This window comes from Zea mays, chromosome 4 (genome assembly GCF_902167145.1).
Source record: "Zea mays cultivar B73 chromosome 4, Zm-B73-REFERENCE-NAM-5.0, whole genome shotgun sequence".
In the NCBI taxonomy this organism is placed as follows: domain Eukaryota; kingdom Viridiplantae; phylum Streptophyta; class Magnoliopsida; order Poales; family Poaceae; genus Zea; species Zea mays.
This window is the reverse complement of record NC_050099.1, coordinates 246,462,188-246,605,985: the sequence shown is the minus strand read 5'-3', so window position 1 is coordinate 246,605,985 and position 143,798 is coordinate 246,462,188. Positions and strand designations below refer to the sequence as shown.

At 46.4% G+C, this 143,798-nt stretch overlaps 3 protein-coding genes across 7 annotated transcripts; 2 read left to right on the top strand and 1 right to left on the bottom strand.

Annotated features, from left to right (window-relative positions):
- The first annotated feature begins 2,962 nt into the window (after positions 1-2,962).
- Positions 2,963-5,428, top strand: LOC103656036 (probable alpha,alpha-trehalose-phosphate synthase [UDP-forming] 9). The gene is made up of 2 exons (XM_008682684.1): positions 2,963-3,528; positions 4,369-5,428. Exons 1-2 carry the CDS (start codon positions 2,963-2,965, stop codon positions 5,426-5,428), a joined length of 1,626 nt encoding a protein of 541 aa, XP_008680906.1.
- Positions 5,429-34,969: 29,541 nt separating this feature from the next.
- On the top strand, positions 34,970-38,483 carry LOC100274330 (uncharacterized). Of its 3 annotated transcripts, none has more exons than NM_001347873.1 (8): positions 34,970-35,139; positions 35,664-35,878; positions 35,994-36,098; positions 36,173-36,254; positions 36,387-36,482; positions 36,844-37,368; positions 37,456-37,899; positions 37,990-38,336. In NM_001347873.1, exons 2-8 carry the CDS (start codon positions 35,718-35,720, stop codon positions 38,248-38,250), a joined length of 1,674 nt encoding a protein of 557 aa, NP_001334802.1. In that variant the 5' UTR covers positions 34,970-35,139; positions 35,664-35,717; the 3' UTR covers positions 38,251-38,336. The 3 variants fall into 3 exon arrangements, with proteins under 3 accessions (NP_001334802.1, NP_001334803.1, XP_020406977.1); NM_001347874.1 differs by lacking the exon at positions 34,970-35,139 and adding an exon at positions 35,179-35,438 and having other exon boundaries at positions 37,990-38,481; XM_020551388.1 differs by lacking the exon at positions 34,970-35,139 and having other exon boundaries at positions 35,445-35,878; positions 37,990-38,483.
- Positions 38,484-40,904: 2,421 nt separating this feature from the next.
- LOC103656035 (protein ILITYHIA) lies at positions 40,905-125,536 on the bottom strand. 3 transcript variants are annotated; one of them, XR_002269368.3, is made up of 61 exons: positions 125,284-125,536; positions 122,818-123,191; positions 122,605-122,736; positions 122,081-122,462; positions 121,794-121,937; positions 121,533-121,717; positions 120,984-121,110; positions 120,822-120,895; positions 93,510-93,586; positions 93,376-93,412; positions 93,075-93,241; positions 92,769-92,952; positions 92,624-92,701; positions 91,213-91,332; positions 91,074-91,133; positions 84,414-84,536; positions 84,114-84,207; positions 83,857-84,035; positions 58,663-58,962; positions 58,401-58,517; positions 58,208-58,309; positions 57,984-58,124; positions 57,640-57,804; positions 57,044-57,220; positions 56,834-56,956; positions 56,624-56,704; positions 56,435-56,551; positions 56,133-56,305; positions 55,820-55,897; positions 55,601-55,748; positions 54,911-55,033; positions 54,459-54,515; positions 54,266-54,376; positions 53,949-54,140; positions 53,643-53,816; positions 53,444-53,554; positions 53,284-53,353; positions 53,139-53,217; positions 52,966-53,068; positions 52,710-52,880; positions 52,451-52,573; positions 52,257-52,370; positions 47,472-47,578; positions 47,349-47,400; positions 47,155-47,261; positions 46,990-47,049; positions 46,791-46,905; positions 46,547-46,657; positions 46,306-46,443; positions 46,107-46,229; positions 45,877-45,948; positions 45,640-45,752; positions 44,183-44,341; positions 44,012-44,108; positions 43,740-43,922; positions 42,436-42,630; positions 42,185-42,352; positions 41,964-42,096; positions 41,696-41,780; positions 41,408-41,618; positions 40,905-41,308 (listed from the first exon to the last, which is right to left on the bottom strand). XR_002269368.3 is itself a non-coding variant. In XM_020552933.2 (60 exons), the coding sequence occupies exons 1-60, from the start codon at positions 125,411-125,413 to the stop codon at positions 41,579-41,581; spliced, it is 7,875 nt and encodes a 2,624-aa protein (XP_020408522.1). In that variant the 5' UTR covers positions 125,414-125,519; the 3' UTR covers positions 41,364-41,578. The 3 variants fall into 3 exon arrangements, 2 of the variants coding, with proteins under 2 accessions (XP_020408522.1, XP_020408523.1); XM_020552933.2 differs by lacking the exon at positions 40,905-41,308 and having other exon boundaries at positions 41,364-41,618; positions 125,284-125,519; XM_020552934.2 differs by lacking the exons at positions 40,905-41,308; positions 41,408-41,618; positions 41,696-41,780; ... (4 more) ...; positions 44,012-44,108; positions 44,183-44,341 and adding an exon at positions 45,275-45,335 and having other exon boundaries at positions 125,284-125,519.
- Between the last annotated feature and the right edge of the window lie 18,262 nt (positions 125,537-143,798).

Below are 143,798 nucleotides of genomic sequence, written 5' to 3'. Positions count from 1 at the left end.
ATGATGAGCTTCTCGCTTTTCCTGTTCAGATAGCATTTTTCCCGAAGCATGTTGTACAATATAATCAGGTACTTTGGAAGATGCTTCGGGAGTTGAAGAGAGAGTTTTTTCAGGCAGAATTTGCTTTATAGCCTCCTTTGTTGTTTCTCCTCTAGTTTCCAAGGATTTCTCCTTGGCAGGCTCTGAAGGTCCAGCTTCGATCTCAGCCTGGTGCTTTGTAGCTTCAGCTTCAGAGGCTGTTGTCTCAATTTGTGCTTTTTGAGCTTCGGCAATTTTCCTCGAAGTAGAGCTTGAAGACTTTATTGTCTCCAGTACATCCAGAACATTAACCATCCTTTTTCTTTTGGGGGTCATTGCTGGACCTTTCTGGGTTTTTGGCACTTCAACTACTACCGAAGGACTTAAAATTTCTGATGTTTTTGTCCCTTCAGTTCTCGGCTCTTCAATTTTTTCAGCCTTTGGCGTTGCAGTCAGCTCTTCAGTTTTCTGCGCAGGTGTAGGTTCTTTGGCTTCAGCAGCCGAAGAGGCCTCACCGACAAACTCGGGCACTATGGCCGGTTCAATAAAGCGCGGTCGGTGAGTAAGGGCTTTCACCTTTTTCCTCTTCGGCACAGGCTCGCTTGGAGCAGCTGAAGCATCATCTTTCCCGGAAGTTGCATCTTTTCTCTTTCGCCCCCGTAGCGGGTAGCGGTAGTCAGGGTACATGAACCCAATAGCATCAAAAACTCGGTTGAGCTTTTTCTTCTTCCGGCCTCCGAAGGCCGCAGATAACGCAGTATCTTCTGCCTTCGAGTATGGCCCAAGCAGTTCATCGCTTGTAGCTTCAATGCATTTCAGCCAATCATCATCTGGCTCAACAAACTTACCCTCGTATCTGAAGGTGAACTTCATCCTAATCAACCCACCTTCGTCAGACTTGGTGATAGTCTCCTTTGGCATTTCCCACTTTTCTACAAGTGGCCATACTCTGAAGGCTATGTGCTCCTGGATTAAATCCCTTGTCCCAATGAAAGAGCAAACTACGCCGAAGGCCCTCTGACATTCTTCGGCTGCCTCGTCAATACCCACCTTCGGTTTCTGGAGGCCGAAGCGCTGCCAGATAGGACGCATGATGATATCTTTAATATCTTCTCGTGCCTTCAAATCGTTTTTCACATAGAACCATTCCTTCATCCAATCTTCGGGCCATCTCTTCCGAAAAGTTGGCACGGGACAGCTTGACCCAGAGCGAGCACCGAAGCTATAACAGCCAAAATTGTTATGATATTGCTCTTTACCCCAGGGTTTCGTCTCATATAATAGCTCGTGCATATTGCAGAAACTTTTTGCATTTGGCTCCAAGCCCTGGCTCCTCACGACCCATACGAAGATTCCCATTCTTATGATAGCTTCGGGAGTAAGTTGATGAAGGTAGACCTGATATATCTTCAGAACTTCAACCACAAATCTGTTTAAGGGGAACCGAAGCCCAGCTTTAAAAAAGCTTTGGAAGATCACGATTTCATTCTCTTCGGGAGTAGGCACAGTCCTCTCTCCGTCATCTACCCTCACAGTAGACATGTCTCGAAAATATCTTCCCCTCATGTTATCAAGATGACTCTGTTTAATACTCGATTTTCCGAAGACTGTGTGACTTGGTCACCACGGTCGATCTTCGGAGTCTTCACCCCCACTTTCTACATCATAACTGTCACTTTCACCGGTATATTCAGATAAGCCTTCTAAAATTTCTCTAGTAATCTTCTCTGTATTTGTTCTCGCTATCGATTCAAGAAAGCCCAGATTCTTCTCCTCAAAAAGGCTCAGTTTCATTTCAGCAACAATTTTCTTTTCCTGAGACATCTCTTCGAAAATGCTGAAAATGTGCTCTTAGGGCCGAAGCTAAAATTTTTTAAAAAGCTGGACAAGCGTTTGTAGGCAAAGAGCTATTTGAGCAGGCAAAGCAGATGGCAAGAAAGCGTGCCAAATGAGCTCGCGATCGGATCATATTTATACGCCTAGGGTGTTGCAAGTGGGAGGGTCCCGCTTGTCATTGACTGTTGCTATTCTAGCAAAGGGAAGGTGTTTTTTCGGACCTTCGGCTTAGGGCCTTCGTCCATATCGCAATCTGAATTTATCATCCTAACAAATTAATATTGCGAGGGGCTACTGTTGGGGGCCTTCGGCTTCCGAAGGTCCTCAAAAACATGATTTAACAATGTTTCTGGAGTATAATACATGAGCAGGTACCTTCGAACTTGGACCTTTCGGACTTGAGTCAAAATCACAGTGTGAAGAAGCACAAGGAACACGAAGGATGGAACGAAGCCGAAGCTATGCGCAGGGGAGCTTCGGCATGACAGCAGAAAAGGAAACCGACTTAAAAGGGAAAAGGCTATTTAGACCTTGATGAATTACTATAGAGTCATTAGCAAATATAAAGGGCATGGGTGTAATTTTACATGGGCTGCGTCCCGTGCCTATAAATAGATGAACAGTGCTCCTGTACTGTTCACGCTGACTTGGCATTTGCTTTTGCGTCACGCTTGTATTCTTTATCTTCCTTCAAGCCAAATGTACACTTGTAATAAGTTATCATTTCTATTTATTCATAGTAATAAAATAGAAATAATTCAATAATAATAACATATTTAATTGTTCATACTGTTTATTATACTTCATATGATTTCCTCTTTATTTTTATATGTTGTGCTTATGAAGGTATGTTCTTCGTAACCTTCGTCCGAGAGTCGTTATATCCTAAGAGAAATAATGCTCCGAAGGACGAAGGCCTTTAATGTTTGACATTTTTTTGTGTTGCCTTGCTCTTAAGCCGAAGCATTTGAGAGCAAGTGACCAACACAGCTCACTGACATTCCTACCCCACAAATGAGGAGAGCAACGAAGGTCCCACCGCCACCTCATTCTCTGCATGCAAGGAAGCAGAATCCCCTCGTGCGCGTCTAACCCCTCGGTCCCCTCTATGGAGCTAGAGCTGGCGCCGGCGCCCCCAGTCAATGGAGCCGGTGGCCTGACGGCGCGCCGTATCGTGGCGGCCCACTGGCTCCCCCTCCGCGCGGCGGAGGACCCAGACTCGCCGTTCGGCTTCGCCTTCTCCATCGACCACGAAGCGGTGGCGTTCCAGCTCTCGCGTGGCCTTCCGATGCCCGTCACCTTCATCGGTACACTGCCCACCTCGGTCGAATCCAAGGTCGTCCCGTCCGACTACCTCATGGAGAATTTCTCCTGCCTCCCTGTGTACCTCGACGACGGCCGCCACAGCGAGTTCTACGACGATTTCTGCAAGCACTATCTGTGGCCGCTGGTCCACTACTTGCTGCCGCTCTCGCCGGCCCACGACGCTGACCTGCGCTTCGACACCGGTATGTACCGAACGTTCCTCGCGGTGAACATGCAGTTCGCGGATCGCGTTATCGAGGTGTTCTCCCCGGACGACGATGACCTCGTCATCGTTCACGACTACCATCTCTGGGTGCTCCCGACCTTCCTCCGTCGCAAGTGTCCGCGTGCCGGCGTCGGTTTCTTCCTCCACTCTATTGGGAATAGTCCCACATTGTGTGGTGAGGGTGAGAAAGCATGGTTTATATGGTTGAGGGTGCAACCCCTATTAGGCTAGCTTTTTGGGGGAGTGTTGGTCCAACAGACCTAAAGCCCGCTGCTATACGTGCGGGCGCGTGTGTCGCGGCCCGACAGCTTGGGTGGGCGCGCCGTGTGTGCGGGCGGCCCCGACGGACACGCCATGTGTCGGCGGTCCGGTTCCAACATTTGGTATCAGAGCCAGGTTGGCCCAGTGCACTCTCAAACAAATCTCGGCTCACAATTTGTGAGGGAGAGATTATTGGGAATAGTCCCACATTGTGTGGTGAGGGTGAGAAAGCATGATTTATATGGTTGAGGGTGCAACCCCTATTAGGCTAGCTTTTTGGGGGAGTGTTGGCCCAACAGACATAAAGCCCGCTGTTATATGTGCGGGCGCGTGTGTCACGACCCGACAGCCTGGGTGGGCGCACCGTGTGTGCGGGCGGCCCCGACGGACACGCCATGTGTCGGCGGTCCGGTTCCAACAATTGGTATCGAGCCAGGTTGGCCCAGTGCATTCTCAGACAAATCTCGGCTCACAATGTGTGATGGAGAGATTGTTGGGAATAGTCCCACATTGTGTGGTGAGGGTAAGAAAGCATGGTTTATACGGTTGAGGGTGCAACCCCCTGACAGGCTAGCTTTTTGGGGGGAGTGTTGGCCCAAGAGACCTAAAGCCCGCTGCTATACGTGCGGGCGCGTGTGTCGCGGCCCGACAGCCTGGGTGGGCGCGCCGTGTGTGCGGGCGGCCCCGACGGACACGCCATGTGTCAGCGGTCCGGTTCCAACACACTCGCCGTTCCCCTCCCCCGAGATCTTCAGCACCGTCCCCGTCCGTGACGATCTCCTCCGGGGCCTCCTCAACGCGGACCTCGTTGGCTTCCAGACCTCCGACTACGCGCGCCACTTCATGACATGCTACTCGGGCCACCTCAGCGTCTCGAGCGGCGCACGAAGCGGGCACACGGCAAGCATCACCTACCACGGCCGGAACGTGGTGGTCAAGACCCTCTCCGTCGGCCTCGACATGGTCCAGCTCCGGGATACGCTGGCCTCACCGGAGGCCACCGCCAAAGCGAGGGAGATCGCGGATGCGTACCGTGGGCAGACGCTCATCGTCGGCGTCAACGACGTGGACCGCTTCAAGGGCGTGAAGCTGAAGCTGCTCGCCATGGAGAAGATGTTGGAGAGTCACTCGGACGTTCACGAGCAGGTGGTGCTCGTGCAGATAAACAACCCGACGCGTAGCCGCGGCCGCGACGTCGACGGAATCCGCGACGAGACGCATCAGATACTGCAGCGCATCAACATGCGCTTCGCAAGGGCCGGCACAGCTTCAAGCGGGCCCGCTCCAGTGGTCATGATCGACGGGCCGGTGCCCATGTCCGAGAAGGTGGCCTACTACGCCGCCGCCGACTGCTGCGTCGTCAGCGCCGTGCGCGACGGTCTGAACCGGGTGCCATACTTCTACACGACGTGCAGGGAGGAGGCCCCCGACGCTCAGAAGGGCAGCGCTGTCGTGGTGTCCGAGTTCGCCGGGTGCTCGCCAACGCTGGGCGGCGCGATCCGCGTGGACCCGTGGGACCTGGATGGCATGGCCGACGCCATGCACGCGACGGTCACCACCATGAGCACCGAGGAGAAGCAGGCGAGGCATAGGGGCAACTACGACTACCTACACGCGAATGACGCCGTCACTTGGGCGCAGGCGTTCGACGACGCCCTGCAGCTCGCCTGCAAGGACCACTCGATGATGTGGTTCGTCAGCTTCAGGTTGGGAATGAGCTACCGCGCCGCCGCGATCCAGCCGAGCTTCAGGATGCTCGCGACGGCGACACACCTCTTATAGGCACAAGGTGGAATTAATGAAAAGGCAGTAGGCAGGTTTCTCCTAGGAGGACTATGTGTTCGATCTCAATCATATATTCCAGTTAATAAGAAATTACAAGAACAGTAGCCCAGAAATTCTTCTCATTTTCTATATTTTTTATGAAAAATAGTGATGTGTTGACGCCTTTTCGGAGCGCCAAATACTAAAGAAGAACCAGTGGCGGTGCTCTCTGGTCAGGCGCGGACGGTCCGCGGCACGGAGCCGGACGGTCCGCGACCTGGCGCGAGGCGGCGGTGCTCTCTGGTCAGGCGCGGACGGTCCGCGGCCTAGGGCCGGACGGTCCGCGACCTGGTGCAGGAGCTTGGATCCTCTGCCTGACGGCCGGACGGTCCGCGCCCTGAGGCCGGACGGTCCGCGCGTGCGCAGGGGCGGCGGAAGTCGCCGGCGGCGGCCTGGATCTCGCTCCCGGGAGGGACCCCGTCGGGGAGGAGAGATCCTAGGAGTTGTCTAGGCTCGGGCCGGCCGACCTAGACTCCTCCAATCGGCGTAGAGTCGAAGAGAGGCGAAGAATTTGGGGATTGAGAGGCTAAACCTAAACTAGACTAGAACTACTCCTAGGATAAAATGCGAATAAAAGTTGTATTGATTCGATTGTTGATTATTACAAATCGGCCGTAGACCTCTCTATTTATAGAGGAGGGGGGCTGGACCCTTTACACAACTGATTCCGAGCTAATCCCGCGATTTTAGCCAACAACCGTAGCACAAAACTCGGAAGCCTAATCTGCTCTGCGCACGCGCGGACAGTCCGGCCCACAGGCGCGGACCGTCCGGACCGCGGACCGTCCGGCCTCAGGGCCGGACAGTCCGCCGGCTCATTTCTGGTTCGAACATATGCCCCCTTGTCTTTTGGTGGAGCTGGGCGAACCAAAAGCAACTAACTCGATGTGATCACATCGGTTTTCTTAGGCATCTTGCCACATACTAGGATGGTACTGTTTGAGGAAACGCCCATTCAAAGCCTTAGGTAAATCCTTGCCTTGTAATGTTTGTAGTAAATAAGCGTTACCAGACATCACCTGTTTCACTTTATAAGGACCCTCCCAGCTTGGCGACCATTTCCCGAACTTTCGGTCTTTATTCCTTAGAGGTAAAATGGTCTTCCACACCAAGTCTCCTACTTGGAATGATTTTGCTTTGACCTTCTTGTTGTAGGCCCTGGCTACCATGATCTTGTCCTTTTCTATTGCTCCCAAAGCTATCATCCTCTTGTCGGTCACCTCATCAATATTATCCATCATTGAATTATAATAATCAGTAGCAGTTAGATCATTTTGTGTGGCAAACCTAACAGCATTCAAACTTATTTCCACAGGTAACACTGCTTCCTGCCCATAGACAAGCTCAAAAGGAGATACTTTAGTAGTACTATGTTTAGATATTCTATGAGCCCATAAAGCTTCAGACAAAATCTTATGCCAATGTTTAGGATTATCAGATACCTTCTTCTTTATCAAATTAATCAACGTCCTATTACTAGACTCGGCCTGTCCATTGGCCTGAGCATAATATGGAGACGAATTAAGCAGCTTAATTCTGTATAATTCAGCAAATTCACGTACCTCCTTTGACATAAAAGAAGTGCCTTGATCTGTAGTCAAAGTCTGGGGAATGCCGAATCTATGAATAATATGCTCAGTTATGAACTCAATTACCTCCTTGTGCGTCATGTTCTTTAGAGCAACGACTTCAGTCCATTTGGTGAAATAGTCAGTGGCAACTAACACAAACCGATGCCCTTTTGATGATGAAGGATGAATTTCTCCAATAAAGTCTAATCCCCATCCTCTGAATGGCCAAGGCTTGATGATAGGATGTAATTCGGCTGCAGGGACCAACTGTAGGTCGCCGAATTTTTGACACACTTGGCACCCCTTGTAGTACTTGAAACAATCAGCTGTCATACTAGGCCAATAAAAACCAGACCTTCGCAACAACCACTTCATCTTTGGAGCTGATTGATGGGTACCACAAATTCCTTCATGTACTTCGGCCATAGCTAATATAGCATCATCTGGGCCCAAGCACTTAAGCAGGACATCATTAACCGTTCGGCGGTAAAGTTCATCACTCATCAAAACATACTTGAAAGCTGTTCGCCGAATGTTCTTATCTGTCCTGATATTGGGATTTTGCAAATAATTAAGTATAGGTGTCCTCCAATCACTTGCATCGACTTCATTGTCAGCCGAATCGATTAAGAGAACCTTTCTGGCAACCTCGGACGGTCCGACGTCATCACGCGGACGGTCCACGACCTGGGAATTTGGCTCTGCCCTGGTTATCAGATTTTCAATTTTGTGAAATTTCCCTCTCTTTATCCGATAACCCGATGCATCTTGTGCCAAGTTGTTAGCTCTATGATTCTCAACTCTAGAGATATGCCGAATACTGAATTCGTCAAAAGAATGGATTATGCTCCAACATTTCTCAAGATAACTATTTAGAGTACCATCAAGACATTGATATTCTTCTAACACTTGTTGGACAACTAGCTGAGAATCACCAAATACCTTCACATGTTTTACTCCCATACCATTTAAAAGCTCTAAACCGAATAGGAGGGCCTCATATTCAGCTTGATTATTAGTGCAATACGTTTTCAATCGGCTAGAGAAGTCAAAGGAGACATTACTTGGTGAAACAAGCACAATGCCAATTCCTTGCCCTTCATTGCAAACCGATCCATCAAAATATAAAGTCCAAGGAGTAATAGTGAGGTATGATATGTCTAGTTCATGAATATCATTAACCCGATGTTCTACAATAAAGTCCGCTACGACTTGGCCTTTCATAGATTTCAAGGGTTCATAAGCCAAGTCATATTCTATGAGTGCATAAGCCCACTTACCAATTCTACCACTCATAATTGGGTTATGCAACATGTACTTGATTACATCAGCTTGACCAGAAACAGTGCAATGACTAGACAGTAAATAACATCTACATTTGGTGCATGCATAAAACAAGCATAAGCATAACTTTTCAATAAAAGTGTACCTTGTTTCAGCATCCACCAACCTTCGGCTTAGATATGTCACCACATGCTCCTTCCCCTCAGTTTCTTGTGTCAGAATAGCCCCAATAACCTTGTCTTCAGCTGCAATGTATAATCTGAATGGTGCTCCTACTTGTGGTGCTTTTAACACAGGAGCCGAAGACAAGTATTTTTTAATGAGATCAAATGCTTCCGGCTGCTCTGCCCCCCAAGTGAATTCAGCATCATTCTTAAGCCGAAGGATAGGGGTGAAGGCATCAATTTTCCCGGCTAAGTTAGAAATAAACCTTCGTAAATAATTCACCTTGCCGAGAAACCTCTGCACTTCGACCTTACACGTCGGAGGCCCCACATTCCGAATAGACTTGATTCGGTCAGGGTCTATTTCTATACCATGTTCATGGATGACAAATCCTAAAAACTTACCAGCCGACACTCCAAAAGCACATTTACGTGGGTTCATTTTTAAATCATACCGACACATTTTATCAAAGGCTTTGCGTAAATCAGCTATATGAGAACTAAACTCAGCCGATTTGACTACAATATCATCAATGTAGACTTCCACAGAGTTTCCTAACAACTCATGGAAGATCAGATTCATAGCCCTCTGATAAGTAGCACCAGCATTTTTAAGACCGAATGTCATGACAACCCATTCAAATAAACCAATGAAGCCTGGAAATATAAAGGCCGTTTTAGACGCATCTTCTTCGGCCATGAAAATCTGATTATATCCGGCATTACCATCAAGGAAGCTAATAATTCTATTCCCTGATGCATTATTGATTAATGTGTCGGCTATGGGCATGGGATATTCATCTTTAGGAGTTGCTTTATTTAAATTACGAAAATCAATGCATACTCTAAGCTTACCTGACTCCTTCTTCTCCACTGACACAATATTGGAGACCCACTCTGCGTATCTGCAAGGTCTAATAAAATTAGCTTCTAGCAGCCGGTGGATTTCGTCCTTGATTCGTGGGAGAAGATCTGGACGAAATGTTCTAGCTTTCTGCTTGAAAGGTCTGAAACCAGGCTTAATAGGCAGCCGATGTTCGACAATTTCTCGGCTTAGTCCAGGCATTTCAGTGTAATTCCAAGCAAAACAATCTGAATATTCCTTCAATAGACCGATCATCTCATTTCTAGAATCGGTCTCCAGGGTCTTGTTTACAAAAGTCGGCCTTGGAGTTTTACCATCTCCTATGTCAATCTCCTTCAAAGGATCGGCCGATGTAAACCCCTGTCCTAGTTTATCAAGATCTCTGAATTCCTCTATCATGTCCCCCACAGAGGAATCAGATGATCTTTGTGTGATGGCGGACTTTCCGGTCTCGGGGACCGGATCATCCGTAATACTGTCTTTTCGCTGTGGTAGATGTTCGGTCTTGAAAGTTGCCTAGAGGGGGGGTGAATAGGCAAGTTAAAACTTTTTCAACAAAAACTAGAAGCAAACTGGGTAAAACTGAATTGATATCGAAATTCACCCAGTTAACTTTGTAAATGAGATGTTCTAAATGATCCACAGGGTTCAAAGTAGTAGATTTGAGAAGGGCACTTCTCAAAATCCACACACCAAAAAGATATGAACAAATCTTCCACGGAATGGTGAGAGAACGAAGAACATGTATAAGCACAATGAACAAGAACACAAGAGACACAAGATTTATCCCGAGGTTCGGTCACACCACCAAGGTGCCCTACTTCCTCGTTGAGGCGCCCACAAAGAGCCGGGTCTCTTTCAACCCTAATCCTCCCTTTGCCGACCACAAAGGTCAAGCCCACACAATAATCTTTGCTCAAACGAGCGGGTAATACAAACTTTCTTGTGGTCTTCCACAAGATTTGGAGACTCACAAGCGACACCTAGTCGTCTAGGAGCTAGAAGCTCCAAGAGTAATGAATCCACAAAGAACTCGATGTAGTACCAAAGCTCGAATGAAGAAGAGCAAGAGGGATTTAGAGATGAAGCACCAAAATCGCAGCTCTTCAATCTCACTCAAAGATTTCTCTCCAAAGATTTGAAATGGGAGAGGCAAGAGGTGTGTGAGAGAGAGTGGGAGGTGTTTCTCAGGTTAGAAATGGAGTTTGGTGTGTGCTCTTCCATGGGGAAGAGAGGTGGGAGTGAGTATATATAGGTGGGGCTCCAAAACTAGCCGTTTTTGACTTTTCTGCCCAAAAACCGGTTGAACCGGTCCCAAAACCGGTTGAACCGGTTTTCAAAAAGCTGCGCACAGCTTTTTGGCTGACACAGTAGACTGGCAGAAAAAAGTGAACAGTGCAAAAACCGGTTGAACCTGTTTTAAAACCGGTTGAACCTGTTTCCACCAGACAAAAACCGGTTGAGTGTCCGGTTGAGTGTCCGGCTGAACCAGTATTTTGAAAAAGGTGAACAGTGCAAAAACCGGTTGAACCTGTTTTAAAACCGGTTGAACCTGTTTTTCCAAAAATCAATTTTGACCAAGATAGACTTAAAAAGGTTGTGCTACATACTTTCACTAAGGATTAACAAGGGTAAAATGGAAGTTTTAGATCAAGGATTTTGAGCTTTAGTACCAACACCAACCTTCTTTATGGATCCCCCTTGATAGTACGACGATTCCTATACTCAAGTCAAATAAAATATAATTAAGTAAACTCCTTGAGTCATTGGTGTCTCGAGTGTGATTTCTCCATGATGTTGCTTCATAAGGATCACAAACATCTTTGTCTCACCTTTTGAAGCAAACACAAATCGAGCCTGTGACTTGTGCCATTTCACCATATATAATTTCAAATCATGGCTTCAAGTCACCTTACTGATGCATCAACATGTTGTAACTCTTCATAGCTGATTAGTTCATCGACTTAGTGCAAGTACTCTCTTCTTCACCTTAGCCATGGTACCTCGGTCTACAAGCCGTCGCTTGGCCTTCACCTTCGCTTAGTTCCTCGAAGCCCTTTCCTTGCTATCTTCACCCTATCAAGCCATTCTTGAGTCACATCCTATTGAGCATCCATTAAGAGAATCATTTCTTCAATATTGTGAACCTTGCTTGAATGTCATCTAGATATAACTGCTAAGATCAATCAAGCTCTAGTTTGATTCTCATATATTCATATATGGACTAATAGTAATATGGTCAAACCAATTCACGATTCCTCATATCTTATTCACTTTGGCTTGACCAATCCTCTTAATCACTTCAACCTCTGTTATGATCATATTTATGCATAGTGATTTCTCAGGACTTGTCCATATATTCAAACCAATATAGAGACCATATTATATCCATTTGCATTGTCTCACTGGTTATTTGACCTTGTGTTGAACTTTGTTCACTGATCATTATACACTATTCAAGTATGTTCATCATACTGAATTCCCTGTTCAACACTTAGCAAATTTGTTAGACCTTTAAATGTGTTGTTATCCAAATCACCAAAACTCACAAAAGGGATGAATGCACTTTCAATCTCCCCCTTTTTGGTGATTGATGACAACACATTTAAAGCTTACATAAGATTTGATAAATAAGATTTTGAATCCTATGATATAGTTTCCTCCCCCTAAATATGTGCATTTCAGAAAATACCAATTTTGTACTCAAATGCCAAAAGCACATATTTGGGTCAAAGTATGGAGACAACTTATATCATACTATTCATAGGATGCAGTGCGTCATAAAATAAACGTGATGCTCATGACATAGTATGCACTCATCAACTTTCTACATCTTATGTTTTTCTTATGACTTCCCCTTTTTTAATTATTTCTCCCCTTTTTAAAGTCTTCTAACACTTAGTTACATAAGACTAAAGGTAAGCTCTAATGCAAAATTTCTCCCCCTTTGTCATAAATCTCCAAAAAAAAGATATAAAGAATATAAAGGGTAGAAATTATGATTAATCAAGATTTGAACACACTATCATGAAAAGGGTCCTTATATGGCACAAAGGTAATGGAGAAGTGCCATAAGTGATGTACCTTTGCGTTTTACCTTTTCAAAGGGGTGTTCCACACTTGTGTTGTATTTAGAGTTCATTTTGCAATCTCTTGTTGGCATAATTATGACATAGGTCCAAGATATCAAATGAATATTGTCATACTAATTGAAAGATAAATCTTGATACCTGGAGTCTAGATGTCACCTAGCATTTTCTTATCATAACAAGAGGCAGCATGAAAATTGCACAAGTATGGATTATACAACTAGTGATCATGTATGAAAAATATCAATTGAAAAACACCAATTGATACAATTTGATAGATAAGCAGATCACTAATAGCATATTACACTAAGTTCTCCTCAAGTTTTAGAGCGCACATATATGTGAATTCAATTGATACCAGTTGAGAGTACTTATTTGTAATTTAAAGTACCATTAGCATAAAATGAGTATAAATTGAACATAATCATGCGACATAAGAAACATGTGCACTATTTAATCAATTAAGTGCTAGACAGGAGAATTTATAAGCTATGCTACTTCAGATATTTGCAATCCAAAAGGATGTGATACATATTTACCAATTTTAGATGACGTTGGAGTAGCATATACAAGAGAAACTCATTCTCTTATGAAATGTATAGAAGATACATTTATTGGAGCAAAGAATCTTTGATACCCATCAAATTTGCAGTGGAAGCGATTGTCTTTGCCCGAAGGTTCCTTTCTAATTTGAGACTACACACATAATAGACTTGAAAATGAAGTTAGTCTCAAAGATTCAAATTATAGACCATTCTCCCCCTAAATGTATGCATACAAGTGATGAATACTTATTTAGCTTATGCACTTGGACTTGTGAGGTCAGGGGATTAAGTTCTACAATTTGAACCTTGGTACAAATAAAGTATGAAAAATATGAAATTGCACCAATTTAAGGAATTACTCATAATCAAACGGTATACTAATAGACATGATATGCAATATTTTTAAGCCAAGATTCAAGTGCAACCTTATGATGTGACTTAAGATATTGCATATACATGCATACACTAACTTGTAAAAGCCTAGATACACAAATGTAATACAATAGTTCATGGAGTGACACACCTTTGTTCCATGCCATATGGTCTTCATTATAATCATGAATTTCTATCTTAGCTTTTGATAGGCTTGACATTTCAAAGAGAAACTTATCCTCTTTAAACGATCAAGAGAAACTCATTCTCTTCAAAGAACTACACAAATTCACTAAAAGAAAATGTTAGTCTTTAAGGACACAAGATATAGAATGAGCTCCCCCTAAATGTATGCATCAAGTACTTGAATTACTTGTAACATGCAATTGATTCAATTAAGATTCTTAGAGGAGTTCATCATATATCTTGGTCAAGGCATAATATATTTGAAACAATTGAATTTATGCTAGAGAACACATATCGTTCCCCAATAGAACTAATCCATGGGGTGACATGTGGTAAATATTTGATCATTTCCTTGGAACCACTCATCCTCATTTGATGTTCTCCAAGGTGTGAGACTACACAACATGAACTTGAAAGAAATCATTAGTCTCACAAGATATAGGCTAAACTCTCCATCAATTTGTGCATGCAAGAGTACACAAAGTACACTTATGCACATCAACAATACGAGGTTAAAGGAGATGTTTGCACTATATCTTAGTTTAACATAACATGCTTTACATAGATGATGAAAATTATACCAATTAAAAGTTTAAGAACTAGAAGTATATCAATTGAAATCTTGAAGGGTAGAGCATGCTAATATGAATCTCAAACCTCATAATGAAGGATATCATATAAATATGTCACTGCATCTTCATTATTTGGTTGACAAAAAAAATGTAACTCCCTTCTTGAATCACTGTGATCTCTTTTCTCTTTACGATTTCATCCAACCAAGTGATCTTGAACTTCTTTCATCTTTTCTTGATTCGATCATATTTGATATGAGATCAATTGAAACTCAATGATTGAAACAACCAAGACTCTTATATCCGTAGATTTTGAATCCATCTTGAAAGCTCTTGGAAGGACCTCGTTGTAACACTTAGAAAAGAGAGCATTAAAAACACAAGAGAGGGTTTCACAAATGATGATCCTTATATGTGGATGGAAAATGAATCATCATTATTGAAACCCAAAAGGATAGACTAAATTCCTTTAAATTAGTGCACACATATAGTTAACGTCAAAGTTATATGCACTATTGAACATTTTATATTGCGGGGAATTTAACCTATACTATGGTACATTCCACTAAGGATAGAATACTAAAACAACTAAAGGAGAGGAAGTTTTCATACCTTGGCCTCTTATCAACTTCATCTTACTTTAGTTGAATAGTATCCTTTAAGCTTGTGATTTATCCAATTTAAAACAAGCACCATCTCTTAACATAGATTTTCTAGGGATAAACTCGACACAAGAGATGGCATTAGTAGCACAAGCACTAGTTTCTTATTTAGCAACCCTTTATATATGGAAGACAAGCGTGTTGCTAAAATAGAGAAACATCATAATATGGACTAAATTTCCTTGAACCCTCATGCACAATATATTTTGAATGACATGGATAATATGCATGGTTATTCAATGAAGTCTAAAGGGATGACTTAATCCATATTATGGTGAGTGTCTAATACAGAAGAATCAAATCCAAATTAACTAGATAGAGAATACATCACATAATTTTGGATTGTTCACCATATGATAATATTCATTCAACTTCCAATTAGACCTTTATTTCATAATCAACAACTGATGTATATCCTCAAGTGCTTCTTTTTCCTTAGTGGCTACACTAGTCACAAAAAGATAAGATTTGAAAATAATATGCACTTGAGATTCAGTTGTTACCACCCTAGCTACTATCTCCAAAGATGATTTATACATTCATTATCGAGCACCCAACTTGATCCATTGAAGGAGTGATCCTGCAAAACAAGTTTAAGCTTCATATCTTGGTACCCAATTTGAATTGGGTCCTTTGAGATCAGTAGTAAGAGCCTTGAGTACCCACACAATCCTTATTGTGGCATTTCTCTTTGTGTAGGCACCCACATATACTTGACAACCATCTTACATGGTTTCAAGTCAATATTTAATCACATAGATAAAAACTAGAGTTAAGAATAGGAACCTTTTCTCCTTTTATTAATACATCATTGTGTTGCCTTCTTGATGATGAACCTACCTTGACTTTGGGTGCACCTAGCTTATCAAGGTTAGTCGCACAAGCATTCATATCATAAAGACAAGTTATGCATGGAATTTACAACTTAGTGATCCAATTCAATGTGAAGCATATGTATATCGATTGAAGTAGATTTCTAAGATATCAAAATATGGGTTTCCAAAATTTAGAGAGTATTGATCACTAATTGTACCTTTTGTTATACCAATTTGACAGATCTTACTATCTGTGGTGGTGTCACCTTAGTATTTCTCTTTTCATCATTTGTGGAGACTTCCTTCTTTGTTATCTCTTTTCCTTTTAAAACTAGACGATAAAACACTTTGAAAAGAGATATTAGTAGTACAAGGAAGTGTTTAATAAATGATGATATATATATATAAATGGCAAACAAATCATCATTTATGTGGCGTAAAGGCATAAATTAAATTCCTTTTAAGTTAATGCACATGGAGCAGTGAATTCACAATTTGCACTAATTTATAAATTTAAGACAAAAGGAATTTAACCTTCATATTGACATTCCTTTCCATAGAATATATTATTACCAATTGAAAGAATGCCACTTGGAAGGAACTACTATTGATCAACTACCAATTGAAGCAATTTGTTCCATACCTTTGCCTTGAGCATTCCTAATCTTTCTTTTAGGTGAAGATTAACCTTTAAAGCTTGTGATTTTACCAATTGAAAGAGCACAATCTCTACTTATGAATTTCCATGAAATATCTTAAAAGAGATTGTATTAGTAACACAAGCGATAGTTTCCTATTTAGCAACCTCTAGTATATGAATGACAAGAAGGTTACTAAAACATGCAAGGAAACCTCATGATATGAACTAAATTACCCTTACAAGCATCATGCATAACATCAATTGTAAAAAAGATGAAAGTAGCATGATTATTTAATTAAGTTCACATGGCAAGTTTAATTCATAGCATGGTGAGTGATTAATGTAGAAGACTCAAAACCAATTTAAACAAGAATGAATACATCACATAGTATTGGTTCGATCTTCTTTGAATGTTGAATGACACACTCCATTTGGGAAACACATTTTCATGTTGTGAGACTACATAAACACTTAGATAGAAACATTAGTCTCACAACTCTAGTCATATAGAGAATTCCCCATTTGGTAAGTGCTATAAGAATTTGAATTTCTTACTTAGCACTCTATTCATTTAAGAACATGGGATAATACTCTTTATGTCTAGGTCATGGCAATAATATGATGATTAACTTGAAATATGCCACAAGATACATACAATCAATTTAAAGCATGTAGATTGTCACAATATAAAAATATGAACTTGCAATCTACCATATAATTAGATCCTTTCCAAAGCAAGGTAAAATCTTTTAAGTTCATTCTCAAGTGCTTCATTTTTCCTATGTGGCTACAAAAGACACAAAGGAATATTCCAATTAAAAGCAATGTGCACTTAAGAATTAATTGTTACCATCCTTTGGATATCACTTGGTTGTAGGCCTTTTGCTTGATTCGCACAAAGGTTAATCCTTATTTCCTACAACACAAGTTCTTGCTAGAGATGAATATGAAGTTAGTGATATAACAACTCAATTCATCTTTGGGTCAATCTTAAAGGATAGACAATGTAAGATTGATAGCTTGAGATAAGAATTGAGTTGAACCGCTCAAGCACCCCAAAGCTTCATATCATCTCTGGGTACCTGCAAAACTTATTAAGTACATTTTGGTACCCATCTCATGATAGGTCCATCAAGGTTAGCCAATAAGGACTTAGGCACCCAAATAGCCTTGGTCCTAGAATGTGGTGAACTCATCACCTTTCTAGCACAAGAGTCAAATTTGGGTCTCCTAAGCATATTTGAATGTATTGAGAAGTTAGGCTTAGGTGTTTTACCCTTTGGACAAACCTTGAATAGATGACCTTTTTCACGGCAATTGTAGCAAATGCGATGCTTGTCCTTGCAATGCATTTGCCTTTTGATTTCATCCTTTTTGATGGTCATCTTTCTTGATCGTGCAAGGTCTTGATTCTTCATGTGGGGGCATGAATCAATTTCATGGCCCTTCTCCTTGCATCCATAGCACCTCCTATCGCTTCTCTTTGATCTTTCTTTGTTGAAGCACATAGGTACATTGTTAGAGCAAATCATATGAGCATTAATTTTCTCACCATAGATTTTGCTCATGCCCTTCTTGGAAAGCTTGGTATTCTTTTGAAGGGGTTTTGTGCATGCTACTATTGTCCCCTTCTCAAGCTTTTTCACCATATTATCACGGTTATCTTGAGAAGGTTGAGCATGACACTTTCCCTTCAATTGAATCAAGCTCCTTTTTAGCCTCTCATTTTCTTCCTTGAGCTCATTGTTTTCTTTTGCATAGGAAACATTACTTGTTCCTGAAAGTTTTAGCTCAATGGAAGATTGGCTTTCTTGAGAGCAACATTTGTTAGCACATGATAATATAGTTTCTATTTGAGTACATGTGCATATGTGAGGTTGGTATGATTTCAAATTAGTTAACATAACCTCATGAGCCATTTCTAACATGATATGTGAATCCATAAATTTATTATGAGAGCACACAAGCATATCATGTTTTTCTTGCAAAGCTACATTTTCAATATTTATCTTTTCTATTGTGTTCTTGAGCATAGCATTTTTATTTTCTAATTGAGCAATATATGATGAATGATGAACAACTTTAATTTGCTCAATTGAAATGTCTTCATACCTTTGGACCAAATCATCATGAGAGCACTTTAGCTTCTCATGCTCTTTGGTCAACTTCTCCAAGTCTTTGATTTTTTCGATGAGGATATCTTCTTGCTTATGAAGCATTTCCTTTTGTTCTTCTGCTCTTTTCATGAGTTTGAGCAAGCTCATCCGGTTCTTCTTGCTTAGTTGAGCGAAGAATTTTTGAAGATCATCCTCATCTTCACTATCACTTTCATGTTCCTCCTCATCCTCACTTTCGCTTTCACTGTCACTCTCATTAGCAACAAAGCACATATGAGAAGTGGATTTGAAAGACAAACCTTGTGAAGAGGTGGATTCGTCGTTTGGTCTCCATCGATCATTTTCTTCTTCAATTTTGTTCTTTGCCTCATCTTCCTTCATTTTGAGGAACATCCTTTCGGCGATTCTCATGGCAAGATCTATTGCCCTCGGATCAACATCTGCAACAAAAGATGAAGTCGAGGCAACCTTAACTTTTTCAAGCTTAGAAGCACTTTCGTTTCTTAGTCCCCCCGACATGATCTTTTCCTCACGCGGTTAAGCGTTAGAATGAGGATTAGGCTCCGATACCAATTGAAAGTTGCCTAGAGGGGGGGTGAATAGGCAAGTTAAAACTTTTTCAACAAAAACTAGAAGCAAACTGGGTAAAACTGAATTGATATCGAAATTCACCCAGTTAACTTTGTAAATGAGATGTTCTAAATGATCCACAGGGTTCAAAGTAGTAGATTTGAGAAGGGCACTTCTCAAAATCCACACACCAAAAAGATATGAACAAATCTTCCACGGAATGGTGAGAGAACGAAGAACATGTATAAGCACAATGAACAAGAACACAAGAGACACAAGATTTATCCCGAGGTTCGGTCACACCACCAAGGTGCCCTACTTCCTCGTTGAGGCGCCCACAAAGAGCCGGGTCTCTTTCAACCCTAATCCTCCCTTTGCCGACCACAAAGGTCAAGCCCACACAATAATCTTTGCTCAAACGAGCGGGTAATACAAACTTTCTTGTGGTCTTCCACAAGATTTGGAGACTCACAAGCGACACCTAGTCGTCTAGGAGCTAGAAGCTCCAAGAGTAATGAATCCACAAAGAACTCGATGTAGTACCAAAGCTCGAATGAAGAAGAGCAAGAGGGATTTAGAGATGAAGCACCAAAATCGCAGCTCTTCAATCTCACTCAAAGATTTCTCTCCAAAGATTTGAAATGGGAGAGGCAAGAGGTGTGTGAGAGAGAGTGGGAGGTGTTTCTCAGGTTAGAAATGGAGTTTGGTGCGTGCTCTTCCATGGGGAAGAGAGGTGGGAGTGAGTATATATAGGTGGGGCTCCAAAACTAGCCGTTTTTGACTTTTCTGCCCAAAAACCGGTTGAACCGGTCCCAAAACCGGTTGAATCGGTTTTCAAAAAGCTGCGCACAGCTTTTTGGCTGACACAGCAGACTGGCAGAAAAAAGTGAACAGTGCAAAAACCGGTTGAACCTGTTTTAAAACCGGTTGAACCTGTTTCCACCAGACAAAAACCGGTTGAGTGTCCGGTTGAGTGTCCGGCTGAACCAGTATTTTGAAAAAGGTGAACAGTGCAAAAACCGGTTGAACCTGTTTTAAAACCGGTTGAACCTGTTTTTCCAAAAATAAATTTTGACCAAGATAGACTTAAAAAGGTTGTGCTACATACTTTCACTAAGGATTAACAAGGGTAAAATGGAAGTTTTAGATCAAGGATTTTGAGCTTTAGTACCAACACCAACCTTCTTTATGGATCCCCCTTGATAGTACGACGATTCCTATACTCAAGTCAAATAAAATATAATTAAGTAAACTCCTTGAGTCATTGGTGTCTCGAGTGTGATTTCTCCATGATGTTGCTTCATAAGGATCACAAACATCTTTGTCTCACCTTTTGAAGCAAACACAAATCGAGCCTGTGACTTGTGCCATTTCACCATATATAATTTCAAATCATGGCTTCAAGTCACCTTACTGATGCATCAACATGTTGTAACTCTTCATAGCTGATTAGTTCATCGACTTAGTGCAAGTACTCTCTTCTTCACCTTAGCCATGGTACCTCGGTCTACAAGCCGTCGCTTGGCCTTCACCTTCGCTTAGTTCCTCGAAGCCCTTTCCTTGCTATCTTCACCCTATCAAGCCATTCTTGAGTCACATCCTATTGAGCATCCATTAAGAGAATCATTTCTTCAATATTGTGAACCTTGCTTGAATGTCATCTAGATATAACTGCTAAGATCAATCAAGCTCTAGTTTGATTCTCATATATTCATATATGGACTAATAGTAATATGGTCAAACCAATTCACGATTCCTCATATCTTATTCACTTTGGCTTGACCAATCCTCTTAATCACTTCAACCTCTGTTATGATCATATTTATGCATAGTGATTTCTCAGGACTTGTCCATATATTCAAACCAATATAGAGACCATATTATATCCATTTGCATTGTCTCACTGGTTATTTGACCTTGTGTTGAACTTTGTTCACTGATCATTATACACTATTCAAGTATGTTCATCATACTGAATTCCCTGTTCAACACTTAGCAAATTTGTTAGACCTTTAAATGTGTTGTTATCCAAATCACCAAAACTCACAAAAGGGATGAATGCACTTTCAGGTCTTAAAGTCCAAACTCTTTTGTGAAAGACCAGACCATCCGGCCTCGGCGGTCGAACTGTCCGTGACCAAAGACTCATGAACTTTGTGTGTATTCATCATTTAACTTTATTTAGGATTTAGCCGATTCTCCATCGGCTCTAGCATTACAGGAATGAAACCTTTCTTATCTATACTTATGAATTGATAATCAGAAAAGTCTACTCCTGTGAGACATGTAGCAGTCTCATAAGTCCAGAGTACAGGGGCATCGGCCACAGCGATGCAGGCCGATACATCAGCATGTACTTGTTCTATGTCATCGCCTACCCATTGTATCAGCATTTGATGTAATGTAGAAGGTATATATTGATTGGCGTGAATCCAATCTCTGCCTAGGATTAAACTGTAATTTCCTTCTACATCAGCGACGAAGAATGCAGCAGCAAGGGTCTTAGTCCCGATGGTTAATTCAACGGACGTGACTCCCCTGGCTTTGATCGAACTATCAGTTCCAACACCGCTGAGGGTCATATTGGTCTTGACAAGTTCGTCATCTTGTTTACCTAATTTTCTGTATAATGAATAAGGCATTAGATTTACAGCCGCCCCTCCATCTACCAACATCTTAGCAATCGGTATCCCATCAATGTGGCCGCGCACGAAGAGCGGCTTTAAATGATTTACCGATTCTTTTGGTTTAGTAAAGGCGGCTTCTTTAGGACCAAAATCAAACTGGGCAACAACAGGTTCATCGTCGCCGATAATAGTACAATCGGCAGAAAATGTAATAATATTTACATCCATACCTGGGTGTTCTGGAGAAGCCTCGTAGTCGACCAGGTCTTCTCCCAGCAGGTCGTCCTCTTCCATTGATGTTGTCGTGTCGTTGGAGGCTTTCTGGTGAACGGCGGACGGTCCGCGTGCGGTGGCCGGACGGTCCGCGCCTGGTGCAGGTTGTCTAGAGACTTCCTGGTGAACGGCGGACGGTCCGCGCGTAGGGGCCGGACGGTCCGCACTTGGTACAGATTGACTTTCTATTTCTGTGGCCGTTTGTTTTTTCTCAACGGCCTTCGGTCTCCATTTCTTTTGCGGTGGCGGGTATAATGGATGTGTGTCATTAAATGTCTTTTCCGCCTCCTTCTCCTGGCTCTCCTTTGCTCTTAAGCGCTGTAATTTTCTCTTTTGGGATCGTGTCAATCCCGCTGGGCACCATCGAGGCATGGAGTATTTTGGATCGGCTGTTTTGATGGTAGCCGCATCCTTTTCGGTTGTGTTGGCCGATTCGCCGAAAATCATCGGCCCTTTATTGTCTCCCTGTATGACAACATCTGCGGTGCCTATTTTGATGATGTCCTTTTTTGTTGTTCTTTGAGTTGCTACAGGCATATGCCCCCCTGCCGGATTGGTCGGCCTGGAAGGCCGAGTAGTCCGGCAATCCTGTTGGGTTTGTGCCTGGTGACCGGATTGAGCAGTGCTCAATCGGTCTTGTACTGGTGGCGTCAACCTGTCAAAAACAGATGTTTGGGGTGCCCCCCAGGCGGGGTACTGTGGCATCCCAAATGGATATGGTGGCATGCCCCACATTTGATTTGGGACATATGGCGGAGGTAAATATGTGTATGGATATGGCATAGGTGGATATGGAGGTGGAGGTGTCCATGCAGGTATGTTAGGTCTCACTTGTATAGTATGACCTTTCATTTCTTCCGATTGGTGGGGTGGTCCAATCGGCCTGACCTGGTGCTGCTCATGAATGGGTGAGCGGGGTCGCTTTGCTGGCCGGTCACTGGGGCCGGCCTTCTTTTTTACGTATTTAGACAATAATTGATCAAAAGTTGGGCCGGCTTTAACCAACTGACCAGCTGCTTTGAATGTATTTGTTTTCCACGTACCTATCTCTGGTCGTCGTGGTTTGAAAGTACGTGGACGTTGTGAATCCTGAGTACGGCCGGACTGTCCGCCGGAGCTCTCCGGACCGTCCGGTGGGGTCCCGGACCGTCCGCGCCTACGTGCCGGACCGTCCGGGATACGTAACACGGGCTCCTACATCTGTCTCCCTGTCTGCGCTTGCCCCCCAGTACTGGAGGCTGTGATGGTTACCTTTAGGGTCTCCCCTCCATCGGGAGTCTTCTCGGCCACCACTTTCCTGCAAGAAACTTTACGATCCCCATCGGCCTCTTTGGCATTGCCGATGATTGTCTCTTTGCCTTTGTCTTTATCGGCTGTGTTTGGCCGAACTAGGACTTTCTTGCCCTCGAAGTCAATCATGTTCATCGGAAAGGGCTGTATCCACCTGCATTTCCTGAAATTTCAATCGTCCTTCGTTAATGGCCGATTGAATCTATCGACGGAATACATTACAATCATTAGTGGCATGAGAAAATGAGTTATGCCACTTGCAATATGCACGACGTTTTAGCTCGTCGGCGGATGGAACAGTGTGATTTATTTTAATGTTGCCATTTTTAAGTAATTCATCAAATATTCTATCACACTTACCAACATTAAATGTAAACTTAACCTCCTCTTGCCGTTTCTTTTGAACCGGCTGTAAGGAGGCACAAGCCGAAGATTTGGCCTGCTTTGGCCAAACCATTTCAGCAGCATACACCTCTGCTGATTCGTCTTCTGAGCTACTTTGGTCGAATTCTACTACATGTACGTTGTGACGAATTGTTTTAGCAGTTTCTTTGCTTCGGCTTTCACAAGCCAAAGCTCTCTGGTGTAATTGTGCTAGTGTAAAGAATTGGATGCCTTCTAATCTTTCTTTTAAATAATATCGCAGACCATTAAAGGCCAATCCTACTAGCTGTTTCTCTGCTAAATGAATTTGAAAGCATCGGTTTCTTGTATCTCAGAATCTCCGGATGTAATCATTAACCGATTCATCTTTTGTCTGTCGCAACGACACTAAATCTACTAAATCCAACTCATAGTCACCGGAGAAAAAATGATCATGAAATTTTTGTTCTAGATCCCCCCATGATGAAATGGAATTAGGAGGTAAAGTGGCATACCATGCAAACGCGGTTCCTGTTAGTGATAATGAAAATAAACGTACGCGAAATGCCTCTGTGTCGGCCAATTCTCCCAATTGTGCTAAGAACTGGCCTATATGTTCATGTGTGTTTTTCCCTTGATCACCCGAAAATTTTGCGAATTCGGGTATCCTGGTTCCCTGTGGGTATGGGTGGTGATCAAATCGGCTGTCATAAGGTTTCCGATATGATTGCCCCCCAGGGACCATGCTTACTCCGAGCTTATCTCGGAACGCCCCGGCTATTTCTTCCCTTACTATATCAATGGCAGCCGGTGCGAGACCACCGGCTCTCTGGTCAAACATAGGTGGGGTTGGCTGAACATTAGCACGTTGTCTTTCCCCCCATTGGTTTGAGTTACGTGGTGCATTTTCATTTGCCCTATATGGGTCATAGGTTTGATCGTTTCTTTCCGGCCTTCTAGGTGGGGCCAGAAAGCTTTCTTGGGCTTTGGATCCTGAATTAATGGGCTGGTGCATCGCATAGTGTGATGGGAAGTGTTGCTGGGACGGGCGAGGATTCATGTAATAATCTTCCTCAAAAGACTCATGCGCGGACTGTCCGGATACGTACCCGGACCGTCCATGGTTATATGCGGACCGTCCGTCGTTGTATGCGGACCGTCCGACTGGGTAGTTTGGGTTCTGTGCCGTGTGTGGTTGCTCGGGCGCATATCTAGGTAACTCATTAAAAATAGGCCCGACTGTTGCTGGCCCGGACGGTCCGCGCTCACGTGCGGACGGTCCGGGCATGTGCAGATCGGCTGGTTTGCTGCCGATTTGCGGTTGCTTAGGGTATGTGTCCATCGGCATCCCATAAAGGGGTTGTGACTGGTCGTGACAACCTGTAGCCGATGTGTTACACGCGTTATCTCCTAACTCAACCTCGTGCGAAGGAAAATTTGCGGTACTAGATTTATCAAATGCACGTACTAGTCTCTTAAGATCGCTTTGCATACCCCCTATGATGTTCTGCATTTGTTCACGCTGATCTTCTACATAATTTCTAAGAGATTGCAGATCGTTGGTATTACTTACATTGGGGATATCTGGCGTGGGTTGGAGCGAAGCCGGATCCGTCGCCCGATGTCGGACGACCTTGTTGTTCCTGTCCACTTTGAAGTTGGCCAAGAACTTTGCTTTCGCCTCCTGGATCATCCGCTCCTTGTGCTCCTCAAACTGGAGCTGCTCGTCAGCCGGCAAGGTTTCCCAAGTCGGCTCTATGATGTTGCTTGGAGAAATATCAGAGCTATCCCTTGAACCGGCCATTGAGGGCCGATTTGATAAGCTTAGATATGTTTTCCCCAGCGGAGTCGCCAAAAAGTATGTTGACGCCTTTTCGGAGCGCCAAATACTAAAGAAGAACCAGTGGCGGTGCTCTCTGGTCAGGCGCGGACGGTCCGCGGCACGGAGTCGGACGGTCCGCGACCTGGCGCGAGGCGGTGGTGCTCTCTGGTCAGGCGCGGACGGTCCGCGGCCTGGGGCCGGACGGTCCGCGACCTGGTGCAGGAGCTTGAATCCTCTGCCTGACGGCCGGACGGTCCGTGCCCTGAGGCCAGACGGTCCGCGCGTGCGCAGGGGCGGCGGAAGTCGCCGGCGGTGGCCTGGATCTCGCTCCCGGGAGGGACCCCGTCGGGGAGGAGAGATCCTAGGGGTTGTCTAGGCTCGGGCCGGCCGACCTAGACTCCTCCAATCGGCGTAGAGTCGAAGAGAGGCGAAGAATTTGGGGATTGAGAGACTAAACCTAAACTAGACTAGAACTACTCCTAGGATAAAATGCGAATAAAAGTTGTATTGATTCGATTGTTGATTATTACAAATCGGCCGTAGACCTCTCTATTTATAGAGGAGGGGGGCTGGACCCTTTACACAACTGATTCCGAGCTAATCCCGCGATTTTAGCCAACAACCGTAGCACAAAACTCGGAACCCTAATCTGCTCTGCGCACGCGCGGACAGTCCGGCCCACAGGCGCGGACCGTCCGGACCGCGGACCGTCCAGCCTCAGGGCCGGACAGTCCGCCGGCTCATTTCTGGTTCGAACATGATGTCTACGAATTTCTTGTAAATTTTCTATATGATTCACCTGTGTTTCAAAGACACCCCTACGGTTAGCCTTTTACTGCATTCCTGTGTTTTGGCATAATAATATGTACGTACATTAGTCATTTTAAATATATCAATATTAATCGAAGTAGATAATAGAGAGAGAATATATGGAGTAGATGTATGCCATCCGTGTAATTGGCTATCCATCCAATATAATTAATGCTTTGTTTGGCCTACCTATATGGTATATAGAGATAGCAATGAGACCTGATCCTCGATTTTTCGCGTGTAATTCCTCTATTAGGGGACAAGTAGTCCTCGTTGGATTCATGGGGATGGGGTCACGTTCCCGTGTATCCGTCCCACGAACTTCTCTTATCTTCGTCTATTGACATGTTAAAATTATACTAAAAGCTCAACAATGCATAGCCTATTATAACAATCAAACTAAACTCTAAAATAGATATCTCTTATAATTTTAAATCTTATTTGCTCAATTTATATTGATTTGATATAATTAACTTGAATTTGTCTCAGTATTACATTTTTTCTAACGAGGATAGATTCCCCGAGGGAATAAATTCCCGGGCAGGGACGATGATAGGAGAGAAATTTCCCCGTGAGCATTCGCAGGAATAGAGATGGGAGTCATTCCATGATGAAGAATTCTCCATTCCCATCCCTAATCCTATATATGTGTGGAGTGGCGTGTCGTCCCCCATGTCCATCCCAATTAGGATGCACCTCTAGGTAGGGTCTAAGTCAAATAATTTTGACTAGGTTTATAAAAAATATTATCATTTTTTCTTTAGTATAGAGATGTTGTGAAATATATTTTATAATAGATTTAATGGTATATTATTATATCAAATATTAGTACTTTTATATAGATTTTATTAAACTTAAAAAGATTCAACTGAACTTCTAGAATTACATCCTTTCTAGATACATGTAGTATTAGATAGATACGCATATTAATGTATGCAAAGACTGTATTTTAATGTAGTCGTCGACACAAGAAATCCTTAGGTGTGATTATAGATGGCTACCGATAAAACACCCATGGATACTGACGCTTCGTACCTATGCCCGGAGCAAAAATTTGTGTTTGTGTTTGTTATCCGCCACAAGTGTCATCTTGTGCCCGTGCTCGCTATCCATGGGCATACCCATGTGCCCACCAAAAGCTGGAGAGAAGATTTTGTGGGCTCTCCCTAGGAACCAAGGAGAGGATGGAGAGAGGAGAGGATGAGTTGGGACCCAAGGGCGTATGGCAGCGAGACATGGGTGGTTGGGGATGGAGTGGGTATGGTGGGTTTGCAGATGCAAATAGAAAATTTCTTGTTAACTAGTTAATAACCGTTGGGGTTGAGGACATATCTGCATTCGTGCTTGTGGCCAGATTCACACACTCATATCCTTGTCCATCATGTCTATTGCCCATGGGCATATTGGTATCTTATATCCACTTTCATATTTAGGTGTGATGGTGTGTATGCACATGGGTCAACACATGAGTATATAAGTTCTAGGCTACCAAATGCAAGTGCTTCACGTCACAACGGTAAATCTCCAAGAGTGGGAGCAACACGCCAGTATGTGCATCCCTATGTGGCATAAATATGACACCCCATGTTCACACTCTCATGAGGTTTTTGCTAGGATAAATTTGTGGTTTCAGTGTACCAGATGTTTATGCTAGCCAAGTTTGTTGTGTGTTTATCACTCCAATTCCCAAAGCAGTAAAAGCAATTCTTCACCATGGGAGCAAGAGATCCTTAGTATGAGAATGACATGAAGAAGATGACCCTCATCTAGAGGAAGAGGGATACCACCAACATGCACGAGAGTCGCCAATGCCCCATATTGGTGTTTCATATCACCAACTAGTGAACTTAATGTCACACATGTGTTTAGATTACTTATCTCTCAAAAGCGTGAGGTTTAAATTCATTCAAACAACCCATTGTATGTCTAGAGGGGTTTCAAACATGTTCCTAAGCACAAAGGGACCAAAGTATGTAGTCGAGGTTACAATAATGAGCGTGGGAGAAACTATAAATCCCGACATTGAAGAAGTGTCTAAGGGTGGGAGATGTCTCTTAGATACTTCGAAGGGGAGGGTTGCCTTGTCTCATATAGCCAAAAGGCACGATTACCAGTGGCACTAGAACCCACATGACAATCGAACAAGGTAGGATCGACTGATGTTATTGATAGACTATTCTCACCACTATAGTAGTGTCGCATGGGGGTGAAATCTTCCCGTTGTGGTGAAAGCTTGTGTTTCTCTTTTTTGGATTGGACTCTGTGTAGGACCAAAACACCAACAAAGGAAGTGTGTGTTTCATCTGTGGAACCATCATGATCCCTTTGGGTACTTTCATGTGTGACTTCTCTCACCTTATCGACATGGTCAACCACATCTCGTGTTGCGTCCTCTAACTTGTCTTCATTATAGGTTTGATTCTTGAGGAACCATAGTCTAGACCAATCAACAAATGATAGCACCATTACAACCATGTATACCATGAAAAAGGTGTGAAATTGGTGGGTTAGTGGGTATGGTATTCATATTTCAAGGTACCAAATTCAACTTTGCTATCCATTTGCATGTGGACTTTTTTAGGCTTGCTTGCACTTAAAAGGTTCGTCCATAACTAGTATCGATTCGTTGAAAAAAGCATATATATATAGGGTAGGTATATTAGAAGCCATGTGCTTCAAATAGTTTGAGGAAGCCCAGGCCGGTCATTCCTGTGACCTGGTCCAGTCCGGCGCGTCCACCAAGTCTGTGTGCCGTCCACCCCACGTCCGTGCGCGCCAAAAAAGAATGCATGAATGAGTCAAACATGTTCCCTGCATGCGCGTAAATTTAGAAAATAGATGTGTGACGATTTCTATTTTTAAATGCTTTATTTCCTTCATAAATATAGGATCGCTGCAACAACCATGCAAGTAGGCTCGTTAGGTCTAGTTTATTATATATATTGAAACTAAATATGCTACACTGCGTAAAAATCTGTTACCCACTGCATGCGCACAAATTTAAGATAGAAAAAATGTGCAATGAAAGGAAATGAATTGCCATGCATGGAAACAAAAATCGTATTTAATGCTTTATTTATTCCATAAGTATAGGATCCCTCCAACAGCCATGCAGCTAAACTCGTTAGAACTAGTTTATGATATATACTGATACTAATTATGCTACACGGTGTAGGTATTTATGCAATTTGGTACGTAAAAATCTGTTTCCTGCTGCATGCGCATAAATTTAGAATGGCAAGACGTGCGACGAAAGGAAAATAGATTGGCATGCATGTAAACAAAAAATCTTATTTAAATGATTTATTTTCTTCATAAATATAGGATCGCTCCAACATCCATGCAACTAGACTCGTTACAACCAAGTTTATGATATATACTTATATAAATTATGTTACACGGTGTAGGTATTTATGCAATACGGTACACTGCGTAAAAAAATCTGGCATGTGGTTCACTGGTGGATGCATCTCCAGGTTAGAGCATAAAAACCTTAAGTTTTGAGCATAAAACCCCTCATTTATAAACATAAATACCGAGCCAATGTGAGAGGTTTATAGCTCTAGTGGGTTGTGTAACGATCCGATTTTTATGGCACATCCAAAAAACATGGGAGTCGCATGTATACAGTTTCTATTTTTATACGTGGGAGTCACATGCACACAGTTTCTATTTTTATACAGATCCTTGAATGCGCGAAAATGTTAGATTATATTTTTTTTCCACTGCACGCGCAAAAAATAGGATGACATGAGTCACACATAGCATAAATTCTTATACAACGTCGCATAAATACTTACACCGTGTAGCATAATTGATAAAAAAACTTAATATCGGTCCAACTAAGAACGCTAGCGGAAATTAGGAACAGTTTTCTGGCAGACGGAAAAATCTGGAAGTTACGAACATAAGTGATTTGATTTAATTTTTATGGTAATTACGAACAAGCAAGAATTAGTGCAGTTTTATGCCAGACGTAAAACTCTAGCATTTACGAACATAAATGATTTGATTTGATTTTTTATGGTAATTATGAACACCATAAATCAAGGAATTGTCTTTCTAATGTGCATACAGTAAACTGATATACGAACTCCGTATTTAAGCATAAAATTGTATAGTTTTTAGCGTAAATAGTACATGTGGTAGTAATAAAATATAATAATCGAAAGACAACACGAATCAGAGGGGTAGTCACTGGAGGACGTCGTCAACAACACAAACACAGATGGAGGTCGTCACTCGGGCCGCCCGAATTGTGCCGAATCGAAGGATGTCACGCGCGATCGTCGCTGCGCGCACTTCACGCCTTTCGTGACACCGCTCGAACCTCGCGCCTCGTGTAGTGCCATCGCTACTCGCACGTCGGGGGCACCGCTTGCTCGCTCACCTTGGGAGTGCCGTCGCCTCTAGGCTCCGGGGACGCCGTCGCTTGCCCACACAGGGGCCCCACCGTCGCTCGCCCTTTGGATCAGGGAGCCGCCGCCACCAACCTGGGAACCGCCGCCACCGCGCGCCCGGGTCAAGGAGCGCGACCACCGCAGCCACCAGCCGGGGGTCCACCGCCGCGCGCGCTCTCGGGCAACCTGTAACACTCCAAAAATCCTATTCTAGATAAATTAGGAAAACTTATTTCATGATTTAAATAAATGTGTTTTCAAATAATAGATTTCCTAAAAGATTCTTATGTGAACTATTCTTTGTGTTAAAGATTTATTTTCCAAAAAAAGAATTAAGTTAAACTATCTCTTAATATAGATTTTACATAAGAAATTATATCCTTTTTAAATAAATATGTGAAGATAATAAATTTATTTTATTGTACTTCTAAAATGTGGCTATGTGTTTGAATTAATTTCTTTAATAATTATTATTGTAAAACATGTTACATGAATTATTCCTACTAATTTTCATTTGCTTAAATGGATAAATTTATTAATAAAATGCTTTGCATTCATGTTGAGTTTTTGTTTGTTGCAATTTATGCTTGAAATAGAAAATTTAACTCATCTCTAGATTAGACTTGAATTTTAAATTTAAAATAGAAATAAAAACATAGAAATATAAGCTAATATAATAGATCGATGTATGTTTGGTTGGTTTGTTTGTACACGACGTCCTTTAGGTAAAGTTGATACAAATTAGGATATCGCAATAAGATATTTAAGAAAATACTCCTTTCAGCTCGCGTGTAACGTCCAAAAAATTAATTTAAAAATTCAAATAAAACATATTCTAAGATTTATTTAAATTGAAGGACTAATATGATTAGTACAAATTAACAACAATATTATTGGAATAAAAGAGATAAGTTAGAGTTCCTAACATATAGGATAGAATTGTAACAGATAAGTATCAAATTAGATCTGTCATGTAACGGATTTGGTTTCGAGTTTGTTAGAGTTACTAATAGATAGGATAAGACTGTAACAGATAAGTACCAGATTAGATATATTATGTAACAGATTTGGTTTCTAGTTTGTTAGAGTTCCTAATATATAGGATATGGTTGTAACAGATAAGTACCAAATTAGATCTATCATGTAACCACCCAACTCTCAGTCTATATAAATACATGCAATCATAACACCTCAAGCCATCCATAAAAAACTCATCTCATCCATAGCCTCCATTACCGAAATCCGGGCCTTTACCGAGTGCTCGGCTCTTTGCCGAGTGCTTTTTGTCGAGTGCCGCACTCGTTAAAGAATCCTTTGCCGAGTGCCGCACTCGGCAAAGTCCTGCTCTCAGTAACGAGCTCGTTTACCGAGCGTAGGACTCTCGGCATAGAAATACACTCGGCAAAGACGTCTTCACCGAGTGCCGAACACTCGGCGAAGGCGGCGCTCGGCACAGGGCTGTCAGCGGCCGTCTAGAGCTGACGGCCGTTAACCTTTGACGAGGGCCGAGCGTTGGCACTCGGCAAACAGGCTGACACTCAGCAAAGCCTTCTTTACCGAGTGCCTTCTTTGGGCACTCGGCAAAGCATATTTTTATTATTTTTTATTTTGCCAACCAAACTTTTGTGGTATATTTGTACACTATGTAGACCTACATGTACCATTTTGGGATAATTATAACAGTATTTTCAATAGCTAGTAGATTTAGTTCGTTTATTTGAATTTCTTCGGAAAATTCAGATTTGAACTACAAGTCACTCGAAACTTGGAAAACCGTGCAGACAAAAATGATACCCATGCTATTTAGCACAAGTTACGACCGATTTTAGGAGCGGACCCGAAACTTCGAGCAACATGCTCATTAAACATGGCCGTGAACTTGCCATCCACATGTTTAAAAATTGTATAAAACACAAAGTCAGAAAACCATGAAACTTGTCCACGTGTCATGATATCATATGTAGAGGATGTGATAAAAAATTGAGAATGTTTCGAGAAAGTTGTGAGACACTATGTGTAGAAATCTAGAAGAACTACATTGAAACTTTATGATTTCATGTGTAGATTTCTTAGGTTTCTACACATAGTGCGCCACAACTTTATCAAAACATTTTAAAATTTTTATCACAACCTCTACATATGATATCTTGACACGTGGACAAGTTTCATGATTTCTTAACTTTGTTTGTGTTTTATACAATTTTTAAACATGTGGATGGCAAGTTCACTACCATGTTTAGTGAGCTCGGTGCTCGAAGTTTTCGGTCCTCTCCTGAAATCGGTCGTAACTTTTGCTAAATAGCATGAATATCATTTTTGCGTGCGCGGTTTTCCAAGTTTCGAGTGACTTGCAGTTCAAATGTGATTTTTTCGAAGAAATTCAAATAAATGAACTAAATCTAATAGCCATTGAAAACACTGTTATAATTGTCCCAAAATGGTACATGTAGGTCTACATAGTGTAGTAACATACAATAAAAAGTTTGGTTGGGAAAATAAAAAAATAAAAATGTACTTTGCTGAGTGTCTTAAGACGACACTCGGCAAAGCATGCTCTGCCGAGTGTCAACGTGTGGACACTGGGCACTTTGTCGAGTGTTACACTCGGCAAAGAAGGACTTTGCCGAGTATCAGGGTCATAGCACTCAGCAAAGTACCAATACCTGGGCACTGGTATAGCTTTTTTGCCGAGTGTGGTGGCCCTGGCACTCGACAAGAGACATGCTTTGCCGAGTGCCTGCCGGACAACACATGGCAAATAGGCTGACAAAGGGACCCGCTGACGGATACTTTGCCGAGCGCTGTCCGGTAGACACTCGGCAAAGACGCCGTCTCCGTCACCCCGACGCTGTGATGGCGACTTTTCTTTGTCGAGTACTGTCTGGCACTCGGCAAAGTCTGTGCCGAGTGCCCGAGAAAAAGTACTCGACAAAGAAGGCTTTGTCGATGTACTGTGTGCCGAGCTCTCTTTGCCGAGTGCGACTTTGCCGAGTGTCTTTCAGGCTTTGCCGAGTGCGGTCGATTCCGGTAGTGCTCGCAAATATAAAGTGTAGAAATGTAACTAGTTTGCATTTTGATAGATGTACATAAGTTACTTTGAAATGAAAACATTTATGAGCATATATATTTGATTTGATATTTTTAATATTTTGGACCACATTTGCACCACTCAGCTATTTTTTACAAATCATTTGGAAAAGCCCTTTTAAATTATTTTGTCAAGTTAGAGTAGAGACATGAGAAGAAAGAGAAAAGACGGACTGTAGCTAGCTGTAGCACATATTCCTAAACAAGTGGTGAGAGAACGAGAGTGTGGTTGTGGACCCACTAATAATTATTCAATGTTCTTGCAGCCAATAAAATAGCCAAGCTATTATATGCAATAACTTCATAGTTAACTCTAAAGGACATGTAAATGGTTTAGGGTCTGTTTGGTTGGGCTGTGGCTGTGGAAAAAGTTGCTGTGGGCTGTGAGCTGTGGAAAAAGCTGCTGTAGGCTGTGTGCTGTTAAAAAGCTAAAAATCGTTTGGTGGAAACCACTAAAAGTCGTTAAAATTTATTCGATATATGTTTACACAGTTCCATCCAAAAGCCACTAAAAGCAGGTCCAGGGGTGCTTTCAGTTTTGCACTACGAGAAAGTCGGCTTTTAGAAAAAGCTGCTTCCTGGATCCAGCCCTTTGGTTGGCTTTTGGCTTTTAGGGGGCAAAAGCCAAAGCCAAAAGCCAAAAGCCAAACCAAACACACCCTTAGACTACCCGCAACGTTTTCGGCGTGGTGCCCCCTAGGACCGTAGACGTATAGAGTGACACGACTAGTGCAGTGCATGCTGCTATAGAATCCTCTACCGGTAACGGTGTAAGGGGAAAGACCGGTACTACGCTAGATTGAGAGGGCGTCGGTGTTTGTTAGAGGAGAGAAAAATAATAATAGATGATGAAAAGATATAGAAATGATATTTTATGGTTGTAGTGGGGTATAGGAGAAGAAAATAGAGGGAACCGTTGCGGGAGATAAAAAAGTAGAAGATGAAATGTTGACGATATGACGCAAAAAAGTGCTATAGAAGAAGAAATTTAGAAAAAACCGCTGCGGATAGCCTTATAGCCAACAGCTGGCTAAACTATTAGCCTTGCTCTAACAGATTAGATACCAGAGCGTGGGAGTTCCCATAGGAAAAGCAAATTGAGAAGAAGAGAGAGAGAGAGAGAGATAGAGAGAAAACACGGTCACGCCTTTCTTGCGAGTGACCTACTCACAACCACCTTGAGACAACGGTACGAGTGTGTGTTATTCAGTAAATCATGCTTTGCTTTCAGTTAAACCCCGAGGTTCCACTACCTGTTTTTACGGATGGAGAGCTAGAGAAGAGCCTGCCGAGGGGTAATTCAGACAAGAAACGTACGCCGCCTGTATATATATATGCAGCACTAGCTAGCCCTGCCACACATGCATGAGGCAACGCAACGGTCCCGGACTGGTCCTGCAATACAAAAGGATTCTTCAGTTAGCAGTAGCTTTCAGCTGATCGATTCACTTCTCCTCCCCGTCTGTTGAGTCATTACCCGCAGGCGTTTCGTCACCGCTTTCAGAATTCAGACAGAGGTCGGTCGCCAGGAACCCATAAAAAAAGGTAGCTTTATGTTTCCCTCTTGCTCCGTCGTCGTCGTCGTCGTCGTCGTCGTCGCCGCCGCCGTTGCTCGATAGGATGTTTAGAAATTAACTGCTTGTGCACACAGAGGTTACAGTTCCTTGTAGACTCCTTCAGTTCAGAAATGACCATGCAATGCATGCTAGTTTCTGTTTACAGTTTCCAAGCATGCATGGTTTTGTTGCCTGTGAGTAGATGATGTTGGAGTACGTAACGTAGTAACAATGAGCAGTGATGTGAATTGCGATGATATACGTGACGCCGAGAGAGCACATGAACAGGTCAGACTGTACCCTTGCGTGCCTAGCTAGCTCAAGTTCTTTTCTTGCAGCCTTTTCTTCAAATCCCACACACCCATGACATCGGCCGGCGATCCGATCTCTATCCTGATTCCTGACACACAAGCACGGCCACGGAACCCTCGCGCATGCATGCTGCCTGCTGACGCTTACCTTCGTTTCGTTTTCATGGCTGCTGCTGCTTATTGCTGCGAGTGCGATGTGCAGGCGGCAGCGGGCACAGTCCTCCAGTCCTCGGGTGAGGCGATCGTCGCCGGCGCCATGGGAGGGGGAGTCCACCACCACCACCCGTGCGTGGCTGCTGATGGAGATGGGGCCGGGGCCGGGCCCGGGCCGGCCAGCGTGGAGGCCGCGTTGAGGCCTCTTGTCGGCGTCGACGCCTGGGACTACTGCGTCTACTGGAGGCTGTCTCCTGATCAGAGGTCGGCGCCGACGCCTGGGACTTGTTCCTTTTTGTGTGTGTTCTTTTATGGAGCTCGGAAATCAGAACCAGGCGAATGCGTGTGATGGCGTGTGTGTGCCACAAACTGCTTGCAGGTTCTTGGAGATGGCTGGGTTCTGCTGCAGCAGTCAGTTCGAGGCACAGCTTCCAGCGCTGGGCGACCTGCCTCCATCAATCCAGCTCGACTCCTCGTCTGCAGGGTATGATCTCCGTCAGCTCCGCTATCACTCGGCCGAGTTCTAATCCCTGCATGCTCGATCTGACGGTCGGCCAGGATGCACGCCGAGGCAATGGTGTCCAACCAGCCGATCTGGCAGAGCAGCCGCGTGCCAGAGCTCCAAACAGGTTACTCCAGTGTACGTAAGCAGAGCACATCGATCGATCATCGGCTCTTGTCATCTTCAACCTCCCTCCCTCCGTCCGATCCAGTCCACTGCCTAAGAATCCATCCAACTGCATGTCTGATCATCGTCTTGTATCCATGACAGGGCATGGTGCAGGAGCCCGGGTCCAGCGGCGGCCCGAGGACGCGGCTGCTGGTGCCCGTCGCCGGCGGCCTCGTCGAGCTCTTCGCGGCGAGATACGTGCGTAAGCCACTGCAGCTGGACCTGCGCCGTTTCTTTTTCGTTCTTATTATTTTCTTCTGTTTGCCGCCATCACGTGAGAAATTCCATTTCCAGGATTGTTAGTTTCTAGAGTACGGCTACGGGTAGTTAGCTAGAGAGACCTGCCAGAACCAGAACCAGAAGCGCACGGCTTCTGCGTGAGCCAGCGTCGCCGCCCCCGGCGAAGATGTGGCGGTGAACCGCTCGCAACAGCCACGGCCTTTGCATTTGCATGCCATGCGCACACAAACACATGACATGACATGACATGACACACCAGACTTGACGCTCTCCTGTCTTTATATGCCGGCGCGGCGCGCGGGCGTGCGTGCGCGCGCAGATGGCGGAGGAGGAGCAGATGGCGGAGCTGGTGATGGCGCAGTGCGGGGTGCCGAGCGGCGGTGAGGGGGGCGCGTGGCCGCCGGGATTCGCGTGGGACGGCGGCGCCTCGGACGCGTCGCGTGGGATGTACGGCGATGCGGTGCCGCCGTCGCTCAGCCTGTTCGACGCCGCCGGCAGCGTCGCGGCGGACCCGTTCCAGGCGGTGCAGCAGGCGCCGGGCGCCGGTGGTGGTGGGGTGGACGACGTCGCCGGGTGGCAGTATGCTGCTGCGGCTGGGAGCGAGCTGGAGGCGGTGCAGCTGCAGCAGGAGCAGCAGCCGCGCGATGCGGACTCGGGGTCCGAGGTCAGCGACATGCAGGGGGACCCAGAGGACGACGGCGACGGCGACGCGCAGGGGCGTGGCGGCGGCAAGGGCGGCGGGAAGCGGCAGCAGTGCAAGAACCTCGAGGCGGAGCGGAAGCGGCGGAAGAAGCTCAACGAGCGGCTCTACAAGCTCAGGTCGCTCGTCCCGAACATCTCCAAGGTCGGTGTCCGTCGGCCCCACCGTCGCCATCCATGGAAACGCTTGATTCCTTGCTTCTCTGATGATGCCATCGATGATATTCTTCAGATGGACCGCGCGGCGATCCTCGGGGACGCCATCGACTACATCGTGGGCCTGCAGAACCAGGTGAAGGCGCTGCAGGACGAGCTGGAGGACCCGGCGGACGGCGCCGGCGCCCCCGACGTCCTCCTGGACCACCCGCCGCCGGCGAGCCTGGTGGGGCTGGAGAACGACGAGTCGCCGCCCACGAGCCACCAGCACCCGCTCGCCGGGACCAAGAGGGCCCGTGCGGCGGCGGAGGAGGAGGAGGAGGAGAAGGGGAATGACATGGAGCCGCAGGTGGAGGTGCGGCAGGTGGAGGCCAACGAGTTCTTCCTGCAGATGCTGTGCGAGCGCCGGCCCGGGCGCTTCGTCCAGATCATGGACTCCATCGCCGACCTGGGACTGGAGGTCACCAACGTCAACGTCACCTCCCACGAGAGCCTCGTCCTCAACGTCTTCCGCGCCGCCGTACGTACAATGACACCGCCGCCATTATTGACGCATGCAATTCGTAGCGCACGTGCTCATTCTCTCTCTCTCCCATGGTGGTGCTGGCAGAGGCGGGACAATGAGGTGGCAGTGCAGGCGGACAGACTGAGGGACTCGCTGCTGGAGGTGATGCGGGAGCCGTACGGCGTATGGTCGTCGTCGGCGCCGCCCGTGGGGATGAGCGGCAGCGGCATCGCCGACGTGAAGCATGACAGCGTGGACATGAAGCTCGATGGCATCATCGACGGGCAGGCGGCACCGAGCGTCGCAGTGGGGGTTTCAGAGGATCACTACGGCGGCTACAACCATCTCCTCCAATACCTCGCTTGATCATTATTTAATTGCGTTCGTTCATGTTGAAAGTTCGATCAAACTATCAAAGGATGGATCAACTAATAAAAACGGGATCCATATATAAGTAACTGTGAATTGCGATCATTAATTGTATGCATACAAGCATATGGTCGTGGATTAAAGTTTGTTAATTGGGTTTTCTCACTGCTTTTCTGGATCTTTCTTGTGTTGGTTCAAACGAGGGCGGAATAATAAAGCTATTTCCTCTATGTTTTTATACAAGGTAAATTAAATTTCGGGTCTTTGCATGAGCTGTGCGCTAAAAGCGCTTATTACAAGTTTCGGCCTCCATGTATAAAGGCTAGTTTGGTAACACTATTTTCCGAAATGATTCCTATTTTTTTAAGGGAAAATGAACTAATTTCCTTTAGAAAATGAGATTTCCAAACTAGCCCTAAAAGAAAATTCTAGGCTAAAAAAGACAACATGTTGCACTCTATTTCTATTGATTTTAACTAAAATTAATTAAGGGATCAAACAAATTCTGAAGAGCTATAAGTATGAATCTATGACTTAGACCAATTGGACATACTCTAAATAAGTTTGGCTAAGTCATAGGAAAGCTATCAAGAACACCCAAACTGAATTAGAGAAGAAGATCAAAAAAGAGTCAAGTTTGTGTTGGGCTGAGGCACACCGGGCCGGTCCGGTGGTGCACCAGATCAAAGTTCTAGAGAGCTTCCATAACTAGAGTTTCTAGCCTAGCGCATTGTACCTCTTTTCTAGAGAGGTCTAGAACTACAATGCTCGAGGAGATGGCACACCAGCCAAGTTCGATTGAGAGAATCTGGCTGTGGGGAGAATCTGAGTATCATTACGATTACGTGTGGAGTAAGATAAAGTTGTTCATAGGGCTCAGGATTTATAAAGTGACGGATTCCTACTATTACAACGACTCAACCGATTATGTGTTTATGTTGATTTTGGATGGTTTTTGCCCAAACGAATTTTATAGAAGCTTGCTGAAAAGCTGAGTATTTGGCAGTCCGCAGCAGCTTTTGGTGGCCAGAAGCTGCCAGAAGCCGAAACAAACAGGGGCCAATTGGGTTCAATAGCTACCCCAGGCTTAACGGGCATCTCAACGGCTAGTTGGCGCAACCGGGCTAGTGCCATGCGGGAAGGCATGTTTGAGGCAATTCCCAATGATTGTGGGCGACCGTTAAAGGTCTGGTGGTGGTCTAGTGCATTCGCGGAAACCAGAATTCCAACAATCTTCTAAACGGCTCTTTGAGAAGGGTTTAGGGTTTTAAGCTATAAATACCCCCTAACCAATCTCTACTCAACACCAAGCATCACAAGAGTTGTGCCTTCATCCCCAAACATGTATGCAGCACCTTCCACCCATCTTGAGAGATTTGAGCACCACTTTTGCATAGATTTCTAGAGAGAAGAGGAGATAGTGTACTCTTGAGATCTGAGTTTGTGGTGTTGTGTTGTGCTTTTGGGTTGTATTTTTGCTCTTGATTTGTTGTGCTCTTGATTGTAATCGCTAGCTAGAGGCTCCAATTGTGTGGTGTGCCTTGCACCTTAGGCTAGCTCCAACAGGCGACCCTCCAGCTCCCCCTTTCCCTGCGGAGTGTACGAAGGGGACACGCCTGCGTCCAACGGCGCCCCCGCCGTCGCCCCCTCGAGAGGGTGTGTCAGCCATTTTCCCCCCTCTTCACTAATTGATTGTATTTAGTGTAAAATTAACTTTTTTGAGTTTTATTACCATATAACAATGTGTATTACGATACTACAAATATGGCAGTATTTTTTAAAACTCCAAAAACTGAGATATAATAGTCAAATAGCCCAGTTAAACAATAAAAGGGGAGCTGAATAGGGAAAATGGTTGTAAAGGAGAAATAGGAGGGAAGAATAGTTGAGGGGAGGTATATAAATACAAATAGAAAGTGTGAACGAGATGATTTGGGAGGAGGAATGGTTGGAGATAGCCTCAAAAGCAGGAAAATTGAGGGCTAACTCGTAGAGAGCACTTGGTCCTTATACGAACCAATGGGGATCGACACTCTCGAATAAGGATTAGTGGTGAGTATCAACTCTTTGAGATATCAAGAAAAACATCGAGGCGTCTTCTAATCCTTGTTTTATTATGTGCTTGTTTTTGAGCATTTTACTTCAAGGACTTACTTAGATTTTTTATGATAGTATGGAGTTAGAAATTAGGGTACAAAACTTTTGATAAGATATTAGGCACTCAAGTGATGTTGGACTTGCAATTTGGACTTCATTTAAGCAAGAATTTTTAGAGAAGCCTAATCCAACCTCTTTCCTTAGACATCGTGATCATTTAAAAGTGCAAATGCCTAAAGGTATCCACCACAACCACATCGTGATCATTTAAAAGCAGCTTATCATTTCAGCAGCTTCTCAGAATACACTAAAAGCAGTTAACAAGCAGAAGCTGCTTTTCACCAGCTTATCAGATAAGCTGCTTTTTCAACAAGCAGCAGCTGTACCAAACAGGGCCTAAATAACGTCAACTCAGTGACAGTGAAGCCAAAAGTCTAAAGTGAGCCAGCCGATTTTTTATACTAAAGGGGTTGATACGCCTAAGTGGTGGTGAATTAAAAAAACTTAAAAACTTATTATCTAAGTCTAGATATTCATTCGGATATTATCCGACACAAATCCCAACTCGATAATATTTGCATTAATATCCGATGCCCAACTCGATAATATTTGCATTAATATCCAATGAGAAAATATGAAAACAAACATGGAACCAGTAATATACGTCCGATTACATTCCTATCCACATTGACGCCGCTCAGAGCAGTCTGTTCGTGGACTCCAGCGTTCAGGTACAGAGCAGAGAGCATGCTCAACAAGATGCCCAACGAGCTGTCCAGGGAAGGGCCTACCTTGCCCAAGGAGATCAACTGGGAGGAAGATGTGGTACGAACAATACTCGACGATATGATACTATATGGTATGCGTGGCTTACATTGACATGCGTTATCGTTGAACTGGGTGGTTGTGCTGTGCTCAAACTAACGAATCAGTCCTTGGTTGCAATACAACTTGTGTCCTGGAAATTGGTCCATTCAAATTGAGGTGAATATAAGTTCCGGGTCCGAACTATCTGGGAAAAACTGGGTAGACAGACTTCTTAGATTGAATAACTCACCATTGTTTGTCGATTTGCAAACGTTGTCACTTTTACCTGTTTGTTGTCAAAAAGGATGTACACAAAATGGGCCAGACAGAAAAAATGACCCCACATTCCGCTATCAATGTAGCTAACTATATGTAAAGATCATAACAACTGAACCGAAAAAAGATTGCTGTTGAGTAGAGTCTATGTCCTCTTGTCATCATCGCTGCTCTCACTACCATCACTGCAGAGGAGGAAAAGGAACAGAAAATTGTAATTGTCGATCCAACTCAATGAAACATGACAGCATCGCAAGCATACCTGTCCACGTCAAGCTTTGCGATTTTCTTCACTTCCAAGCCAGTCATCCCGAGGTACTTTTGTGCTGCTGTAACATTATCTGGCCCTGGAAATGGAGGCGGTAACGTTAAACAGTTCCTATCAGACAACCAAGTGCACAATAGCTATCCAAGTTTACAATAATCTTACCAAAAGCTCGTCATAAAGCTCATTACAAAGAGAACAGCGCTTGATAAGAAACGGTATCACATAGTAGCAGTAGGAAACAGAGAACAAGAAATGGAAGTACCTTTCGTTAACTGGAAAACATGAAGGGCGCAGCGTTCCGCAGCTAGACGTACAGGCATGCTAGAGTCCTTCAAAGCTTCAGCAATTGCCGGGCCCAATATAGAGTGATGTGTAGCAAGAGCTGAATGATTTGTCTACAGGAAGGAATCATTAAATTACCACCATGTCACCATGAATTAAGATACCACGTACATTGAGATAAAGAGGCTCCAATGATAAAACCTTTGCAGCAGCTTTGATACACGACAAAGATCTTCTCCTAACTTCACTTGAATCATCACGCAAGGCCAAGATAAGCAGCTGAACAAGTTGCAAGGTGCCAGCTTCTGGCTGTAGCTCAAAACAGAGTATCTTTCCCAGAGTTCTTGTAGCAACTTCACGAACAGGGAACTTCACACAGCACAGATAAGAGTTACAGACACCACAATAATAATTACAAACAAACGAGGCTTCTAACTTGATCCAATCAATACCTTGTCGTCTTTGAGAGAACCTTTCAAAAGATCGACCAGAGATGGAAAGGATGCCAAATGACACAATTTTGATGGAGAATGCATTGATATGTATGAGAACGATAACAAAGCACCATGTCTGGTACACCAGTCTGATGAAGTGCTCATGTTCAATAGGATTTGCACCAAATCTGAAATCTCTGTCTCCTCCATGTACTGTAAAGAAAGCATGGATATTACAGTCAATAAATGCAACTATTAGAGTAAGGGGCGTTTGGATCCATTTATTTTAGAGGAATTGAAATCCACTTAAGGCCTTGTTCGGTTTGAGGGGGATTAAATCCCTTCCTATTCAATTTTGAATAGGGAGGGATTTAGGGGCTGTTTGGTTCTATACCTATGGTGCAAAAAATTGTCACACAATTTTATGCCACACTTGCCTAAGGTGCCTAAGGTTAGACACTCAAATTTTGCGCCACAGTTTACCACGCCTAAGAGAATCTTGCAACACTTTTATTAGTCATTGACGAGTGGGACCTACGTAGCAGGAGAAAAATCTTGCCACAACTATGGCTTCAAACCAAACACATGCCTAACTTGGTCAAACTTGTCTAACCTTAGGCGTGGCAAACTATGACAAGTTAGGCAGCAAACCAAACAGCCCCTTAATCCCCCTCAATCCACCTCTAACCGAACAAGCCCTAATAGTGTGGGCTATTTAGCTTGGAATTTGACATTCCACCACTTTTCAAAGTTTAAATATAAGTCTATCTCAAATCCATATGGTGGGAAATGGAAATTAATTTTATGCATCACCAGGATATGTAATATGTTTCCACTTTTCGGGTTAGGCTTTTTTTAGCTTTGCCGTTGTTCTTTTCTCTCTTAATGAAATGACACACAGCTCCTACATAGTACGAGAAAAAAAATCATTTTGCTCAAGTACAGTGTATCCAATTGCATACTCAAAAATATTGCGCTTCTCTTTGAGTTAGCAGAATGTAGTTCTTATTGGTATATGCAGCTCAAACACTAGTTAGACAATTAAGGGGGTGTTTGAATGCACTAGAGCTAATAGTTAGTTAGCTAAAAAATTATTAGTGGAATTAGCTAGCTAATAAATATCTAGCTAGCTATTAGCTAATTTGCTAAAAATAGCTAATAGTTGAACTATTAGTTAGGCTGTTTGGCAACTAATTTTAATAGCTAACTATTAGTTCTATTGCATTCAAACACCCCCTAAGTAACATGATTTCTGATGTCGTCAAGCTTTTTACATCCATAGAACTGACAAGGAATACACGAGATGCAAGATTTATCATTACCTGAGACAATGTGCCAATCACTTTTGCAGCACAACTGCGGACATCATCAGCTTCAGCCTGCAGCAGATCTTCAAGAAGAGCACATCCACGTGACCTTATTGCAGAGCTGACACTTTTACCAGCATGTTTGATAACACCTTTAAGCGCAGAAAGCACACTTTCTTTGACAGATTCATCTCCTGACTGGATGAAATGAAAAAAAAATACTTTTGACCTTGCATCATCATCATTTCTACCATATAACAAAAGAAGAGACAGAACATCCGTGCAACCTGCAACATGGACAGAAGATCGCTAACTAAAGGATCCACCCGTGTGCTGAGAGCACTAAGCTTTCCCAGAGCAGCTGCAGCCCTCGCCCGGACAGACCTGCAATTCAAACATATTCACATGGTGGAGGTACAAGCATAACCAAAAAGAACATAGAAAAATATAATACCGACCTATTATTATCCTGTAGACATTTTACAAATGTAGTTTGAAGTTGTGGAAGGAAGGGCTTAAGTGCAATTCCACCTTTCATGATGATGATTGTCAGGGTTGATAGGATAGCTGACTTAACTTGCCATGGAAACCGATCACCAAGGATGCGAATAAGAGGTCTATATACACATGAATACACACAAAAAAATCTAGATTAGAGCTAGAATGTTCACATGGCATAAACCAAAAAAACCATTCAACCTAGCATGTGAACAAATTCGGGTCAGGCAATTTGACAGAATGTTTAGAGTGCTATTTTATTCTCAGGGAAGCTTCAGTTTCTCAAAACGATTAGCTCTATTGACGAAGCACCTGGACCTTTTGGCTTCGAGTTGCTCAGATGGTACAGAAGTCAACACAGCAAAAGTTACAACTTAGCATCGATAATGTCATAATAACGTTCAATTTGTAGTGTATAGATTGAAGGACGGGCCTGGTGCAGCGGTAAAGCCTACCGTCTGTAACCGGAAGGTCCCGGGTTCGAGCCCCAGCCTCTGCATATTATGCGGGTAAGGCTTGGCGCTTAAAGATACCCTTCCCCAGACCCCGCACAGTGCGGGAAGCCTACGACACTGGATACGCCCTTTTTTGTAGTGTATAGATTATGTCCTGATTATCCCATGTATGAACATATGGTTTATAACTTGTCCCACGTCTGATCCAAAATGAACAAATTGTGACGCAGCAGATAGGTGGACTAAAAGAAAATGAATATTTCAAAAAACAAGAAGTCGCCAAAAGGCAATCTGCATAAAGCACCAATAATTAACATATGACCAACATAATATATGGGCGAATCAATTAGGATTATGAAATCTATAACTCATTCATTTTATGCCAACAGGGAGATTTTAGGGCCCAGCTTTAATAACAACAAAGCCTTTTAGTCTCAGGCAAGTTGGGGTAGACTAGAGTTAAAACCCAGAAGCCACAAGTCAAGGTTCAGGTATGTGTATATCTGTTTTCCAGCACTTCTATTCAAGGTAAAATCTTTGGTTATATTCCATCATTTCAAGTCTCCTTTCAATGTTTGTCCTCATGTCAACTTCGATCTTCCCCTGCCCTTTTCAATAGCTATCACGCCTTAGGATCCCACTAATATCTCTAAGAGGTCTCCATTGAACATATCCAAACCATCTCAACCAATGTTGAACAAGATTTTCTTTAATTAGTGATTTAGTGTTACCCCTATCCTATCGTGTATATCATCGTTCCGGACTCGATCCCTTCTTCTATGGCCACAAATCCAACGGTTGAGATCTTAAGGAGCTGTTCGGCTGTCAGCTGGACATGTGGTGGGATGCCTCATGGTTGCAATGATGTTGGGCTTTCCTCAAACAGCACAAATCCTCATATGTGAACCATTCAAAAGGGCAATCACAAAACTGAAGCAATTTCAAAAAGATAAAACACATACCCTGTAATTGGCACTACAACTTCCTTAAGAGTCTTCTCACTTGTTACGTCAATTAACTCTCCTAGACCTTCAGCTGCCTGTTCTTTTGTCTCGGCCGACCCACTAATTAAACCCTGGAGCTCAATAGAAATGTGTCAGATGTCGTCATGCCTGAAAATTAACCTTGTGCTGCACTTCCTTACACTCGAAATTTAAATATGCGTACACCATTATAAATGAAAATTCACAAATATATACCTGCTGATATATAGGAAGAAAAGGCTGCAGTGCTTTAGGAAGACATAAGCCAGGCACAAGAATAGGCACACCCTGAAAATGGAAACGGAAGTTTTAGTCTAGGACAGGAGTCACCTCAAAAATTTCAGCTTAAAAATTAGTGGCTACTTCTTTCCCTTCTGAACTAGGCAGAAATGGCAGCAACAACACATGCATAGCACAAATTTTAGTGGTTCAGTTCAAAGAAGAACCTTTCGCCTTCTACGCTCTTTATCTCTGGCTGTAGAGACAGCATCGCGCACTAGTTTTATATGCGTCGGGAGCTGTTCCTTTGGAACAGATGCAACAACTCTTGAAAATGCTTCTAAAGCAGCCTGTTCATCATCATAAGTTGATTAAGTCTCAGAACTAGAGAAGTGGACTCATACTGCAGAGAAAGCAAGAACTCACCGATACAGTAGCCTTGTCTGTATCACTCAACAAAATTATTAGGGTTGACATCATATCAGAAGCCTCATCAGCCAAATATAATTTAGTGTTTTTAAAGAGGAAACCAATTAGATAGGCTGAACCCCGCCTCATTGATGCCTGCACACAAATAATACGTTAAGAAACGAACAAAAAAGGTAAAAGTGAGGCCCAATACTATTCAAATTCCCATTTTTTCTTAAAAAATCTCAGGGTAAACAACCTGACTGTCATTGATCCCTCTTAGAAGCTCAGGTATCAAAGTTTCCACTCCTTCCTCATCAATAACCAACAGAACAGTTTCAGCAGCTTTCCTGGCTGAGTTTTGTACATCCTACAGATGAGAGACAGAGAGAGAGAGAGAGAGAATGTAGGAACAACAGAATCTACAGGTATTAGTAAGATGCCTAAATAGAAAATGCTGGTGTTTAGAAAGCAAAAATGTTTCTGTTTAGCTTGCATCTCACCGCATCTTCATCATCCATAGCAAGAATCAATGCTGGGAGAACAGTTCCGATATGTGAATTCAAACCTGGCCCAGCAACCTCTGCTAGAGCACCTAATGCATGTGCATTGAATGAACTGCACCAAGAAAGCAATTTGTCAATAAAACAGTGCTGTCCAAATGTAGATAAAAAACATATATAATACCAGTAGACAACTCACGAGAGGGGAGGCTGGACTAATTTGGGCAATATATGGGGCAAAACAGCTGCTGTTCTGACACTGTAGAATTACACCAACAGATCAATATTTGTGAGCTGTAGGCTTTAAGCCAGACATCAGAACTCAGCAAATTAACGAGAACCACAAAAGAGAATAAAAGAAAACCTTAAAATCTGCTTTAGACCGTCAAGAGCTGTTGCAGATGTATCATCATCTTCCAAAGCTCGTAGCAATGTGGGGACAATCTCATCAATGGCTTGCAGTCCAGCACTCTATAAGGTGAATAAGTCAAAAAGAATAAAAAAAAGATAAATTATTTGTAATATCATAAATTCAGAATAGGTTTGAGCTCAAATTACCTTGTACAGAGTACTAAACGCTAACCCAGCAGATTCACGGACCTCTTGGGTGCTGTTATGATAGATATGGCTAGATGAGAACGTCAAATAAAAATGACAAAAAGGAACAGCAAGAAAGCATACCTGTCACATAGAGCAGTACGAATGGTAGGAATAAGTTCATCCATAAAACTTAATAGCTGGTGTTTTCCTGCACTGCCCATGACCTCACTCAAACCAATGCAAACTCCCTGAAAAGCAAGAGTACTAAAGTATGTAGATCATTTCAATGATTTCATATTAAACAAATAAATGTTCAGTCCAAAATAAATAAACCAAAACACAAAAGGTTTGGACAAGCAGAATTTTTACAGGAAACAATATCAATGTTTTCAAGTCAATATCTACTTAAAAATGTCCAATGTAAACATCAGTGAAACTATTCCTGGAGGCATTCATAACAGTCTGATCCAGCAAGCCCAAATAGGCTAGGCATGAAACCAAGAGACAACAAGTGATATAAAGAGTAAACAGTGCATTAGTAAAAAAAGGTAATCACTAGCCTAGGTCAAGGTTTGGGCAATTTTAAAATACTTTTGTACATACATACATACATATATAAATATATAAAAGTTAGAATAGGAAACCCTAATACTTTTGTACATACATATATAAATATATAAAAGTTAGAATAGGAAACCCTAACAAGGGGTTGGGAGATGGATATATAGCCTGAGTTAGATGGGCCAAAACCATTACAATGGGGGCAAAACAGTAAATACACATGGGGAGTACCGAAACCCTAATAGGTACTCTAACCCCCCCCCCCCCCCCCCCCCCCCCCCCCGCAGTCACAACTCTATCTTGTACAAACGTTGAGACTGGACGGGAAGTCTAGGAATACACTGGACGACAGTCCCTTGGTGAAGACATCGGCGAACTGCAGCGTTGTGGGGACGCTGAGGACCCGAATGTCACCTGCAGCGACACGCTCCGGACGAAGTGCAGGTCGATCTCCACATGCTTCGTGCGCTAATGCTGCACGGGATTGGTGGAGAGGTAGACGGCGCTAACGTTGTCGCAGTAGACGAGGGTGACGCGCTGAAGGGGGCTGTGGAGCTCGTGGATGAGCTGGCGCATCCAGGAGGCCTCGGCCACGCTGTTGGCTACATCGCAGTACTCGGTCTCCGCGCTGGAGCGAGACGACGGGCTGCCGCTTGGCAGCCCAGGAGACGAGGTTGGCGCCCAGGAACACGGCATAGCCGGAGGTGGACCAGCGCGTGTCGGGGCAGCCGACCCAGTCAGCGTCCGTGTAGACCACAAGTTCCGACGTCGAGGATGGGCGGAGGAGGAGGTCGTAGTCGAGGGAGCCGCGGAGGTAGCGTAAGATCCGCTTGAGAGCGGTGAGATGGGGCTCCCGTGGAGTGTGCATATGGAGGCACACCTGCTGAACGGCGTAGGCGATGTCGGGGCGAGAGAAGGTTATTGGAGCGCGCCTGTCAGGCTCCGGTAAGATGTCGCATCGGCGACCGGGGGCCCGTCGTCCTCGGAGAGCTTTGCCTGAGTGTCAACAGGCATGGAACAGGGCTTGCAATCGAACATGCCAGCCCGCTACAGAATGTCGATGGCGTACTGACGATGGTGCAGGAAGAGACCCTGGGGCCGACGTTCGGCAGTGAAGCCGAGGAAGTCATCTTGTGGCGGAAGAGCCACTTGTCGGTGACCACGTTAGTGCCAGGAGGACACGACACCAGGTCTCAGGTGTGGCTGGCCAGCAGGACCGCGTACTCCTCCTCCATGGCCCTACGCCAGTGTGGGTCAGCGAGGGCGGAGCGAACGGAGGAGGGGACTGGGGAGGCGTCCGGTGGAGTAGCCGTCGTATCAGCGGCCAAAATCAGTCGGTCGACGGGCCGAAGAACGCCGGCAGCACGGCGAGTCACCATGGGGTGAGTGTGCTCGGGGTCGCGGTGAATGGCGACCGGGTGGTACACCGACGGTGAGGGGCCACAGGTGTGGCCTTCCCGCGACGATGATAGATGACGACAGGTTCGGCGAATCAGGCCACGCTTGTCGAGGGGCCCGAGTCGGTGGGCGCCGAGGGAGGAGCGCTCCCGCGGCGGTGGTAGATGATGGCGGGGTCGGCGAAACGGGTCCCGCTCGTCGACTGGGCCGAAGTCGCTGGGGCGGCACAAGCGGGGTCGACGAGGCCGCCTGTGGCGCAGGCGGGGTCGACCGGGCCGCGCGTGGCGTATACAAGGTCGACAGGGCCGCGCGTGGCGCAGGCGGGGTCGCGTGTGGCGCAGGCGGGGTCGAAGTAGCCGCGCATGGCGTAGGCAGGGTCGACGGGGCTGCCCGTGGCGCAGGCAAATGTGCCAGCGGGGGCGTCGAGGCCACATGTGGCATGGACGGGGTCGACGGGGCCGCGCGTGAGTGCGGTGAAGCTGCGCAAGGTGCGGGCAAGGGTGCGAGGCGAGGTGCCTGGGAAGGATGGGTACTTGGATCAGACTCAAGGAGGAAGTCGAGATCGGTGGGTGGGGAGGAGCTAGCCAGGGGAAACACATCTTCGTCGAAAACGACGTGACGGGAGATGATGATGCGATGGAAGGTGAGGTCAAGACAGCGATACCCCTTGTGGTCAGGAGAGTAGCCAAGGAAGAGGCAGCGAGTGGAGCGTGGAGACAACTTATGGGGAGCAATAGCGGAAGTGTTAGGGTAGCGGGCACATCCGAACACGCGAAGGTGGTCGTAGGAGGGGGTTGTGCCTTACAGGGCGAAGTAGGTGGTGGGGTGGCTCACCGCCTTCGATGGGAGGCGGTTGAGGAGGTGGGTGGCGGTGTGCAGGGCTTCTGCCCAGTAGGTGGCTGGGAAAGACGCCTGGAAGAGAAGGCAGCGGATCATGTTGGTGGTGGTGCGAATCATGCGCTCTGCCTGGCCGTTCTGGGCGGAGGTGTAGGGGCACGAGAGACGCAACTGGACGCCGTGGGTGAGGAAGAAAGAGCGAGAGGCGTGGTTGTCGAACTCACGGCCATTATCACATCGGAGGGCACAGATCAAGCGACGGAACTGGGTGGAGACCCAGGCGATAAAGTGTGAGGGTGGTGAATGTGTCGGACTTCAGCCGAAGGGGGGAAGTCCAAAGAAAGTGACAGAAGTCGTCCAGAATGACCAGATAGTATTTGTAACCAGAGAGGCTGAGGACAGGAGAGGTCCAGAGATCACAATGGACAAGGTCAAAGGGCTGAGCAGCGAACTCCATCGAACAGTGGTTGTCACTAGTGAAGCAACGAACTGAGAGAAGGGCATGAGTCAGACCAGGAGCAACAAGGATGTCGTTAAGGTGGAATGGTACGGAAGAACCGATGCACCGACTGAGGTGACCGAGAGAGTGGAACCGTTGCCCACGATGATAGAGTGAGGGTGTGAGGGATGTGGATGATGGGAGTAAGATAACGAGCTAGCAATAGGAGTAGTGTGGAAGGAGGCGCCAGAGTCGACCACCCAATTGGTGGTGGGAGGGGGAGGTGGTGGCGGCGAAGGTACGGTGTGAGCGGAGAGGGACAAAGAAGGTGCCCCGATAGAGGCACTAGGTAGGGACGGAGATGACACGGGTTCGACCGCTAGGGAGGCGATCACAGCACGTGGGAAGACAAGCGGTCCAGGCACGTGACGGCCAAATACTTAAATAATATTGGGATCTTTCAGGCATCTTCTGTAGTGAGTAGTGACCATGGGCAGGTAGGGGCGGTAATGGGCTCTAAATTTTACACTATAAAATTTAAAGATCGGATCGGATTAGGATCGGGCTCTATTTCTATTCATTTTTAAACTAAAATTATTTAAGGGCTCAAACAAATTGTGAAGAGAGATCTGGATCGTGATCCATTACCACCCCTATGGGCAGGTCAATGCAGCTGCAAATTCTAGTTTCCTCTATATTTACAAATTTCAGGTGGCGCAAATGTGATGGGACTTGGTTCAAGAAATGGCTGCCTAATGAGACCAAAGTTCACACGTTTGGGGTGGCACGTGGCAGTAATTTGCTGGGTTGTATATGCTTATATGTAAATCGTGAACTAAAGTTACTTGGATGGAAAATCCATTAAAACTGCTGATTATATGTTATGCCTGCACTCTTATGCAACATTGGGTTGTTTGCGAAAGGGCCTCTAACTGAGTTCGTTAGGCGACTACCCATGGGAGCAAATTTTTAGGCTGAGACTAAAAAATCCAATCACCTGTCCCACACCAAAACATAGCCAAAGCATAGGTCTAAGGCTCAGTCCCTATGCGGTCATTCTCACGTGGGCTATGATGCAGTTGTGTATTGATGGAGCAGGGGTTTAGAGGTTTTCTCGAATTGCATGAGGTGTTAATTTTAATGTAATGCCCGGGGTGTTGTCTTACCCCGTAGATTGAGTTTTTTTAACATTGGCCAGTTCTGAACTTAGGAAAGATGTAAGAGTTGGTCATTGAAAGTGTGAGCATCATGATGCAGGAAATTTTCCCCCCTCAAACATGTAGGAGAGCTGTGTATCATCATTATATTAAGAAGAAAAAGGTATAGGAAACCCACATAACACAAACCACACAGCCTAAAGGTCAGAGCACAAAGAATGGCGCAGGACATCCGATGTTTCTTGCTTGTCTGCTAGGAATAAAGCATGTTGTGACTATTAGACTTATTGGTTGTAATAGACTACTCGGTTAAGTTCGGGTTCTGCCTCTTCCTAATAGCAGCAAACTATGAATCAGATCTGTTGCTGTTTGGGGGCAGGTTTGGATCTCTTAGCGTCTTGTTTGCTGGTCTATCTCCTAGTCTAACTTTGTTATCTGTTGGGTGCTTATATTTCCATTCATGTTAATGGATATGGGGGACAGCCTCTTTTCAAAAGTTATCCGCCACAAACATGTTTTATTAAGATAACTTACTTGTCTTCTGCTAGCACTTGGGTCTTTGAGTCCTTGTGACAGGATTGGAATAATCGAGGGCAAAACTCTTTCACCAAGCTTCCTTACAAGCTCACCAAGTGATCTTCCAGCAACCTGCAAAATGGCAATATAAAGCAAAATTAAAATGATATAAAACCCTACAGATATCAAACAGCACATGAAATAGGTCAAACCTGACGCCTTTCTGAGGAAGATGATGCAAGAGATGCAATAAGTGTGTCCATAAGTACTGGCATTATCTCTTTCAGAGTTCTTGGAGTATTTGCTACAATTGTCTTCCAGACATGTAATGCAGCCTGAGACGAAGAGAAAATTAGAACAAGGGCCAGGAATGCCAAACAGTGCCAAACAGGCAAATTTTAAAAACATAAAGAAAAGCAAACTGATCTAAAAAGGGCTATCAATGAACATGACTTAAAATAAAGCATATACCTGTCGGACAGTCAAGCTGACATCAGAACGAACCATATAAATGGCAGCAAGAACTTCGTTGCGTTTCTCCCTTCCAAGTACTTCAATAATAGCACGCCCCTGAGCCTCTGTACTAGCACCTTCATCATCACTTCCACCCTCAAGGATTGCCTTCCCAGAAGTTCCAGCGACCTAAAGACAGAATTGTTACCAGATGACGCAACAAATAAAGTGAACCTAATACCTGAGTTCACCTCTAAACAGATGAGATAACGACCTTAAATAAGAGATCCCCAAGAAGTTCAACAGAACTTTGTCGGATACGCCAATTATCACTGAAGATCCCATCCTCGATAGCAGGAAGCAACAGAGGCAAGGACCTATTTAACAAACAAAAAATATATCAACAAGCAGCAAAAAAACAGAACTAGTTCAAAGAGGATTGCGTACGTAGTTGCATAATGCTCCACAAAGACATGACCAGCAGAAAGTGCAGCATCACGAACAGATTCGTTCTCATCAGCAAGCCCTGATAAGAGTAAATTATTAGAGAATCAATATGCCAAATGCATAGATATGTTTTAAAAAATCTTACCATCTAATATAGCAGGAAGAACAGCCTGCAGATAGTTCTGGAAAACACCGCCAAGAGATCTTGGCAAATACTATAAAACAGATTATAAATTATTAGTAACACATTGCATTTTACAGGAATACAGTCATGTCATAACACAGGAAGTTTTGGAAGGACTTACCCGTAAAAGTGTAAGATGTCCATCACGAACGGAAGCCTTTTGGTGGGAACAGTTTCGGATGATGTCAGGAAGAATATGGTCAAAATAATCTTGGCTAAGAGCAGCTAAAACCTGGAAATTGAATATAATCAAACATGGAAGAAATGACATACTACAAAAGAAAGGCACTCAAAGCAAGTAAAAAATGAAAAAAACAAACCTCACTCAATCCCTGCGCAGCACCAGATCGTTCGACATTACTATTATCTGATTTCAGAGTATCTAATAACCATGGCACAAGATCTGGGAAGATTTCTTCACCCATTCCACTTATAAGAGACCCCAGTGCTCGAGCAGCTACTGCTCTGACTTCAGGTATAGGATCCACAAGAACCTGCAAGATACAGTCAAACACAGTATATAACAAACAAGGAAAATACACTCGAATCAACAAACGAACTACTATCAGCAGTTTCCACTTCTGGCTTCTAAGATGTGGTGCAATAAGCATAGGCAGACGATCTACCTTCTTAACTTCTGGTAGGAGCAAACCAATGTATGGGATCATATCCTTTGGTTCTGTAACTAAAGAAGACATGTTCCCAACTATTTGAGCAGCTTTCTTCTTAGTTTCAACACCCCTCTCCCTCAGTCCTCTATGCACAATAGGCACAAGCAGAGCAAGCGATGGTGCGTCTATGGAGTTAATAAAAGTAGTCTGCCAAAAAAACATGAAGATGTAAACCTAAACAACAATAACCAATCTTGAATTCTTGACTGGCAAAGTGATGCAAGCAATTGACAGCCAACAGTTAGGCTGAACACCATCTTAGGTCTTATTACCTGAAGGAGGATGTCAAGAGAGTGTTTAGTGTGGGCATTTGGATCCATCAGAGCTGACAGAAGAATAGGGACTAATGCAGATATTTCAGGATTCTTTATGACACTTCCAACCTGAAAAATGAAAACAAAGCCCAGTTCATTACAGATAAGGAATAATAACACACAATTGCCATGGTAAACAAGCAAACATTACCTCCTGGAGAGCTGTCTGTCCAGCTGCTTGGACTTTAGGATGTGTGTCTGTTAGTACCTGTCAAAGATATTGCATATTTCATAAAACTTGATGTTAGTGTTAGAGTAGACGCACTAACCAGTTCAACCCAAAAGCTTAAGCTGATGGGAGAATGTAGTCAATCCACTTATACACTTCAACATCCTCACTCACGTGCAGCCAGAGAGAAAGGCGCAAACGCAGCCAAAGAGAAAGGTGCAAATGTGGAAATAAATAGGTGGAGGCACAAATAAAGCCTCTGCTAGGATTCGAACTCGAGACATCTGGCTCTGATACCATGTTAGAGTGGACGCACTAACCAGTTCAACCCAAAAGCTTAAGTTGATGGGAGAAGGTAGTCAATCTACTTATACACTTCAACGGTTAGGACATATAAGAAGCTGATAAGCTCAAAAAGAAATTGTGTCATATACCTCTGTTAACTTTGGAACAATCTTTGGAAGACACTGAGATAGCTGCTGAGGAGCACAATATGCCATGGCACCAAGAAGTTGAACGCTGCTTTGCTTAGTACGCCATGCTTTATCTTCTAGACCCTGGAAAAACCATGTTAATTGTTAGAGTATATGGATTAGGCCCATGTGGCTAGGCCCATGAGGCCCGTGTATGAACTCTATATAGCCAACCCTCTCTAGGGTTGGCCCATTATTCTAATCTATCCAACATTAATGATCTTCATCCAAATATGCGCTTCAAGGAAACTTGTATTAGACAAGCTAAGTAAATTCACCGTATGACACTTTTTGAAAGTGAATGTGACTAGCTTAAAATTTTGTAAAGTATCTGAATACCTATTTTATCTTCATTTAAACAACTAACATAAAGGTACGAACAGCACAAATGAAAATAAGCCAACAAATTTCCAGAATGTGTAGATTTTTTTAAAAAAAAATGTAATAGATGGACCTCAAGATGTTCTGCTCTTTCAAGTTAATGAAAACAAACTAGTAGTTTGTGGTGCCAATGGCCTAAATATTCAGCAGAAGTTAAGTGGTTGTCAGATTTCAATATATAACTAGATGAACTGGACACTTGTATTCTCCAGAACATTTGGACACAATAAATGTTATGATTTGATAGCATCAAATAAGATATATTGATACCTTAAGAAGTGACGGAAGAACAAGCTTCACACCAGGACCAGTGAGCTGAGACATCATTGCCCGAGCAGCACACTCAGCAGCTTCGCGCACTGCTAGGACTTGATCAGAGAAACACACAAGTAGGAACGGAAGCATTTGAATGACATACCTACAAGAAAGAAAATATAACGAATCAATTGGAATCAGAGCAACAGTTAAGTGAAGAGATGCCTCACTTACGGCTCAAATAGTTTGCCAAGCTTCTCACACAGGCACTCAAATCCAAGTAAAGCTCCTTCACGAGATTTTGCAGACATTCTGCACAAATGGAAAAAAAAAATCAACACTATAATGTTTGACAATCAGAAAATTCCCATTGAATACCCTAGATAAACTTTACTCAAATGCCTAGAGAATAACAAGACATGAAAACTGAATACAAAGGCTGCAGCACATAATTTAGTGGAAAATTATGACAGATGGATGCAATACTGATTTTATTTACAACATCCCTATATATAGCACTAGTGGATAAGGTAACAAAGTAGACAACCTGTCTTCCAAATTTTTCTGCAATGTCACAGCGATGCCATATTTTTTCAAGGAAGAAATTCCAAATCCTTTAACCACACCAGCAAGGCCAAAGGCTGCACCTCGTCGCTCACCATACTTTTCACATTTCATCATCCGATCCAAGAGTCTAGAAACAAGAGCCTGACCCTCTTCCTGGTTATATAAAGAATAGAGAATTTTAATAATAAATCAGAAAAAGGAAAGCATAAAAAAAATGGGTAACAAATGGATACAGAGTCATCAATGCAGAACCAAAATCCAATTGTACAAAACAAAACACACCTGTTTGGATACCATAAGTGGGGACAAACAATCTGAGACAGCACGTTGAACTGCCTCTGATGGGGTGTTAAGGACATCTAACAACTTTTCAATGACACTGTGAACTTTGGGATCATCCTGTTACAAATGCTATATTTAGTACTGTGAATGTATCTTGTAAATAAAAGATAGTTCAGTATCCATCTACACCTTTGATAGATGTTTCGCCAGAGCACCAGTAAAAATAACAACACCTTCCCTCACAAGATCATATGTTTTCTCATCTGATGCCTGTTATATATGGATTACATAGCAAATAAGAAAACAAAGAGCCACAATAATATATTAATAAATTTATTAATAGGAATGTAGTATATTGAATTATATTAGTACAATTATTAATAGGAAAGTAGTACTTGCCCTTTTATTCAAGTAGCTCTCAAAAATAGGAAATAGCAAAGGAACATTTTCCTTTCCATGCCTGTCAATAATAAGGATGCCAGCATTAATCATTCTACCACGAACATCGACGTTTGGATCAGCCTGTAAGTTCACCATGAGAAGCATTAAAAGTTAAATATAAGTGGCACTGCAATGTTAAGATCCACATAAACAAAGCAAACTACTGACCAGGGCGCGTGAGATGAGAAATGTCATGACAACAGGAAGATCTTTAGAGGCCAAAACGTCAGCGATAGAGTGGAGTGCTAATGCAATACCCTGCCTTCCGAGCCAGTGTGCATCTCCAAATTCAACACTAGTGCCAATATCACGAATGTACAGAGAGAAAAGGGTAGAAAGTGCATCCTGAAATAATATGACACCCGCAATAAAAAGAAATTACTCCAAATTGGCAAAAAAAATCTCCGATCAACGTGGTTCTATTCAAGTTTTATTTGAATGTGAAATTAAAGATACAGTAGAAACACAAGACCGTACCCAAATACACGGCATTATATCTTCCAGCTTTTAAATGGATGTCATTCTATGATTTTGAGATGTGCTATTACCTCTTTGTCCCTACATGCCATCTTAGTTCAGTGGGTCCATGTCCAGTTCAAATGTCTTCACGAAGAGTAAAACAACATCCCATCCCAATAGTAATAATTAAACTAATGTCGGTGTTTAAATGTGCCTTTGCTCGTCTTGCAAAACCCTTGAGCATCTATATAGTAGCAGAAGGGGTGCAAATACAGAACAGAAAATTTGCATTGTAGGCGACTTACTTGCATTTTGTCTTGATTTTCATCCAATGCCGCAGCCAGAGCCTCAGCAGATGCAGCACGAACATTGTAATTTTTATGGGAAAGTGCATTGAAAATACCAGAGTAATCAGTGATGGCATCAAAACCAAAGCGGTCCCATAATTCCTCTGCTAATTCAGCAACCACCTAGAGAAGGTACATGAGCCGAAGAGCAAGAAAATAAACATCATTTCCTGCTCTAGAATGAAAAAAGTTCAACATATTTCACTAAAAAGGGCAGAACCAGTGCTGGAAGCTCCCACATGAGTAACGTAAAAAAATAGAGGAGTTCCAAGTCAAGTTCACAGGGATGTTATCTTACAAACCTTCTCCGGATCATGAGCAGCAATCCAGAGGCTTGTTGACACCTGCAAATCTCGTTGCACAGAGTGCACAGGAACACATTTTATAGCAGTTAAGCAGGCAAGCCTAACATGCAGTTCTTTTGCATATACACCGACAAGAGCCTGAAAAAAGGAAGAGGTAAGAATACATAGCACTAGATAAAATAAAATAGGATAAGCTGGAGAACAGACTACAAAATAACAACCTGTGCTAACTCATGGCCTCTTAGACCTAGGCATAGCTCATTCAGCATAGGCCCAACTGAAGGTTGATAGGCAGGAACAGTGCTTAGCACATGATAAAGAACCTAGGCACAGAAAAAAAAATAGTAAATTCTAGGAGTCTGAGAATAAAACAAGGAACAGCATTAAGTCTGAAAGAACTAAGAAATTTTTAACTGATAACATCCTAGGTCGAGGAAGTGGTAGTATTGGATCCATATGCATAGATAGTATGTGAAGCACATCATCATGAAGACATGTCTTTTTTGAAGATAGAAGGATCCTTTCCATGATCTGAACCAAAAGGTAGCAACATAAATAAATAAATAAATAAATAAAAGGACAAAAACAGGGAAAAGTAAATGTTGAAAGAGAAAGGGAAATGTCAAGGGGAATAGGAGTGAATTTATGGTTGAACTAAAAATAGTGGAGGACATACCGGAAAGACGAAAGTAAATGAATCTGCTGGAAGAGGACCCGCTTTGCACGCAATAGTCAGCCCATTTACTATTTGTTCAAAGATGCCAGATGATGGCTTCTTACTATCATCTTCCATGATCACAGGTGTAAGATCCAAAACCATTTCAAAATCACCAACAGATATCACACGAATCGCAGCAGCAATGTCGAGCGCCCAATTGCAAAGAGGAGGGGCTGTGCAACGTGCTAGCCTCAACATTGTACAAAATGCAGCATCGCTTACTATTGGAGAACTTAGCAAAGGTTCAACATAGTTTACCTGCATGGCACACCATCAAATTCTGAGCCACAACAGATATGATAAATACAATGTAGAACGTGCATCACTAATAATCATGTCACGTGCCAAAAAATTATAATAAAAGGATATAAGAACTTAAAAGATTTCTTCAAGATATGCTCTATCTCACTGATAACCGAATACAAATTCCACTGTTTTTTACTGAATATATGAGGGTCAATTATTAGATACTTGATTATCATGATTTGACTTTGTAAAAAGTGCTGGTGTGAAAACAAAGCAACATATTTGTGCACCTATTAAGACACAAATCATAAACATATGATATAAACATTTCCAAAATAACAAAAAATGTCAGGAGTTTCTTTGCTTCTTCAGTAATTACCCTGATTGGAAATGGGTCTAATACTTTATTTTGGGCAGATAGATGGTTGGGTGGGGGCTTGTATCAAAGACTTTGCCCCTGCTGTAGCTGCTAGTGTTGGGATAAAGGTTATTTCCTCTAGAACGGTGGCCCATGCTCTTGAGAACTGGCAGTGGGTCAGCGACATTGAGACCCCTCTTAATTTGTCTGGGCTGCAGCAGTACCTACATCTTTGGGACGCTTTAAGAGGAGTGGTGCTTACACATGAGGTTGATAGACACGTGTAGATTCATTCTTCCTCTGGGCAGTTTTCTTCTAAATCATGCTATAAGGCCTTCTTCGTAGGTTCGATTACTTTTGAACCATGGAAGAGGTTATGCAAGACTTGGGCTCCACCCAAATGCAAATTTTTTCTTTGGTTGGCAATTAGGAATAGATATTGGACAGCTGATAGACTACAGAAGAGAGGGTTTGATCATCCTGAGGTTTGTCCTTTATGTGATCAAGAGCTAGAGAATATCCAACGCCTCCTTTGCAATTGCATTTTTGCTCGACAGTTTTGGCACTGCATTCTTTCTTCGTTGGGGCTTGCTAATCTCTCTCCTGCTTCTAATGAGTCATCTTTTGACGAGTGGTGGAGGAAGGTGTGTAAGCAAGTGCACAAATCCAAAAGAAGAGGCTTTAACAGTATCATCATCATGGGGGCTAGGTGTTTATGGCTTCATCAAAATAAGGCAGTTTTTGATGGTGTCGGACCTTCCATAAGCAGAATTAAGAGAGTTTTCTTGGATGAGTTAGAGTGTTAGGGTCTTGCCAGTGCCAAGCATTTTGAGGGCTTGGGCCTTGGTGCTGCCATTATTAGGTCTAGGGATCTTCTGGGTGAGTAGTGTAGAGCAGGTGTGTGTGTGGAGCCTGCTGGCACTTTTGTTGTTTGTGTGAGAGAGTTGGAAGCGTGTGTTTGTATATTGATGATGATAGACAGCACATGTACAGGTATATATAGGGGAGGAAGGTGAGAGGTAAAAGGAAGCCTTCTACACCTAAGGAAAGATCTAGAGTACAATCAGATCCTCAATCATAGTGATTGAGATCCTCCCCTAATCCTCTCTATCTATATCAGAGACAATACTTCCATATAGGGCGGCCGGCATATCTGCCAGGCGTCAGCCAGGATACAGTTTCTAACACCCCCCCGCAGTGTTAGCGTCCGTGGAGCGAACGGTAAGACTGGTCCGAAATTCAGTGAAGACTGCTGATGGTAAGCCTTTGGTGAAGATGTCGGCGTACTGGGAAGTCGTCGGGACATGTAGCACGCGAACAACACCGAGGGCGACCTTGTCGCGGACGAAGTGAAGGTCAATTTCCACATGCTTGGTGCGTTGATGCTGAACAGGATTGGAGGACATATAAACAGCACTGATGTTGTCACAATAGACCAATGAGGACTTGGGGAGAGGAACATGCAGTTCTGTCAACAACTGTCGTAACCAGGATACTTCAGCGACTGCATTGGCAACAGCGCGGTACTCGGCTTCGGCACTGGAGCGGGAGACCGTGTTCTGGCGCTTTGAAGACCATGAGACGAGGTTAGCACCGAGGAAAACAGCATAACCGGAAGTAGACCTCCTAGTGTCTGGACAGCCAGCCCAATCAGCATCAGAGTAAACCACAAGTTCCATTTGCGGAGAGGAACTGAGGTGAAGGCCCAACTGAAGAGTGCCTCGGATATAGCGCAGGATACGCTTGAGAGCAGCCAAATGAGGTTCCCGAGGATCGTGCATGTGGAGACAGACTTGCTGAACAGCATACGCAATATCCGGACGGGTGAAGGTGAGGTACTGTAGTGCGCCGGCAAGACTGCGGAATTCCGTGGGATCGGAGACAGGGTCACCGTCGGCTGAAAGTTTGGGGTTGATATCAACAGGGGTTGTACAGGGTTTGCAGTTACTCATACCAGCTCGCTCAAGTATCTCAATCATATACTGGCGCTGAGAAAGAGTGATGCCAGAGGCAGATTGTTGAACATGCATGCCCAGGAAGTGATGAAGGGGGCCAAGATCCTTCAGTGAAAATTCCTGTTGGAGAGCAGTAATAGTCCGCCGGAGAAGGTTCATGGACGAAGCAGTTAGCACAATGTCATCCACGTAAAGAAGAAGGTAAATCATATTTGTACCCTTGTGGTAGACGAATAATGAAGTGTCAGACTTGGCCTCAACGAATCCAATTTGAATCAAGTGAGAAGCAAATCTACTGTACCAGGCACGAGGGGCCTGTTTGAGGCCATAAAGGGACCGATTGAGACGGCACACATAATCAGGATGAGTGGAATCTTCAAAACCGGTGGGCTGAACACAGTAAACAGTTTCTGACAGGGTCCCCTGAAGAAAAGCATTGTTGACATCAAGCTGGTGAATCGGCCATTTGTGCGAGAGAGCCAGGGAAAGAACGGTCCGGACTGTAGCTGGCTTGACCACTGGACTGAAAGTTTCTGAAAAATCAATACCAGGGCGTTGAGTGAAACCCCGAAGAACCCATCTTGCCTTGTAGCGCTCAAGAGAACCATCAGCTTTGAACTTGTGTTTGAAAACCAACTTGCCAGTCACAACATTGCAATTCGGCGGTCGAGGCAGAAGGTCCCAAGTGTGATTACCAATAAGAGCAGAATATTCATGTTCCATAGCGGAGCGCCAATTTGAATCAGTAAGGGCTGCGCGATATGTCCTCGGAATGGGGGACAGAGCGGCGGCTTCAAAAAGAGCAGGAAACCGAAGACCACTCTTGCCACGGGTTGTCATCCTGTGGTGGTTGACCACTGGATCGACAGGGACTGCACCAGCAGGAATAGGTGGTGCAGTGGCGGTCGTCGGAGAAGGTGCTGGAGCAGTAGCAGTGGGCGGGCGTCGAGAGTATACCCGTCCGCAGAAACGATCAGCAGGAGCTGTCGTTCTATGGACGTCGGGCACGGTAGTTGACCCAGGAGGCAGTATTGTTGGTGCCGATGCGCCTGGGAGACCAGCCATCCGGGCAGGAGACTGGGGCATCGGGGCAGGCCCAGCTGGCGCGGCAGGTGGCTGAAATGCCACCTCTGAAGAGACGAGGGGCACAGCCGGCGAAGGGGCCACCGGTGGGGGTGGTGGTGGCATACGAGTACCTGAAAAGGAAGACACGGGCGACAGTCCAAAAGGAGCTGCAACCGGGTTAGTGTAATTGTCAAGGAAATCGAAGGCCGCTGGTGGGGGTGGATGGGAAGCCTCAGAAAAGGGAAACGAGGTTTCATCAAAAACCACATGACGGGAGATAATGGTGCGATTGGAGTGGCGATCAAAGCATAGGTAGCCTTTGTGGTGGGGGGAATAGCCAAGGAAGACACAAAGAGTTGAGCGAGGGGATAATTTATGTGGAGTGGTGGCAGAAAGGTTGGGGTAGCATTTGCAGCCAAAAACGCGAAGGTGTTCATAGGATGGGTTGTGACCGAAGAGAGCAAAATGCGGTGTAGAGAGTGCGAGTGTTTTGGTGGGTAGGATGTTGAGGAGGTATGTTGCAGTCCCAAGAGCCGCAGCCCAAAAATTGGGGGGAACACTGGATTGAACGAGGAGGGTGCGGATGATATTGTTGATGGAACGGATGACACGTTCAGCCTTACCATTTTGAGTTGAAGTGTAGGGGCAAGACATGCGCAGATGGACTCCATGGGAGGAGAAAAAATTGCAGGCTTGAAGGTTGTCAAATTCGCGACCATTGTCGCACTGGATGCTCTGGATAGGGACACCAAACTGCGTACGAACATAGGCAAAGAAATTGGTTAAGGTGGAAAGGGTGTCAGATTTGAGACGTAAAGGAAATGTCCATAAATAGTGAGAGCAGTCATCCAAAATAACAAGGAAATATTTGTGGCCAGACACACTGGTGATGGGTGATGTCCAGAGGTCACAGTGAATTAACTGAAAATTACAGGTGGCGCGGGAGGAAGAAATAGGAAATGGTAGACGGACATGTCGTCCGAGTTGACAAGCATGACAAGGATGAGTACTAGTATTTTTATTACAGGAAATTGCGGATGACTGCGCTAAATGTGATAAAACGGCGTGACCGGGATGTCCAAGTCGTTGGTGCCATAGGGTAGATGCAAGAAGAGCAGAGGCCGGGAACCGCAGGGGGTATAGTGGACCAGAGCTGTTACATCTGAAGATCTCGCGCCGAGTGGGAAGATCCTTCACAGAGCAGCCAAAAGGATCAAATTCAACAGAGCAATTATTATCAGTGGTAAATTGACGGACAGAAATCAGATCCTTAAGGAGCGAGGGGGAAACTAGAACATTATGAAGAGAAAGGTTATAGGGAAGACGAGTGGTGCCAGTGGAGGTAACAGGGATTAGATGGTCGTTGCCAACGACAATATGAGTAGGAAGATGCTGGGAAGAGGGGGGATGAGATATTATACCAGCGTCAGATGTCATGTGACTGGAGGCACCAGTATCAAAGTGCCACTCTTGTTGAGGTGGCTGCTGAAGAGTGACAGTTTGGAAGTTGGCAGCGAGGGTGTGTTGATCCCATGTAAGTAGAGGGACTCTAACTCTCATCAAGAGGATGACACTATGAGTTGGGGCAATTTTCTGTTTATTTCCTCAAACACTACACAATGCCATACCCATCTAAGGGTTGGAGACCCATATTTATAGCCCTAGAGGCTGCACTACCACACCTTCTCACACACACTACACAACAGTATTGTCCTATAGATGCTAAAGAGACTACAGAGGACAGTCAAAAGCGACTGTTGTCCTCTAGATGCTAAAGCGACTACAGAGGACAGTCAAAAAACGACTGCTGTCCTCTAGATGCTAAAGAGACTACAGAGGACAGTCAAAAGCAGGCTGTCCTCTAGATGCTCAAGACTTATTCCATCATTCTCCCCCTAAGTCTTGGGCGTCGTCTTGTGAGAAAGTTGGGCCATCCCGGACCTGGAGCAAAGCTCAACAAACTTGATCTTCCCAAGGGGCTTGGTGAGCAGGTCTGCAAGCTGATCCTTGGTGTTGATGTAACGCGCCTTGATGCTCCCTTCTGTCAAGCAGTCTCGGATGAAGTGGTATCTCAGCCGGATGTGCTTGCTCCGTTCATGGAACACGGGGTTCTTGGCCAATGCCAGAGCGGACTGGCTGTCCACCCTGAGTTCCACCGCTCCAGTGTCTCTCCCGAGGAGATCACCGAGCAGGCGAGCCAGCCAGAGCGCCTGAGTCGAAGCAGTGGACGCTGCTATGTACTCGGCCTCGCAGCTGGACATGGCCACCACCTGCTGCTTGACCGACTGCCAGCTGATGGGGCACTTGCCGAGGAAGAAGAGGATCCCGCTTGTGCTCTTGCTGGTGTCGATGTCGCCGGCGTGGTCGCTATCGCTGTACCCGACAAGGTGTGCCTCCCCAGGGCACCTCGGGTAGTAGAGACCGTGGTCGAGAGTCCCCGCAACATAGCGGATGATTCTCTTCACAGCCTGCTCATGCTCCGTCGTCGGTCGCTGCAGAAACCGACTAACGTAGCCGACGGAGTATGCCAAGTCAGGCCGTGTGTGGACGAGGTAGCGAAGGCTCCCCACAAGACGCCGGTACTGTGTAGCATCCACCTCCTCCGTCGTGCTGTCGCGACTCAGCTTCAGCCTCTCCTCCATCGGAGTGAGAGCTGGGTTGCAGTCGGTGAGCCCAGCCAGCTCAACAATGCGCTTGGCGTAGGCGGTCTGGCGAAGTGTGATCCCGGAGTCTCCCTGGTGCACCTCAATCCCCAGGTAGAAGGAGAGATGCCCCAGGTCACTCATTTGGAAGGTGGCCTTCATCTCTTCCTTGAACGCTGCCACCTCTGCATCCTTGGCGCCGGTGATCACCAAGTCGTCGACGTAGACACCCACCAGCAGGGCATTTTCTCCATTGCCCCGCCGATAGATGGCCGCCTCGTGCGGGCTTGGCATGAAGCCCATCCTCTTGAGCGTGGAATCCAGCTTGGCATTCCACGCCCTTGGTGCCTGTCGCAAGCCGTAGAGAGCCTTGCGCAGGCGCAACACCTTGCCCTCCTTGCCAGGGATCGCAAAACCTGGCGGCTGGTGTACATAGACCTCCTCCTTTAAGTCGCCGTTAAGAAACGCCGACTTGACATCCATGTGATGAACATGCCAGCCCTTCAGGGCTGCCAGCGCGAGGAGGAGTCGCACGGATTCCATCCGTGCTACAGGGGCGAAGGCATCGTCGAAGTCGATCCCCTCCTGCTGCAAGAAACCGCGTGCCACCAAGCGAGCCTTATGCTTGACGATGGCGCCGGCTTCATCCCTCTTCAGTTTGAACACCCACTTAAGGGTGATCGCGCGATGACCATGAGGGAGATCAGCGAGCTCCCAAGTGCGGTTCGTCTCAACCGCGTCCATCTCCGACTGCATCGCGGCACGCCAAGCCGCATGTTTCTCGGCCTCTGCGAAAGACCGAGGCTCACCATCGTCGCATGCAAGATGCAACTCTCCTGCCAGAATGCGAGATGCAGGGCCTGGCACCGACGGGTCGATGAGAAGGCCCTCCACCCTTCGATACCGCAACGGCTCGCCGTCGTAGCACGCGTCGACGCGCTCCTCGTCGCGGGACAGAGGGGTCACGAGCTCCACTGGGTCGTGCTCGACACGAGCTGGTGTCGGAGAGGACGTTCCCGGAGAGGGTACCGTCGGTGCTGGAGTACGTGGTGGCGAAGAGCTCGCTGTAGCCGGAGTCGTGGCTGGAGTGCGTGGTGGTGAAGAGCTCGTTGTAGCAGGAGCTGGAGAGTGTGGCGCTGGAGTCGGTGGAGACTTGGGGGCTGGGGTAGACCTGCTCGGAGAAGAGTTGCCTACTCCCCCAGCTCCCTCAAAGTGGACGTACTCGATGGTGAAGTCGTACGTCGGAGTCGTGCCGTCGTCCACCGCCTTGTCCCACGCCCATCCTCGCCCTTCGTCGAACACTACGTCGCGCGCCGTGCGCACACGCTGTGTTCTTGGGTCAAGGATGCGGTAGGCCTTCGAGCCCTCCGCGTAGCCAATGAACACCCCCGGGGTGCTCCTATCGTCGAGCTTGCTGATGTGGCCAAGCTCCTTGGTGAACGCGAGGCAGCCGAAGACCCGTAGGTGAGAGACCGCCGGCTTGCGCCCATGCCAAGCCTCGTACGGTGTCATCCCGTTGAGAGCCTTGGTGGGCGAGCGGTTGAGGATGTACACCGCTGTCACCACCGCCTCTCCCCAGAAGACAGCTGGCATTCCTCTCTGCTTGAGGAGAGCCCGAGCCATCCCCACAACCGTCTGGTTGCGCCGCTCGACGACGCCGTTCTGCTGCGGGCTGTACGGCGCGGAGTAGTGGCGCTGAACGCCCTCATCCGCGCAATACGACGCGAACTCAGCCGCCGTAAATTCGCCGCCGTTGTCGGTGCGCAGCACGCGCAGCTTGCGGCCGCACTCCGCCTCCGCAGCGACCTGCACACGCCTGATGGCGTTCGCAGCCTCTCCCTTGCTGCCAAGGATCATCACCCACATGTAGCGGGAGAGATCGTCGACGAGCAGCAAGAAGTAGCGTCGTCCTCCTGGTGTGGCTGGTGTCACCGGGCCACACAAGTCCCCATGCACGAGCTCGAGCCTCTCCTTGGCTCGGAAGCTCGACTGCTGGGGAAAGGGGAGTCGTCTCTGCTTTGTCAACACGCAGACATCGCAGAATTGCTCCACATGGTCAAGGCACGGCAGGCCTCGTACCATCTCCTTGGCGCTGAGCCGCTTCAGGGCTTCGAAGTTAAGGTGCCCGAAGCGCTCGTGCCACTGCCATGCCCCGTCGTCTCGACGAGCAGCAAGGCAGCAAGGTTGTGCCACCTTCACATTGAGGATGTAAAGCCGATTTGCACTCCTGCGTACCTTGGCAAGAAGGCGACGAGAGGGATCCCAGATCCTCATGACTCCGTGCTCGACCTCCACGAGCGAACCGTTCTCATCCAGCTGTCCCAAGCTGATGATAGAGTTCCTCAACGCGGGGATGTAGTAGACTCCGGTGAGCAGCCTGTGCTCACCAGACGCGGCGGTGAAGACGACTGAGCCGGCGCCCTTGATCTCTACGCCGGAGGCGTCCCCAAACTTGACGGAGCCTCGGACGCTAGAGTCAAGCTCGGTGAAGAACTCCCGTCGGCCGGTCATGTGATGAGTGGCGCCGGTGTCGAGGCACCATCCTTCGATCATGTCCTTGTTGGAGCCGTCGCCGAGGAAAGCGCGTGCTTTCGACTCATCAAGGTGGAGGAGTGCCGCTGCGGCCGGTGCCGCTGGAGATGGCTCGATGCTTGCATGTGCCAGGAGCAGGGCCTCCTCCTCCGCCTCCGCCTGTGCGACGTTGGCCTGGCCACGTCGTGGCTGCCGACAATCCCTGGCCCAGTGGCCAAGCTTGCCGCAGTTGTGGCAGCCGTCGTCTCGTGCCGGCTTCTTGTTGCCGACGGCGCCGCCTTGGGCACCTCCACGTGCACCACCCTCAGCATGTCCTCGCGCCCCGGCCTGGGCGCCTCCACGCGCCTTGCGCGGCTTGCCGCGTTTGCGGCCTCGTGTCGAGGAGGACTCCCCCTTCTTCTTGTCACCCTGGCAGGCCTCCCACTGCTCCCGAGTGAGATGTAGCTTCCCGCCGATAGTGATAGGCCCAGAGAGAGCCTGTGGTTCGTCGCCGTCGACCACCTTGAGGCGATCAATCGCCTCTTCGATCGTCATCGTGGAGAGGTCTAGCAGAGACTCGATCGAGCGAGCAATCTGCCTGTACTTCTCGGGGATGCAACGGAAGAGCTTCTCAACAGCTCTCTCCTCATCGTAGGTGTCGTCGCCGAACTGCACCATCTTCTGCAACAGAGTGTTGAGGCGGAGAGCAAAGTCATCAACATCCTCACCTGGCTTGAAGGCCAGGTTCTCCCACTCCTTGCGAAGTGCCTGCAGTGTGGTCTTGCGGGCACGATCGCTGCCGATGCGGGTCGCAGCGATGGCGTCCCAGGCCTCCTTGGCAGTCCGCTTCTGGGAAAGCGAAAACTGCATCTCGGGCGGGACTGCAGCAATGAGGGCATCCAGCGCCCGCCGATCCTCGTGGTAGTCGACGTCGTCGTAACGAACTGCTTCCCACATGTGGCGAACCTGGAGCCGTACCCTCATCACCGCGGCCCACTCGACGTAGTTGGTCTTGGTGAGGGTAGGCCACCCACCGCCGGGACCGATGTCCCTGACAATGGCCTGGGCCATGCGGCGACCATGGTACCGATCCGGGGAGGGAGAACCGCGGCGCCTGTAGAGGCCGCGATCTCCGTCGACTCGGTCGCCGCCGCCGGGAGCACCGCCGGCGCGTCTACGCCCGTCTGGGCTGCCGCCGCGTGCGCCCCCGCCTGGAGCGTCGTCGGCGCCTATCCGGGCTGCCGCCACGCGCGCCCCCATGGGGATGCGCGGCTGCCCACTGTGCCGCCTGCTCTCGCGCTGCTTCCCTCGCCAGCCTGAGCTCTTCGTCGGTGTTGTCGTCGACAGAAGCAGAGCTGCCAGCTCTACTGCCGCGCAGAACCTCGAGCTCTGTTGCCGCCGCACGTGCAGCATCCGCCGCCTCCGCTGCTTCTACTTCCGCTCTCGCCGCTGCCAGTTCCGCCGCCGCCAACCGTGCTGCCCTCGCCGCTGTCGCTGCAGTCGCTGCTGCTGCTCGCTCGCGTTCTTGTGCCGCGGCGACCTCGGCCTCCTGCTGGCGCCGCGCACTCGAAGTGGCCGAGCGTAGGGACATGGTGGGCTAGTGAGGGGTTGCTGCGTGTGGAAGAGGTTGTCTCAGACGAAAGGCTGCTCGTCTGAGCAGGGGAGGAAGGAACAGTTGGAGCTCTTGCTGCCGACTGAGTGTGGGGAGAGACGCGGGAAGGAGATGAGCACGAGATGTTTAGGCTGCAGGATAGTTTGCCTTTGATACCAATTGTAAGTAGAGGGACTCTAACTCTCATCAAGAGGATGACACTATGAGTTGGGGCAATTTTCTGTTTATTTCCTCAAACACTACACAATGCCATACCCATCTAAGGGTTGGAGACCCATATTTATAGCCCTAGAGGCTGCACTACCACACCTTCTCACACACACTACACAACAGTATTGTCCTATAGATGCTAAAGAGACTACAGAGGACAGTCAAAAGCGACTGTTGTCCTCTAGATGCTAAAGCGACTACAGAGGACAGTCAAAAAACGACTGCTGTCCTCTAGATGCTAAAGAGACTACAGAGGACAGTCAAAAAACGACTGCTGTCCTCTAGATGCTAAAGAGACTACAGAGGACAGTCAAAAGCAGGCTGTCCTCTAGATGCTCAAGACTTATTCCATCATCCCAGACGGGTGCAGGCGTAGAAGGATCGGCGTAGGCAGGGGGCGGCCCATATGCTGCAGCAGGGACTGCCCACTGACCAGGAGTGCCGGCGACGAAGGCATGTGGTGGTGGGGGCGAGGCAGCAGGCGGACGAGGAGTCGAAGGTGGACGTTGGCCAGGCCACATGTAGATGGCCCCCGTCCAAGGGTTGTAGTAGTTGTAGTTGGAAGAGGGTGCAGGGCCAATGATGCCGCTGCTGCTGTTGCTGGAGGTTCTACCACCGCGCTTGCCTCGCTTGCCGCGTTGTCCGGAGGAGGAGCCATGACCGGAACCGCCCCCGGAATGGTGGGAGGGCGGGCGCTGATGTGAAGGACGCCCAGCGGGAGCAGTGGGTGTAGGTGACTTGGAGCTGCCGTTCTCGCCAGGTGGTGTAGTAACAGCAGCGAGAGCTGCTGCAGGAGCAGCATTGGTCATGGTGAGCTCCTCGAGAGTAAGATCATCGCGGACCTGCAAAAAAGTGGGGAGAGGAGAGGTGCGACGGAGGTGAAGGCCGAGCGCTTGAAAGCGTTCGTTGAGGCCGCGAATGATGTTGAGGACAAGGGTCTTGTCGGAGACCGGCTCGCCAAGATCGCGAAGATCTTCGGCAAGCTTTTTGTAGCGGCGGCAGTAATCAGCTGCGGAGAGGTCGCCCTGAGTGAAGGAGCGGAAAGCTTGGTCGGCGTATAGGGTGCGCGTCGTGCGGTTCCCAAGAAATTGGGACTCAATGGCGAGCCACAGGACGCGAGCAGATGCACCGCGCTCGGAGATCGTATCAGCGAGGTTGTCGGTGATGGAGCCGTTGATCCAAGACAGAACAACGGCGTTCATGCGAGTCAAGTCGGGCGAGTGGTGGACAGCATCAGACAGCACGTGGCAATCCAGAGAGAATTTGGTGAGGGTTAGGAGGAAGGACTCACGCCACCGAGAGTAGAAGGTGGAGTTGACGTCGAGGAGGAGTGGAACGAGGGCCCGGATGTTCTGCACGGCGACGGCTTGAGCGTGCAGATTGAGAAGTGCAGCCGCTTCGTGTTGGAGAAGAGCGGCAGAAAGTGATGGAATAAGTCTTGAGCATCTAGAGGACAGCCTGCTTTTGACTGTCCTCTGTAGTCTCTTTAGCATCTAGAGGACAGCAGTCGTTTTTTGACTGTCCTCTGTAGTCGCTTTAGCATCTAGAGGACAACAGTCGCTTTTGACTGTCCTCTGTAGTCTCTTTAGCATCTATAGGACAATACTGTTGTGTAGTGTGTGTGAGAAGGTGTGGTAGTGCAGCCTCTAGGGCTATAAATATGGGTCTCCAACCCTTAGATGGGTATGGCATTGTGTAGTGTTTGAGGAAATAAACAGAAAATTGCCCCAACTCATAGTGTCATCCTCTTGATGAGAGTTAGAGTCCCTCTACTTACAATTGGTATCAGAACCAAACTATCCTGCAGCCTAAACATCTCGTGCTCATCTCCTTCCCGTGCCTCTCCCCACACTCAGTCGGTAGCAAGAGCTCCAACTGTTCCTTCCTCCCCTGCTCAGACGAGCAGCCTTTCGTCTGAGACAGCCTCTTCCACACGCAGCGACCCCTCACTAGCCCACCATGTCCCTACGCTCGGCCACTTCGAGTGCGCGGCGCCAGCAGGAGGCCGAGGTCGCCGCGGCACAAGAACGCGAGCGAGCAGCAGCAGCGGCAGCAGCGACAGCGGCGAGGGCAGCACGGTTGGCGGCGGCGGAACTGGCAGCGGCGAGAGCGGAAGTAGAAGCAGCGGAGGCGGCGGATGCTGCACGTGCGGCGGCAACAGAGCTCGAGGTTCTGCGCGGCAGTAGAGCTGGCAGCTCTGCTTCTGTCGACGACAACACCGACGACGAGCTCAGGCTGGCGAGGGAAGTAGCGCGAGAGCAGGCGGCACAGTGGGCAGCCGCGCATCCCCATGGGGGCGCGCGTGGCGGCAGCCCGGATAGGCGCCGACACGCTGACGGCGCTCCAGGCGGGGGCGCACGCGGCGGCAGCCCAGACGGGCGTAGACGCGCCGGCGGTGCTCCCGGCGGCGGCGACCGAGTCGACGGAGATCGCGGCCTCTACAGGCGGCGCGGTTCTCCCTCACCGGATCGGTACCATGGTCGTCGCATGGCCCAAGCCATTGTCAGGGACATCGGTCCCGGCGGTGGGTGGCCTACCCTCACCAAGACCAACTACGTCGAGTGGGCCGCGGTGATGAGGGTACGGCTCCAGGTTCGCCACATGTGGGAAGCAGTTCGTTACGACGACGTCGACTACCACGAGGATCGGCGGGCGCTGGATGCTCTCATTGCTGCAGTCCCGCCCGAGATGCAGTTTTCGCTTTCCCAGAAGCGGACTGCCAAGGAGGCCTGGGACGCCATCGCTGCGACCCGCATCGGCAGCGATCGTGCCCGCAAGACCACACTGCAGGCACTTCGCAAGGAGTGGGAGAACCTGGCCTTCAAGCCAGGTGAGGATGTTGATGACTTTGCTCTCCGCCTCAACACTCTGTTGCAGAAGATGGTGCAGTTCGGCGACGACACCTACGATGAGGAGAGAGCTGTTGAGAAGCTCTTCCGTTGCATCCCCGAGAAGTACAGGCAGATTGCTCGCTCGATCGAGTCTCTGCTAGACCTCTCCACAATGACGATCGAAGAGGCGATTGGTCGCCTCAAGGTGGTTGACGGCGACGAACCACAGGCTCTCTCTGGGCCTATCACTATCGGCGGGAAGCTACATCTCACTCGGGAGCAGTGGGAGGCCTGCCAGGGTGACAAGAAGCAGGGGGAGTCCTCCTCGACACGAGGCCGCAAACGCGGCAAGCCGCGCAAGGCGCGTGGAGGCGCCCAGGCCGGGGCGCGAGGACATGCTGAGGGTGGTGCACGTGGAGGTGCCCAAGGCGGCGCCGTCGGCAACAAGAAGCCGGCACGAGACGACGGCTGCCACAACTGCGGCAAGCTTGGCCACTGGGCCAGGGATTGTCGGCAGCCACGACGTGGCCAGGCCAACGTCGCACAGGCGGAGGCGGAGGAGGAGGCCCTGCTCCTGGCACATGCAAGCATCGAGCCATCTCCAGCGGCACCGGCCGTAGCGGCACTCCTCCACCTTGATGAGTCGAAAGCACGCGCTTTCCTCGGCGACGGCTCCAACAAGGACATGATCGAAGGATGGTGCCTCGACACCGGCGCCACTCATCACATGACCGGCCGACGGGAGTTCTTCACCGAGCTTGACTCTAGCGTCCGAGGCTCCGTCAAGTTTGGGGACGCCTCCGGCGTAGAGATCAAGGGCGCCGGCTCAGTCGTCTTCACCGCCGCGTCTGGTGAGCACAGGCTGCTCACCGGAGTCTACTACATCCCCGCGTTGAGGAACTCTATCATCAGCTTGGGACAGCTGGATGAGAACGGTTCGCGCGTGGAGGTCGAGCACGGAGTCATGAGGATCTGGGATCCCTCTCGTCGCCTTCTTGCCAAGGTACGCAGGAGTGCAAATCGGCTTGACATCCTCAATGTGAAGGTGGCACAACCTTGCTGCCTTGCTGCTCGTCGAGACGACGGGGCATGGCAGTGGCACGAGCGCTTCGGGCACCTTAACTTCGAAGCCCTGAAGCGGCTCAGCGCCAAGGAGATGGTACGAGGCCTGCCGTGCCTTGACCATGTGGAGCAATTCTGCGATGTCTGCGTGTTGACAAAGCAGAGACGACTCCCCTTTCCCCAGCAGTCGAGCTTCCGAGCCAAGGAGAGGCTCGAGCTCGTGCATGGGGACTTGTGTGGCCCGGTGACACCAGCCACACCAGAAGGACGACGCTACTTCTTGCTGCTCGTCGACGATCTCTCCCGCTACATGTGGGTGATGATCCTTGGCAGCAAGGGAGAGGCTGCGAACGCCATCAGGCGTGTGCAGGTCGCTGCGGAGGCGGAGTGCGGCCGCAAGCTGCGCGTGCTGCGCACCGACAACGGCGGCGAATTTACGGCGGCTGAGTTCGCGTCGTATTGCGCGGATGAGGGCGTTCAGCGCCACTACTCCGCGCCGTACAGCCCGCAGCAGAACGGCGTCGTCGAGCGGCGCAACCAGACGGTTGTGGGGATGGCTCGGGCTCTCCTCAAGCAGAGAGGAATGCCAGCTGTCTTCTGGGGAGAGGCGGTGGTGACAGCGGTGTACATCCTCAACCGCTCGCCCACCAAGGCTCTCAACGGGATGACACCGTACGAGGCTTGGCATGGGCGCAAGCCGGCGGTCTCTCACCTACGGGTCTTCGGCTGCCTCGCGTTCACCAAGGAGCTTGGCCACATCAGCAAGCTCGACGATAGGAGCACCCCGGGGGTGTTCATTGGCTACGCGGAGGGCTCGAAGGCCTACCGCATCCTTGACCCAAGAACACAGCGTGTGCGCACGGCGCGCGACGTAGTGTTCGACGAAGGGCGAGGATGGGCGTGGGACAAGGCGGTGGACGACGGCACGACTCCGACGTACGACTTCACCATCGAGTACGTCCACTTTGAGGGAGCTGGGGGAGTAGGCAACTCTTCTCCGAGCAGGTCTACCCCAGCCCCCAAGTCTCCACCGACTCCAGCGCCACACTCTCCAGCTCCTGCTACAACGAGCTCTTCACCACCACGCACTCCAGCCACGACTCCGGCTACAGCGAGCTCTTCGCCACCACGTACTCCAGCACCGACGGTACCCTCTCCGGGAACGTCCTCTCCGACACCAGCTCGTGTCGAGCACGACCCAGTGGAGCTCGTGACCCCTCTGTCCCGCGACGAGGAGCGCGTCGACGCGTGCTACGACGGCGAGCCGTTGCGGTATCGAAGGGTGGAGGGCCTTCTCATCGACCCGTCGGTGCCAGGCCCTGCATCTCGCATTCTGGCAGGAGAGTTGCATCTTGCATGCGACGATGGTGAGCCTCGGTCTTTCGCAGAGGCCGAGAAACATGCGGCTTGGCGTGCCGCGATGCAGTCGGAGATGGACGCGGTTGAGACGAACCGCACTTGGGAGCTCGCTGATCTCCCTCATGGTCATCGCGCGATCACCCTTAAGTGGGTGTTCAAACTGAAGAGGGATGAAGCCGGCGCCATCGTCAAGCATAAGGCTCGCTTGGTGGCACGCGGTTTCTTGCAGCAGGAGGGGATCGACTTCGACGATGCCTTCGCCCCTGTAGCACGGATGGAATCCGTGCGACTCCTCCTCGCGCTGGCAGCCCTGAAGGGCTGGCATGTTCATCACATGGATGTCAAGTCGGCGTTTCTTAACGGCGACTTAAAGGAGGAGGTCTATGTACACCAGCCGCCAGGTTTTGCGATCCCTGGCAAGGAGGGCAAGGTGTTGCGCCTGCGCAAGGCTCTCTACGGCTTGCGACAGGCACCAAGGGCATGGAATGCCAAGCTGGATTCCACGCTCAAGAGGATGGGCTTCATGCCAAGCCCGCACGAGGCGGCCATCTATCGGCGGGGCAATGGAGAAAATGCCCTGCTGGTGGGTGTCTACGTCGACGACTTGGTGATCACCGGCGCCAAGGATGCAGAGGTGGCAGCGTTCAAGGAAGAGATGAAGGCCACCTTCCAAATGAGTGACCTGGGGCATCTCTCCTTCTACCTGGGGATTGAGGTGCACCAGGGAGACTCCGGGATCACACTTCGCCAGACCGCCTACGCCAAGCGCATTGTTGAGCTGGCTGGGCTCACCGACTGCAACCCAGCTCTCACTCCGATGGAGGAGAGGCTGAAGCTGAGTCGCGACAGCACGACGGAGGAGGTGGATGCTACACAGTACCGGCGTCTTGTGGGGAGCCTTCGCTACCTCGTCCACACACGGCCTGACTTGGCATACTCCGTCGGCTACGTTAGTCGGTTTCTGCAGCGACCGACGACGGAGCATGAGCAGGCTGTGAAGAGAATCATCCGCTATGTTGCGGGGACTCTCGACCACGGTCTCTACTACCCGAGGTGCCCTGGGGAGGCACACCTTGTCGGGTACAGCGATAGCGACCACGCCGGCGACATCGACACCAGCAAGAGCACAAGCGGGATCCTCTTCTTCCTCGGCAAGTGCCCCATCAGCTGGCAGTCGGTCAAGCAGCAGGTGGTGGCCATGTCCAGCTGCGAGGCCGAGTACATAGCAGCGTCCACTGCTTCGACTCAGGCGCTCTGGCTGGCTCGCCTGCTCGGTGATCTCCTCGGGAGAGACACTGGAGCGGTGGAACTCAGGGTGGACAGCCAGTCCGCTCTGGCATTGGCCAAGAACCCCGTGTTCCATGAACGGAGCAAGCACATCCGGCTGAGATACCACTTCATCCGAGACTGCTTGACAGAAGGGAGCATCAAGGCGCGTTACATCAACACCAAGGATCAGCTTGCAGACCTGCTCACCAAGCCCCTTGGGAAGATCAAGTTTGTTGAGCTTTGCTCCAGGTCCGGGATGGCCCAACTTTCTCACAAGACGACGCCCAAGACTTAGGGGGAGAATGATGGAATAAGTCTTGAGCATCTAGAGGACAGCCTGCTTTTGACTGTCCTCTGTAGTCTCTTTAGCATCTAGAGGACAGCAGTCGTTTTTTGACTGTCCTCTGTAGTCGCTTTAGCATCTAGAGGACAACAGTCGCTTTTGACTGTCCTCTGTAGTCTCTTTAGCATCTATAGGACAATACTGTTGTGTAGTGTGTGTGAGAAGGTGTGGTAGTGCAGCCTCTAGGGCTATAAATATGGGTCTCCAACCCTTAGATGGGTATGGCATTGTGTAGTGTTTGAGGAAATAAACAGAAAATTGCCCCAACTCATAGTGTCATCCTCTTGATGAGAGTTAGAGTCCCTCTACTTACAATTGGTATCAGAACCAAACTATCCTGCAGCCTAAACATCTCGTGCTCATCTCCTTCCCGTGCCTCTCCCCACACTCAGTCGGTAGCAAGAGCTCCAACTGTTCCTTCCTCCCCTGCTCAGACGAGCAGCCTTTCGTCTGAGACAGCCTCTTCCACACGCAGCGACCCCTCACTAGCCCACCATGTCCCTACGCTCGGCCACTTCGAGTGCGCGGCGCCAGCAGGAGGCCGAGGTCGCCGCGGCACAAGAACGCGAGCGAGCAGCAGCAGCGGCAGCAGCGACAGCGGCGAGGGCAGCACGGTTGGCGGCGGCGGAACTGGCAGCGGCGAGAGCGGAAGTAGAAGCAGCGGAGGCGGCGGATGCTGCACGTGCGGCGGCAACAGAGCTCGAGGTTCTGCGCGGCAGTAGAGCTGGCAGCTCTGCTTCTGTCGACGACAACACCGACGACGAGCTCAGGCTGGCGAGGGAAGTAGCGCGAGAGCAGGCGGCACAGTGGGCAGCCGCGCATCCCCATGGGGGCGCGCGTGGCGGCAGCCCGGATAGGCGCCGACACGCTGACGGCGCTCCAGGCGGGGGCGCACGCGGCGGCAGCCCAGACGGGCGTAGACGCGCCGGCGGTGCTCCCGGCGGCGGCGACCGAGTCGACGGAGATCGCGGCCTCTACAGGCGGCGCGGTTCTCCCTCACCGGATCGGTACCATGGTCGTCGCATGGCCCAAGCCATTGTCAGGGACATCGGTCCCGGCGGTGGGTGGCCTACCCTCACCAAGACCAACTACGTCGAGTGGGCCGCGGTGATGAGGGTACGGCTCCAGGTTCGCCACATGTGGGAAGCAGTTCGTTACGACGACGTCGACTACCACGAGGATCGGCGGGCGCTGGATGCTCTCATTGCTGCAGTCCCGCCCGAGATGCAGTTTTCGCTTTCCCAGAAGCGGACTGCCAAGGAGGCCTGGGACGCCATCGCTGCGACCCGCATCGGCAGCGATCGTGCCCGCAAGACCACACTGCAGGCACTTCGCAAGGAGTGGGAGAACCTGGCCTTCAAGCCAGGTGAGGATGTTGATGACTTTGCTCTCCGCCTCAACACTCTGTTGCAGAAGATGGTGCAGTTCGGCGACGACACCTACGATGAGGAGAGAGCTGTTGAGAAGCTCTTCCGTTGCATCCCCGAGAAGTACAGGCAGATTGCTCGCTCGATCGAGTCTCTGCTAGACCTCTCCACAATGACGATCGAAGAGGCGATTGGTCGCCTCAAGGTGGTTGACGGCGACGAACCACAGGCTCTCTCTGGGCCTATCACTATCGGCGGGAAGCTACATCTCACTCGGGAGCAGTGGGAGGCCTGCCAGGGTGACAAGAAGCAGGGGGAGTCCTCCTCGACACGAGGCCGCAAACGCGGCAAGCCGCGCAAGGCGCGTGGAGGCGCCCAGGCCGGGGCGCGAGGACATGCTGAGGGTGGTGCACGTGGAGGTGCCCAAGGCGGCGCCGTCGGCAACAAGAAGCCGGCACGAGACGACGGCTGCCACAACTGCGGCAAGCTTGGCCACTGGGCCAGGGATTGTCGGCAGCCACGACGTGGCCAGGCCAACGTCGCACAGGCGGAGGCGGAGGAGGAGGCCCTGCTCCTGGCACATGCAAGCATCGAGCCATCTCCAGCGGCACCGGCCGTAGCGGCACTCCTCCACCTTGATGAGTCGAAAGCACGCGCTTTCCTCGGCGACGGCTCCAACAAGGACATGATCGAAGGATGGTGCCTCGACACCGGCGCCACTCATCACATGACCGGCCGACGGGAGTTCTTCACCGAGCTTGACTCTAGCGTCCGAGGCTCCGTCAAGTTTGGGGACGCCTCCGGCGTAGAGATCAAGGGCGCCGGCTCAGTCGTCTTCACCGCCGCGTCTGGTGAGCACAGGCTGCTCACCGGAGTCTACTACATCCCCGCGTTGAGGAACTCTATCATCAGCTTGGGACAGCTGGATGAGAACGGTTCGCGCGTGGAGGTCGAGCACGGAGTCATGAGGATCTGGGATCCCTCTCGTCGCCTTCTTGCCAAGGTACGCAGGAGTGCAAATCGGCTTGACATCCTCAATGTGAAGGTGGCACAACCTTGCTGCCTTGCTGCTCGTCGAGACGACGGGGCATGGCAGTGGCACGAGCGCTTCGGGCACCTTAACTTCGAAGCCCTGAAGCGGCTCAGCGCCAAGGAGATGGTACGAGGCCTGCCGTGCCTTGACCATGTGGAGCAATTCTGCGATGTCTGCGTGTTGACAAAGCAGAGACGACTCCCCTTTCCCCAGCAGTCGAGCTTCCGAGCCAAGGAGAGGCTCGAGCTCGTGCATGGGGACTTGTGTGGCCCGGTGACACCAGCCACACCAGAAGGACGACGCTACTTCTTGCTGCTCGTCGACGATCTCTCCCGCTACATGTGGGTGATGATCCTTGGCAGCAAGGGAGAGGCTGCGAACGCCATCAGGCGTGTGCAGGTCGCTGCGGAGGCGGAGTGCGGCCGCAAGCTGCGCGTGCTGCGCACCGACAACGGCGGCGAATTTACGGCGGCTGAGTTCGCGTCGTATTGCGCGGATGAGGGCGTTCAGCGCCACTACTCCGCGCCGTACAGCCCGCAGCAGAACGGCGTCGTCGAGCGGCGCAACCAGACGGTTGTGGGGATGGCTCGGGCTCTCCTCAAGCAGAGAGGAATGCCAGCTGTCTTCTGGGGAGAGGCGGTGGTGACAGCGGTGTACATCCTCAACCGCTCGCCCACCAAGGCTCTCAACGGGATGACACCGTACGAGGCTTGGCATGGGCGCAAGCCGGCGGTCTCTCACCTACGGGTCTTCGGCTGCCTCGCGTTCACCAAGGAGCTTGGCCACATCAGCAAGCTCGACGATAGGAGCACCCCGGGGGTGTTCATTGGCTACGCGGAGGGCTCGAAGGCCTACCGCATCCTTGACCCAAGAACACAGCGTGTGCGCACGGCGCGCGACGTAGTGTTCGACGAAGGGCGAGGATGGGCGTGGGACAAGGCGGTGGACGACGGCACGACTCCGACGTACGACTTCACCATCGAGTACGTCCACTTTGAGGGAGCTGGGGGAGTAGGCAACTCTTCTCCGAGCAGGTCTACCCCAGCCCCCAAGTCTCCACCGACTCCAGCGCCACACTCTCCAGCTCCTGCTACAACGAGCTCTTCACCACCACGCACTCCAGCCACGACTCCGGCTACAGCGAGCTCTTCGCCACCACGTACTCCAGCACCGACGGTACCCTCTCCGGGAACGTCCTCTCCGACACCAGCTCGTGTCGAGCACGACCCAGTGGAGCTCGTGACCCCTCTGTCCCGCGACGAGGAGCGCGTCGACGCGTGCTACGACGGCGAGCCGTTGCGGTATCGAAGGGTGGAGGGCCTTCTCATCGACCCGTCGGTGCCAGGCCCTGCATCTCGCATTCTGGCAGGAGAGTTGCATCTTGCATGCGACGATGGTGAGCCTCGGTCTTTCGCAGAGGCCGAGAAACATGCGGCTTGGCGTGCCGCGATGCAGTCGGAGATGGACGCGGTTGAGACGAACCGCACTTGGGAGCTCGCTGATCTCCCTCATGGTCATCGCGCGATCACCCTTAAGTGGGTGTTCAAACTGAAGAGGGATGAAGCCGGCGCCATCGTCAAGCATAAGGCTCGCTTGGTGGCACGCGGTTTCTTGCAGCAGGAGGGGATCGACTTCGACGATGCCTTCGCCCCTGTAGCACGGATGGAATCCGTGCGACTCCTCCTCGCGCTGGCAGCCCTGAAGGGCTGGCATGTTCATCACATGGATGTCAAGTCGGCGTTTCTTAACGGCGACTTAAAGGAGGAGGTCTATGTACACCAGCCGCCAGGTTTTGCGATCCCTGGCAAGGAGGGCAAGGTGTTGCGCCTGCGCAAGGCTCTCTACGGCTTGCGACAGGCACCAAGGGCGTGGAATGCCAAGCTGGATTCCACGCTCAAGAGGATGGGCTTCATGCCAAGCCCGCACGAGGCGGCCATCTATCGGCGGGGCAATGGAGAAAATGCCCTGCTGGTGGGTGTCTACGTCGACGACTTGGTGATCACCGGCGCCAAGGATGCAGAGGTGGCAGCGTTCAAGGAAGAGATGAAGGCCACCTTCCAAATGAGTGACCTGGGGCATCTCTCCTTCTACCTGGGGATTGAGGTGCACCAGGGAGACTCCGGGATCACACTTCGCCAGACCGCCTACGCCAAGCGCATTGTTGAGCTGGCTGGGCTCACCGACTGCAACCCAGCTCTCACTCCGATGGAGGAGAGGCTGAAGCTGAGTCGCGACAGCACGACGGAGGAGGTGGATGCTACACAGTACCGGCGTCTTGTGGGGAGCCTTCGCTACCTCGTCCACACACGGCCTGACTTGGCATACTCCGTCGGCTACGTTAGTCGGTTTCTGCAGCGACCGACGACGGAGCATGAGCAGGCTGTGAAGAGAATCATCCGCTATGTTGCGGGGACTCTCGACCACGGTCTCTACTACCCGAGGTGCCCTGGGGAGGCACACCTTGTCGGGTACAGCGATAGCGACCACGCCGGCGACATCGACACCAGCAAGAGCACAAGCGGGATCCTCTTCTTCCTCGGCAAGTGCCCCATCAGCTGGCAGTCGGTCAAGCAGCAGGTGGTGGCCATGTCCAGCTGCGAGGCCGAGTACATAGCAGCGTCCACTGCTTCGACTCAGGCGCTCTGGCTGGCTCGCCTGCTCGGTGATCTCCTCGGGAGAGACACTGGAGCGGTGGAACTCAGGGTGGACAGCCAGTCCGCTCTGGCATTGGCCAAGAACCCCGTGTTCCATGAACGGAGCAAGCACATCCGGCTGAGATACCACTTCATCCGAGACTGCTTGACAGAAGGGAGCATCAAGGCGCGTTACATCAACACCAAGGATCAGCTTGCAGACCTGCTCACCAAGCCCCTTGGGAAGATCAAGTTTGTTGAGCTTTGCTCCAGGTCCGGGATGGCCCAACTTTCTCACAAGACGACGCCCAAGACTTAGGGGAGAATGATGGAATAAGTCTTGAGCATCTAGAGGACAGCCTGCTTTTGACTGTCCTCTGTAGTCTCTTTAGCATCTAGAGGACAGCAGTCGTTTTTTGACTGTCCTCTGTAGTCGCTTTAGCATCTAGAGGACAACAGTCGCTTTTGACTGTCCTCTGTAGTCTCTTTAGCATCTATAGGACAATACTGTTGTGTAGTGTGTGTGAGAAGGTGTGGTAGTGCAGCCTCTAGGGCTATAAATATGGGTCTCCAACCCTTAGATGGGTATGGCATTGTGTAGTGTTTGAGGAAATAAACAGAAAATTGCCCCAACTCATAGTGTCATCCTCTTGATGAGAGTTAGAGTCCCTCTACTTACAGAAAGCTGGGCGACGGAGTCAGCACCAGTGCCGTCGGAGGTGAGGTCATTGATGGGGGGAGAGAGGGCCGTCGCCGCGCGCTCGTGAGCTGCACGGGCGAGAGCCGCACGGATGCGGGCGTCGGCGGCGTCGCGCTCGCGCTGGGCGAGGGCGGCGTCCTGCTCTGCAGCGGCGGCACGAGCCAAAGCAGCCTCACGGGCAGCCAGGGCCGCGCGCTCAGAATCAGCAGAGGCGTCGCCGTCAGGATCGGTGATGACCGGAGAGGTTGGCTGGAGGTCGGCCATGGAGAGAAGCAGCGCCGTAGAGGAGGCGCGCGGGGGTGGAGGGCAGGAATCAGGACCTAGGCGGCTGATACCATGTGAGAGAGTTGGAGGCGTGTGTTTGTATATTGATGATGATAGACAGCACATGTACAGGTATATATAGGGGAGGAAGGTGAGAGGTAAAAGGAAGCCTTCTACACCTAAGGAAAGATCTAGAGTACAATCAGATCCTCAATCATAGTGATTGAGATCCTCCCCTAATCCTCTCTATCTATATCAGAGACAATACTTCCATATAGGGCGGCCGGCATATCTGCCAGGCGTCAGCCAGGATACAGTTTCTAACAGTTTGCCTCCTTTTGTGTCCTGCTGTTTTCATGCGCAGAAGGAGGCTGGAGTACTGTGCGCAGCAGGAGTTTGATGGTCTCGTGTTCTGCCTTTTAAGGCATTGTACTTTGGTTCATTTTGGACTCTTTTCTTCTCTTAATTTAATGATGCGCAGCTCTCGTGCGTGTTCAAGAAAAAAAAAGATTGCCAGTGGGTCCGTGACATCGAGACCCCTCTTTCTTTGATTGGGTTGCAGCAGTACCTGCTGTTATGGGATGCTTTAGAAGGAGTGATGCTTACACAAGAGGCTGATAAGCATGTGTGGATCCATACTTCATCTGGGCAGTTCTCTTCTAGATCTTGCTATTAGGCTTTTTCATGGGTTCGGTTACCTTTGAACCATGAAAGTCTTGGGCTCCACCCAAATGCAATTTTTTCTATGGTTGGAAATAAGGAATAAATGTTGGACGGCTGATAGATTGCAGAAGAGAGGATTGGATCACCCAGAGGTATGTCCATTATGTGATCAGGAGCCAGAAAATATCCAACATCTCTAGTGCACTTGTATTTTTGCTAGACAGTTTTGGCATTGCATTCTTACACCATTGGGGCTTGCTAATCTTTCTCGTGAGACTAATGAGATATCTTTTGCTGAGTGGTGGAGGAAGGTGTGTAAGCACAAAACTAAAAGAAGAGGCATCAACAGTGTCATCATCATGGGGGCTTGGTGCTTATGGCTCCATCTAAATAAGGCTGTATTTGATGGTGACAGCCCTTCCATAAGCAGAATTCAAAGAGTTTTCTTGGATGAGTTAGTTTGTTGGGGTCAGACAAGCATCTTCAGAGCTTAGGCCTAGATGTTGCACTTCTTAGGTCCAGGGAGCCTCTGAGTAGTGCAGGTGCGTGTGTGGGGCCTGCTGGCACTTTGCTGTTTGCCTCCTCTTTTTTCCTGCTGTCATTTTTGCGCAGGAGGAGGCTGGGGCAATGTGCAGAACAGGGTTAGTGGGTCGGTTGTTCTGCCATTTGGGCATTGTACTTTGGTCCACTTTGGACTTTTTCCTCCTCTTAATTTAATGATGCTCAGCTCTCCTGCGTGTTCGAGAGAAAAAAATAACAAAAAATGTAAACCTTGGTGCAGCTTTGTAGGTTCAAAATTTACTTCAGATCAATTATTCAATTTTTTGGGTAGTTTTGTAGGTTCGAAATTCAACCTTCAGTAAACAAGGTATGCTACTGTGTTGAATATTATCCTTAGAAGTGCATATTGTTCCCTCTATCTAGCAACCTTCATTGTCGTGAAGTCCTGACAAGCACAATATATGGGCTAGCTGCCTAGTAACGGTGAAAACAGAAAGAAGCTACAGAGGGAAGAAAAAGATTGCTGACCAGTGACGGCAGTTGACCATGAGTAAATATAGGATTAGCAATAGCCAACTTGCCAAGAGCATCCAACATTAAGGAGAGATCCTTCTGCACTTGCCCAACCTTCATACGCACAGATGCTTCCTCCTTCAAGAGCAACTCTCTGGCCTCCTCTTTAGCAGTCTTAGCCTTGTCTATAGGAGCTGGAAAATTTTGTGCATAAGTTTTCACCAAGTCACACAATGTGCATATGTTGTGTCAGGGCTAAGAGATTGAATTACCAGTCCTTTTTGTAGATTTCCCAGTTTCTCGCTTGCCAATGCCTGAGGATTCTTTCTTCTCATTCTTTGCAGGGACAATAGACCGAGCTGTCTCCTACAAATTATACCAACAAAAAAATTGATATATACAATAAGATAAAGCCATATTCACATGGCTATCGAATAATAATACTAGATGTCTAGATTGCATGCTTGGTAGTATTTTTTTTCCTGGCAAAGACTCAGAAGCTACATGTTGATCACAAACAAAGTACAATCAAAATATTTAAAAAATAATAATTTGCAAGAACAAAATATTACTGCATCTTGATCATCATATGCACGGAAACGCCCCTTTGCAAGTTTTGTATTTTTGTTAGCAACAGCCTCAGCAATGTAAACTCCTTGCTCGGTTGACAACTGCCCCTCTGGAGTATAGAATATCTGCATTGGATTTAGAAGAATCTGTAAGACTCTATGCTCAAAAAGAACTCTAGCAAATTATGAGGCTAGTAATAAAAGGCACAAAAGCAAAAGATAGTAGACCTTAATTGCACACAACCTAACTACCTCGCAAAAAATTAAAAACCTTGTTTGTATGTCAGCATTTAGGCTACTCCAGATATCATGGAATCCAAGAGCTTTAGTACAACTAGTATCTCAAAATATTCTAATGCATAAATTATGCAGTGTGAGAAAACTGGTACACCATATTCGAGAGAAAAATAGAAGATTGGTATGGACATTGTCTGCATCATATGGTGGGAAAGTTTGTGGAACCAAAGAAGCAACACAAACCATCTTTGTGAGAGCAGAAAAAAAGAACTTTCATGCATGAAGCAAAAAGAAACAGCAATAAAACTATACCGGTAATGTAGACATCAAATAAAGTTTGAGTTTGCGCAAAAAAAAAAGAGTTTGGGAATCAGTCCTACACTTGTCCTATCATACCTTCTTCGTGTATACAAAATAGTAGGCTTGACTAACTCAATTCTTAAGAAATCATGAATTGGATCATTTGTTCTTGCCTCAACAAGAGAGTACTTTGGACCATTATGACCTAAATTTATTGCAATATGTGGGAAACCCCTAACCCTATTTTAGGGATGGGTGACGTATTAATAGACTTGAGTTAATTGGTCCTGGCCCATTACATAGGGGTGAGAGAGTAATTACACGGGGAGAACCCCAAACCCTAAACGGGATTCTAACACCCCCCGCAGTCACAACTCTATCATGTACAGATGTTGAGATTGGATCGAAAGTCTAAGAATACACTCAACGGTAACCCCTTGGTGAAGATGTCGGCGAACTGCATCGTGGTGGGGACGCTGAGAACCCGAATGTCACCGACAGCGACATGTTCGCGGATGAAGTGCAGGTCGATCTCCACGTGCTTCGTGCCCTGATGCTGCACGGGATTGGTGGAGAGGTAGACTGCGCTGACGTTGTCGCAGTAGACGAGGGTGGCGCGCTGAAGGGGGCTGTGGAGCTCGTGGAGCAGCTGGCGCAGCCAGGAGGCCTCTACCACGATGTTGGCCATGACACGGTACTCAGTCTCTGCGTTGAAGCGGGAGACGACAAGCTGTCGCTTGGCGGCCTAGGAGACGAGGTTGGCGCCCAGGAAGACGGCATAAGCGGATGTGGACCGGCGTGTGTCGGGACAGCCAGCCCAGTCAACGTCGATGTAGACCACGAGCTCTGACGTCGGGGATGGACGGAGGAGTCCGTAGTCGAGGGAGCCACGAAGGTAGCGCAGGATTCGCTTGAGGGTGGTGAGGTGGGGCTCCCGCAGGGTGTGCATATGCAGGCACTACTGGACGGCGTATGCGATGTCGGGCCTGGAGAATGTGAGGTACTGGAGCACGCCGGTGAGGCTCCAATAGGACGTCGTGACGGCAACGGGGGGCCGTCGTCCTCAAAGAGCTTCGCCTGAGTGTCCACAGGGGTGGAGCAGCACTTGCTGTCAGACATGCCAGCTCACTCCAGGCTGTCGATGGCGTACTAACTCTGGTGGAGGAAGAGACCCTGAGGCCGACGCTCGGCGGTGATGCCGAGGAAGTGATGGAGGGGCCCCATGTCCTTCATCGCGAACTCCCGCTGAAGGGTCACGATTGTGCGATGTAGGTCGGAGTAGAGCAAGAGGTAGACGGTGTCGTCGCTGCACCGGTAGATAAACAGGGAGGTGTCCGACTTGGCCTCGACGAAGCCGATGGAGGCCAAGTAGGAGGCGAAGCGACTGTACCATGCCTGTGGCGCCTGCTTGAGGCCGTACATGGAGCGGTTCAGCCGGCAGACCAGATCCAGACGAGCGCTGTCAACAAAGCCGGTGGGCTGGCTGTAGTAGATAGTCTCTGTCAGAGTGTCGTGGAGGAAGGCATTCTTGACGTCACGTTGATGGATCGCCCGATCCCGAGAGAGGGCGAGGGAGAGAACGGAGTTGAAGGTCTCGTCGTAGTCCACTTCGAGGTGCTGGGTGAAGCCCCGGAGGGGTCAAACTTGTAGCGGTCAAGGGAGTCGTCTGTGGTCAGCTTGTGGCGAAAGTGCCACTTGCCAATGACCACTTGGTGCCAGGCGGACATGGCACCAGGTCCCAAGTGTGGTTGGCCAGCAGGGCCGCGTACTCCTCCATAGCACGACGCCAGTGTGGGTCGGTGAGGGCGGTGCGAACGGAGGGGACCGGGGAGGCGTCCGAAGGAGTGGTAGTCGTATCAGCTGCCAGGATCAGCCGGTCGATGGGGACGAGAACGTCGGCATCGGGTGGACGTGCCCGAGGTCGCAGTGAATGGCGACCGGGTGGTACACACACGGCTCGGAGCGGGCCGTCGAGACGTCTGGGGCCGCGGACATGGTCGGCTCGCGGCGGTGATAGACGACGACGGGTTCGGCAAAGCGAGTCGCGCTCATCGATGGGCCCTAGTCAGGGGCGCCGAGGGAGTGGCGTGCCCGCGGCGGTGGTAGACAACGACGGGATCGGTGAAGCGAGTCGCCCTCGTCGACGGGGTCGCGTGTGTCACAAGTGTGGTCGACGGGGCCGCGCGTGGCGCAGGTATGGTCGACGAAGCCGCGCGTGGCGCAGGCGGGGTTGACAGGGCCACGCGTGGTGCAGGCGGGGTCAATGGGGCTATGTGTGGCCCTGGCGGGGTCGACGTGGCCGCGCATGGCACGGGACGAGGCGCGAGCGGAGGCGTCGAGGTCGCACGTGGTGCAGGCAACAGCGCAAGGCGGGGCGCCTGGGGTGGAGGAGGAACCGGATTGAACTCAAGAAGGGAGTCGAGATCGGTGGGTGGGGAGGAGACAGCAAGGGGGAACACATCCTTGTCGAAGACAACGTGACGAGAAATGATAATGCGGTGTGAGGCGAGGTCAAGACAACGATACCCCTTGTGGCCAGGTGAGTAGCCAAGGAAGAGACAACGGGTGGAGCGAGGAGATAGCTTATGAGGGGTGGTGGCGGAAGTGTTAGGATAGCAGGCACAGCCGAACACGCGAAGGTGGTCGTAAGAGGGGGTTGTGTCGTACAGGGCGAAGTGGTGAGTAGTGTGGCTCACTGCCTTCGAGGGAAGGTGGTTGAGGAAATGTGTGGCGGTGTGCAGGGCCTCTACCCAGTAGCTAGCAGAGAAGGCAGCGGATCATATTAGTGGTGGTGCGAATCATGCGTTCGGCCCAGCCGTTTCGGGCAGAGCTGTAGGGGCACGAGAGACGCAACTGGACGCCATGAGTGAGAAAGAAAGAACGGGAGGCGTGGTTGTCGAACTCGCGGCCATTGTCAAACTACAGGGCACAGATCGGACGACGAAACTGGGTGGATACCCAGGCGAAGAAGTGTGTGAGAGTGGTGCACGTGTCAGACTTCAATCGAAGAGGAAAAGTCCAAAGAAAATGGGAAAATCATCCAAAATCGCCAAATAGTATTTATAGCCAGAGAGACTGAGTACAGGGGAGGTCCAGAGATCACAATGAACCAGATCAAAAGCCTACTCAACCCGAGAAGTAGTAAATGGGAGACGAGTATGTCAGCCAAACTGACAAGCATGACAGAGACCCTCAAAATGTTCCCTACTATATGTAGGGGTGGTAATGGATCGTGATCCAAATGCTTCTTCACAATCTGTTAGGGCCCTAAATTATTTCTAGTTCAAAAATGAATAGAAATAAGGCCCAATCCTAATCCGATCCTTAAATTATATAGTGTAAAATTTAGAGCTCATTGTCACCCCTAACTATATGAAGGATCTAAACTGCTAGTAATCTTGGTCATGACATCAGGTCCTGGATGGCCGAGACGACAATGCCAAGTGGTGGAGGAGCTGGTGGAGACCAGGTCGGGAGGTGGGGACGCGCCGGTGGTGGAAGGCCGAAGCGTGTAGAGTGGCCCCGCGCTGTCACAGCGGGCAAGAGAGGTCTTGGTGGCTAGATCTTTCACAGAAAAACCAAAGGGGTCAAACTCAATGGAACAAGAATTGTCGAGTGAACAGAAAGAAGATTATGGGTGATGTGTGGGGCTACAAGAACGTCGTTGAGATAGAACATCCCAGGGAGAACAAAGGCACCTATTGAGGTGACTGGGAGAGTGAAACCGCTTCCAACGACGATCGAGGGGGGATGGGAGGAATGAGGGTGATGGGAGCGAGAGAGCGTGCCTGCGGTGGGGGTGGTGTTGTAGGAGGCACCGGAGTCGATGACCAAGTCAGAGGAGGGTGGGGCCATCGCCATGGTGTTATAGGCGGCGACGAGAGCGGCAGGGTCCCAGCCTCCAGCCAACGATGACCAAGGAGTCGCGGTGAGGGTCCCCGACTGTCGAAGCTGAGGTGGAGCCAAGGTCGTCGGTAGCATGTCGTATGGAGGCGGAGGAGGCATGTCGTAGGGAGGCGCTGTCATGAGGTCCCGCGCCGAAGGACGGGAGGCACTCGGGGCCTAGTCTAGCCACATGGCGATGGTCCCGGTCTAGGGGTTGAAGAATGACGGCCACGCCTAGCCGCAACCCCGTCCGGAGTATACGTAGCCAATGGGTGGTGCCGATTTAATCAGGTTGAGGCACGACACAGATAAATAGCGGGTCGTGTTGTGCCCGTCCGTGGGCCGAAGTCCGACACCAAGCACGGCCCGACTAGTTTTAAACGAGCCGTGTCGGGCTATCGTGCTGTGTCGTGATATCGTGTCGGGCGGCCCAAGGCCAACCTTGTAACAGGGCTCGAAAATAACTTATTTTTTTCCTATCTTTGTTGCTTATTTTTCTCCATTTTTATAACAGAACTCGAAAATAGCTTGAAAGTGAGGGTCAAGTTGGTCATATTTATATATGTGGTGGGCTAGATTAGAACAAGTAATGTTGGGCCACAAACGGGTCATGCTAGGTCATGCTCTGTTTGATAGGCTATCTGTGCCTAGCATCGTGCTAACTGGGGCGACATTAAATGGGTCGTGCTTGTGCCGCCCGATGGGCTTGTACCTAAACCCAAGCACGGCCCATGACGGACCTTGTGTCGGCCCAGCACGGTTACTATCGTGCCGTGTCGTGCCAAAATGGTCGTGCCTCGTGCCGACCCATATAGCCCGGCCCATCTGGTCACTTATAGGTCGAACGGACCACCCTGGGTGGAGCCGCGGCCGCCCTTGCGGGAGCGACGACCTCCGTCGGCGGTGGAAGCCAGTGAGGAGCCGCAGGGACCGCGGGAGGAGGGCGAGTAGGGGCCCCGGTCGATAAAGGACGAGGGCCTGCCCGCCGGAAGGCGGCTGACCGCCGGGAGGAGCGTTGTAGAGAGCCAGGGCCGAAGAAGGTGCCCAGTCACCATGGTGAGCTCCTCGAGGAGAAGCTAGTTCCGCACGGCATGGAATGTGGGAAATGGTACGGTCCCCTTGATGAGAGCCTTCAGGTGGTTGTAGCGGGGGCTGAGGCCACGTAGAAGGTTCAACACCAAGGTACGGTCGGCGACCGGCTTGTTGAGGTCGCAGAGGGAGTCTGCCATGCCCTTCATCTGGTGGCAGTACTCCCCCACGGAGATGTCCCCCTGGAAGAACTGGTGGAACTGGGCGTCAAGATGGAGTGCCCGAGCGTCCCGGTTCCCAAGCAACTGTTCCTCGAGAGCGAGCCACGCCTGTCGGCCAGTGTCCACCTGGTCGCGGATGATGTCATGTAGCTCGACGGTGATGGTGTCGTGGAGCCACGAGAGCACCACACTGTCGATCAGGCACCAGGATGGAGACGACGGGGTGTCGAGGTCGTTGTGGCGTGCCGGTGGGCTCCATGGCGGCGGACGAACACGGACGGCGTCGAGGCGGGCCTGGGGCGAGCCTGGGACAGCGTCGGCCGATGTCGGGGCGAGCCTAGGACGACGACGAACAAGGCCCGTGACCAGGCGGCGGCCCTGGGCGATGGATGGAGAGGGCGGCCGGATCTAGCCAGGAAAGGTTGGCCAGCGGGTCTGGTGGCGCAGGCGCATGCGTCTAGACAAAGTGGACGTCGTGAGCATTGAGCAGGACGGCGACGCAGCTCGGCTTGGCCAGGAGGGGGCGCGACAGAGGACAGGCGCCGGCGACTGGGAGATGGTCGGCAGAGAGAAGAGTTGTCGGCAGCTAGGGGAGGTGGGAGGGGAGAGAGAAAAACTGAAATTGAAACCTAGCTCCATACCATGTGGGAAAACCCTAACCCTATCTTAGGGATGGGTGATGTATTAATAGACTTGAGTTAACTGTGTCTATCCCATTACATAGGGGTGAGAAAGTAATTTTTTTTGAACAAACGCAGGAGAGCTGCGTGTCATTATATTAAGAAGAAAAAAAGAACATAGGAGAGACAAGACTTGTCAACCCCTAATTACAAAGGCCCCTAGGCCGAGACCCCTCCGGCAATAACACAACGCACGGGGAGAACCCTAAACCCTAAACGGGATTCTAACACAATAACCTAACAAAAAGACTTCTAAGAAATTTATTTATTTATTTTAGACCAAATTTCATCAAGAAATCTTCAAAGACCACCTTAATATCACTCTCAGAGAAGGAATCGTGCAAGGTGCGCTCCTGGAGTCCTATGAAGTGCTGAAAAATAAAAAGATGAATAAAATGTCAGGGAAAGATATTAGAAGCACCATTTGAGATAACTAAGTGATAAGATAACCTTCTCAAACTCTAGAAATGTGTCGTTGGGAGTAATTGTCATAAGTGTTGATAGCGAACATAATGCTGCACTCTGTACTTGATTGTTGGAACTAAATAGACCATCCTGTGAAAGTAATTCCTGAACAACAAATCTACTGGTTATTGACTTGGATGGTATGTAACAACAATACTAAAAGGTTGCACAGATAAAGAATGTGTCAGAACAGGATTTCCATAAGAAGCAATATATAGTAGCATTCAAAATAGATTCATGGAGCACATAGTCAACTAGGCATGATAAAGACATGGGCGTGGTTCACCTTTCCACAACTGACATGTCAGCAGGCCACACCATCAGATGAGAAGGAATTTCAAATACTGCAACCTCAAAACCAGGCAGGTCTAGAATTTATGATGGGCTACCAGAACTAGCCAATTTCCCCATAAAAATATATTTTGGACCCTTTTTTGCAATGTTCTCTTGTCGCATGTTTGCAAGAACCAAGAAATTGCCATCTTAAGTTATGTGAATGCTAACTTTGAAAATGTGGCCCAAGAGACCAAGACCATAATAAACTTCCATCAAAACTATATATAAAACTATATGAACTTCTCTAGAGTAAACCAACCATGATAAACCTACCTTGTTCCAGGCAGATTTCAAAATGTGCCAATTTTGATAAGGCTAGTCACTGCCACTAAACAACTCAGTTTGTGATAATAAAAATGTACTACATAGTGTGCTTTTATTAGCATGCTCCATTTCAATGCATTTTTTATGTTAACTTAACAAGGTATCAAGACCTAATATCTATTGATGGATACGAAAGTATTGCGAACAAACAGAGATTAAAAAAATATATGTTAGCCTTAAAGCAAGCCCGTGATATACATTAAAAAAAAGAAAAACTCCAAATTACTCCCTCTAATTATGGCCAATGTCCAGATTACCCCACCAAACTAGCTTTTGGTTCGATATACTCTCCCAACTACTTGGTCCAGTTTACCCCTTAACAAGATTGGTCATTTTTGTTTCTTCACGTACAAGTTGAGTTTTAATGTCAAATTTTGTGAGATGATAGCAGACATTGTATTTTATGTTAGAAATTATTAGTCTTTCATTATTATGTGTTGTATCTCGAGTGTTTATCTATCATTAAATGTCCTAACTTTTCAAAATTATAATGAAAAATGTATGATGTATTATTTAACACAAAACTATGATGTCCTCGACAAAATTTGAAATTATAACTCAAGTTGTACATCAAGAAACAAAAAAAATCTTGTTAAGGGGTAAACTGGGCCAGCTGAAATAGTTCGAGAAATAAATTGAACCAAACATTAGTTTAGAAGGTTACTTAGACATAGGTCAAACTTGAGGGGGTAATTTAGACTTTTTCCTTGAAAAGAGGTCCAAATTTCAGAATTACCTTGCAGATAACAGAGATGTTGGGAGTAATTAAGTCAACAAAAAAGATCTGTTCTTGTCTAAGCCTTCTTTGCAACCTCTGAAAAATGATGAAATCAATCAGACATGGAAATAATTTGGTAGAAGATAGCTAGCAAGATCCAAACCTTATATACGCCAGCTGGGCTTGAGGAGCTGGTAAGGCAAGGGTGGTGGGAGCACAAAATAATTCGAGAATATGATCTCAGACTATGCACAACAGCATAAGGTGCAATCAAAAACAAACACTTGACAAGGACCTCGGTAGATGGAAAGAATGGTAGCTGAGAATCCGAAGGGCTATCCATATCACTGATTGAATAAAGAAGTGTCAGGACACAAGATATTCAAATTATGAGAATTCAGATGAAGAAAAAGCAACACAATGGAAAGCAGATGATTGCAAAAGGAAGACAAAAAAATTAGGTGCATACCCTTGTTTCAATATTGACAGTCTCTCTCCAACCAGTGACAACCAGTCTGTGAATAAAAATAGAATATCTTCGGCTAGACCACTGGAGCTTGAGAAAATTTTCTTGGTAACATCGTAAGCTACCTTTCTAACTTCCCAGCTTGGATGGCAAAGTAGATATATTAGCAGCTGCACAAAAGGACAATGAATCAATACATCCTACGGCCATATAAATATCTCCAATAGTAAGAAACTTAACGTGTCTATCAATATTTTAAATGAATTTCTAATAAGAAAAACAAGATTCAACAATTTATATGTACCTGCAGCAATGAATGGATTGAAAAATATTCTCGAACCCTGCAATTCAAAGTATGAATTAAGTTGAGGGCAGAAAAGAAAGGTACTAGTCTAACACACAAAACTCAATTTATCGAGGCCAATGCTAGAGCTAGACCTGAAGAACTGTTCTACAAACAGTGATTGAACAAGATCCAGGACGGCTAAGCAATCATCATCTGCTAGTTTGGGAAGCTGCCAGGAGAAAACAGTGTTAGAAAAACATAAATACAAAGACGTTTAGTTCCAAGGCTGCATCAAAAAGATCTTAAAAGTCATAAGATTTAATACCAATGATTACACTATGCCCTTGAGTTTTTGTAACAACTAATCACTATTTCTCCAAACACATTCTACCTAAATTGTTGTGGCAAGTAGAGTGCCGGATAGATTAGATTGGTTTAGTTTGTTAGGAAAGAGATAAGTTAGATTGATTTGATTAGGATAAGGAAAGAGATAAGTTAGACTGATTTGGTCAGTTAGGATAAGGAAAGAGATAAGTTTTGGTTAGGATATTCCCTTAGGAGTCAAGTAAGCCTCTCTCTATATAAGGAGAGATGTATCAATCTAATTGAGCAAAAATTAAGGAAAACCCGTCCCTCTTGCTCGGTCGTGTGCAAGGCCCCTACTGGCCTCCTTGTGCTCCGTCAACACTAGCCATCGTCATAGATGTTAAGGCCCATATTATCTATGTCTATATACAAGTCCTAAGGACTAATCACTAACCATACTCTCTCTAATCCAAGGTTAGTAACATGGTAACGAAGCAGTTTAGGGTTCCTGATTCATTTTTGCGGCCGCCAGTCTTCCCCAATCTGGTTGCCGGTCTTTCCTAATCCGGCTGCCAGTCTACCCCAATCTGGACGATGGTCTTCCAATCGATCGTCGTCGTCGTTGCTCCCCTGTCTCGGCCGCCGTCGTGGCCCCAATTCAGCCGCGGTCGCGGCTCCAAACCATCTAGGTTGCATCCACAGCCACCTCTGCTGTCACTTCGACCGCATTAACCGTCACCGCTGCTTCTCCCCATCGCTGTCGCCGTCAACATCCATACCGCCTCCGCGGTCACCTGCTGCCGCTGCAGCCGGATCCCATCCAGATTCCAGACTGTTGTCGCGCCCGCATCGGTCTTCGTCGAGTCTCCTTCCCCAATTCAGGCGTGTCCTCCCCTAGTCGTGGATTCATCAAGCACGGTTGCATCTGCTGCCAGCGCGAACTCGTTCACGAGCATCTTCCCCCTCTGCGGACTCCTTCAGGCGCATCCTCGCCTTAGCTGCCAGCGCGAACTCCTTCACGAGCATTGTTCCTGCTACTCGTCGGTGGCGTCTTCTCCCAGTGTCTGCAACTGTTGAGGGCTTCTGCTGCTTCTTTGGGACAGAGAATCAGGTTTGAGACAAGGATCGGGCCATCTCTTCACTAGTTCTGGTTGGTTACTTCTACCGCTGCTACTGTTGTTGCGTGGTTTACCTTTTCGTGCTTGTCTTATTTACATCCTTTGTACGTCACGCATCAATCGAACACCATGTCAGTCAATGCTATTGTGGTTAACATCATTCTTGACGGTCAGAACTACCTAGAGTGGGCTTTCTTTGTTTAGACTGCACTATGTGGTCATGGTTTGCTTTTTCACTTAACTGAAGATCCTCCTGCCTTGCGCTGCTGAAATCAAAAGTTGGCAGATCAATGATGGCAAAGTAATGGATGCCATGGTTAATAACACTAAACCGTCCCTAATTACGAGCATGTCCAAGTTCACAACTGCTAAAGCTATTTGGTCTCGTTTGAAGGACAGTTTTATTCAGGACAATGGTGTTCTCTTACACACTCTCATGCAACAAATTCATGTTATTAAGCAGAATGATATGTCTATTGATGAGTGTTGTTCTGTTTTTTATCGTTTGATGAGTTCTTTGATATTCATGGTATCGGCCTATACAGCTAATCCATGTCCGGCACATAAGTTTATTGAAAAAATCTTCACATATAAATTTGTTATGGGAGTCCAGGCTGAATATGACTCTTCGAGCATGGCTACTCCACAGTTCTGATACTCTCACCATGGCTAAGGCATTGTTTGATCTATTAGCTGAAGAGACTCGCCTCAAATCTATGTTCTCTGCTACTGGTTCTAGCTCTTACAGTGTGTTGGCTGCTGCTCAGAAGTCAAGGAGTTCCACTTTAGTACCTTGTGCGCATTACAAGAACACTCATCGGCCCGATAATTGTTTTATTAAATTTCCAAAGAAGTTGGCTAATTTCCGTGCACGAAGAGTCGTTCGTGGTCGTGGTACTGGTTCTGCACATAGAGGTTCAGCTGTTATTGCTTCTACTTCACCTGCTACAGCCTTATCATCGTCTTGGGCTCTTGACTCCAGGGATCTTCCATGTGACATCTGATCAGACATAGTTTCTTCCAAACCTGTCACCGAAGATGGTTCTGTTCGAACTATTGATGGTACTTTATGCCACATGAAACTAACTAATTTTCGTGCACGAAGAATCGTTCGTGGTCGTGGTACTGGTTCTGCACATAGAGGTTCAGTTGTTATTGCTTCTACTTCACCTGCTACAGCCTTATCATCGTCTTGGGCTCTTGACTCCGGGGATCTCCTTTCATGTGACATCTGATCAGACATAGTTTCTTCCAAACCTGTCACCGAAGATGGTTCTGTTCGAACTATTGATGGTACTTTATGCCACATAACCCACCAAGGTTCTCTTTGCATTCCCCACTTTACTATTCCTAATATATTATTTGTACCTGAGTTGTCCATGAATCTTCTCTCAATTGGACAAATTATATATCACAATTACTTGGTCGGGTACCCTGCTCCCACGCCTCCGTCCTCAGTCTCTCCCCGACCGTGCGGAGCCTCTCTGGCTGGTGCGGTGGGGTCTTCGGAGGCCGACCAGTTGGTGCATTCCCAAGGGTCGGCGCGGTCGCTTCCTTCGGAGGGCGGGTGGCAGGTGGTGGCACGTAGGCGTTCTGGACGTCCCCCTCCCGCTCCTCGTAGATGGTCCCCTGAGGACCTCCGAGGGCGGTGTTTCAACTGTCTCTCACCCTCTCACTTCGTCGCTTCGTGCCGTCGTCCTTCCCGCTGCTTTCGGTGCCTGGGTTTTGGCCACCGTGCCCCTGGGTGCCCGCTTAAGGTAGCTCGGAAGGCGCACCCTGAGCATCAGGTTGGTCGGGTTCCAGTGTGGCAGCGCCTTGGAGCGATGCAAGATCCTGCTCAGCATGGAGGTTTCAGGCGGAGAGATTCGGTGTGGAGGCGGATTTCTCCGTCGCAGCCGGCCACCGGGGGTGAACTCCTTTCCCCCCCGTTGATGGCACGAGGCTCCGGAGAGTCTACTCCACCGGCAGCTGGAGGCAGGAGGAAGAGGCGCAGGGCAAAGCGGCGGCGGGCTGCAGTTGGCGATACTCAGGAGCAGCGATCACGGTCCCCTGCTTCTGCCTCCTCTGGTGGTTTGGGCGCGGAGGGGGCTGTGCAACATGTTGTTTGCGTAGAGACCCCTTCTTGCGTGCTGGATTTCTCCACTGAATTGGCAAGGGAAGAGGCTGCGCTGCGGAAGGCCCTGTTAGTCGCAGTTACTGGTACCAGGCCTGAGGTTCCAGCAGTTGACATCATCGAAGAAATAGCTCAAAGTTTCAACGTCAATAGAGCTAACATGTCTATTCATCGGACCTTGCCGGAAGATTTCTTGGTGTTTTTTCCCGATGAAGATACAGTTTCAAGGGTGCTCAATGGAGGAAAGATCTTTAGAGGTCCCCAGTTTGATCTGGTGTTCAAGAGGTGGACGCGCTGTGCGAATGCGTCTACGGCATCTTTACCAGTGCTACTGGATGTGGAGATTAGGGGTATTCCGGCGCATGCGTGGTCAAGAGCTACCGCCGAACAGCTGCTGCGTGACTCTTGTATTATCGATGAATTACACCCGGCGACCGTGTTGAAGTCGGATTTTTCATCCTTCATGTTGAGAGCGTGGTGTATCAATCCGGCGAAGCTTCATCGTAATATGGATCTCCTTATCATGGAGAAAGGTCCTGGCTCTGGTGTGAAGAGATGTTTATCCTACAAACTAAACATATTGGCTACCCCTGTCCCGGTTGAAGATGGCGCCCTCCCTGCGGATGATGGTGATGGTTCTTCCCCCGATGGCGATGGCGGCCACACCCCGGGAGGTGGCGGCGGACACCAGCCTGGTGGCAGCCGAGGCCTTCCTTTCAGGCCTTCTTCCCCACGTCAGTCACGCGGCTCGGACGGCGGGCGTCGCTCGGCCCTTTCTCGACTAGGGTCGCAGCAGCCCTCCCGAAGAGTTGGCAATGACCTGGTGATCGCGCCTGGGGAGACTATCAATGGCGCGGTGGGCGAAGCGGCAGAGGTCCTACCGTCGGTGCTGCGCCCTTCCACTGAGGGCGCGGAGCTCAATGTGGGGGACGTGCGTGTGCCGGATGGTATGCCAGACAGACAAGCTGAGGAGTTGCTGGCTGAGGAGTTGCTGCCAGATAAAGAAGCTGAAGAGCTGTTCCCCGACAGACATGCTGATGAGTCGCTGGGACGGGCCCTTGACGGGCTAGTCTCGCCCCGCTGTCTGTCCTCTTTGGCTGGAACTGCTGAAGAAAAAGGCCAGTGCGAGGCTGAAGAGCTGTTCCCTGACAGACAAGCTGACGAGTCGCTGGGACGGGCCCTTGACGGGCTAGTCTCGCCCCGTTGTCTGTCCTCTTTGGCTGGAACTGCTGAAGAAATAGGCCAGTGCGTGGCTGCAGGTCTGGGCTGTCCAACATTGAAGGTTTACAGCAGAAGAAGGCAGAGGGATCCCTTACAGCAGACGCCTAGCCCACTGGAAGATACTTCAGTGGAACCTGATCATGTTAAAGACACAACTCTGGTTTGTGATTTCGTTGCCTTGGTGACAAAGAAGACAGATGGTCTGCTCCCCCCGCCGGTGCCTCTCCGAAGGGGATGTAAGCAGTTACCGCCTGATTTTATCCCTCGCCGAAGTAGCAGATTGGCAAGAAAGAGGACCCCTAATGACGCAACCAGGCAGATCCAATTTGAATTATTAAGAACAATGGATATTGGTGATGCGGATGAGGCGTTCAGCGATAAAGCTCTTGAAAAATATGGCAGGCTGTTCAACTCTCCCCTGTCTGAATCACATATTAAAGCCTTGGCTGCTTTGTTCGGTTGGTCAGTGCCTGTCGATATCCATCTCCAGGATGTCCAGGTGCTGCCTGCTGTCCTAGGTCCAGAGGATATATTGTGAGCCATCTCCCATGGCTATGTAGTTCTTGATGACTTTGTTTCCTATGGGTCCTTCAAAAATTCTTTTTTGGAATGTTAGAGGTTTGAATAGAAAAGTCAGAAGGGATGGGGTTCGTGCTTTGGTCAATAATACTTGTCCTGACGTGGTATGTTTGCAAGAAACAAAGAAGAGTTCTATTTCTCGTTTCATGGTTGCGTCTCTCCTGGGAGTTGTTTTTGATGAATTTGTAACGCTCCCGGCAGTTGGCACTAGGGGGGGAATTTTATTGGCCTGGAAAAGTTCTTCGTGCAAGGTTACTCAATATAGAATTGACACCTTTTCAGTCTCAGCTCAGTTCCAGCACACTGATGGCACCCTCTGGTGGCTCACTGGAGTTTATGGTCCCCAATTGGATAACCTCAAGATTCTATTCCTGCAGGAATTGCAACTGATTCGTAATTTGTGCAATGGCCCGTGGATGATTGGGGGGGATTTCAACCTTATTTACAGAGCTGAAGATAAAAACAATGGCAACCTAAACAGAGCTATGATGGGAAGATTTAGACGTCTGTTAAACGAGCTGAATCTGAAGGAGCTGCCTTTACTTGGAAGGAAATACACTTGGTCCAATGAGAGATCTTCCCCCACCCTGGTCCGTTTGGACAGGGTGTTCCATACTGCAGATTGGGAAACCTTATATCCAAACTCTGTCCTTCAAAGCTCAGCTTCCTTGATTTCTGATCACTGTCCCCTTTTGCTTGGTTTGCATGAACTCGTACAAGGAAAAAGAAGGTTTCATTTTGAAAGTTTTTGGACAAGAATGGAGGGTTTTATGGATGAAGTGCAGCAGTCTTGGCTGCAACCTTTGGAGGGCTGCTGCCCTCTACAGCGTTTTGCTGGGAAACTCATGAGGCTGTCCAAACATCTGCATTCCTGGAGTCAGAAAAAGGTGGGCAACATAAAAAAACAGATGTTGATGGCTAAAGAAATTCTTCATAAGCTGGAAATTGCAAGAGATTCTAGATCTCTATCCCCACAGGAAGAGTGGCTAAGACAACGATTAAAACATCATTCTTTGGCTCTGGTTTCCCTTGAGAGAACCATAGCCCGTTTGAGGAGTAGGCTGTTGTGGATGAAAGAGGGTGATGCCAACACTAAATACTTTCACCAGCACGCCAGATATAGGAAAAAGAAGAATTTTATTGGAAAAATCCAGGTTCAAAACAGATTAATCATTGATCAAAAGGAGAAGAAAGAGGCTGTTTGGGATTTTTATAATTCGCTGCTTGGAATGGTCCCTCCCAGAGCTTCAGCCCTAAATCTGGAAGCCTTTCATAGATGTCCGTTGAACCTCCAAGAACTTGAGCAGATGATCACCGAGGAGGAGGTTTGGCACACCATCAGGTCGCTTCCTTCTGACAAGGCTCCGGGGCCAGATGGGTACACAGGTCGATTTTATAAAAAGGTTTGGCCTATCATCAAAATGGATTTTATGGCAGCCTTGATGAAAGTTTGGCAGGGGGATGCTTCTAGATTATATCTGCTCAACTCAGCCTATGTTACTTTGTTGCCAAAGAAGAGTGAGGCCATTGAGGTGAAGGATTTCAGGCCAATAAGCCTAATTCACAGTTTTGCAAAAATTGTTACCAAGATTTTGGCTAATAGACTTGCTCCTAAGCTCCCTGACTTGGTCTCTGTGAACCAAAGTGCGTTTGTGAAAGGTAGAAGTATACATGATAATTTTGTCATGGTGCAGCAAACAGCCAAGGCTATTTATGGGCAAAAAATGTCTAGAATCTTATTGAAGTTGGACATTGGAAAGGCTTTTGACTCGGTCTCTTGGACCTTCCTTTTTGAGGTTCTTAGGCATTTGGGTTTTGGTCCTCTGTGGTGTGGAATAGTCTCAAGGGTCCTGAGTTCTTCCACTACTAGGGTCTTGGTTAATGGTGAGCCTGGAGATATTATTCATCACAGAAGAGGCCTTAGGCAGGGGGATCCCCTGTCCCCTATGCTCTTTATCATTGTTATGGATGTCCTCAACTCGCTGATACTGAAGGCGCAAGATATGGGTTTGTTGCAACCTCTTCTAAGGCGCGGTAGGGGCCAACGCATTTCCTTATATGCAGACGATGTGGTGCTGTTTTTAAAGCCTGAAATTGATGAGCTCAATTTGCTGAAGGAAATATTAAGGATTTTTGGGGAAGCTACAGGTCTTGTCACAAATATCAACAAATGTAGCATCACACCCATACATTGTAATGAGCAGCAAGTTGTCATGTCCAAGGAGATTTTCCCTTGTAATGTGCAGCAGTTCCCCTGTAGATATTTGGGACTGCCTCTTTCGGTAAAGAAGCTTCCAAAGTTTGCTTTTCAAGAGCTTATTGACAAGGTGGCTGACAAATTGCCAGGGTGGAAATCTGCCCTGATCACCAATGCTGGAAGACTGACTTTGGTTAAGGCTGTCCTCACTGCCATTCCTATATACCATCTTCTTGTCCTTCTATGCCCTAAATGGGTTATCAAAGCCATTGACAAGATTCGCAGGGGTTTCCTCTGGAAGGGCAGAAAAGATATCAAGGGAGGCCATTGTGCTGTTGGATGGACAAGGGTGTGTCGTCCGCTTAAGTTCGGCGGCTTGGGTATTCACAACCTGGAAATCCTTGGTTGGGCTCTTAATGTGAGATGGCTCTGGCTCAGAAAAACACAGGTAGAGAGACCATGGACTGAGTTTGACATAAAAGTTCATCCAAATGCTGAAGCTCTCTTTCGGGCCTCGGTTCACTCTTCTGTGGGGGATGGTGCCACAACCCTCTTTTGGATGGATAGATGGATTCAAGGACAATCTATTGCATTTTTTGCCCCTTACCTATTCAGTCGTATTCCGAGTAGGGTCAGGACAGGACGTACGGTGCAGGAGGCTCTTGCTGATAATAGTTGGATTCAGGATATCTCTGGGGGTCTGACTGCTGTTGTCATCAGGGAGTTCCTTCTGGTTTGGGATCTAATTCAGGATGTTCATTTACAGACAGGAGTTTCTGATGTCCACATTTGGGTACCTTCCGCCTCTGGCCTTTATTCCTCTAAGACGGCTTATAACAGCTTTTGGAACGGTACAACATCCTTTGAGCCGGCTAAAAGAATTTGGAAGAGTTGGGCTCCTCCCAAATGTAAATTCTTCATTTGGCTAGCCTCTCTCAACCGGTGTTGGACGGCTGACAGATTGGCCCGGCGAGGTATGGATCATCATGACAATTGCCTCTTTTGCGATCAACATGAAGAAACAATCCAGCATATTTTGCTCTCTTGTGTGTTCTCTAGAAACATTTGGTGGCAGGTGTGGTGTAAAGTGGGGATGCAACATCTGGCACCTGGGCCTGAGGACATGATTTTCCAAGATTGGTGGAGCAATGCTGAAGGCCAGGTTCCTAAAGAGAAGAGAAAAGGTTTTAACACGTTGGTAATCCTTGTGGCTTGGTGGCTGTGGAAACATCGAAACACTTGTGTCTTCGAGGGAGCTTCCCCGAGCACTAGAGATATCCTGCAGCACATCCATGAGGATGCTACGCTGTGGGGTATGGCCGGGGCTAGAGGGCTTAGGGGCTTATGGCCTTAAGTTTAGGAGGGCCTGCTGTTGTGTCATAGATAAGGGATGAGTGTGTTTCTGTATTTGTGTTTTCGACCTCCGTAAGGAGTCGTCTGTACCCTGGTCTGTTCTCAGACCTTTCTCTTTCTTAATATAATTTACACGCAGCTCTCCTGCGTGTTTCGAGAAAAAAAAAACAATTACTTTGTTCGATTTGATGACTCATCTTGTTTTGTATACTAGGATCGTCGCACAAAGGTTGTAACTGGGATTGGTCGTCACCGTAGAACTGCCCCTCGCCTCTACATCCTAGACACCTTGTGCCTTCATCCACTACATCTTCGGCACGTGTGCTTTCGGCAGCATCGGTTTCTGTTGCTTCTTTTTCCCAATAGCATCATTGTCTTGGTCATTTGTGTGGCTCTCGTGATCTCGTCTGTACACTTTAATAAAATCGGGTTGTTTAGGTCATACACCTTTTGAGTCTAGCTTTTATTGTAAGAGTTGTCATATTGGAAAACAAATACAACTTCCTTATTATACTAGTGATTCTCATTCTGCTAGACCTTTTGATCTTGTTCACTCTAGTGCTTGGGGTCTAGCTCCTTTTGTTTCAAAGGGTTGTAATAAATATTATGTCATTTTTGTTGATGATCATTCTTGTTATATTTGGATTTATTTCATAAAACGTCAATCTGAGTTGCTCCCTATTATAAGTCTTTTGCTCGCATGGTTCACACCCAGTTCTTTGCGCTGATTAAAATTTTCGATGTGATTCTGGTGGTGAATATTTATCTGATACTTTTCGACAATTCCTAACATCAAAGAGTACGCTAGCTCAGCTTTCTTGCCCTGGTGCTCATGCTCAAAACGGGGTTGTTGAACACAAGCATCATCATGTCATAGAAACTACTAGCACTCTTTTGATATCTTAAGAAGGGAACAATAAATGGACCAAGAAAAGAAAAAACTGAAAACCAGCCATCGAGAATTTAGCCACAGACACCCTAAGCCTCTGAACACTATTAAACCTAAGCATTTGCAACTTCAGCGTGTCATTGAAGTTGTCCTTCCTGTTAGACTATGTGTGTGGAAGGGGACACCACTATTGGGCTGTCGGCCCATTAGGGTTAGGGTTAAGTCTCTATATATATGTGTACCCCCCTTCTTTATGCAATACATCAATCCAATAGTTCCAAGAAAGAAAAGAAGGGGTCATGTTCCTGAAGATGAAGTCATTCCTCTGCTTCCAAATGCACCAGACTACCACTGCCAGAATATCCATGAAGTTGTGCCCAAAGGCACCCCTTGCAGCTTCGATCATAGGGAAAATAATCCAGGTTGTGGCACCAATGAATTCCAATGTAATTCGAGCATTCTGTACTGAAGGGGAACCAAAAAGGTGATATGTTGTTTCTTCATAGCCTTGATCACAGAAAACACAGTTGAGATCGCTGCCCTCATTCAGAAAGCATTTTTTTCTTAAGATGTTTTTCGAGTTGATTCTATCACAGAAAACCAACCAAACGAAAACTTTTGCTTTCTTACAGACCTTGGACCGCCAGATCCAGATGAAAGGAGCTGGGGGTTGGATGGATCTGAAAGTTAGCTTGTAAAACTTGGAGGAGCTAAAACACTCATTACCTCACGGATAAATCCAAATGTCCTTGCCAGCTCTGGTAGCTTGCATCTGATAAAAAATCCCGCAAAACAAGTGGTATTCCTGAGTAGCCTGAGGGGAGCGGGGAGTGTGAAAATTGTCTTCCAAAGACATTACCGAGAAAATCTTGCATAGAGCAGTTTATCTCCTAGCAAAAGAGAAGAGGCTGGGGAATGCCGATTTGAGGGAGAAGTTGTTCCAAACATCGTGCCACAGGAGGATGGTCCTACCATCACCAACCTAGGACATAGAGTGGCCTCTATAATAGTCAACCAATCTAATCACGTCTTTCCACCAGAAGGAACCTTTTACCTGAGAAGCATGAGGGAGCCGGCTTGAGGCATAATATGAGTTCCAGACAAGATCAGCCCAGGTGATGTCATGCCTGCCATAGAACTTATGCAAAAAACTTAAGAAGCGAAATTGTGTTCTAGATCTTCAAGTTGAGAACACCGAGACCACCCTTGTTCTTCGAACGAGTTACCTTCTCCCATGCAATAAGGGGGTTCCGATGAGCACAAGTTGTAGAAATCATTTTTAATGATATTCCAACAGGTCTTCATGAAACGACCATTGAAACCATCCGGGCCAGGAGCCTTGTTAGAGGGCATATTCTGCACGATGTTGTCAATTTCATCAGTACAGAAAGGCGCAATGAGAGAATGCAAGCCTTCCACTGGTTGAATCAGATCTGCAAGGTTGAAAATCATGATAGGGCTGTCAGAAACTCCCATCCTTTCTTTGAAGGCCTTCCAAAGACAAGCAGCTTTTTCTTCATGCCAATACAAGCTAATGTCATCATCTTTTGTTAAAGAACTGGTCACATTATGTCTAAATCTATTTGTGGCGGCAGCATGAAAAAACTTAGTGCATTCATCACCAAGAACCACCCATCTCTCGGTATATCTTTGTCTCCAATAGTTGTTTTTGTACTTTAGAAGTTTAGCCAAATGAATTTTGATGATCTTTCTCATATTTTTCTCCTGAATAAAAAGAGGTCTTTGCTCCTCTAGCTTGTACAAAATAAGGATAACTTCATTGCAATTTACTATGAGACGAGAAAGATTGGAAGAGTTCCTACTCCATTTTTTTAGATCATATCTAACATTTTTTAGCTTAGCCACAATTCTCATTGAACTGGAGGAGGATCTTACTATCTTGTTTCAAGCATTTTGAACCACTTCCAAAAAACCTGGCAGCTCAGTCCAGTAATTTTCAAAGTGGAAGCAATTAGCTTTAGGAATGGAAGTATCAATTTGTGCCACACGGGATGTGGTAAGAGGTGGTCTTAGCCAAGGGAATAAGCAAGGTATTGGGGTAGTTGGAGATCCAGTTGATAGAAGTGAAACACCAATCAAGTTGAACCAACAAGGGGTCCGACTGCTCTTTTAATGAAATGATACGCAGCTCTCCTGCGTGTTCGAGAAAAAAAAAAAAAGGGGTCCGACTGCATATTGCTCCAAGTGTATCTTCTGCCCTTTAGAGGGATTTCAATGATTCCAAGACTGCTGATAATTGAGTTAAAGAGTCATGTCTGACACATTTCCACCTAGCTTGTTTCTATCATCGGCCAAACGGAAGAAGTTAAAATCGCCAATCAACATACAGTTATCCCCCGGGGAAATACACAGGTTGCTCAACCACCTGATGAAGACCACACGATCAGGACCGTGACAGGGACCATAGATAGCAAAGAGGATCCAGCCTTCAGCCGACAAACGAGAGAGAAATTCCACAGTAACAGAAAAGGCATTGATCTCACGAATCGTTCCTTGAAACAGGGACTCATTCCAGCCAATGAGAATGCCACCAGATGCCCCTATAGAGGGGCTGAAAGCAAAGTTGCTGAAACGCTTGGGGGCAAGCTTTTTTAGGTGCAAAGCAGTGACGGTCTCCAATTTTGTTTCTTGAATACAGAAAACGCTACAACAACTCTCCTCAATTTTTTGTCTAACCGCGAAACATTTGTTGTCATCATTCAGCCCTCTTATATTCCAATTAAGGACATTCCAATTCATGTGATTGTTATTCATTTAAACCAGATATCGGGGCAAGGCGAAGCTGGAAAGTGCAAGGACCACAGGTCCATAACGCTAACATGAGAGATATCCCTCGAAAGTAAATAAGTAAATCCCAACGAAGAGCATAAGTAAAAGGCACAAAAGAGGCACAAGCTTCGTCAAGACCCAACCAACGGGCCAAGCCAAAGAAACGAACAAATAATGCACTAGTGGCATAGCAAGAAGTAGCATCAGGCAAGCATTCCAAGCCACATAAGGGCAGAATAAGGTGTCATTTAACAGCAACGGGTTCCGAACACAAAAGAAGGAAATTGTCCTTCCCACAACACACTTCAAAAGTCTTTTGTTCATCATGATCACTCGAGAAGCCTTGCAGCAAGGGTGTTGTCCTCCTCACCTGGTCCTGGACGATGCAGCACCTCCACGGCCGCCTCCACAGGGGGCACACCGCATCTATCAACAGCCACCTTCTGCAAGGTGGAAGCAGCAATTTCCGGGTAGATTCCATCACAATCTAAGAGATTTTGTAAGGATGGAAATTTGACAGGTCCAGGGAAAATATTGGAGGTATGAGGATTTCCCAGCATAAGAGAGCAATCATGCTGGGAAGGTACCTCAGAGGATTGAGATGAAGAACCGAGGTCGACGGAGACCTTGAGGCCCTTGTTTCTAGCGTTGATTCTTTCGCTTCTCCTCAATTGCGGTGGCTAAAGCTGCATTACCACTCTTTTCCTTGTTGCACGACTGTTTTTCTTGCTGATTTTAGACTATCTATTCACCTGCCTCTGGTAGACTTTAGAAATGACCTGGTTCTGCTTGATGAGCTCCTGCTTGTTCCATACCAAATTGCTGAGCTGGCCAAAATCAGGATTGCCGCTGGATTCAGACTGGGAAATGAGAGCAACTATGGGTTCAGCTTCATTGCCAGCATTACCCCACCAGGCCAAGGGCTGAAAGTGTGGTAAGCCTGCAAAGATGATCCTTCGGAGGCCATCAGACACAAAAGGAGCAATCCAATCAGGCATTTCAGGAGAATGAAACTTGAGGAAATCTCCTGCCTGTCTAAAGGGAAAGCGGTTCAGAATTCCCCTACTGACAACAATGCCACTGGACAAGGAACTAGAATCCTCCTCAATCACCCTATCCTCCGGGTCAAGCACCAACTGATCATGAATGACTAGCACGACATGCTGAAGAGGAGCAGGGTGTGGCTGCTGAGGCCAGGCAGGCCAACCATTAGCTAGACCCAAATTAAGTGCAGCATTTTCCCAAATAGGGTCGCCTTGTGCTTCTTGGATACCCTGGGCTTCTTGAATACCGCCTAGATTCTGATTGACCAAATTTTCCATGAAGTCCCTCTCAGCCTGCAGAAAATCTTCATCGTTGTCGTCTTCGGGGAAGGGTGAGGATTGCCATTGGGGGATGTTGTCTTCCATGTGATCGCAATTGCATCATTGTTCCCCATATGCCAATCATCATCTGGAGTCAGGATATAGTTAGGGATGGATCAAGAACACACCCTTCCCGTGTTGTCATCACCAAAAGAGAGCAAGGCACTTCTGGGGGACCTCCATAGCAGAGATGTATAGGCATTTGACCAACACATAGGTTTTGATCCTTGGACTGTTGTGCCACCTCAAAAGCTTGCCAAATGAGGCCACCACCTGGTATATACACATGTCGTTCATGTGGGTGACCGGAAATCCCAACAAGATCCAACCTTTACTTGAATAAACGATTTCTCTGAAATTTTAAGCCCTATCTTGGCGGATGAATCGAACTATTACTTATATATTGTAAATATCTCTAGAAAGCAGTCTATCCTTTTAAAAAAGGCTTCCCATCTCAAAAATACCCAACCCAAAAGGATGAACTGAACAACTAAGAACATGGAGATCAAGCTCATTCTCTGCACCAGTTGGAAATTGCTCAAGACAGTCGTGGTCTATCCCCAGCTGAACTATGGTTTCTCTCAAGCCTTAAGAAACACTCCCTTGCTCTATCTTCACTTCAAAGGACAATTGCCAGGCTTCGTTCCAGAATTGGGTGGCTGCGTGAGGGTGATGCCAATACTAAATTATTCCATATGCATTCAAGATTCCGCAAGAAGAAGAATTTTGTTCCTAAATTGGTCTCTAATGGTGCTGTCCTTACCAGCCATGATGCCAAAGCTGATCTGGTCAACGAATTCTATGGCAATCTTTTGGGACAATGCAGCGATAGAGAGCAAACTATCTCTCTGGAAAGTTTGGGAATTCCTTGTCATGATCTGTCAGCCTTAGATGCACCATTCACTGAGAAGGAGGTATGGGACACAATTTTACACCTTCCTTCGGACAAGGCTCCAGGGCCGGATGGGTTCACAGGCAAATTTTATAGAGTCTGCTGGGAGATTATTAAGGCTGATGTTATGGCTGTTTTCTCGGCGGTTGGGAGCAGAAGGTTCGCTAATTTTCAGATCCTTAACACTGCTTATATCACCCTTATCCCAAAGTTTGAGGGGGCCGATCACGTTAAAAATTTCAGACCTATCAGTTTAGTTCATAGTGTTGCAAAATTGCTCACCAAACTCCTCGCTAATCGTTTGGCTGGAAGACTTCATGATATGGTTTCTCCTAACCAAAGTGCTTTTATTAAAGGCCGCTTCATTCAGGATAATTATATGTTGGTGCAGCAAACCACTCGCTATCTCCATCAACAAAAGCAACCTAGGATGCTTCTAAAGCTTGATATCTCAAAGGCCTTTGATTCAGTCTCGTGGCCCTTCCTCCTGGAAGTCTTGCAACATTTGGGCTTTGGCCAAGTCTGGAGAGATATTATTAGTGGATTGCTACGGACTTCCTCATCTCAGGTGTTACTTAATGGGTTACCTGGACAACCTATTCTTCATCGTCGTGGTCTCCGACAGGGGGATCCTCTGTCTCCTTTTCTGTTCATCTTGGTCATGGATACTCTGGGCTTCTTGATTAATAAGGCCGCACAGGATGGACTGCTGCAGCCCCTTGCTCCTCGGGCACTGCAACATCGGGTTTCTCTCTATGCAGATGATGTGGTGATCTTTCTTCGGCCGGCAGCCATGGATATCAATGTTATTCTGGATTGTCTTCAGCTATTTGGAGATGCTTCGGGTTTACGTACGAATGTTCAGAAAAGCAGCGTGTACCCTATTAGATGTGGAGATCAAGACCTTGCTTTGCTGCAGAATATGTTGCCTTGTGAGTTAGCTGAATTCCATTGCCGCTATCTAGGTTTACCGCTTGCCATTAAAAAGCTTTCAAAAGTCCAAGTACAACCCATCATTCATAAGATTGCAAATCAACTCTCTGGATGGAAGGCTGAGTTATTGACTAAAGCTGGTCGTAAGGTGCACGTCCAGCATGTCCTCACAGAGATGGTGATCTACTTGTCCATGGCTGTTGACCTACCAGCTTGGGCCCTTAAAGCCATTGATAAGATTCGTCGAGGTTTTCTGTGGCGAGGTCGAAGAGATGTAAAAGGTGGTCACTGTCACGTGGCTTGGGGAATTGTTTGTAGGCCTCGCGAATTGGGTGGTCTAGGCATCTCCAGCATCAAAGAACTTGCATGGTCTCTTAGAATGTGATGGCTTTGGCTGGCTAAAACTGAGCCAACTCGCCCGTGGGCCTCTCTTGCTATCCAAGTCCCTAAAAAGGTGAAAGATTTCTTCTCCATGGCTATGCAAACTGAGCTTGGTAATGGGGCTACAACCTTTTTCTGGACTGATAGGTGGATATCGGGTCACAGAATTGCAGAGTTAGTCCCTCGATTATTTGGGATCATTCCTAAGAGAAGGGTTAGCAAGAGAACAGTGGTGGATGCTATCTCTAATCAGAGCTGGATTTCTGACATTCAAGGAGCTCTTTCTGTTGGAATTATCAATGAATTTCTCATTTTGTGGGATTTAATTGACTCAATTGTTCTAAGACCTCAAGTTGAAGACAAACATTTCTTCCGTCTAGCTGCTAACGGAAAGTTCTCCTCAAAGGAAGCATATAGGGGTTTCTTTTTGGGATCTTCTGAGTTTGAGCCTTTTCATAGAATATGGAAAACTTGGGCTCCTCCAAAAACCAAGTTTTTTATGTGGTTGGTTGCACACAGGAAGGTTTGGACAGCAGATAGGCTGCAGAAAAGAGGCATGGACCATCCAGAGAGATGTCCACTATGTGACCAGGATCAAGAAACCTTGGACCATATGTTGATTGGATTTGTCTTTGCTCGAGAATTCTGGTTTAAATTGCTTCTTCAAGTGAACCTTCAGTTTCTTGCCCCCCAATCTGAGGATAATGCTTTTCTTGAATGGTGGAGAACGTTGTGTACCAAAGTTTCTGGAATTGCAAGGGATGGCCTCAATTCTCTAGTCATTCTGGGAGTTTGGACCTTATGGAAGCAGCGCAATGGCCGTGTTTTTGACAATAAGAGCCCCAGTATTGCTGATGCTATTAGAAGAGTTGAGTTGGAGGTTCACCTGTGGGAGATGGCTGGTGCAAAGAAGTTGTCTTTGCTCACCGCCCCCATTCCGGGCCTCCCTGCTAGTTAGCTAGCATTGTGGTAGTTTTTTGTTAGTTTCTTCTTTAGTCATGGATGGGTTTCTGTATGCCTGTTACTGGCCGCCATAAGGGCCCCAGTTGTTTTTTTTGTATCTGTCTTTCTTCTTTAATATAATATTTTTTTAATATAATATCGCGCAGTTCTCCTGCGCTTTCGAGAAAAAAAAAAGCTCATTCTCAATGAAATCCCAAATCCTATGCACCCACTTACCAACGTCATGCAGGGGAACCACACCTTCAACATTTGCTGCGATGACGAAATCATCATGCCTTGCTTCCTGCCTGACCGCAAGATGAACTCACGCCCACGAGCGACGATCGTTTCCGCCATCATCGATCACCAACTCTTGAGGGATAAAAGGTCTTGGATCAGCAGCAAAGTTGGCCATGATCGAGGAGGGAGAAGGCTACAGAAACCAACTTTTCTCGCGATGAGCGAGGAGAGGAGAGGGTTTTCTCAGAGGGAGGAACTGGACAGTTGTTAACATCAGAATGCAAAAGGTCGCTTTTGCCGGTGGATTTTGTGGGACCGGTCGCCGGGTGCACCTTGGGACACTCTAGCGCCAGCGGAACAACTTACAAAACGGTTTGCACCCTTTCACTGTATGCCACCGCCTCATTAATGTGTTGTACCTTGGGCCTCTAGAGCAGTTGCATCGACGTCTTTGCACGCCTATTGAAACGATGCCTCTCATAGTGACCTAGCACAAGACAACGGTGACATCTGACTGGGCATGAACATTTTCTGGCCAAGTGAGAGTGCGAAAAACACCGAGAGCAAAACATGCCATGAGTGGCCCTAGTTCCAAGGCTCGGGGCCACAACCACCGACAAATGCGCCAGCGATGTGCGAACATGCCTTGCAGGCGAAGGAAACGGCTTGCACGGAGACCCAACGGGCTTGGCCTTGTCCAAATCATGAGAAATCCGAGCAAAGACAAACATAACGGGTACCAGCCTTAGGGTAGTTGAACGGTTGTGTCTGATCGGCCAAAACGAAGATTCAAAATTGAATTTGAAGGAGAGTCTGACTTGGATCATGGAACACGGCATTTGAAATTTCCCACTTGAATAAGATCCGGAAGAACAATATCCTGAGAAGAATAACCATTGATAGACCTTTTTAAAGCGTTTTTCTCGAATATGCAGGAGGGTTGTGTATCATTATATTAAAGGAGAGGGGAAAAGGCATGTGGCCTGGAACAAACAGAACACAACACACAAAAACACACACCACACTCACACAACAAGCACACACCAAACACACACACACGCATACACATACCAGCCACACACCACCACAACAACATACAAAGAGGCTAAAAACCTTCCTTCCTCTAACCAGGATCAAAAAGAGAGCGCATGTTCTTGGCTCCTGCAAAAACCATAGCTGCATCTTATCTTTGAAACCATCCTCTAAGGTAGAAAGACAGGGCCGAGCTCCATCAAAGATACACCTATTTCTCTGCTTCCAAAGGCTCCAAGCCCCAAGGATGACCACGCTATTAAAGCCCTTTCTTTTGCTTTTAGGAATCCTAGCTGAAGCCTTCCTCCACCATTCAGCAAAACAGGAATCCCTTCTCTTAGGAGCCAAAATAGAGAGACCAATTGGAGTTAATATATTATACCAAAACTGTCTTGTGAAAACGCAATTTGATAGAATATGATGCACAGTTTCATCTTCTTGATCACATAGAACACAATGTTCAGGATAATCAAGACCCCTTTTTTGAGTCTCTTGGTTGTCCAACATTTATTGTTTATAGCAAGCCATACAAAGACCTTACACTTAGGGGCTGCCTAGCTCTTCCAGATTCTTTTCCAAGGTTCAAAAGATGCAGCTCCAATGTTGATCGTTTAAATTTTGAAGCTGAAAAGTTTCAAGAACCTCCCACAGCTGCAGGTATTGCTCAATAGCAGCCAGGGAGAGATTTCCCTGGATATCATGAACCCAATAATATGAGGTAAGGGCCTGCTGTACAGTCCTCACTTTTCTAATCTTCTTTGGAACTGCAGCAGCAATGAGGGGAGCTAAATCCTCAATGTAACACCCATGAATCCACTTATCTTTCCAAAAGAAGGTTGAAGTACCATTACCAATAGTGGTAGACACTGCAACCTGACATAAAGCTCTGGCTTGGGACGAGATTTTAAGATCTAAGCCACTCCATGGCTTGGAAGGAGCAGTTTTTTGAAGCCAAAGCCATAGCATTTGCAGAGCCCAGTTCATAGTGAGGACTGAGGAGATTAGGAATTACAAGGCCACTCAAATCAAAAGGCCTAGTAACTTTATCCCAAGATATAAGACAATTGCCTTTGCCTCCTCTAGCCTCCTTTCTTCCTTTTCACAAAAAATCCTTCTAATTTTATCAATGGCTTTGATAACCCATTTAGGAGCATTGAGAGCAATAAACAGGTAAACCGGGATGGCAGACAGGACAGATTTAATAAGCGTGATCCTCCCGGATAGGTTTAGAAGCTCAACTTTCCATCCTGGAAGCTTGGCAGCAATTTTCTCAATCCAAGGAACAAGGTCTCCAGCACTAGGTTTTTTGCTGCTCAGAGGGAGGCCAAGATAAGTTGTAGGGAAGTTTTTTGAGGCACATCCCAAGGTCTGGACAGCCAACTCAACCCTTTCATTGTCACACCGAATTGGGTAGGAAAAACTTTTTTGCAAGTTAGTTTGGACACTAGAGGCAACACCAAAGCCCCTCAAGATTTCTCTGGTCACCTCTAAGTCCTCAGTAACTGGCTTAACAAAAGCATCTTGCCTCAACCCTCTTTTGTTCATCCTAGTCATCTGCGAACATTAGATCCTTTGGCTGGTACTTCTACCAGCAAGGGGATGCAACAGCCCACACTCATCCGCTCTAGTAAAAAGGCTATTAAGTACATCCATGACTAGGATGAACAAAAGAGGGGAAAAACAAGTAATGCGGACTCTGAAAGTCATCACAGAGAATGCAAGCATCAACCAGCAAGCTGTTGAGGACTATGAGAATCTTTTTCAGCATCCCTTAACTCAAAGTCATGTTGAAGCGTTAGCGGCTCTCTTTGGATGGGAGACTCCGGGGAATCTCTTCCCGTAGTGTGTCTATTTTTCTTTCTGGGTTGTAATTTATAATTGTTGTAATGGATCCTAGCAAAATTATATGTTGGAATGTGAGAGGGTTAAATTCAGCTGATCGTCAAAATTCAGTCCGGAATCTAGTTCTGTCCTCTAAAGCTGATGTGGTCTGTCTCCAGGAAACTAAAATGACTGTCATTTCTACAAGAACCATTCTTGCAGCCTTGGGTTCGGATTTCTGCCAGTTCTCCTTCCTACCATCTTGTGGTGCTAGCGGTGGTGTGCTGGTTGCTTGGAAGCGACATCTGGGAGTGACTGGGTTGTCTAGGATTGACAGATACAGCATTTCAATCCAATTCTGCAATGCGCATAATCGCTGCTGGTGGTTAACTTGTGTGTATGGTCCTCAAAGTAACAGTGATAAGATGTTGTTTCTTCAAGAACTGAGAGACGTCAGGGCTGCTTGCATTGGACCCTGGTTGATTGCTGGTGACTTCAATCTCATCTACAGGGCTTCAGATAAAAATAATTCAAATATTAACAGAGCTATGATGGGGAGATTTAGAAAGTTGGTTGAGGACTTGAGTCTCAATGAGGTTCCACTATTTGGGCGTAAATACACGTGGTCAAATCAGCAAGACAGTCCTGTTCTTGTTAAGCTTGATAGGGTCCTCTGTTCAGTGGAGTGGGAAGACATATTTCCAAATGTCCTTCTTCAAAGTGCTGCCTCTGATGGCTCCGACCATTGCCCCCTGCTGCTTGGCATTAGAGATAATAAGATGGGTAAAAGACGTTTCTGTTTTGAAGCTTTTTGGTCTAAATTGGAAGGATTCCAGGATGTCATCCAGGAGGTTTGGGATTCTGTGGCAGCTGTAAACTGCCCTTTCATGACTCTGAATTTGAAACTAAAAGCCACAGCTAGGAAGCTGCAATCTTGGAGTGGGAAGCATGTGGGACATGTGAGGACTCAGTTGGCTTTGGCAAAGGAAATTATGCATAGACTAGAAATAGCGCAGGACTGCAGATCTTTATCCTTGGCTGAAATCTGGTTAAGTAATTTGCTGAAAAAGCATTCCCTGTTTTTATCTTCACTACAACGGACCATTGCTAGATCGAGATCGAGGATTTCTTGGCTTAAAGAGGGGGATGCTAATACCAAACTCTTTCATATGCACTCTCGACATCGAAAAAGGAAGAATTTTGTTGCACAACTGGTGAATGGTGACCAGATTCTCACTAGTCATGATGATAAAGCAGTTTTGGTGGACAATTTCTACGCCAGACTAATTGGTGAATGTGGGGATAGGGAGCAGACTATTAATCTGGAGGCGTTGCACATGCCAACTTTCAATCTTGCACACCTTGATGAACCTGTTACAGAGCTTGAACTTTGGAATACAATCAAGAGTTTACCTAATGACAAGGCCCCAGGTCCCGATGGTTTCACTGGGCGCTTCTATAAATCTTGTTGGAACATTATCAAGATGGATCTTATGGCTGTAGTTGCTGCGGTTTGGAACAGGAAGTTTGACAATTTTTGCTTGCTGAACTCGGCCTACATTACTTTAATTCCTAAGCATGATGGGGCTGTGCATGTCAAAGACTTTAGGCCAATCAGTTTGGTGCATAGTGCTGCAAAGTTGATCACAAAATTATTGGCCAATCGGTTAAGTCAAAAGTTGAATGATATGGTGTCTCCGATCCAGAGTGCCTTCATTAAGGGGCGTTTCATTCAGGATAATTTTATGTTGGTCCAACAAACGGCTAGACTTTTCCATCAACAGAAAAGGCCACGTCTTCTCCTCAAGCTTGATATTACTAAAGCTTTTGATTCGGTTTCTTGGCCTTTCCTCATCGAAGTTATGAAGTATCTTGGCTTTGGACAAATTTGGAGGGACATCATTTGTGGGCTTCTTTCCTCCTCCAGCACTCAGGTGCTTCTGAATGGCATTCCAGGAGGACATATTGATTATAGAAGAGGACTCCGACAAGGGGATCCTCTCTCCCCCATGCTCTTTATTCTAGTTATGGATGTTCTTGGCCTACTGTTTTCTAAAGCTGAACAAGCTGGTCTGCTCTTGGATCTTTCCCCCAGAAAATCTTTGCATCGGGTATCTATGTATGCAGATGATGTGGCACTTTTCTTACACCCTTCGGCAGCGGATATTACTATAACTCTAGATATCTTACATCTATTTGGGGAAGCTTCAGGTCTCCGCAACAACGAACAAAAGTCTAATGTTTATCCCATTCAATGTGGGGGTGTGGAGTTGGAAATGGTTCAGGATCTTCTCCCTTGTGGCATCTCAACCTTTCCGTGTAAATACCTGGGGCTGCCTCTGTCCCTGAAAAATCTCACCAAGGATCAGGTGCAGCCGATTGTGGATAGAATTGCTGATCAATTGCAGGGCTGGAAAGCAGATTTGATGACAAGAGCAGGTCGTAAAGTGCAAGTTCAGCATGTGCTTACCGGAATGCTTATTTATCTTGCTATGGCGGTAAATATTCCCCCTTGGGCTATTAAGGCCATTGATAAAATTAGGAGAAGTTTCCTTTGGAGAGGGCGCAAGGAGGCCAGGGGTGGTCACTGCCTGGTGGCCTGGGGCAGAGTCTGTAGACCCCTACAGCTGGGCGGTCTTGGCATTTCTAGTCTTAAAGAACTTATCTGGGCCTTGCGTATGAGATGGCTTTGGCTCCATAAGACTGAGCCTAACCGACCTTGGTGCAGCCTTCCTATCCAGGTTCCAGATAAAGCAAGGGCTTTCTTCTTGATGGTGTTGACTTCAGAGGTTGGTAATGGGGCTAATACTTTGTTCTGGACTGATAAATGGATTTATGGACAGAAAATTGCAGATTTGGTTCCTAGATTATTTGATACCATTCCGAAAAAAATCACTAACAGAAGGACGGTTCAGGAAGCATTGACAGATAGAAGATGGATTGCTGATATCAAAGGATCACTCTCGGTGGGAGTATTATTGGATTATCTTCATCTTTGGAATTTAATTGCAGATTTTGAGCTGCTGCCAGACATAGAAGATAAACATACTTTTAATATTGCTGCAAATGGGACTTATTCTGCTAAGGCTGCATATGATGGGTTGTTCATCGGGTCTGTGCAATTCGGTCACTATGAAAGAGTTTGGAAAACTTGGGCCCCCCCTAAATGTCACTTCTTCCTCTGGCTATCGGTGCTCAATAAATGCTGGACAGCAGATAGGTTGGCAAAGAGGACTTGATCATCCGGAGAAGTGCCCACTTTGTGACCAAGAGTCTGAAACTTTGGATCATATTTTGGTTTCTTGTGTTTTTGCGAGAGAATTCTGGTTTCGGCTGATGTGCATTTTCAGACTACAAAATCTGGCTCCTACACCTAGTACGGTGTCTTTTACGGGGTGGTGGGAGATGATTGACAATGGCTCTGGAGATATGATTATGAAGGGTGTCAACTCCCTTATTGCCTTGGGAGCCTGGATTATTTGGAATCACCGGAATCGAATTGTCTTTGATGGACTCTCCCCTAGTGTTTCTGCAGCTCTTTGTCAGGCAAGGGAGGAACAACAATTGTGGGAAATGGCAGGAGCTAAGGGTCTCTCCTTTCTTGCCGCAACCATCAGAGGCACCTAGCTGCCTGGTTTTTTCGCTGATGGGCTGGTTTTGTCTTTTAGGATTTGTCTTGCTCTTGTTTTTGTTTTTTCTCTTATTTTCTCTTTGGTTTTCTTATCCCCTCTGGGGAGGTCTTTTGTACTATGGTCTATTTTGGACCCTCTTTTCCTCTACTTAATATAATGATGCGCAGCTCTCCTGCGCTTTCGAAAAAAAAAGGATCACCTTGCCTCAACCCTCTTTTGTGACTTATAGGCTGCCCAGGCACTCCACTCACAAGTATTTGAGTAGAGGATGTCATGAGCTGGTTCAGAATCAGGTTGCACCAAACCTGTCCAAAACCCAAGTGCCGAAGAATTTCTAGAAGAAAATCTAGAACCAAGACTTTCCGACTGAGAGAGTGGACGGTGTTTCTTGATTGGTGAGTCTTGCACCAAATTCTTAGCAAAAGAAACCAATCTTACAGTGTTGGACTTAATATTCCAGCCTTTGACAATAGTCCACTGATCATCCTCCTCTTGACACCAAATTTCATACTCCCTTCTCCAATTTGGACCTCCATTTCTCCAAAGGTGGAAGTAAACATCAAAGCTATCAGTGATGACGCGTTTAAGCGAGAGCACCATGAAACCAACCTTTTTTGAAGCAACAGAGAAACGAAAATGTTTGTTCGATTCTTCCACCACATGAAAACTGGCCTGAGAATCGTCGAGAACCGATTGCAAAGCAAGGCTAACGGCTTCAGCTGAGAGGCGAAAGGTGAAGCGGCGGAAGGCAGCAAGCAGAAGAAAAGAACCCGAGGACAAAGAAGAACCATGGTGCACCGAAGAGCCAAATCTTTTGAGGACCGAATGTTGGAAAGCAATACGGACAATCCAAATTGGTGGCGACAAGGCTGCCACAATCATCCCACTTAAACGGAGACGCCATTGCACCAAACCCAGCAAGAAGGGTCCTCACCGCCACCTAGGAAGCGGTGGGGAACCGCGCGAGGCTTGCAGGATGTGGGGCTAGACCGGCGAGGTCGCAGTGGCATGGCGAGAGGCAGCAATGGCGGCAAGGTGGCAGGCGGGCGCGAGGGAGAGGGCGAGCGAGCAAAGCCATAAATTCTTGGCAAATTCAAACCTACAATTGATATCTTATTTTGTAACTTCACTTTTTTGGTGTGATGCAGTATCTATTGACTATTGCGATCTATCTCATCAATAGACAATCATCATCCAAATCTCTGACAAAACTCCTGGTGAAATTCTTTTTGGAACTCAACACTATGACCATCTTAGAGTTTTTTATGTACATGCTACGTCTTGTTAGCCCCTCGTGAACGGACTAATTGACTGCTCAATCTGTTGAGTGTGTTTTCCTTAGATACAGTCCGAAGCACAAAGACTATCGATGTTATAATCCTTCAATCTGTTGCATTCATATTTCATGAGATATGAGTTTTAATAAAAATCGACATTTCTTTTATAACTCAATCACACATTCATCTTCCTTTTCTACATAGTTCACCTCCTTGATGTGCCTTCCTACCATCTATGCTCCTTCATATGTGTCACCATCTTCCAATACACCATCATCTACCATATCTCCATCTGATGTTCTCATCCCATCACAAATCCTTCTACTTTAACACCTCCTTCACATTTCTCTTCTAAACCACTTATCACCAAAACCTACATTCGTCGTCCTCGCTCTAGTCCCACAGTCGGTCCTGATGAAGAACCTATTGTTGATGCTTGTACTAACAATGATGACTCCCCTGCTGTTTCTAATGACCTATAGATTGATAATGAGTCACAGTTTGTTGATGAGTTACCGATTCATCAAGGATATTAGCTCCGTGATCGTAGTACCATTGAACCTCCGACTCGCTATGGCTTCCACGTGTTGTTGCAGTAATTGTTGAACCATCCACTTATCATGAAGTTTCTAGTATTATTGAATGGCGACTTGTTGGATGCTCTTGATCGTATGGGTACTTGGCATCTTGTTCCTTTACCCTCTCATGCAGTACACCTATAACATGCAAATGGGTCTTAAGGATTAAGACCAAATCTGATGGTTCACTTGAGCGATATAAAAGTCGTCATGACCAAAGGTTTTCAGCAGACTCAGGGGCTATGTTATGATGAAACCTTTAAACCGGTTGCACATATGACGATTGTTCATACTTTGATTGTTGTTGCAGCCTCTTCTTCTTGGACTTTTGGTATCTCTCAGATGGATGTCAAAATGATTTTCTTCATGGTTTTTGCATGAAGTTTATATGCATCCACCTCTAGGTGTTGATATTTCTTTTGGACATGTATGTCATCTTCGTAAAGCTTTATATGGTCTGAAACAGGCTCCTCATGCTTGGTTCCAATGGTTTGTCATTGTAATACGGTTGATGGTCAACATGCTAATTACGGGCGATGATTCAAAACATATTTCTCAAGTAAAACAGCATCTTAGTGAGGAATTTAATATGTCTAATTTAAGCCCTCTCGAATATTTCCTAGGTATTGAGGTATTACAATTTACAAAGGGATATTATCTCTCACAGTCCAAATACATCCAAGATCTTATTGCTCGCTCTGGTCTTAGTGATAATCGCAAAGCTACAACACCCATGAATATTCACTTATAACTTTGCCCGAGTGATGGTTCACCTCTACAGGATCCAACTCGATATCGGCATATACTAGGCAGTCTAGTTTATCTCATTATCACTCAACCGAATATTGCACATGCAATCCAAATTCTAAGTCAGTTTTCCTCCGCACCTACTTCAGCTCATTATGGTCACTTACTTCGTGTGTTGAGATACTTAAGAGAAACCACATCTTGAGGTTTATTCTATGATTGTGATAGTTCTCTTTGGCTTCACGCTTACTCAGATGCCACTTGGGCGAGTGATTGAACTGATCGCCACTCTATTACAGGTTATTGTATTTTCCTATGTTCTTCTATTGCATGGAAATCTAAGAAGCATGTTGTTATATCTCGGTCTAGTACAGAAGCAGAACTTCAAGCTCTTGCTACTACTACTGCTGAGATTATATGGCTAAGTTGGTTATTAGCAGATCTTGGTGTCTCTTATGATACTCCTACACCTCTTCTATGTGACAACACTGGAGCCATACGGATTGCAAATGACCCTGTGAAGCAAGAACTTACAAAGCACATTGGTGTTGATGTTTTCTTTACTAGGCCTCATTGTCAACAGAAAACTATTGCTCTTCAACATGTGCCATCAAAAATGCAAGTTGCAGACTTCTTCACAAAAGCACAAACTAGAGAACAACATCGGCTCAACATGATCAGATTCAACGCTTCAGATCCTCCGCTTCCACCTTGAGTTTGAAGGGGGTGTTAAGGCCCATGAGGCCCATATTATCTGTGGCTATATATTCTATCAAGTCCTAAGGACTAATCATACTCTCTCTCTCTCTCTCTCTCTCTCTCTCTCTCTCTCTCTCTCTCTCTCTCTCTCTCTCTCTCTCTCTCTCTCTCTCTCTCTCTCTCTAATCCAAGGTTAGTAACAATAGCAACTATAACACATATGCAGATTTTATAATGTAGTAACTCATCAGGTTCTAAATAATAAATAAAAAGGTCTGTGAGATGCTGAAGTGTGTCCACTTCTCGTGTCATTTTGCAGGAGAACAAATTATTCTTGGTGGAAACTCAGAACAGAATTACCAACTGTAAAGAGATCAATGAGGGTTCATTTTGAGCAATCAATGTCCACAGTTTCTCCTTCAGAATGGCACCATCTGCATATTCATCAAACCACATTTAAGGCAAAATATGCTGGCAAGTATACAAAAAAGAACTTGGATGCAAGAAGAAATTGTAGAAAACCTGCTTTTGTATCAACAGCAGCAAGCCTTGATACTGCAAAGAGTGCATAGATTCCATCCAACCGCTGTGTTGCCTTGCTGAAGCCAGTTTTTGACAACTGAATCAAATGATCCAATAAAGAAGCAACCTGGAGCAGATCAGTTTTATTAATAGTTAATATGAGCCTTTAGTGCCTGCATTTTTTCAGCCATTGAACCACTCTTCCTTAAGCAAAGAAAAGCATAATAATGATAATAAAAGCAGACGCACTACTAGGTGGTAGGTCCGTCAAATTAGATGCCCCCACCAGGGTTTGAGCCCTGGTGGTGTTCCCCTTTTTTCTGAACCACAGGAGGGCTGTGTGACATTATATTAAGAGGAGAAAAAGGGTCCTAACGGACACCGCCTGGGCAGGCAGCCTTCAGGACCTTGTCTAGACCCAGAATTACAGTCTCTTCTTAAAATAAATGCCATTGGGGCACCTTTCCCCAGAGTCTAGTTTTATTAAAAAAATGTAGTGAACAGGATGATGGTTCATTATGTATACAAAACTGGAAGTTACTCCCTTACCTTTGTTAAAGACTCAGAGTTTTTGCATATAACTCGTAAAAATTTCAGATGCCCCTTCCTTAAAGTGTCTTTCTCTTTCAAGCCTGCAGCAATAAATGAAACAACATCTGGTTGGACAGCTTCAGCTGATACCAAAGCCCAGGACCCTATTGCTGATAGAATCGCCAATTTCACTTCCTCGATACCTGTAATAAGATAATACAGAAAAACTATGAATCAATTTCATTAGATGAGGCTAAAAAGCATAAAATGGAACTTTACCATCATCCTTGTAACACGTTAGAAGGAAAGTTGATACTGAGGGGGCAAGTCTGCCTATTTGCTTTGGAGGAGATCTTGATAGCTGCTCTAAAGCATTTATCATTCCAATTCTCTGGTATAGAAGTGATAGTTTTCCTTCTGAGCCTGCCCAAACCAAGTTTGTCAAGAGATATATGAATTACAGCACAAAATTGCAAACTGGAACATGCATTAAAAATGAGTTAAGCGATAACACCACTGAACATGATAGGTCGATAGATATTAGGAAATAAAAATACATGCAATACCTCCTAAAACAGCTTTGATAGCATTGACCATGGAAGGTAGAGCATCTGGATCACTTGACTTCTCACTTAGTGTTCCTATAATACTCAAAGCATTAATCCTCCTCTCTTCATCTGAATGCCGAGCTTGATGCAGAACAACTGGCATAAACTCCATGGAATACTTGCTTAGGTCTAAATGGACTGTCTTAAGAAGATATCCAATAGACTGTAGTACGATTTCAGGATTTCTTTTCAGCATCTTTATGCATGATGGTATAATAGTATTCTTAAAATCCTCATGCCCAATGTTCAAGAAAAGAGGCTTAAAAGCTTCAGTGGCTGCTTTCGGTGGCCGATCTTTTGAACTCAAGATGATTTTGACATACAAATCAAGGAATACTGACTGCAAATGATAGAACATATCGTCAAACACATGAGAAAATCCGCAAAAGGCTTCATAAATTAGGTCAAACATTTGATAGATACATAATTGCTTGATCACTAACAGCTGAAAATGCAGATCAAATATGAAGTTGAAGGTTTACCTGGTACTGAGTGGATAATGATGGAGAGGTAATGGTAAAATCCAGTATTAGATTCAAAAATGCAGGAGAATCTCTCATGGAAATCCTTAAATCTCTGAGCTCCTCTATGTACATCTTATATATTCCACTGTGCTGGAAAATGGAACTAGATAAGATATGGGTAGGAGACAATTATGATTTGATCTAAATTTATTTACCATTGCCAATAATTACCTCGGAGAAGAGATGAATGAATAACTGTTTGCAAGTCCGGCGCCGACGGAAGGACCCATCCATAAGGACTTGACATAAGACTGCTTGTGCATTGGCCAGTCTGGTAAAGGCGCCTTTTGTAAGTGTGGCAAACTGACTCCATTTCAGAAGATAGTGTGACCATCTGAGAAGCTTTAAGCTTGTAAGGGGGTTTGTAACCTTTAGATTCTTTTCCATAGATTGTACAAGTACCGCAGCAAAGGGCTTCATGAAGGTGGGTTCACCAAGAGCCTGAATAACCAAATCGTCTACTGCTTTTCGTGATGCTCGATCGTCATATATTGGCAATGTCTGGAAAATGAGATCGACTAACAATACAGTATCTGACGGTGACTCTGCATGTAAAACAAAGTAATCTAAGAAAAATGGTTTCATAATGACTGAGTAAGTATTGAATAAATGAGCAGCACAAGCATGTATATTCACATGGAAAATGAATCTGCAGAGGGACAAAAGTTCATACTTGAGAGAGAGAGAGAGAGATCACAATTCGCAGCACGCACACACCCAAAAATGAAAAGCTATTTGTCTAGGATAGTGGCAGATAACTTGTCTTAGCATCTGTATATCTGAATGTTTTTTAGGTTTAGCCAGAAAAAAAAAGAACATTAACACACGATCTGAAGGAAAGTTCGGTTTGGGTAACCTAATAGCACATGTCTTTCTCAAAGTTCATTAAATCCACTATGATAAAATGTTGTGTCCAAAATATTGGCAATTGTCCAGACACAACTAAGCACTAGAACTACGTGGTGGTAACAACCTAGCCAGATAAATAACCGGCTGAAATCGTATTGAAGCATAGCTTAAGCATAACAATAAGATCACAAGAAATCTAGTTGCAGCGTCATTAGCATTGGTGTTAGTGCATGGTCTGCACAATGAAATCCTGATATGATCCAAATAACACATGAACGCTTTAATGTCACGGCAATCATGTATCTCACAGTAGGCTCAAGTTGCACTGCACATGAGCTCTCATGCCTGTCTCGAATTGTTGGACCATAATAGAATAGGCTATTAACATGAGTCAAAAGGCCTTGCCCTGATCACTACAAGATATGCAACAGAATAATCCATAGGACAGCCCTGCTGTATCAAGGCATGTGCATCCAAGCAATTCAAACTACACAGCTAGTTGGTGCTGACCTATGCATGATCGGCAACTACGATACACCACAGATAGAAGAGGTTAAGACGAGTAATCGAGAAGGTGAGCATCGAAAAATATATATGGTCACAGAAGCTCAACAGAGCCACACGCTAATCTCAGCAGAAATTCCACACGGGCTGCTCAGCACCAGGGCCGGCCCTGAGCCTATGCGACGGAGACGACGGCCGGGGGCCCAATATTTAGTATCTATAACACCATATAATACACCAGTTTACACTTTACAAAACCCATCCAACCAAATAACCCACACACCTATAATATTTACGAAATCCATCAAACAAATTGCACCCATATTTAACATAACATCAAAATCAACGGTTCAGATCGTTGAATAAAATCATCTCTTTTGCTCACTCAAATTTAATGAACAATATTATTTGATCATCCTTTAGCCCTCCCTTCCTCGCGTCCCCACCGCCATCAATCCCTCTCCTCGCGCCACCACCGTCATCGTCCACCCCTCTCCTCTTCTCAGGAACGTAGCGTTAGCACGGGTTATATGCTAGTAGTAAAATAGTATAGGTAGCCAACAAGGTAGGAGGGCTGGGCACACGGACGTCCGGCGCATACGGACCACGTGGCACGTGTTGCCCACTGCCCAGTCGTCACGCTCACGTCCCCGAGCGTCTATGAGACCACACCCTCCACGCGATCGTCGTTCGCCATCTCGCCGATCCAACCCTCCAGGATTCCAGGGAGCTGGGAACCACTGCGCTAGCCTCCAGACACGCACGGTCGAGCAATCAGAATTTAGGTTATTTGGCGATCGTCGTTCTTATTTTTCAAACTACGAAGTGCTAATCTATATCGATGTATATTATCTAGCTTCTTATATTTAAAAAAAAAAATCAATACGCATCATCATTTATTTACGGAGTATTAATATGCTCCGCTGCATAATATAGAATTTTTTTTATAGTCTAGAGGGCCCACCACGATCAGTTCGCCCGGGCCCTCAAAATCATTGGACCGGGGCTGCTCAGCACATGCACGTCTGCACAAGCATGAGAGCTCTGAGCTAACAAGCCTCGATCCGCTGCAGTTCGAGCGGAATTGCACATAAAAACAAACACGCAACACCGTCACAGTCTACGAGGAGATCCAGCGCGCGCAAACATCGTCAAAAGTCCGTCCGGTCGCAGAGCCCTGAGCCCCTCACGCGAGGCACAGGAGGAAGACCGAAACCCGCAGATGATGGTGGGCGCGGTCCCGACATAGGACAGCGGAGACGATGGTGGGGTGAGTATGAGTACCTATGGCCTTCGCGATGAGAGGAGGTAGGGTGTGGTGGAAGATGCGGAGGCGGCGCTTCACCGAGGAGGTTGAAACCTCGGCGGCGGCGGCGCGCAGCATCTCGTCCACTGCCTCCTCTTGCGCGCCCATATCGCGAGGACTGGCAATTGCGTGGCGGCGGCGGGGCGCTGAGAGCCTGAGAGGGGAGGTGTGCTAGTGCCTAGTGTGGTGTGTGCTCGCAGCCGCAGACAGGGTTAGAGAGGGCTGCCAAGTTGATTGGGGTTTATGTCCGAGACCGCTGGCAGGGAGAAAATTGTCAAACTGGTCACTCTAGTTTGCCACAATTAGAGCGGTTCAACTTTTTTCTAACCAGCTTTTTTTAGAATCTAATTGTGAAAAGAATCTGACTGTGGAGAGAATATGACTATCGTTAGGATTACATTCTGAGGAAGATGGAGGTATCCATATGGTTTAGAATCTAGAAAGTGACGGATTCATACTCAAAATCGCCTAAAAGGGGGTGAATAGACGAAAACTGAAATTTATAAACTTTAAGCACAACTACAAGCCGGGGTTAGCGTTAGAAATAAATTCGAGTCCAAAAGAGAGAGCGAAAACAAATCAACCAAGGAATAAAGAGAGTGACACGGTGATTTGTTTTACCGAGGTTCGGTTCTTGTAAACCTAGTCCCCGTTGAGGTGGTCACAAAGACCGGGTCTCTTTCAACCCTTTCCCTCTCTCAAACGGTCACCTACATCGAGTGAGCTTTCTCCTTAATCAAACGGGTCACTTAGGTAGTGTTTGGTTGAAGAGCTAAGTAGAACGGAGCCGTTTTATCTCAGTTTTGTTGTTGTTTGGTTACAAAGTAACTAGAACGGAGTGGCTCCGATTAAAGAATATTCTCCTCAGATCCGGAACCATCCCACTCCAAAAAATCAATGGGACGGAGCCGCTCCGTTTCCAACCCGCTCCCACATCTCGCCCTCCCATCCGTGCGCAGCAGCTCGCGCGCCTCCCTCTGCAACCAAACAAAAAACAGAGCCGCTCCGTTCCAGTTCACTCTGCAACCAAACAAAAAACGGAGCCGCTCCGTTCCAGCTTACCAAACACAGAACAGAGCGGCTCCGTTCTTAGAATCAGGGATGGAACGGCTCCGTTCTACTTGGCTCCTAACCAAACACTACCTTAGACCCCTACAAGGACCACCACAACTTGGTGTCATTTGCTTTAGTTACAAGTGTCTTGAAGAACAAGAAAGGGGAAAAAGAAAAGCGATCCAAGCAACAAGAACTCAAATGAACACGAAAATATCTCTCTCACAAGTCACTAAGTGTTTGGAGTGGTTTTGGAATTTGGAGAGGATTTGATCTCTTGTTTGTGTCTTGGAGTAAAGTCTAGAGCTCTTGTATTGAATGCAATATGCCGGAAATTTGGATGCCTTGAATAGAGGTGGTTGGGGGTATTTATAGCCCCAACCACCAAAACAGCCGTTGGGGAGGCTGTTGTCGATGGGCGCACCGGACAGTCCGGTGCGCCAGCCACGTCACCCAATCGTTAGGGTTCTGACGGTTTCGACTGTTGGAGCTCTGACAGCTTGGGCCACCGGACAGTCCGGTGCCGCACCGGACAGGTACTGTTCACTGTCTGGTGCGCCTTCTGACGCTGCTCTGACTCTGCCCGAACTGTCCGCGCACTGTTCACGTTGCTGGCGACCGTTGGAGTCGACCATTGCGCTTCTTAGTCGTTGCTCCGCTGGCACACCGGACAGTCCGGTGAATTATAGCGGAGCGGCTCTTCCAGAATCCCGAAGGTGGCAAGTTTGAAGTCGATCGGCCCTGGGCACCGGACACTGTCCGGTGGCACACCGGACAGTCCGGTGCACCAGACCAGGGTTCTCTTCGGTTTCTTTTGCTCCTTTATTTTGAACCCTAACTTAGATCTTTTTATTGGTTTGTGTGGAACCTTTGGCACCTGTAGAACATATAATCTAGAGCAAACTAGTTAGTCCAATTATTTGTGTTGGGCATTTCAACCACCAAAATCATTTAGGAAAAAGGTTTGACCCTATTTCCCTTTTAGTCTCCCCCTTTTTGGTGATTGATGCCAACACAAACCAAAGCAGATATATAAGTGCAGAATTGAACTAGTTTGCATAAGGCAAGTGCAAAGATTGCTTCGAAATGAACCAATTTATACTTTCATTAGATATGCATGGATTGCTTTCTTTCTTTTATCATTTTGGACCACATTTGCACCACTTGTTTTGTTTTTGCAAATCTTTTTGGAAATTATTTTCAAAGTCTTTTTGCAAATAGTCAAAGGTATATGAATAAGGTTTCGAGAAGCATTTTCAAGATTTGAGATTTTCTCCCCCTGTTTCAAATGTTTTTCCTCTGACTTAAACAAAACTCCCCCTGAATGAAATTCTCCTCTTAGTGTTCAAGAGGATTTTACCAAATGAAAGAAGATTAAATATTTCAGATACCAATATTGAAAAATTCTCTTTTAAACATTTCACCATAAGATACCAATTGAAATAGAATTTCTTAGAGAAATACTAAATTGAAAGATACTAATTGAAATCTTTATTTCGGAATTTTTTGAAATTGGCGTGGTGGTGCGGTCGGTCCTTTTGCTTTGGGCTAATACTCTCTCCCCTTTGGCATTAATCGCCAAAAACATAGACTTGTGAGCCCTCTTTACTTTCTCCTTAATGGTATGAGTAATAAGAGTGAAGATTATACCAAAGTGGAGAGTGATGCGGAGTGACGGCGAAGGGTAAACAATACCGATAGAGTGGAGTGGAAGCCTTGTCTTCGCCGAAGACTCCATTTCCCTTTCAATCTACGACTTAGCATTGGAATACACTTGAAAACACATTAGTCGTAGACATAAAAGAGATATGATCAAAGGTATGTAAATGAGCTATGTGTGCAAAGTATCAATCAAAATTCTGAGAATCAAGAATGTTTAGCTCATTCCTAAGTTTGGTAAAGGTTTTATCATCTAATGGTTTGGTAAAGATATCGGCTAATTGTTCTTTGGTGCTAACATAAACTATCTCGATATCCCCCCTTTGTTGGTGATGCCTCAAAAAGTGATACCGAATGGATATGTGCTTAGTGTGGCTGTGTTCAACGGGATTATCCGCCATGCGGATTGCACTCTCATTATCACATTGGAGAGGGACTTTGCTCAATTTGTAGCCATAGTCCCTAAGGGTTTGCCTCATCCAAAGTAATTGCGTGCAACAATGGCCTACAGAAATATACTCGGCTTCGGCGGTAGAAAGAGCTACTGAGTTTTGTTTCTTTGAAGCCCAAGACACCAGGGATCTCCCTAGAAACTGACAAGTCCCTAATGTGCTCTTCCTATCAATTTTAAACCCTGCCCAATCAGCATCTGAATAACCTATTAAATCAAAGGTGGATCCCTTGGGTACCAAAGACCAAACTTAGGTGTATGAACTAAATATCTCAAGATTCTTTTCACGGCCCTAAGGTGAACTTACTTAGGATCGGCTTGGAACCTTGCACACATGCATACAGAAAGCATAATATCCGGTCGAGATGCACATAAATAGAGTAAAGATCCTATCATCGACCGGTATACCTTTTGATCTATGGATTTACCTCCCGTGTCGAGGTCGAGATACCCATTAGTTCCCATGGGTGTCTTGATGGGCTTGGCATCTTTCATTCCAAACTTGGTGAGTATGTCTTGAATGTACTTAGTTTGGCCGATGAAGGTGCGCTCTTGGAGTTGCTTTACTTGAAATCCTAGGAAATACTTCAACTCCCCCATCATTGACATCTCGAATTTTTGAATCATTATCCTACTAAACTCTTCACAAGTAGATTTGTTAGTAGACCCAAATATGATGTCATCAACGTAAATTTGGCATACAAACAAATAATTTGCAATGGTTTTAGTAAAAAGTGTAGGATCGGCTTTACCGACTTTGAAGCCATTAGTGATAAGGAAATCTCTTAGGCATTCATACCATGCTCTTGGGGCTTGCTTGAGCCCATAAAGCGCCTTAGAGAGTTTGTAAACATGATTAGGGTACTCACTATTTTCAAAGCCGGGAGGTTGCTCAACATAGACCTCTTCCTTGATTGGTCCATTGAGGAAGACACTTTTCACGTCTATTTGATAGAGCTTAAAGCCATGGTAAGTAGCATAGGCAAGTAATATACGAATTGGCTCAAACCTAGCTACGGGTGCATAGGTTTCACCGAAATCCAAACCTTCAACTTGTGAATATCCCTTGGCCACAAGTCGGGCTTTGTTCCTTGTCACCACACCATGCTCATCTTGCTTGTTGCGGAAAACCCACTTGGTTCCTACAACATTTTGGTTAGGACGAGGAACTAAATGCCATACCTCATTCCTCGTGAAGTTGTTGAGTTCCTCTTGCATTGCCAGCACCCAATCCGAATCTCTTAGTGCATCTTCCACCCTGTATGGCTCAATAGAAGACACAAAAGAGTAATGCTCACAAAAATGTGTGACTCGAGATCGAGTTGTTACCCCCTTATGAATATCGCCGAGGATGGAGTTCACGGGGTGATCTTTGAATCGCTTGGTGGACTCTTGGGTGTGGCGGTCTTTGACCTTGTACTTCTTGATCATTATCATCTCCCCCTTGACCATTGTCCCCCTCTTGAGGTGGCTCATTCTCTTGATCTTCATCTTCATTGTCTTGAGCCTGGTCTCATCTTGGGTTGGTGGAGATGCTTGATTGGAAGATGACAGTTGATCTTGTACTTGTGTAGGCTCTTCGGATTCCTTAGGAAACACATCCCCAATGGACATGTTCCTTAATGCAACGCACAGAGCCTCTTCGTCATCTAAATCATCAAGATCAACTTGCTCTACTTGAGAACCATTAGTCTCATCAAACACAATGTCACAAGAAACCTCAACTAATCCAGTAGATTTGTTGAAGACTCTATATGCCCTTGTGTTTGAGTCATAACCAAGTAAAAAGCCTTCTACAACCTTAGGAGCAAATTTAGATTTTCTACCTCTTTTAACAGGAATAAAGCATTTGCTACCAAAGACTCTAAAATATGAAACATTGGGCTTTTTACCGGTTAGGAGTTCATATGATGTCTTCTTGAGGATTCGGTGAAGGTAGAGCCGGTTAATGGAGTAGCAAGCAGTGTTGATTGCTTCCGCCCAAAACCGATCCGGTGTCTTGTACTCATCAAGCATGGTCCTCGCCATGTCCAATAGAGTTATATTCTTCCTCTCCACTACACCATTTTGTTGAGGTTTGTAGGGAGAAGATAACTCATGCTTGATGCCCTCCTCCTCAAGAAAGCCTTCAATTTGAGAGTTCTTAAATTTCGTCCCGTTGTCGCTTCTTATTTTTTTGATCCTTAATCCGAACTCATTTTGAGCTCGTCTCAAGGATCCCTTTAAGATCTCTTGGGTTTGTGAATTTTCCTGCAAAAAGAACACCCAAGTGAAGCGAGAATAGTCATCCACAATTACAAGACAATACTTACTCTCGTCGATGCTTTTGTAAGCGATCGGGCTGAATAGATCCATGTGGAGTAGCTCAAGCAGCCTGTCGGTCGTCATGATGTTCTTGTGTGGATGGTGGGCACCAACTTGCTTCCCTGCTTGACATGCGCTACAAACTCTGTCTTTCTCAAAATGAACATTGGTTAGTCCCAAAATGTGTTCTCCCTTTAGAAGCTTATGAAGATTCTTCATCCCAACATGGGCTAGTCGGCGATGCCAGAGCCAACCCATATTAGTCTTAGCAATTAAGCAAGTATCGAGTTCAGCTCTATTGAAATCAACTAAGTATAGCTGACCCTCGAGTACTCCCTTAAATGCTACTGAATCATCACTTTTTCTAAAGACAGTAACACTTATATCCGTAAAAAGACAGTTGTAACTCATTTTGCATAATTGAGAAACAGACAGCAAATTGTTATCTAAAGAATCTACAAGAAAAACATTAGAAATAGAATGATCAGGTGATATAGCAATTTTACCAAGTCCTTTGACCAAACCTTGATTTCCATCCCCGAATGTGATAGCTCTTTGGGGATCATCGTTTTTCTCGTAGGAGGAGAACATCCTTTTCTCCCCAGTCATGTGGTTTGTGCATTCGCTATCAATAATCCAACTTAAGCCCCGGATGCATAAACCTACAAAACAATTTTAGGCCTTGTTCTTAGGTACCCAAACGGTCTTGGGTCCTTTCACATTAGAAACAAGCACCTTGGGTACCCAAACACAAGTATTTGAACCCTTGTGTTTGCCCCCAACATATTTGGCAACTACTTTGCCTGATTTGTTAGTAAGCACATAAGAAGCATCAAAAGTTTTACGAAACATTAGGTTCATTTGATGCAATAGGAGATTTCTTTTTAGGCAATTTAATCTGGGTTGATTGCCTAGAGCTAGAAGCCTCATTTTTATACATAAAAGCATGATGTGAAACATTATGAGGTTTCCTAGCATGAATTCTACTAATCTTGTGCTCGAGATAACCAGCAGGATATAAAATATAGCCCTCGTTATCCTAAGCCATGGGAGCCTTACCCTTAACAAAATTAGATAATTTCTTGGGGGCATTAAGCTTGACATTGTCTCCCTGTTGGAAGCCAATGCCATCCTTAATGCCAGGGCGTCTCCCATTATAGAGCATGCTTCTAGTAAATTTAAAATTTTCATTCTCTATCTCATGCTCATTAATTTTACTAGTTAGTTGAGCTGTGTGATCATTTTGTTGTTTAATTAAAGCTAGGTGATCATGAATAGCATCAACATTAATGTCTCTACATCTCATGCAAATAGAAACATGATCAACAGTGCATGTAGAGGGTTTGCAAGATTTTAATTCATCTATCTTAGATTTTAGCATGGTATTTTCATCTCTAAGACAGGAAATAGAAACAATACAAATATTTAAATCCTTAGCCTTAGCAATTAATTTAGCATTCTCAATCTTAAGGCTAGAAATTGATTTATTCAATTTGTCAATCTTAGCAATTAAACTAGCTGAAATGGAAATAGGCTTACACCTTTTCCTAAATAATTTTGGTGGTTGAATTACCCAACACAAATAATTGGACTAACTAGTTTGCTCTAGATCATACATTCTACAGGTGCCAAAGGTTCTACACAAACCAATCAAAAGAACAAGTTAGGCTTCAAAAGAAAGGAGCAAAAAGGAAACCGAAGTGTGCCCTGGTCTGGCGCACCGGACAGTCCGGTGTGCCACCGGACAGTGTCCGGTGCACCAGGGTAAATCAACTCAAACTCCTCAGCTTCGGGTTTCTCAGGCGCAGCTCCGCTATAATTCACCGGACTTTCCGGTGTGCCACCGGACTTTCCGGTGCACCAGCGGAACAACGGCTACCTGCGCGCAACGGTAGACTCTGACAGTGAACAGTGCAGCACAGTGAACGCGATAGAAGTCAGAGCAGTTGGTCAAAGGGGCACCGGACTGTCCGGTGTCGCACCGGACTGTCCAGTGCCACATGAGGATAGAGCCTCCAACGGTCGACCAGCTCTAGGCCCTAACCGGAGGATGACGTGGCGGCGCACCAGACTGTCCGGTGTGCCCATCGCCAGCAGTCTTCTCCAACGGCTACAATTTGGTTGGTGGCTATAAATACCACCCCAACTGGCCACTTCAAGGTGTGGGAGCCCAAGCAACATTCCAAGTCATATAGTTGACATATTCAAGCCCTCCCAACCACCTCTATTCATTGATCCATCCTATACACAAGATTTAGACCACTACAATCAACACAAGTGCCACAAAAGAGAGAGCAAGCAAGAGAGAGCTACTCATTTGAGTTTAGCACTAGTGCCTTGTGAGATTCATTGAGAGATAGTGTGTGCTACATCTTTGTGTTCATTTGTGTGTGGAGTTTTGACTCCCATTGAACTTCCTCCAAAGTTTTGGAGGCTTGTAAAGCTAGCAAGAGACACCAAAGAGTGTGGTGGTCCTTGCGGGGTCTTAAGTGATCCTTGAGAAGAAGAAGAGCGTGCCGGTCTTGTGTGATCGGTGGAGAGAGGGAAAGGGTTGAAAGAGACCCGTCCTTAGTGGACTCCTCAATGGGGACTAGGCCTTCGAGGGCCGAACCTCGGTAAAACAAATCACCCGTGTCTCGTGTGATTATTGCTTGTGATTTGTTTGTTCTTTCTCTTTCTAAGTTTTTCTTGCACTATTTTTTGTTAATACTATTTGGTGTTGCTTTAAGTTAAATTCTCATTTAGTGAAGCAACACCTTGCAAGAAAGAACTTGGGTTACTGCTCTTCTTATCTAAGTCCTCTTGATTTATTCTCATAGACTTATTAATAGTATTGATTTATCAATTCCGCATTATTTGAAAGCAATACTCCTTACAAGCGAAGGACTTAGTTTTTATACTCCTACAATTGTGAATCTTGTTCTAACCACTAATCAAGGGATCTAGTTGGGATGTAAAGTTATAATTTTCAAGTTTCGCCTATCCACCCCCCTCTAGGCGACTTTCAATTGGTATCAAAGCTAGGCACTTCATATTGAGTCTAACAACTCGAAGTGATGGCTCAAAGAAGATCCCAAAAGAACAAGAACACAACTCGGAAGGAGGTAACTCTTGAGATATTATTTTCCGATTGTTCTAACTATGATTCATGGTCTACTAGTGTACTAAATGCTTTTAGAACTATAGATCCACGATTAGAACAAATTTTAGACAAGAGTATCATACCCTCTGATTATGATGCTTCCGAGGAAGATCAAAGATGTATACGCTTAAACCATCTAGCTCTTGACATCTTAGGTAATTCTCTTAGCGAAGAAGATTATCATGCCTTCATTACAAATTATAATGAACATATTCCTGATGCGCATGATATTTGGACTAGGATCAAAAGTAAATTTGATGAGTTCAAACATGATCATTCATATGATGCTTCTACTTCCTTTAGTTCTTGTGATACTAGCCCCTTGAAGGAAGAAGAAGAAAATGAACGATGGAGACCAAACGATGAATCCACCTCTCCAAGAGGTTTGTCTTCCCATTTTGATTCCCACATATGTTGTGTGGCTAATGAAAATGATAGCAGAAGCACAAACGAGGATGAGGAGCAAGAAAGAAGCTTCATGCAACTCTACGCTCGCCTAAGCCAAGAAGATAAGGCGGTCATACTCAAACTTCTAGAAAGAGCGAGAGAGCAAAACGAAGCTCGTCAAAGGCTAGAAAATGTTCTCTCCATGAAAATGCTACACTTTGACAAGTTGACTAAAGAACATGAGGAGCTAAAGTGCTCTCATGTTGATTTGGTCCAAAGGTATGAAACTATTTCAATTGAGCAAGATAATGCTTTACATTGTATCGCTCAATTAGTAAATAGGAATGCCTTGCTTAAGGACCGAGTAGAAAAGCTAAAAGTTGAAAATCTAGCTTTTCAAGAAAAATATGATATGCTTCTATGTTCTCATGAAAATCTTATGGATAATCATATCATATTAAACACTGCTCATGAGGTTGTAATAGAAAACTTAAAATTCCAACAACCTCAACCATGCACATGTATTCAAATTGAAACTATATCATCATGTGCTTATGCTTGTTGTCCGTCGACAAGCAAATCTTCCCTTTAGCTAGAATTTGCAGGAACAAAAGATGAGACATATCAAAAGCTCAAGGAAGAAAATAAGAGGCTAAAATGAGCTTGACACAACTAAAAGGGAAGTGCATTGCTCAACCTTCTCAAGATAACCGTGATCACATGGTGAAGAAGCTTGAGACAGGAACAACCGTGGCATGCACTAAATTCCTTGAAGAGAATGTCAAGAACTTGAGGATTGCCAAGAGGAAGGAACAAAAGAAGAAAATTAATACCTCTTCCAAAAGCATCAACCATGCCTCCACAAAAGGTAACATCCAAGGTAATAATCAAGTCACACTTCATACTAAGAGAAGTAAGAAGTGTAGTGAATGCTTTGAAAAGGGACACTCGATTAGGTCATGTCCCTATATTAAAAATGACTCGATTATAAACAAGGATGATAAACTTAGTTTTAAATGCTCCAAGAAGGGACACTTGTTTAGGTCTTGTCCCCATTTAAAACAAAAAGGAATAGTGTTAGAAAAGAAAAAAATCACTAACCATGTAGCAAGAAAGAAACAAGGAAAGAAGAAATCTTCAAGACTTGAGGTCGTCTATGCTACATATGCCGAAAGAAGGGACATCAATGCAAGGATTGTCCCATTGGTAACAATCCCACTCCTAGCTTGTCAATTAATTCTAATGTAACTAGGCAACCCAAAATTGCAACTTGTGCTAGAAAGGTAATGAGTTTACCTAGTGCTAACACAAAGGACGTTTGGGTTCCTAGATCTTTGTTGACTAACTTTGATGGACCCATCAAGAGATGGGTACCAAAATATGCTTGACAAGCTTTGCAGGAGAAGGAGATGATATGAAGCTTTGGGATGCTTGAGAGAGTCAATTCAACTCTTGTTAACTCAAACTATCAATCTTCAGTGATCTATATCCATGATTGACCCAAGGTTATTTTTCAAATTACTATGTCTTAAACTCTTATCATCTCGGAGAAAGTATTGATGTTGTAGGAAATAAAGAATTATCCTGTGCGGAAACAACAAGGCCTACAACGTGGAGGAAAACCAAAGGATGGTAACATCTATGTTTTTAAGTGCAAGTATCTCAAATTACTGTTTCTCATGTGTCTTGTGTAGTCACATAGAAAAATGAAGCACTTCAAATATCTTTAAATTATGTCACCATTCTTTGAAGAAATTCCTCTCATATGGTAGATTGCATATTCATCATTTCTATACTTTGGCAATCTACATGCTTTAAATTGTTGTAAGTATCTCATGGCATGCTTTACACTAATCATCCTATTATTGTCATGTTCTAGATATAGAGAGATATTCCATGTTCTTAAAAGAATAAGGTGTCACGAAAGGAATTCAATTCTTTAGGACACTTATAAAGGGAATCTCTCTTTATATCTAGAAATCATGAGACTAATGTTTTTGTCTAAATAACCTAAGTAGTCTCACATGTAGAGAATAAGTTTCTCTTTGGAGATGCGTAATCTAACGTGAAAAGAAAAGTCAATCCAATGGTTTATGTTATTTTGCCTCTTGCTTAATTGGATATGATTCTTCTATATTTATCGCTCTCTATGTTATGAATTAGATTTATTCCCATAATCTTAAAGAATTATCTATGCTTGTTTTGTAAGCAAAATTAAGCATACATAATGGAATAACCTAGTTCATATTATAAAGTTTCCATGCTTTAGTAATCTATTTTCCATTCCTTATCAAAATGATTACTCCAAGGGAAACTAGTGCTTGTGTTACTAATGACATATCTCTTGAGCTTACTTATGAAAATCTACAAGAGAGTAAGTGCAAGCCGCAAGCCTCAAGGGTTGCTCTTCACCCAAAGGAAGAAAGGTAAAAGCAAAGGTATGGGAACTCATCTTCTTAATCAAATATAGTTCCCATCAGTGGTTATTTATTCTAAATTATCATATTCTATCTATGTGAAGAATAGATTCTTTATTGGACTTAAGTCAGCTAGATGTGCATTCAATCTCAATCTCATTCTCATAAATGCACTTGTCCATTAGAATCTAATTCATGCCTTTGCTATATCTGCCATCATATTGATATGCTCTTAAGTAGTAATAATAAAATCAATATGAAGAAGTAAATTTCATATGATCGATCAAAATAATTAAAAGGTGCATATTCCTCTTTTCAAATAATGTACACCAATGTTAAGGATTTTACTTTATGTCTGTGTGATGTATTGATGATGAATTGTGTATATTTCTTATCTAAAAGAAATCATCCTTCATCATATACTCCCTTGTGCTATTAACATCTCTCTTGAGTATTTTCAATGAGTTTGGAAGGAAAAAGAGACAACTACAAAGGGAGGACACTCAAATGAAAAGGAAGGACATAAAGAACAATAACACCTACTTGGATAATAAGATCCTCTAAACAATCTATGGTGTGGTTGTAAGCATTCTAAATCTTTTCATTATGAGAATAACTAGGCATGAGTTATTTTGTGCAAATCTTACATGCCTTGATCAAGATGTTCATAGAATCTCCCTATCTGTCTTTAAAAGTAAGTGCATCTATCAATTCATTCAAATTCTTGATGCATATCTTTAGAGGGAGCCCATTTCTTTATCTTGATTATTTTGAGACTAATTCTTCATCTTAGTATTCTCATATAGTCTCAAATATGAGAATAAGTTTCTCATGAAGTATGCTTCTACATTTCAATCCATCTTGGTAAAGTAATGTCACCTTTATTAAGGATTGTAGCTTTCACTGTTAAAGTAGCTGAAAGGAATTAGGCTTACACCTTTTTCCTAATTGATTTTGGTGGTTGAATTGCCCAACACAAATAATTGGACTAACTAGTTTGCTCTAGTCTATAAGTTTTACAGATGCCAAAGGTTCACATTAAGCCAATAAAAAGACCAAGAAAGGGTTTAGGGTTCACATCCCAAAAGGCACCCTGGTCTGGCGCACCGGAATGTCCGGTGTGCCACCGGACAGTGTCCGGTGCACCATCGGAAAGTGTTCGGTGCACCAGGGCACTCGAGGCTGAACTCCTCACCTTCGGGAAAATGGAAGGGCGCTCCGCTATAATTCACCGGACTGTCCGGTGTCACACCGGACTGTCCGGTGTGCCAGTGGAGCAACGGCTACTTCGCGCGCAACGGTCGACTGCAACGCATTTAATGCGCGCCTGCGCGCGCAGAGGACAGAGCACGCGCAGTTGGCGCACCGGACAGTCTACAGAACTTGTCTGGTGCACCACCGGACAGCCCAGAGGCCCCACAAGTCAGAGCTCCAACGGTCGAACCCCAACGGCTGGCTGACGTGGCTGGCGCACCGGACAGTGTCCGGTGGCGCACCGGACTGTCCGGTGCGCCATGCGACAGCAGCCCTCCAATGGCCATATTTTGGTGGTTGGGGCTATAAATACCCCAACCACCCCACATTCAATGGCATCCAAGTTTCCAACCTTCAACACATTACAAGAGCTATAACATTCAATTCTAGACACTCCAAAGAGATCAAATCCTCTCCCAAGTCCGGAATCACTCCAAATCAAATAGTGACTAGAGAGAGCGACATTTGTGTTCATTTGAGCTCTTGCGCTTGCATCGCTTCTTTTCTTTCTCATTCTTCTTGTGATTAAACTCAATTGTAACCAAGGCAAGAGACACCAATTGTGTGGTGGTCCTTGCGGGAACTTTGCGTTCCGTTTGATTGAGAAGAGAAGCTCACTCGGTCTAAGTGACCGTTTGAGAGAGGGAAAGGGTTGAAAGAGACCCGGTCTTTGTGACCACCTCAACGAGGAGTAGGTTTGCAAGAACCGAACCTCGGTAAAACCAATCATCGTGCCTCGCTCTTTATTTGTTCACGATTTGTTTTGCGCCCTCTCTCTCGGACCCGTTTATATTTCTAACGCTAACCCGGCTTGTAGTTGTGCTTAAGTTTATAAATTTCAGATTCGCCTTATTCACCCCCCTCTAGGCGACTTCCAATTGTATCAAAGCCCGGTGCTTCATTAGAGCCTAACCGCTCGAAGTGATGTCGGGAGCATCCGCCAAGAGGGAGTTCGGGACCGGCGAGAAGCCCGCTACAAGCCATGGGAAGGCTCCATCCGGGGAGTCCGCCAACAAGGTGAAGGGATCCCCTTCACACAACAAGTCGTGACGGAGCGGTGACAAGAAGAAGAAAATGAGGAAGGTGGTCTACTACGAGACCGACTCTTCGTCGCCATCCATTTCCGGCTCCGACATGCCGTCCGTAACTTCTAAGCGCCATGATCGAAAGAAGTTTAGTAAGATTCCCCTACGCTATCCTCGCATTTCCAAACATACTCCATTACTTTCCGTCCCATTAGGCAAACCACCTATGTTTGATGGTGAAGATTATAATATGTGGAGTGATAAAATGAGGCATCATCTAACCTCACTCCACACTAGCATTTGGGATGTTGTTGAGATTGGAGTACAGGTACCATCACTGGGGGATGAAGACTATGACTCGGACGAGGTCGCCCAAATCCGGCACTTCAACTCTCAAGCCACCACTATACTCCTCGCTTCTCTAAGTCGAGAGGAGTATAACAAGGTGCAAGGGTTAAAAAGCGCCAAGGAGATTTGGGACGTACTCAAGACCGCACACGAAGGAGATGAGGTGACCAAAATCACCAAGCGAGAGACGATCGAGGGGGAGCTTGGTCGGTTCCGACTCAACCAAGGCGAGGACCCTCAAGCCATGTACAACCGCTTGAAGACCTTGGTGAACCAAGTGCGCAACCTCGGGAGCACCAAATGGGATGACCATGAGATGGTCAAGGTTATTCTAAGATCCCTCGTTTTTCTTAATCCTACGCAAGTTCAATTAATTCGAGGTAATCCTAGATATACACTAATGTCTCCCAAAGAGGTAATAGGAAACTTTGTGAGCTTTGAGTTGATGATCAAAGGCTCAAAGGAAATCATCGAGCTAGATGGCCCCTCCACGTCCGAAGCACAACCGATCGCATTCAAGGCAACAGAGGAGAAGAAGGAGGAGTCTACATCAAGTAAACAACCCATCGACGCCTCTAAGCTCGACAATGAGGAGATGGCACTCATCATCAAGAGCTTCCGCCAAATCCTCAAGCAAAGGAGGGAGAAAGATTACAAGCCCCGCTTCAAGAAAGTTTGCTACAAGTGTGGTAAGCTCGATCACTTTATTGCAAAATGTCCACTATCTAGTGACAGTGACAGGGATAACGACAAGAAGGGCAAGAGGAGAGAAAAGAAGAGGTACTACAAGAAGAAGGGCGGCGACGCCCATGTGTGTCGCGAGTGGGACTCCGACGAGAGCTCCTCCGACGAGGACGCCGCCAACATCGCTGTCACCAAGGGCCTCCTCTTCCCCAACGTCGGTCACAAGTGCCTCATGGCTAGGGGTGATAATGGATCACGATCCAAATGCTTCTTCACAAAAAGTTAAGGCCCTCAAATAATATTAGTTCAAAAATGAATAAGAATAAGGCCCGATCCTAATCCGATTCGACCCTTAAAATTTGCAGTGTAAAGTTTATAGCCCATTACCACCCCTACTCATGGCAAAGGACGGCAAAAAGAAGAAGGTAAAATCAAAATCCCCCACTAAGTATGAAACCTCTAGTTATGAAGATAATTGTAGTGATGAGGAGGATAATTTGCGTACCCTTTTTGCCAACCTAAACATGCAACAAAAGGAGATATTGAATGAATTAATTAGTGCTATTCATGAGAAGGATGAACTCTTGGGTTCCCAAGAGGACTTCCTAATTAAGGAAAACAAGAATCATGTTAAGGTTAAAAATGCTTACGCTCTAGAAGTAGAAAAATGTGAAAAACTATCTAGTGAGCTAAGCACTTGCCATGACATTATTTCCAACCTTAGAAATGACAATGCTAGTTTAATTGCTAAGGTTGATTCAAATGTTTGTGATATTTCAATTCCCAATCTTAGAGATGATAATGTTAATTTACTTGCTAAGATTGAAGAATTGAATGTTTCTCTTGCTAGCCTTAGAAAAGAAAATGAAAATTTGATTGCTAAGACTAAGGATTTAGATATTTGCAATGCTTTCATTTCCGATCTTAGAGATAAGAATGATATTTTACGTGCTAAGATTGTTAAACTTAATTCTTGCAAACCCTCTACATCTACCATTGAGCATGTTACTATTTGTACTAGATGTAGAGACATTAATGTTGATGCTATTCATGATCACCTAGCTTTAATTAAGAAACAAAATGATCAAATAGCTCAACTTAATACAAAAATTAATGAGCATGACTTGGAAAATAAAAAATTTAAATTTGCTAGAAGCATGCTCTATAGTGGGAGACACCCTGGCATCAAGGATGGCATTGGCTTCCAAAAGGGGGACAATGTCAAACTTAATGCCCCTCCTAAGAAATTGTCTAACTTTGTAAAGGGCAAGGCTCCCATGCCTCAGGATAATGAGGGTTACATTTTGTACCCTGCCGGTTATCCTGAGAGCAAAATTAGGAGAATTCACTCTAGGAAGTCTCACTCTGGCCCTAATCATGCTTTTATGTATAAGGGTGAGACATCTAGCTCTAGGCAATCAACCCGTGCAAAATTGCCTAAGAAGAAAACTCCAATTGCATCAAATGATTCCAACATTGCATTTAAGACTTTTGATGCATCCTATATTTTAACTAACAAATCCGGCAAGGTAGTTGCCAAGTATGTTGGGGGCAAGCACAAGGGGTCAAGGACTTGTGTTTGGGTACCCAAAGTTCTTGTATCTAATGTCAAAGGACCCAAAACTGTTTGGGTACCTAAAATCAAGAACTAAACTTGTTTTGTAGGTTTATGCATCCGGAGGCTCAAGTTGGATCATCGATAACGGATGCACAAACCATATGACAGGGGAGAAGAAGATGTTCTCCTCCTATGAGAAAAACCAAGATCCCCAACGAGCTATCACATTCGGGGATGGAAATCAAGGTTTGGTCAAAGGATTGGGTAAAATAGCTATATCACCTGACCATTCCTTTTCAAATATTTTTCTCGTAGATTCTTTAGATTACAACTTGCTTTCAGTTTCGCAATTATGCAAAATGGGTTACAACTATCTTTTTACGGATGTAGGTGTCACTGTCTTTAGAAGAAGTGATGATTCAATAGCATTTAAGGGAGTGTTAGAGGGTTAGCTATACTTAGTAGATTTTGACAGAGCTGAACTCGACACCTGCTTAATTGCTAAGACTAACATGGGCTAGCTCTGGCATCGCCGACTAGCACATATTGGGATGAAGAATCTTCACAAGCTTTTAAAGGGAGAGCACATTTTGAGACTAACAAATGTTCATTTTGAGAAAGACAGGATTTGTAGCGCATGTCAGGCAGGGAAGCAAGTTGGTGTTCATCATCCACACAAGAACATCATGACGACCGACAGGCCACTCGAGCTCCTACACATGGACCTATTCGGCCCGATAGCTTACATAAGCATCGGCGGGAGTAAGTATTGTCTAGTTATTATGGATGACTATTCTCGCTTCACTTGGGTGTTCTTTTTGCAGGAAAAATCTCATACCCAAGAGACCTTAAAAGGATTCTTGAGACGGGCTCAAAATGAGTTTGGCTTAAGGATCAAAAATATTAGAAGCGACAACGGGACGGAGTTTAAGAACTCTCAAATCGAAGGCTTCCTTGAGGAGGAGGGCATCAAGCATGAGTTCTCTTCTCCCTACACGCCACAACAAAATGGTGTAGTGGAGAGGAAGAATAGAACTCTATTGGACATGGCAAGGACCATGCTTGATGAGTACAAGACTTCGGATCGGTTTTGGGCCGAGGCGATCAACACCGCCTGCTACGCCATCAACCGGTTATATCTACACCGAATCCTCAAGAAGACATCATATGAACTCCTAACCGGTAAAAAGCCCAATGTTTCATATTTTAGAGTCTTTGGTAGCAAATGCTTTATTCTTGTTAAAAGAGGTAGAAAATCTAAATTTGCTCCTAAGACTGTAGAAGGCTTTTTACTAGGTTATGATTCAAACATAAGGGCATATAGAGTCTTTAACAAGTCCTCTGGATTAGTTGAAGTCTCTTGTGACATTGTGTTTGATGAGACTAACGGCTCTCAAGTAGAGCAAGTTGATCTTGATGAACTAGATGATGAAGAGGCTCCGTGCGTCGCACTAAGGAACATGTCCATTGGGGATGTGTGTCCTAAGGAATCTGAAGATCCTCCACAAGCACAAGATCAACCATCTTCCTCCACGCAAGCATCCCCACCAACTCAAGATGAGGATGAGGCTCAAAATAATGAAGGAGAAGATCAATAAGTTGAGCCACCTCAAGAGGAGAGCAACGATCAAGGGGGAGATGCCCATGATCAAGATGAGGAATATGAACAAGTTCCAAGACCGCCACACCCAAGAGTCCACCAAGCAATCCAACGAGATCACCCCGTGAACACCATCCTCGGCGATATTCAAAAGGGGGTAACTACTCGATCTCATGTTGCTCATTTTTGTGAACATTACTCCTTTGTTTCCTCTATTGAGCCACACAAGGTAGAGGAAGCACTACAAGATTCGGATTGGGTGATGGCGATGCAAGAGGAGCTCAACAACTTCACTAGAAATGAGGTATGGCATTTAGTTCCACGTCCTAACCAAAATGTTGTAGGAACCAAGTGGGTCTTCCGCAACAAGCAAGATGAGCATGGTGTGGTGACAAGGAACAAAGCTCGACTTGTAGCCAAGGGGTACTCACAAGTTGAAGGTTTGGATTTCGGTGAAACCTATGCACCCGTAGCTAGGCTTGAGTCAATTCGCATTTTACTTGTCTATGCTACTTACCATGGCTTTAAGCTTTATCAAATGGACGTGAAAAGTGCCTTTCTCAACGGACCAATCAAGGAAGAGGTCTATGTTGAGCAACCTCCCGGCTTTG

What these genes read in the sequence shown, in the direction of transcription:
- LOC103656036 (XM_008682684.1), top strand. Translation starts at nt 2,963, where the DNA reads ATGGAGCTAGAGCTGGCGCCGGCGCCCCCAGTCAATGGAGCCGGTGGC. An exon ending in GCCGGCGTCGGTTTCTTCCT is followed by an intron (nt 3,529 to 4,368) that starts CCACTCTATTGG and finishes TCCGGTTCCAAC; the next exon opens with ACACTCGCCGTTCCCCTCCC.
- LOC100274330 (XM_020551388.1), top strand. Translation starts at nt 35,514, where the DNA reads ATGACATCGGCCGGCGATCCGATCTCTATCCTGATTCCTGACACACAA. An exon ending in AGCTCTTCGCGGCGAGATAC is followed by an intron (nt 36,483 to 36,843) that starts GTGCGTAAGCCA and finishes GTGCGCGCGCAG; the next exon opens with ATGGCGGAGGAGGAGCAGAT. An exon ending in TCGTCCCGAACATCTCCAAG is followed by an intron (nt 37,369 to 37,455) that starts GTCGGTGTCCGT and finishes GATATTCTTCAG; the next exon opens with ATGGACCGCGCGGCGATCCT.
- LOC103656035 (XM_020552933.2), bottom strand. Translation starts at nt 125,413, where the DNA reads ATGGGCGCGCAAGAGGAGGCAGTGGACGAGATGCTGCGCGCCGCCGCC. An exon ending in TCTCTGAGAGTGATATTAAG is followed by an intron (nt 84,537 to 91,073) that starts GTGGTCTTTGAA and finishes AATCCAATGCAG; the next exon opens with ATATTCTATACTCCAGAGGG. An exon ending in CTTGGCAAACTATTTGAGCC is followed by an intron (nt 55,749 to 55,819) that starts GTAAGTGAGGCA and finishes TCTTTCTTGTAG; the next exon opens with GTATGTCATTCAAATGCTTC.